The sequence below is a fragment of the Parasteatoda tepidariorum genome, chromosome 9, assembly GCF_982258835.1.
Source record: "Parasteatoda tepidariorum strain Cologne lab strain chromosome 9, Ptep-v5.0, whole genome shotgun sequence".
NCBI classification, from domain to species: Eukaryota; Metazoa; Arthropoda; class Arachnida; order Araneae; family Theridiidae; genus Parasteatoda; species Parasteatoda tepidariorum.
This window is the reverse complement of record NC_141763.1, coordinates 46,800,509-46,944,687: the sequence shown is the minus strand read 5'-3', so window position 1 is coordinate 46,944,687 and position 144,179 is coordinate 46,800,509. Positions and strand designations below refer to the sequence as shown.

At 27.3% G+C, this 144,179-nt stretch overlaps 1 pseudogene across 1 annotated transcript; it reads right to left on the bottom strand.

Annotated features, from left to right (window-relative positions):
- Positions 1–71,948: 71,948 nt before the first annotated feature.
- LOC107456145 (FMRFamide receptor pseudogene) lies at positions 71,949–130,911 on the bottom strand (annotated as a pseudogene). The gene is made up of 2 exons (XR_015429200.1): positions 130,632–130,911; positions 71,949–79,189 (listed from the first exon to the last, which is right to left on the bottom strand). The product of XR_015429200.1 is annotated as an FMRFamide receptor pseudogene (transcript).
- Positions 130,912–144,179: the final 13,268 nt, after the last annotated feature.

The following is a 144,179-nucleotide window of genomic DNA, read 5'->3' as shown; positions in this document are numbered from 1 at the left end:
AGGTATTTTATCAGAAAAGTTCAACATAGTTTCTTAAATAGATATAGAATGGTTTTGAATATCACTAAGAAAATCTATTAAGGAGTTTTATTACAAATTTAAACTTAGAAATTTTCTAACTAGATTACAAATTTTCTAACTAGATGCAGTATGGTTTTATATATCACCGTGATAAGGAAATCTATATAATGTATTCATTACTAAAGTTCAATGTAGTTTTTTTTAACTAGATAAAGAATGGTTTTAAATGTTACTGTGTTAAAGGATCTATTAAGGTATTTTATTATAAAATTTCAATATAGTTTGCTAGCAAGATAAAGGATTTCATAGTGACAAAGAAATTTATTGAGGTATTTTATTACGAAATTTCTAAACAGTTTCCTAACTAATTATAGAATGGTTTTGCTATGTATGATATTTTAAAATCAGCAGCATCATGCTAAATAATGCTGAATACGTTCAAATTTTTTTTTAAAAGAAATGAACTTCTATAGAGTATTTTTAACTTTATTAACTGTGTAGGTACATGTTTTTCATGTATATATATATATATATATATATATATATACTACAGAAAGCACTCTTTTTTGCGGATATAATAGTGTGGGCTGATGAAAAGATTATATCTTTTATTTTCCGGATTCTTTGAAAAAGTTTTATCCCCCACTCCCCCTCCCAGTTGCTTGTTATTTTTATTATTATTATTTTTCTACCCCCCCCCCCATTTTTTCATATGTCTGTAATTTTCCTTTGTTTTATCTTTATTTTGAACTTATCTAATGAGTTCTGTTTACTTGCAGCTTATGCGCAATAAATGAAACTTATCGTTTTTCTTAACTTTCTTCGTGTTTTTTTTGTATTTATTTATTTTGCTGTATATATATACATATATATATATATATATATATATATATATATATATATATATATATATATATATATATATATATATATATATATATATATATATATATATATATATATATATATATATATATATATATATATATATATATATATATATATATATATATATATATATATATATATATATATATATATATATATATATATATATATATATATATATATATATATATATATATATATATATATAGTCCCGCAGTGGACTGATCGTTAAGACACGGTTCCCAGCAGATCACCGAAGTCAAGCATCACTGGCTACGGTCAGTGTGCGGGTGGGTGACCACTTGGATCAGTCTGCGTAGGGACCGAGGGTGTGCGGTATTGGTCCTCGTTAAACTGTGCTACCGTAAAGTGCTCGACTGCAGGTCGTCGGGCTACCGAAGCGGGGGTGCCATCCTTTCCGCAGAGGATCAAAATTGTGATGGCATGTCTTCGGATCATCCTCCGGGATGTTTCCCAGACCGCCGCCAATAGCCCATTGTGCAGCTCTAGTGCGACGCAAAGTAACAACAACAACAATATATATATATATATATATATATATATATATATATATATATATATTTATATATAGAAGGTAAAGAAATATATTTAATTAATTATTTTGCTATTTATTGAGCATTAAATATTCCTTTCTTATTACTTTTTAATCAAATACAAATTTTACAATATATTCGTTTTGAATATAATGATCACATTTTCGAACAAATACTGTTTGAATTTGTTATAATCTCTTTGTAATCCCTTTTGTAATATAATTCTGTATTTGTTTTGAATTCAGCGCTAATATTTCCTGATAAATAATGCTTACTAATATGACTCGCAATTCCATTTTGTTTGAATAAATATTCAATATTATTCTTAACTTTAATCGTAATAATAAGTAGAATTAGAACAAATTGAACATAATTCTAAAAATTGAGATTTCGCAGGAAATATTTTAACCTAAAACTTACTTTTAATTATTGAATTATTTACAGATTTTATTGTAGGTTATAAATAATTACTCCTTTACCCATGAGATTCACTTTAACATGCTCGAATAATTAACTATATTTAACAAATAATAGGAAGGAAAAATTAAATCAATCCAAGCGGAAATAAATTAAACGCATTGTTTTCAAAGTAATTTAATTTTCTGCTAAACAGTGAAGTTGTTTTAATTCTTGTATTTTTAGAGGGATGATATGAATATAATATAAATTTAGTATAGTTTTAATCTAACTTTTTAGTATTAGTTTTCTTTATAAGGCATTTATTTGGTTAAAAAATAAAACAATATATATTTTACTTCTTGAAATAAATTATTTCATGCTCATTCTAAACATTCAGCTTTTTTCTTATATTTTTATTTCGGCTTTTATTAGCAAGTTTTATTTAATTTATATATGAATATATTTTTTTGTAACATTGTAAATTGAATGAAGTTAATTTTAAAATTAAATTGTTATTCACAAGCAAGTACGCTATCAGCCATGTGAAACAAATTATGTTCTTACGTATTCTTACTGAAAAAAGAAACTATTATTCTCAATAAATTAAAATATATGGTAAATTGAAATAAAAGATTTTATTGCTCACTGTAACGTAATTCTAAAAACTGCATAATCTCCTAAAGATAAAACAAACTGGATAATTAAAAACGCTAATTTAAAAGTGTTAGCTATATTTATTAAGAATGAAACTAACAATTTAAAGTTTACACTGATAAATACAGTATGGCCAAAACTACATGAATATGGTTATATTTACCGTGAGAGCCGGGATAGCCTGGTTGGTAGGGCACTGAGTCCATGTCTAAGAGGTCGTGGGTTCGATACCCGCAGGCCGAAGAATCCCAGTGTAGTAAATGGAGAATGATGCACGCTAAATCTGTCGAGTCACAAAGTTCTCCTAGGCTAACAATTCTAATTTATCTTCTTTAATGATTTTTATATTTTCAGGAAAGCTTTATTCTAATAGATGGATAACAATAAGCAAACTAAAACAAAAATGCTTTTTTATGAAATCAAACAAACATTTGTTTCGGGTATACTTGTTAGCGAAAAAGAGTAAATAAAAAAACATTTAAAACTTATTCTTGGTTTACTCTGTTTTACATGGTTTATTCTTGATTTAAATGTACTTTTTTAAAGTAATGTAAGTAACTCTCAAAGGATTTGCTTTTTCACTTAACCATCATACTTAGAAATCTCTTGTAATGTTAAGAAAATTTTTATATATATATATATATATATATATATATATATATATATATATATATATATATATATATATATATATATATATATATATATATATATATATATATATATATATATATATATATATATATATATATATATATATATATATATATATATATATATATATATATATATATATATATATATATATATATATATATATATATATATATATATAAAAGAGAATGAAAAGTTAATTAATAAAATGTTTTAAAAATATTAAAAATCCTTTTTTTTTAAAGATTTATTTAACTGAGTGAATGAAAAGTAAATGAAAGAGTAAATGAAAAGCAATTAAATAAGACTTATCATTATTTTTCCTTACTTTTTTAATTTTCTCAGTCAATCTCGGTTTTCTTTTACTCTTTTTTGTCTCTTTACTGTGCTTAGTTAAAATCTCTTGTTGACGTTACTTAGTGTTATAAGCTTAAAGCCTGGATTATGACAATTTCAGATAATTTAAACAGTGAAGTGAAGAAATTTATCAGAATTAAATCTTAATGAAGCAGAAGTAAAGTGACTTTTTTCTTAATGCACAATAAAGAAAATTACGTTTCTTTATTTCATGGCATTTCATGTTTGGTAAAAAATTTATTTCAGTGATAAAATCGGAAAAAACCAGGTCAAATTCTAAAGGGTTTCGAGAATTCCCAGAATGGTACTTTAGAGAATGCTTAATCGATTGAAGTGATGCCTTAAAAGTTCATTTCACACTGTTGAATTAAAGTAGTTTGAAGTAATTTATTTCATTCGTTCATGCCAGTTTTGCGATGTTAAAAATAGAAGCAAATAATTTCTTAACAAAGATAATTTTTTCTTTATCTATTTGAAGTTGAAAATGCTCAATTTATCACGTATGAGTTCACGTTGGACTACAAGCCAAAATTTTTTTACAAGTGCTGACAAATGAAAGTGCTGAGGAAGTCTTTTTGTAGGCTTTTAATTAATTTTAATTTTAAAGTTTAAATTGTTCTGTTTCAAAATCTAGATAAGGGTTCAGAAATCTCTGCTCCAAAATTTCACTAGCGCACACTTTCCCTTTTGAGACCTCTTAAATTACTGACAGAATAAACTATTTTTAATGCTACACTGAGAAACAAAGTACGTCATAACTACTAGAATATGGTAAAGTTCACCGTATTTCACGCTCTATGGCAACACCAAAAAGTTCAAGTGAATTTTACCGAAGCGCTGTGATAATGATTTTGGTAAATTGAACAATATGTTAACTTACAATTTATGATAAATTCGGTAAATTTGAAGAAATTCGGTAATTTTATAATGATACCTTACTGTATGACATTAAAACCATTTCTTCGGTTGAATTCACTTTTCAGCTTTGTATTTTGTATCGTTCAGTTTTGCATTTTGTATTGTTCAGTTTTGCCTTTTGTATTGTTCAGTTTTGCATTTTGTTTTGTTTTGTATGTGTGGTTATAAGAATTATAATTTTGAAAACTAAAATTTCCAGAACCAAAAAAACCCCCCAAATGAATGGTTTAAATATCTCATATAGTTTTATTAATCAGAATTATGTTGTCTTAGGAAATTTTGTTATAGCCATACAGTATGGTGATTTCACTAGAATTTTTTCCTCCGTTTAAATTTAATTTTTTTATTATCCATGCACTTGAAGAAAAGTTAAGTCTTAAAGGCAATAAAATTATTAGAAAAATTAAATTTTGTAATGTAATCTTAATTGCTTTTGCTAAAATTAATTCAAAATTTTGCATAATGGAAAATTTCTATTTTTAGCACTTTTTACATAGTGTAGAATGTTTTTAGTGAGTGTTTCCTTCATTTTGACTATGAAGAAAAATTCACTGATTTAAATAATGAGATATTTTATGAAGCTACTACTTAAATAAAACTTCTTACTTTTTATGTATTTTTTTAATGCCATTTAAGACAAACTAGGGTAAAATAAATAATAATTTTACATTTACAATCACTATGTAAACGCTCACAGGAAGAAAAAAAAAGATGAAATATTATTTTTTAAGTGTTAAAGTTATGCAAAATGCTGTTCAATATATTATATATATGATGTTGAGTCTCAGAAGGTTAATTTCATATCCCTGTACTAGTGGTCGTCACTCATTATAAGGTTTAAAATTTGAACAAAATTATTCTTGAACCAATTTTAATTCTAAATTCTAAATATGTAATTATGTTACTTGTATGTACACAGTAGAGAACTCCGGATCAAACATATTGCTGGTATACGCACATATTGTTGGTTTAAAGTACCAGCAATATATGTGTATCATCTGTAAATCCATTTTGTTATGAAATTTTTTTTTTTACCATAAAATATTATGTCGTAATTTTTACTGTAATATTTTTTTAAATTAGAGGGATTCAGTGGTTTTATGGCAATTATAACTGTAAAAATCGTTGTAAATCAGATTTTTATTGTTCCCTAACAAATGGGATTTGTTCCCTAAAATTGGATTTTTGCAGTAAAAAGTGACCGCTCCCTGAGTTCGGGTACTTTTGTATTCATTATATGTAGTGATATTCATTAATTTAAAATTTTAAAAAAAGTTTTTAAAAATACTTCAAAAATTCAAAATTTTAATTTTTAAAAATATTAAAATGTGATTTTTTAAAAACTTATGCATTTTTCCTTAAATATGTAAAAATGTACATTCTTTGTTCGTCAAGAAACCTATGTTTTCTTAGATTGCAAATAGCGCTTTTGAATAGTACTATTCTTTGTAAAAATAAATGCATCAATAAAAATACTTTTTTAATTGCTTTTGATTAAGAAATAAATTTTGTATTTGATTGCTTAAATTAAAATAAATATTTCTTTCCATGACGGCAGTAAGTTTTCAGATAAAGATTAAAACTTAAATTCAGCACACTTAAGAAAATTAATAGAAAATTATCTTTTAAGAGATTAATAAATATATTTAACCCATTTAAATTATAAATTAAATCATAGAAATTGGAAAATTATTTTAAAAATTTAAAAGAATTTTATAATTATCCCGTTAGTTTATTTATTTTTTTTAAAGTGACTGCACATAATACTTAACCTAATAAATGACAATTATTACACAAATTTACAATATATTACAAATTATATAGGTTAGTATTTATAAACATCAGTTACTTATTAATTATTTAAAACTCTTTTAAAAGCAATTCTTCAAATAACTTAATCCTCTTACGAAGACAATTTGTCCAAATGCGTAAGTTGTGTTAGTTAAACATTTATTACAAATACTAATTGAATTATTAAACATTGTCTGCACCCATTTATCTTTTTCTTAAAATTCGAGTTGATTACAGATAAAAGCAAGTACTAGTTTTTTTTAACCAGAAATTGTCGCAAATTTTTTTATTCTGTTATTTAATTTTGAGTATAATGACAATTAAAAATGAAGTAATTACTAAGCATTTGCATTTTAATCTTTGCATTTGTTTGCTGTTGTTTCGAAGCAACCAATATTGTTGTTATTCAAAATATACTCGTTTATAACATATCTCTTTGAGTGTTAACTTTAAATCACTCTGAATTATTAAAACATTGATATTAAACTTATGGTTACAGAGATTCACATTAGTAACTGTAACAAAAGCATAAAACAAACCATGTAAACTCAAATATTTGTTACATCAGTTACACTAACGAGTACCGGTTTATAATTTAAAATTATTTGTTGGGTAATTTTTTATTTTTTAAGCTATTGAATATTTGTAGCACAAATTTTTATTAACCCCTTAACAATCATATTATTTTTAAAAAAACAGTCACAAAAATGCCTATTTTTTTATTTAAGAACATTATGCAAAGAAGGGCATGTGCAATATATGCATGTATTTTTAATTTCTGGAATTTTTGACCGTAAAATTTAAATAATGTAATTTTTTAGTTGAAGTAAGCATTTCGGCTTAACTGAGGTTGAATGTTGGTTTACCAGTAAGCAATGAAAGCAAAAAAAAAAAAAAAAAAAAAAACATTTTAAACAATAAAATAGAATTTTATTATTCTTATGCTTAATATTAGTATTTTTTATTGTGTGATAAATTTCAAAGCATGAGATGCAAAGGCCAACATCGTATTCCAGTTACGTTAGAAAATAATCTGATACAGCCATCTAATGTGTGAAATAGGAAATAAGAAATTTCCGGGCACAAGAGCTAGATATATTTAAATCTTCTTAGTGCATTACTTTTGAATACTTTATCCCGGAAATATCATGGGCACGAAGAATAGGAGGCGAAAGCTCATTTCGTGATTTTGACGAGAGCGGGGGGGGAGGGGTTAAGTAATTATGAAGTATGAAATGATTAATATTTCCCATACTATCGAGACTTTTTGAAGATTGATTAATGGCAAACTGGAAAAATTTGAAAAAGTTTATAAATCTCCCAATGCTTTCAGATATTCTGATATTACTTGCTTACTCTTCTTTACTCTTCTTTACTCTTTTTACTATTACTTCACTATTCCTTACTCTTATTTATAATTGTTTGCAATGACTCGTGTCAAATGAACTCCAACTAATCAGAAAAGTTAAAAATGACTAATATTTCACTCATTATAGACGTTTTATGAAATAATTGCTGACAAATTAGAAAAGTATGAAATGACTAATACTTCAGAAAATACCTAGATATTCTTTATATTGACTAATGACAAACTAAAAAAGTAGAAAATGTTTACTAATTCACGCATTGCTATACAATGTCGCTGCTAATTATTGCCAGTTTCATACTTTGCCTAAAAACATATTCAATACACTAATTAGGTATTTTATAGAATGTCGGCATTTCATACATTTATTGAAACATACACACTAGATTTTTTTTTCTAAATTGAGAACGATATTTATTTAAAACTCTATTTAAAAAAAAAAAACATCTCTTTTATCTCTAACTGACACTGCTCGTAGATCAATAAATCGATTCATCTGTATTTTTTTTCACGTTTTATAACTGTTATAACAAAATGCGATTACATTTAGAACAATTTTCTAAAACAAACAATTTACAAAAGCTGTTTTTAAAGAATGATTTTTGTTTTAAATATAATTGTTTGCAATCATATTTAAAACATAGTTCATTCTTTAAAAACAGCTTTTGAGAATACAATTGCTATATTGATTATGCTATCGTGGTGTTTGATTCGTGAAATTCCTGAAATCACAGACTTTACTATCAATATACTATTATTTGAATTGATCAAATAGTTATTTTGTTTTTACTCTTAAACTTTTCTGAAAAGTGCTATAAAGTAATTAGCAGTATGATAAATAAATATTTCAACAGCATTTCCTTTTGATTAGGTAAATGTATCTTAAAAGTACAGTTTATAGTACAATTAAATAATTACTAGTATGAAAATTTAATATTTTGAAATTTTTCCATTTGATTACGAAAATACATCAAATTAACCTGTAGAACTGCAAAAAACTGACATTCTATACAATGCCAGTTTGACCTTTAAAAGTCATATACCACAGATTGAAAATTTTTTTTCAAAGCTTTTAAGGTAATTATTGTTGAGGAAAAAAATTATATGTGATTTTTTCCAGTATGATATAAAAAGAACATTGTAAAAAACAAAAGTTTTCATTGCGTGTTAATATTGAACACATAAATGTACTGCTTTTTATTTCCCATAAAATAAAGAAAAACCATATAGCTTCTTTTAAAAACATTGTCTCAAAAATAAGGATGCATCGGGAAAAGAATTAAATAATATTTAATTAAGGAATGTCGTAAAAATATTTTTATTTCAGAACTTTATAATGCTAATTAAAAATAAATATTTAAATTTTGATAATTTTGGAGAAAGGGCTTATTTGTTTATAGTACCAGATTAATGAAAATAGTGCTAAAAAAGCAAATTCTTTGCGGCAAATAGTTTTCCTTTGCTTCCCTTTAATTCTCACATTTGTCTTTCTTTTTCTTTTCCTATTTTTTCCCTATGTGTCTTTTGAAAATATATTTACTTCTATACATTTTAATATTTTTTCTCATTTGTCTTGTTATTAAATTTTTCTTTATTTTTTTCAAATTTATATATCTATATATTTTTTTAAATTTGCTGCAATTTGCTTTTTTTCTCTATTCTTTTAGTCAATATACTGTTTCCATTTTGGTTTTTAAACATGTTTTAGGTTTATCTATTTCAAGCATTTTCCCTTAGTTTAACATGAAGAAAAAAATTCTGGTAAAATTATCGTACTGTATGGTAATGACATTTCTGGTAAAAAAAACAATCCTAATTCTGCTTTAAAAAACAGCAAAAATATATGGTATTTAAACCATTCATCTGTCAATTTTTCTGTTCATTTGGCAACGGTTTACTGGAAGTTTTTATTACCACATATTTAGTAGAAAAAAAACTGAATAAATGCACTGTAAAAATTTCAGATTTAAATATGATAAAAATTTCTGCTACCCTGAGTGCAGCACCCGTAGAATCTACTTTATCGAAAAATTTTACACCGTAATTTTTAAAGTAATATTTATTTAATGACAGTGATCCAGTGATATTGATAGCAGATATTACTGTTAAATTTAAGGTATATCAGATTTTTTGTTTCGCAAAATTTTACGATGAAAATGGGATTTACGGTAAAAAGTTCTGACTCCTTGAGTGTTGGTATTTTTTACCGTAATATGATCTGGAATATTTTACAGGGTGGGTTTTAGGCCTTATTCTAAGGTATAGTAATAAAATTATAAAATTTTATTACATATTTTGAAACCATATTTTATTGCTAATTTTACCAAAATCATTACCTAATCTCTTGGGTAAATGTTATTATCAAGCCTTTTGGTGTTCTCATTATATTATTGACGCCATTAATGCGTAATTGACTTTGGTAAAATGTACTTATTGAAAAATTGACGCTATGTACTAAAAAGCAAAATTGATAGAGCGATGGTACTATTTCGTTCAGAAGAAATTTAAAAAATTGCCTTTCTATTATTGACGCTAATGGTGCTTAATCAATTTCATTAATAAGTACTAACTGAAGGAAAAAAATTAGCTATGTACGGAAAAGTAAATTTTATGAAGAAATGATACTTATTGGTTTAAGAGAAACGTAAAAAAACTGTCATATTATTATTAACGCCAATGATGCTTAATTATTTTTAGTGATTGTCGCCACTGGTATTACGCCACTGGTACAGGTTTAATACGTAACACATGTACTTATATAGGTTCAAAGTATTATATGATTGTATTTGGTACCGATTGAAACTGGTCCAATTCGGTGTATTTTTAATATAGATTCAAAAGAAAGAAATTTTTTACAGCTCCTCATAAAGCTTAAGCACCGGAGGAAATTGCTGAATTGTGGTAAAATTTGACTATCACGAGTTGGCATAAAGCAACAGCATCAAGCTAAATAATATTGAATACAGTTAAGTTTTATTTTGATTGGATCAATTTCTTAAAATGTGTTTTGCTTAATCTAAATAATATAAAATCAATTGAAAGGGTATTAAATAGCAATAATTTTTATTTTTAAAGTGGAATTATTCTAAACTAACTAGTCGCAGTTTACCTCTTTAAGCATTTCTCATAATTTTGTAGAGTTGGTAAATAAGGATTTATTAGTTATTTCCTTTTTTTTCGCTCGGTACGAAGAACGAGTATTCAGCTTTATTTTTATTATTATAAACTAACTTGCTAAAAAAAGTCTTATTCTTTCTTACATTAATGTAAGAGGGACAGACATTTTTAAAAAAAGAGTAATTATATCTATCTTAATTTATTATTTAAACACAAATTAAAACATTCATATAATAAATTATGATTTATGGGTTGAAATTCTGCTGTATATTTAAATACTTTACAATATACTTTATAATATACTTTATAATATATTTAATTTTATAATATACTTAACTTTACAAAATTTATTACAATATTATTGCTTACAATACTTTATAATACAATATACTTCACAATATATTTAATTTTTAAAATAATTTCTTCAATTCTATAATTTTAAAATTATTTTCTTATGCTATATTTTAAACCCATCTTTTTTACTATTCATTATAATCCTTCTTAGTTGTTAAATCCAAGCTTTACTAGGGAATATTTATTTTTCTTTCTTTTGAAACTTTCTCGGTTGTTTTTCTTTAAAGTAGAAAAAATGCAATGCATTTTTAAATATTTTATCTTCTTTATTATTTAGGATGCTAATAATAAGGTTTCAAATTACCGTTCCTTGTTTTTGAAAATCATACTTTATTTAAAATACCTTTAAGGAAAATTAATGAAGGAAATAAGTTGCTGTTTGAATCTTTCTTCTGGAGTGTATTACATTGAACTTCAAAAAATTTGCCTAATTAAATAATTTTGTTTTTTCATTATTGTTTTTTATAAGTTAAATTTAATTTACATAACATATTTGCTCATAATATACCAATTCCTAATTCAGTCATAACAGAATTTGAAAACTATTGTTTGCAAGTTCTGCTTGATGTTCAGAAGATATCAATAAAATATTATAAAGACCTAATATATTTACCTCAATTTTTTATTACTTGTCAGAAAGGATGCTCACTTCAGGATAGTATAATATTTAGCTAAAATATCAATTAAAATACTGTTTTTTTATTTCTGTTAAGCAAGCTATCAACTAAATTGCAAATTTAGTTAAGAAATATAATTCTGTGATTTAAAACCAAAGTACAGTGCACAAAAAATAAACGAATCACCCTAAATAACTTTTGATCTAACGATTGGATCTTCACGTCCTAGGACTCAATCGTATTGGTTCGAAGAAGTGATCTCAAATATGCTAGTGCTTTTAATTAGTGAGTGCAGACGATAATTTAAATTACGAAATCAGACAAAAAAACGTATTTTTTTCTGAATAAACATCCCTTTTATTTGGTACACAGCTTTTTACCTCCTTTAAAAGTATGTATTTTTTTAAATGGAAAAATGCGAAATTTGAGCAAAATCGGTTAAATTGTTCCTGAGAAATTGAATTTTAAATCTGCAATTTTTTAAAAATTCATTTTCTCAAGATTTATTCCCCGATTTTGCTTAAGTTTCGTATTTTGCTGTGTGAAATGGCATTCTTGAAAATAATTAAAAAAATTAAATCCAATTTTTTTTTGACTATTATAAAAAAAAATTATAATTAAGTATAAATATTGACTAAAGTTTTTTTTTGCATGTAAATATCTTTGGATAAATGAATTTATTTTTTTTAATTCGATTAAAAAGTTCTTGAGACATAGCGAAATACGTAAAATTAGCATGAAGCGGTTCAAACTTTGGATCGCTTTCCTGACCTAACCATGAAGACCATATTTTCCAGATTGCTGCTACCCCCTATAATTTGTTGATCGAAAATTCGCATCCACCGGGAAAAAAAGGTATGCTTATTCAGTGAAAGTGTCTGATTTCGTTACTTACATTCGTAATTAGAATATTTGAGGTTACCCCCTTGAACCATCACGATTGAGTCTTTAAACTTGAAGATCCCATCAGTAGATCAAAAGTAATTCAGGGTGGTTCATTTTTATTTCGCACACTGTACAGTAATTAAAAGATTTTCTTTTTAGGAATAAAGTTAACAAGTGACATCTTAAAATAATATTCGTAGTTTACTTGGCACACTAATCGAAAAAGTCATCTCCATCTAAGCTCTAAACTTCCAACAGCTCTCCAGATAACACTATAGGGAATCCAAATTGCATCCACCTTCCATGTTTTAAGGGATAAGTAGCCATATCTGTCTTATAAAAGACTTTTATTATAAGAAGAAAAGTAAAAGATCAGTAGAGAAGAGGATATTTGTTGGTTTTGTAGCAACATTTATCATAAACACAAATTAGTTTTCATATTCAAATATGCCGACAACGTATAGATATGTCTTTTTTTACAAAATAATAAATTGATTTTAAGAAACTTTTTGTTTCGTTTAATTATTCTTCTATTGTTACACCTTATATTTTAAAGAGGGTTTGTTTCAAGTTAAAAAATTGAATTTTAAGACACTTTTTTAGATATTAGATAACTTTAGGGATAGTAACTTGGTAACGAAGTTCACTCATGCTTCCACGTTAATGTTGTTTATTGAATTTATCTGACATCATGAAATGAAAATATAATAAACACTTTTATTCAATAACTCGACATTCAATAAACTCTTTATTGATCAAATAGGGCTATAAGATAGCAAATATCGGTAATGTTGTCCTTAAAATATTTGAAAAAATGAATCATCGATAGTTTAAGTTAAAACGATGCTAACTGTTTGCCGATCAGAAAATTCCGTTTCTAATGACAACAATGACTTGACTTTCCTTGTGCTTCGAACTATCTGTATGCCGAATTTCTTCGCTCTCGGTCGAATAGTATGGAAGCATATATATATATATATATATATATATATATATATATATATATATATATATATATATATATATATATATATATATATATATATATATATATATATATATATATATATATATATATATATATATATATATATATATATATATATATATATATATATATATATATATATATATATATATACATATATATATATATATATATATATATATACATATATATATATATATATATATATACATATATATATATATAGGATTATAGGATAGCAGAAAACAAGGGGAAATACAACATAGTATTTTAAAAATGTAATAATATTTGTAAAGATTTGCAGTATTTTAATTGGGAACTCTTTAAAAAGGAACACAAAAAGTGATACACTTATTTGTCGAGCAAAGTAAAGGAAATAAATAATATATCTCAAAATTATTAAAGGGAATTTTGATTAGAACAAATAATAAAATTATATTTTCTGTCAGGGGAATAATTAGGAATAAATTCGCGAAGCTTGATTCATTTGGCTTATCCTGTATAATCTCATTATAGGTTTTATAATTTATTTCGAAGTAGAATTTTTAAATTAAAATTTTTCACTTCAAAGATTTTACTTTGATAGCTTTCAAGCTCATTGGTTTGACGCATCGTTATAACTCAAGTTTCCATCATACTGCTCTAATGAGGTGCTATATATAATGCTCAACGTAAAATCTTTTAATGATTCTAATGCTTAAAATATCAAAGTGCCGATATGTACTACTCGTATGATAAAATGACGAGATTTAACTTAAGAGTAAATTAAAAGTTTTGAGAATATTTGATTTTGAAATGTTTACGTTGATGCTTTTTATTTTTTAAGAGACTGAGATAGAAGTATCTCGTGCTTTAATTAGATTTTGCTTAATTAATAAAAATGTATTTACTCTCTCTCCAATTGAAGAAAGTGTATTGTCTGTCAAAATACACTAGGAACATTGCTTTTTTTTATTTTTATTCTCTGCTGTATGAGAATTTTTTTTACTGATCTCAGATACTTTTGTTTCGCTTATTTTTAAATCTGCAATCGGCTTCTCTCTCTGAATTAGTTTGTTTTTGAAAAACTCAAATATTTAGTCTATTTTTGTTGAAGTGTACAGATTTAAAATTTTATACATAACAGAGGGTTGCAGAAATGTTGCAATATTCTTCCGAAAGAGTTATGTTACTATATCATAAAGTTTAAGACTGCATCGGAACCCATGTTCGGAAATATAGTCAACGCCACTAAGATCGATTTCATACCATGAACCGTTTCTTAGTGTGCTTCTGACCAAATCATAGTAGGGAAATCCCCTAACTGTGCAAGACGACATTTTTTGCATGGGTTCTTATGCAATTTTAATTTTGATTACGTATCCTATCTCTTTTTGAAGTTTGTTGCAGCATTTACTTGACCCCTTCTTATATATAAGATTTTAAATCTGCATATTTTGATTAAAAATAGACTGAAAATGTCTTTTTTTAAAAAAAAATAAAAACTGTAGTTTAAGAAAAAATAATCTCAGATTTAAAATCCCCGTATCAGAATAATTTAAGATAAATTATTTATATAAAAGAGACCAAAAATTTATAAAATTAAGGAACTTATGCCATAATAATTTAGCATTAAACTTAAAACAGCTTGAACAAGTTTACCCAGCAAAATTGACTAAATGTATACAGGAGACCATAAGACCTACTGGTATTTAACCTGTAAGTGGGAAAATATATATATATATATATATATATATATATATATATATATATATATATATATATATATATATATATATATATATATATATATATATATATATATATATATATATATATATATATATATATATTTATATATATACAGTAAAACCTTTTTTTGTGCGGTGGATAGGGACCGCATAAAAGAAATCGCACAAAAAAGCTTGAAGATAGGATTTCAATTGATTTGTTTTTTGGTACCATAAAGTCAGTGATCAGATAAAATAAAATAAAAATCATAAAAACTACATATAAATAGAAACAAAAGTAATTAATTTTTTTACCTTTAATCTCACTATAAAATGAATCCTTAATCTAATGAATCGTGTATAAAACTCTGAATACGAAGCGTATAGTATTTGAGATACACGCAGACGAGAATTTAAACGGTTTAATTTTAAAATACTAAATATTTTAACACAGCAAACGATTTTTTACTGATTTACTTCAACTTGTTTAGCGCAGAATAAATTTTAAACAGAAGAGAAAATGGAGTTGACGATAATAAATGAACTAATGAAAGTAAATAAACAGAGCATCGCGAAGTTCAGATACATCGTTGTCAAGGAGACCACGTAATCAGAGTTCGTTCACAACATGCATATGCACATTGATAGGAAACATTAAACTGGTGCTAACGCCGTTAAGATTCATATACCGCATAAAAATAATTCGCACAAAAAAAAATCGCACAAAAATAAAATCGCATAAAACCAATCGCACAAAAACAGAATCGCATAAAAAAGGACCGCACAAAAACAGGTCTCATTGTATATATATATATATATATATGTACAACACGTAATTTTAGAATTTTTATTTATTAGTAGACATTGACCATTGAGTTGAAGCCGAAACACATTAGACATGTTTCTGTAAGATATTATTTACTATCTCCTTTTTCTACAAAAATGTATGCAATTTTTTCCTGATAGATATATATTGTAATACGATCTATTATTTGTAAAAATAATTATTAAGAGTGAACACTAAAGGAATGTGTATGAGGAAAATTAATTAAATGAAAGTTCTTGTAACACTTTATTTAATAAGCTTAAAATTTTCGAGCTTGTACCTTAATATTTAGCTCGTCTACTGGTTTTTAAATTTTTCATGGTTTTAATTGCCGTAAATGGTTTTCTATGGTTTTATTTTCCGTTAATGATAAAACATATTAAAATGGTTTAGAAAGTTTATTTTGGATAAATTAAAATATCAAAGTGAAATGAGCCATTTTCAAAAAGATCCCCCAAACGAAAAATATTTTCTGTTTGGCATTTGTATCTTGTCAAGATTTCATCTCAGCAATAAATTTGAGAAAAAATAGAAATCATTTTATGTTTATGTTAAATTAAAATATTTTTCACACACAAAATTTGCGTGTTGTTTTTATGGAAATTATAGATTTTACTGAAAGTGCCAAAAACTACCAAATCGCTTTTACTACCAAGCCATTGTTTGCATTCACAACAGAAAAGTTTAAGACATGACACACAACAGAAAAGTTGGTTAATTAATGCCCATTAAGTTTAAAAAACTTAATGGGCATGAGTTTAATATATTTAAATCAAAATGTTGCTATCATATTCAGAATATTTAAGTTACTCATTTAAGCCAAGAGTTGAAATTTTTAAGACTAAACATTTAGAAAATTAAAAAAAAACTGACTTTTTAAAATTATACTTTTAATATTCTTAATACTTATCATTCACTTTTGGACAGTAATTAAGAGATGGTTAAGGGTCGGTTATAATTTTTTTTCGTTAATTTCTCCCATAAAACAAATTTAAAGAAATAGAATTTCCATCAATCAATTTTTTAATTTAGCAACTCATTGCAACTTTGGTGTCGTAAAATCTATTTCTAAATCTTCTGAAAAGTTCTTATTCATTTAAAAACATTATTTTTAATCGTATTACGATTTGGTCTTATAAATATTTAAACCAGAGGAAAAGTTATATGTGTCAAAGTATTTTACTTCAAAATTTGTCTTAAGGAAGTGTTAATCTCCTTCAGGGTATGTCAAAGTCACCGACGATCTGGAAAAGGAGACAATTTGAAATTAAGTTTTAGCTCAACAAATTTAAACAAGGTATTTCAAAATCTGGTAACTTTAGGAAGGACGGAAACTTGGAAATGAAGAATTTCAATTTCAAGTTTTAACAGCAAACTTCATTTATCAGCTTTAAAATGTATTGGTTTATGAGATGAAATTAGGGAAGTTGTCAGGAAACGAAATAAGTAGGAAATGTGGGGTACTTTGTTCATAGTTAAGAGGCTTATTTATAACTTATTTATACCTCAATACATATTTCGTTGTTTATTTTTTGTTCAATTTCTAATTTATATTAATTATAGTCCCATACTTATTTTATAACTTACTAACTTACTTTTACATTTATTAATTTAATACATTATACATTTACATTTAATAACTTTTACATTATACATTTACAATTATACTTTTACATTTATTAACTTACTATATTTTATAACTTATTAATAGTTCAATTCTCATTTTATAACATTTAACTTATTTATAATAGTTTAATTCTTATTTTATAACTTATTTATTGTTCAATTCTCCTTTTATATCATCTTATAACTCATTTATGGTTTAATACTCATTTTAGAACTTATTTATGGTTTAATACTCATTTTAAAACTTATTAATAGTTCAATTATTACTTTATAACTTATTTACTGTTCAATTCCCATTTTATAACATTTTTGTAATCTACTTAATTACAGTTCAATTCTTATTTTATAACTTCCTTATAGCTTCTGTATGCTTAATTTATAATTTATTTTACGCTCTATGCTTGTGTTATAACTTACTTATAGTTCAATACTTAATTCATAGCTCATTTATAAATCGATGCTTATTTGTAGCTTACTTATACGCACTCAGAAAAATTCATACAGCATTGAGTCACAATATTGGTACCTTAAAACATGATATTGCAAAGTTTCAGCAACCTTAATAAGGAGCTTATTTGAACCATGAATCAGTTCAAGTTGTATGGTGTTATCCAATTTCAAAAGCTCTGTCATATGAATTAACTTAACACCATATAAGGTTTGAGGAAAAGTTGAATAATAATATAGTTCAACGTGCTCACAAATTTCTAAAAATATGGTTCAAAATTCATTTTCGTCTTATTTTATATTTCGAGTATAAAATAAGTAGTTATAAGAATCAAAATTTTAAAAAGTTAATTTCGTTCAGCAGAATCCTTATACCAATAAAATTAAAAGCTAACTTTTTAATAAACTCTTTTCTATAATTTGTATGTAATTGTTCAAACTTGTTTTTTAGCCATAAATATACATATTTCATTAATTTAAGGAGATTCAAATTATTAGTTTGAATATTTTTGGAAAATATTTATTTGGTTAAACACGAGAAAAAAAACTCCCTCTTAGAAAAATAAAAAAAAATTTACTTCATGAAAGATAAATATTTCGGTAAAAGGTTGCTTCAAATTGATGAAAATAGTATATGGATATATTATTTTACGTCAAAGTACCAGTTTATTTGAACATTATTTTCAGAGAATCATTTTCCTAGATACTTTTTTTATAAAAATTATAGTTTTGAGAGAAAAAAAACACCAAAAGGGCAATATTAGATATTATTAGCAATATTAGATATAATTAGCAATATTAGAAAGAGGTACAAAAAATGCATTACAAGGCCACTATGCAAGTGTATTGGCGGGTGCCACCACGAAATACATATCATGTACTACCCGTCGGCTCGCTTGCAATAGGTACACTGTTACAAATTTCTAGGGAAAAATGGTTAAATAACAATTTTTTGATTGTTATTTTGAGACCATATTAGCTGTAAATGGTTGACGCCAACATAGTTTTGTATTCCAGGTTTTATGATCATACTAGTTGTAGACGGTTTCAAGGCCGTTATGGTATAAAAATGTTCTTTAAGTAAACTTTATGGTTAATCGGATGGACAGGCTACTGCCAGTTATTTTACCGTAAATTTAGAATGAAAATTGTAAATGTGTAGCATTTCTAGAGAGTTCGATTGGATATCATAAAATTTTCATATTTATGTATGTGAAATAAATATAAAACTTATCAAAAACAAGCAATTGTTTCAGAGATATAATCAATAATCTCAACGTAGCAGTATACTTAACACTAGCAATGATACCATCAATGGGTCAGTGAGTTGCTCTTCACACATTCTCTCTCTTCACCTCTTTTGTTTTTTACCCATTACTCGATTAAGCCATTTTACTTTGCTAACTTCCATTTCAATCCTTTAAGTTTATATCTCTATGTAAGCTATAAGCTAACTTTTCCACAATGATATCTTTCGGTTTTATACTTTGAATGCTTGCAGAATTTTCGTCAACAAACGGAAATGTCTGTTGCAAAAATTTCGAGAAAAGTCTTTTGAGAAATTACTTAAGTTTGTAGATAAATAGAAGAGACATTTGTCTTTGAGATATAGAGAAAAAGTTATGTAAATATACATTGCAACTTATATGTACCAGTTATCTTCGATTGAAATTCTAATGGATGTTTATATATAATGCTGTTAGATGATGATTTTTTTAAAAAAAAGGTTGCTTGTAAAATTTTAATAAGGGGCAACTCCTAGTCAATATGACTTTTGTGTTGATGATAAAAAAAGCAAAGAAGATTTTAAATGCAAGGAATCAAAATCATTCTATGGTTTGTTTTCTTCATTCTGTGATTTCAATACCTAACATACCAACGTATGTTAATGAGTTTAAGGTCAACCTTTGTAGGTTATAATGAGCTTAGGTTGTATCATGATCTAAAAAATGGCTTAATGCTTTTTCAAGATTTGCATTTATTTAATTTCTAAAGCCATTTTTCAATATTATACATATTCGGCTTGTAGAAACTAACTTTATTTTCGATAATAGAAAATTGTTGCCTGCTTTAAGAGTAAAGTTTTGGATACTCATTAAGATCCATGTAAATGTAATTTAATTACTTTAATGCGGTCAAGTGTTTAGATTGTCATGAATGATTTATGGAGGGAGTTAAGGATGAATGGATTCTTAAGTCTTTAATAATAATGCCTCGCTTTAATAATTGGCTTTACCTAACTTGTTTTACAGGTAATATCTATACATATAGTATATTATAAGGTGATTGATTATTATATAGCAGATTGTAATTTAATATTTTACATAAGAAACTCAGTAAATATAATTGAATTATTCAGGGTCACAAAAATGCAATGTTATTCTTTGTTTTTCATATAACTTTTAAAAGTATTACGGGATTTCAAATATTTTTTAGTGGCAGCACATTTAGGTTTTTCATCTTTATCCAAATTCATGAGAATCAAACAGGTTTAAGAAGTAAATACACTGTTAAAAAGAAAACAGAAAAACAAACAAACCTAAAATTAAAAGTACTAAGCTAGGTCTTAAATAACACTGGGGAATATTTCTTTCGCATGGGATTTTTAACTAGATCTTAGATTCTTCCGTATCGTTAATTTTAAATCTGAAATCAGTTTCTCCCTCCCAGCTACAGATTTTTTTAAGTGGCGTTTTTTGTATGAATGTGCAAGTTTAAAAGCGTTATACATGAAGTCATGTATACAGTGCGACAAACTTCTATGGGAGTTAGGGTACATCACCAAGATTAAAATTACATAGGAAACCATGCCCATAAAGTCCTCTTACGCTGCTAGGGGTGCTTTATTATCATGCAATGTTTCTTCACGTGCCTTTGAACAGGTCATTATAGGAAAGTACTCCTAGCAGAGTATTACGACTTTTCCTGGCATTGGTTCCTATTCAGTGTGGATCCTGATGATGTGTCCTAATTCCCCTTGAAGTTTGTTTCAACATTTGCATGACCCTATATTGAACATAACGTTTTAAAACTTGTACATTTCGACGAAAAATGGAGTAAAACTGTCATTTAAAAAAATCCGTAGTTCGAAAAAGAGAAACCGAATGCAGTTTTGAGATCAGTAACATGAAAATATCTAAAATTCGATAAGAAATTTCTTGCATGAAATGTTTTTTTCAATATATTGTATTTTTCTCTTGCGAATTTAAAGCGACCAATGTAATTTGTTTTCACATAGAAGGTAAAAAGTTTTCTTTAAAGCAGTTTACTTTACTTAATATACTTACGTTTACTTTAAAAGTTTATTTCTAATAATTAAATCCTAAAATAATTTAAAAAAAATTATTGGCACAACTATTTTTTTAAATTTTTAACGATAACAGAATTTTTAAATTAAAAGTTATTTTTTGAGGGAATTTTCCTTCTAAAATGCTTAAGATATATAGTATTATAATGAGGAATATTCTTTTACATTCACTAGCTTAAAATAAAGAATTTAAGTCTCACAAAGCAACTTTTGGAGAATTTTAAAGTAAGAGGAATATTCCTCAAGATCTTAATCTGATACAGAATCTATTTGAAAGCCTCTTCAACGCCGTGGATCTGAAAAGTTACATCAGAAAATAGAAAGAAGTTAAAATTAATTGAAATACTTGTTACATACTTCTATTAAGATGGTGCAATTATACATTGACTCAAGAGTGAAATATTTTAGAACGTTAAGTTATAAAGAATTTCGTGTTCGGTTTTAAAATGAATTGAAAAGTTCAGAGAGTGTAAATATATCTTTATAGCTTTATTTTTATGTACCTTGGATTCAAAATTAAATATTTTATAAAGCAAAGTTAGCCATTTTTGCGTTTAAAGTTGCGTATTAACTTTTGTCAATATTTGTATGTTTTCTAATAATAATTTGTATGTTTTCTCATTCTTAATAATTAATCTTGAATAAATACCCTAGCCTCTTATATATTCTTTACAATGTAATGTTAAATAAAGCCATGGCAGCGTTGTACAAAATTCCAGATCAAATTACGGTATTATGTACACTAATTACACTTTGGGTGCATCAACCGTAAAATCCGTTTTAACGTAAAGTATTTTTTTTTCATTAGTATTTATTTAATTAGAGTTATTCAGTAATTCAACGGTAATAATTACTGTTAAAATTACGGTATAACAGACTTTTTATTTCGTAATATGCTTCAGTAAAATTGGATTTTAAGGTAAAAGGTACCGACAGACTGAGTGCCGGTATTTTTTTACAGTAATTTGATCCTCAATTTTTACAGTGCATGCAGTGTGATTAAATCATAGATTTCAGAATGATTTTTCGCGTAATAAAGCTAGAATCTAGAATTGAATAATTCAGAAAACAAAATTATTAAGTTTATCTTGTTTTAAGTATAAATTTTCTGAAACACGCATTAACTTTAAACAACAGATTTTGAAATTATTTTTGTGTTTTAAATATCCTTTTTTACTTTAAAATGTTTATTACAGTTATATTTATGAATAATGAATGGAGTTGCTGAGAAAGTAATTTCGGTTTTTCAAATCAGAGGTTTGTTTCACAACCAAACTTATCACTTAAGCCGCATAATCTTTATATATTTTGACAGCTGATATGACAAGGCTTGATTGAAAAAAAGTTCGATGGATCTGTGTAGTTTTTGGTTGGTGTTCTTTAAAATACGGAAAGAAAAAAATGCATTTTCTGCACATTTTTCTTTTTTTACAATAAATATGGTAAAAATGCTTCTCAAACACGGAAAAAAATTATCCGACGTGAATGGACAAGAAGTTTCGATAGAATACCAGTGTCGAAGCTTATTTGCAAAATTTTGATCAGGCAATTTTGATATTGAAAATTCACCATGTTCTGGAAGACAATTTAAAGCTGATGAAGACACAATAAAGCATAATTTATGCAAGCTGGAGAGTAATAACTTGTGAGATCGTTGAGAGACTAAGTTTAACGAATTCGACCATTCATGATCACTTGAAAAGCCTAAGTTTAATCTCAAAGCTCGACATATGGGTTTCTCATTTTTATACGAAAATATATTTATACCATTCCATTAGATGTCATTGATTTGCTTCTCAAACGTCAAGAAAATTATCCATTTTTGAAGTGCATCATCAGTGGGGACGAGGAATGGGTTGTTCCGGTCTCTATAGAAAATTTCAGACGATAATGCCTAATTTGCTTCAAATGAGGAGGTCAAAAGTCATCCGGATCAGTTTTTTCCAGTAAAGAATAATATGATATGATAATAAAACTTGATATTTTTTGAAAATTGCTATTGTTAAATAATGTATGTTATTAAACTTTTATATAAATATAATTTACTATGTATTAGGTTTTTCGGTAAGTAATTCCATTTTACACCTTACTTATAATTTTTTACGACCTACTTTACACTTATGCCACATAATCATTATATTTTGATAGCTGATATCAAAAGCTTTAGTTGTAAAAAAGTTTGATTGATTGTATGCAAAATTTTTGGTTGGTGCTCTTTCAAATATGAAAAGTGAAAGTCAGAGTTTTCTACATATTTTACTTTATCACTGTCGAAACTGTAAAAATTATGGTTAAGCAGGAAAAAACATTATCCCATTTGTATAGAGAAGATGTATTACCAATACGCCAGTGCCAAAACTGAGTTTGCAAAGTTTCGGTCTGGTATTTAAGATGCACTACTCCAGTTGAAGCTGATGGGACAAAATAAGGGTATTAATTGACGCAAAATGGAAGAAAACAGTTCCTGAGATAGTTGAGAACTTACCAAATCTGTCTATTCATGGTCATATGAAACGACTAAGTTTAATCTCATGCATTTAAGTTCGACATACGGGTACCAAATTTTTTTTTACGGAAAATAAATTTGTTCCGTCACGTTGACTTCTGTAATTTACTTTTCAAACATTGAGAAAATTATGCATTTGGGAAGTGTTTCATCACTGGGAACGAGAACTAAATTATCTACTACAATCTTACGGACTAAGACTCTACGAAGTTTTTTGGATGGTAAAATCTTAACTTCAAATGAAGAGGTCATAAATCACCTCGATAATTTTTTCTTGCAAAAAACAATGACTTTATTAGCGAAGAATCATGCTATTCTCAGAAAATTGGAGAAAAGGAATTGGACTAGAATAGACAATATATAAATCCATGAAATATTTATTTTCCATAAGAAAATAATATTTCATGTTCAGAAAAAAAAACGAAATTACTTTTTGAACAAACCAATATTATTATAATATAATAGGTAGTTCGAAAAGCTTATTGGATAGTATAGTATATTTGGTTGTATATTAGAGTACTTATGGCGAAAACAATATTTTTGTTTTGAAACTTTCTTAAATAAATACTTAGATTTATATTTTTTTTCAGTAAGAAAATAGGCTTTTTACTATTCAATACGCTTTAAGCTTTTAAAATTTATTTTGTTACATTGATAATACTCAAAAACACTTGAAGCTGTTATAGTTGTTAATTTAAGTAACATAAATGTCATAAGAAAGAATTTTATAAGCTTATTAAACATAAAGAAATACAAAGTTGATTTTTTCTAAGTTGGAACGGCGAAAATAGAATATTAGGTACGATTCACTTTGTTGTAAGTATATTTTTAAACATTGGTGATCATTAAAATATTTCCCTTTTTAATACATTTTTAAAGCAGCATCCATCAACAAAAGTCAAATCAAACATAAGGAAAAATATTAGTTCCTGGCAACAGTAGTATAATTTAAAGCAGCTCCTTTTTTAGAAAAATTCTGGATGCGTTTTATAAATAAATTATGCACCATATTCATGCAATAATTTAAAACATATCTGGATGTAGTTAAGACTTGGTTATTACTTATATTACTGGTAATTAAAACTATTCAGTGCATTTCAGACTCGCACAACCTAAAATTAAAAATAATTTCTATCCTTTTTAGAAAATATAATCTCATAACAATAGAATAAAATGAAAGCGTTAAAACCATTTTCCTCTTTTTCAACAAGAATTCTGGACACGTTTTAGCAATAAATTATGCACCATATTTATGCAATTAATTCAATTATATCTAGGTGTAATTAAGACTTGGTTATTAATTATATTATTGGTAGTTAAAATTATTCAGCGTATTTCTGACTTGCACAACCTACAGTTAAAAATCGTTTCGTTCATTTTTAGGCAATATAATCTTATAATAATAGAATAAAATGAAAATTTTAAAACTATTTTTTAAATAGACCATAAGGGAGAAAATGATGATATATTTGTCAGAACTAATAGAAATAACATGAGACGTATCGCTTTCAAGTGACGTGTAAAAGGATTTTTGGTTGTCATAAAAGTTTATTATGAAAATGAAGATATTTAATCAATATTTATTTTATTATTCTAATATATTCTACTATAGTTCATTTGATTAACTGATTCCCATTACGTATAATTATGGAACTACATAAAAATGGGTAATCGTTTCTGAACTTATTTTGTCCTTGCAATGTAAATTGGAAGCTGATATTTTAGAAATGTTCTCTTAACAGTTAAGAGGTCTCTGCCTTAATTACTAAGCTCACATGGTAATTTTTGTTGTTGTTGTTAAAACCGTATTGCATGGTAATGATTTTTCCCGTTAAAAAAATTCTGTTTAATGAAGCCAAGATATGCTATATTTAAATCATTAATTTAGTAATTTTTCTATTCATATGCTAACGGTTTACCAAAAACTCTGGTTTTCAAAATTATGGTTCTTATTACCACACATATAGTAAAAAAAAAAAAAAAAATCAGAAAAATAAATTTTACCGCATTAATGGTTTTTATGAAAAATTCCAGATCAAAATACTGTAAAAGTACCGGCACTCAAGGTGGCGGTACAGTTTGCGTTAACACGGGAACATGTAACGCTTTAATACGATATACTGTAATAATTATGATATATCGGGTTAGGTCTCAGTAAACAGGATATTACAGTAACGATTACCATTTTACAGTAATAATTACCGTAAAATCACTGAATCACTCTCATTAAATAAATATTACTATAAAAATGGATATGACGGATGATGCATCCAAAGTTTAGGTATTTTTATACTATAATTTGATCCGGAATTTATCAGGATATCGTGACAAAATTACCAAATTTTACTACTTTTACTGCATTTTACTACGTTCATTAAATTTTATCACCTATTGTAAAACCATATCTCATTGTTAATTTTATAAAAATCATTATCAAAGTGCTTCGTTAAAAATTACTGCGCTTTTTGACATTCCCATAAAGCCAGAAACATGGTAAATTTTACCATATTCTGCTAGTTTTTGACCCTATTTTTCTCTCTCAGTGTAACCTCGAAGGAATGTAAACGGAAAGGGGGGGAGTTAAATATTCATTCAATTATTTTTACTTAATTTTCGCTAATATAATGTGCTATATTTAACGCTATAATTAAAATATAATGTGCTATATTTAGCTATGTTCAGATAAAATTTTATCAATACAATTCTGCAATCAATCTCTTTTGAAAGGTAGATTAGTATTAATATAAGTGTGTCTATTTTTAACTTGTTGAAAAAGATCTTTGTTTTCTAATATTGTACGACAAAATGATTCGCTTCATCCAAATTGTATTACACCAATTTAAACAAATGTAAAAGTAAATTTTTAAAACTTAAATAGTAAACAAATGTTAAGTTTTATACTATTTTTCAAAAATTACTGAATGCATGATTTTATTACTCTAATTGTCTGAAAAAAATTAGTAAAAGCTTTAATTTCTATTACATTTACCACTCCAATAAACCAAAGATTTTCCTTTTCGATTTCTCAAAGATGTTTTGTTGTGAAATGTTTTTTTTACATCAAAAATTTCTATCAGCAAGTATAAAACGAAAATTTAAAAAAATAAACATAAAATCCAAGAAAGGGAGAGTAGAGGCCTCCAAAAGATTTTTCTGAAGTATTTATTATATCCCTTATAATGGAATTGTCAGAATTGGTTCAGAAATTTCTCCACTGACTGTAGTTATTATGACATAACACTCCGATTAGTTCAATTTCTTTTCGAACTGAAAGCGTGTTTAACTTTTCCTAAAAGTAAGGAAAATATTTATTGAGTTACACTTCCTTTTATTTAGAAGAATAGTTGTTTCATCGATTCCCAATATATGAGAATGATTTTTTTTCTTCAGTATTAGCAGATGTAGCTGTTTCTGTTTACATTAGATAGTATATCATCTATGTAATAACATGTCTGTTTGGACAAGAAGCAGAGAACATATAATAGCATATTAAATGATTCGGTACCATGAAGATATATACAGAGAATTTCATATATTATATAGAGAAAGGTACTTGTAGTTTGTCATTTTTGGTAATTCAGATTGGTATATTTTTAGTGATAGCATGAATATTTAGTTCATGACGTAAAAAGATCTTATTTATTCGTGCGATGTCATGTCTGATGATAGTTTTAAGAGACTTCTTTTGCATATTGTGAATAAGAATGGATTAAGTTGATAAAAAGTTAGGAAACTCTACCCCCTTACTCTCTTCGCTCACTAACCTCTATTTTTCTATTTTCTTTTTATTTCTTGATTATTGGCATGCTGAAATAAGCATGACATATTTCCTATAATTTAAAACTAATTTAATATTTCTTTTAATTCTCTTTCAAGAAATATAACTATACTGTAGCTCGGTCTGTGGTGGCCCAGTGGTTAGAGAATCGAACTTCGTTACAGAGGGCCTGGGTTTGGTCTTCGATTCCGCTAAGTCCTGTGGTCGGTCGCTGAGAGATATCATGGTTACAGGGATTTGGCAAATTTCCCCCCTTCAGATCTATATATTAATTGATTAAATACCTTTGGTGTTATTTATTGTGAGAAAAAAAATGGTGCACCTTTCCGACTTAATTTGCTAAAGACTAATGGTTGGCGATCTTGTCTTCTCAGAGTGTTTTTAGAAACAACAACTTCGTATATATCACTGCATAAGTTGTCCCACTGTTTCTGATTATGAGATGTCGAATTTCTGGTATTTAGCGTGTATAAGTCGAATGATGAAAAGACATTCAAAAATTTTTATTATGTTGTATTTTTTAAATAGTCATGAGTAAATTATCATGACATTAATTATTCTTAATTTTTTTCTGAACGAAATTTAAAGTAATGTTTTTATAAAATATTCACATGTATTTTATATTCTTGGTTAAATTGATGTCTAAAATCTGCCTCTATACTTTTGATTTTAGGGACAAGAACATAATGTGCTCTGCTAAGGGTCCAATACTGTTATATGCGAAACATCTTTCCTTTTTTTTATTGATTTTTTATTATAATTTAATAAAATTATTCTTTTCACCAGCATTTTGTTCTTCTTTACTTTTCGTTTTCTAGAGCTAAAAGAATGCATTGCTTAGTTTTTTTACAAATTAAGGGAAAAAACTATTTAACAAATTTAATAGAAAGGTAGTATATATTTCTTAGTGAGTTTTGTTCTATGGTAACAGATGGGATTAGTTCACCCGCGAACGATGGTTTAATTCATACATGAAACATTGAGATCAAAATTAGTTTAGCTATATTGGTAAATAATTATGTGTTATAATGTACGCATTTAACACATAATTAATTAATTAATTATAATTTAGTAAGTTTGGAGTTAATAACCAATTCAAGCTCACAGAGTAAAATTTTAATATTTAAAATTTCAACATTTTAATGATCATTTTGGTCTACTTTATTAACTGTAGCTTAATATTCTTCTGTTATAACTGACTTGGAATAAGCTTCAAAAATTCAGCATATCCAATTATTTACAAATATGTCAGCTGTGACTGAAAAGCCAGTAAAGAAATTAACAACAGCAATTTCATGCAATTGTTATAGAAAGTATTAAAATATTGCTTGTAAATTATTACTGCTGTAAATTATAATTGCTAGTAAAATGTCACTTAACTTTGAAAAAATAGCTATAAGGGTCTATTAAATTTGTACAATCGGCAAAATATGGGATAGCTAGGTTGATTTAAATTCAAATTTTTAAAATGTGCATACTTACTATCATTGCATATTACATTACTTATTGCATTACTATCATTTAGTAGCTATAGAGAAATATACGCTTTTAAAATACACTCTATAACAAAAAAATCGACGCACCAAGATGGAGATGTCTGATTGAAACGAAAATTGGTAGATAGGAAGACAATGTACAGAGTAGTAAATGATTAAAATTTCAGAACAATTAAATAATTTATTGCAGAGTTACAGTAACAAGTTCAATAAGGTGTTGACCCGCCTTTAGCCTGGATACAAGCTGCCACACGGCGTGGCATAGACCCATAAGGCTCCCGGATGGTTTCTTGCGGTATTTCCTGCCAAATTCGATCCAATTGTCGAACGAGGTCATCAACATTCCGTGCCAGATGCAATCGCCTTCCCATCATATCCCAGACATGCTCGATGGGAGACAGATCTGGTGATCTGGCAGGCCAAGGAAGAGTTTGACAAGCTTGCAGACAGTTCATAGTAACACGTGCCGTATGTGGTTTGGCATTGTCCTGCTGAAAAACCAGCCCAGGGCGCTGCAAAAGGAACGGTAGCAAAACAGGTCTTAGGGTGTTGTTGACGTACCGCTGTGCAGTAAGTGTACCTCTAATTACGACCAAAGGGGTCCGGCTGTGAAAGGAAATGGCACCCCAGACTATATTTCTTTGTTGAGGGATGGTGTGGCGTGCAATAGTGAAGGCAGGATCTCCCCTCCGCCCTGTGTGTCTCCAAACACGTCTTCGATGATCGTCAGGACGCAGTTGGAAGCGGGATTCGTCCCCAGTCGGCATCATTCCAGCCTGATCGAGCCATGCACCACTGTAATCTGGCACCAAGAAGCAATCGGATGATTGCTTCTTGGTGAGTCAATTTTTTTGTTATAGAGTGTATATATTTAAATCGACAATCATATTTTTGATTCAATGAATTATAATTTCAAGACAGAATAAAGGTATGAGGCCTTCTAAAATTGAAAATATTAGATCATTAAATTATTTAAAAAGATATAATCTTATAACTTAGGATCCGTGTTAGAAATATTTTTAAATTTTTCAATGTTGCTTGTAGTAATGGTATTTTTAAATTAATAAAAAATATTTTCCCCTGATATTGAATTCATGAATGTTATACGAATTAAAATTATTCTGAAATTATAAAAACGGAAATCAGAACAATTCACTAGAGTCCAATTACAAACATTAAAATAAAGTGCTGTTGAATAATTCCCAAAAATGAAAGGAAAATTAGAAAACGTCTCACATTTGAAATAATGCCCTTAGGTATAGAATTTTAGGAATCAAAACAGGAATCTTTCCTTCGACTTATTCTACTAAATCTTTCTATAATTAAAAAATAGAGATTTTGAATATTCATGTCCTTTTTTTCCTTTTTTAATAATGTTTTCAATGAATGACATCCATAAGTTACAAGAAGTAACATTTTCATTGTGAATATCTTGAACTGAAGGAAACATTTGTATTGTAAAATGTTGATTGCATCTATTATTGTAAATAAAACTTTGAAGAAAAAACGACAATTCTTATTTCTCCTAAGTATTAACTCTCTAACTATTATCCTTATTTCTTTTAAAAATCTCTTCTTTTTATCCAAGGTGGGATAATAACATAATAATGAACTAAAAATATATAAAAATGATTTTAGTTTTTATGAAATTCAAGGAAGAAAATTTAAAAAAAAAATATTGAGTTTGCATTTTAACGAATAGAAAAAATAAAATCCACTTATTTAGAAAACACTTTATAGAATGAAAAGTATTAAAATGGGAAAAAAAGTATAAATGTAAAAAATAAAAAAATAAAACAAAATTCGATACATAAATAGGAACTATAAAAGAGTTAATTAAAAACAACGTTTAAAATCACAAATTGCAAAATTTTAATAAAACCCATTCGCATTATGGCGTAACAGTGTTATACCTACATTAGTGGGACAAATAACAGAAATGGTAAAAATAGAGATGATTTTACTCCGACAAGGGTAACGTCAAACTAAAGCGATAAATGCACATTTAAAAAGTAAATATACAATAAAAGAAATTAAAAATGTAATGATTTCCAAAACTTTGTTAAAAATATTACATAAGAGAAGGTCTTGAACTATAGAGTTTTAGTTATTGAATTTTATGTTAAATTTCTCTATCGTTAAAAATCTTGTTGCCATACAATATTTGTCAAATACTTAAAAATCATTTCTTTTCTGATTTTTCAAAGACAGAAAATTTAATTTTTTTTAAATGTGCGATAAATATGGTACAACAGCAAGGTTCTAAAAAATAGAATTTTTGAATTTTGAAATGAATTTATTGTTAACGATCTTGCTACAATATATTTATTCAACACATACTTTGGAAATTATTATTTTTTAATCATATTTCAATTTAAATTATATATTTATCTCTTTAGTATGATGTGATCTCTGTTGGATTTTAATCATCTCTGTTTTTACAGCTCCTTACTTTTTTATCTTACCGATGAAGGGGCCCCACTGTGACGGAAACGTGAATAAGTTTTAACGAAATTGTATCATTCGTGATTTTGAACGTTATTTCAATGAATTTAAATATTATCACAAAGAATTATGTTATAGTTTTATATAAAAGTGTATTTTATTGGTTAAAAGTTAATTTGTTTTATAAAACTTGAAAGATGCTATGGGGGCGGAGTTATCGACCATGCCAACCTTCATCTATCAAAAGGTACCTCCTGATTGAATCAAGTTTGATGCTTGATATTATTTCGATCTCGGTATTTGGCCCGAAGGGCCACCAACCGATTCGTCCTAATATGAAAGACATATGTTTAGAGACATAAAATAATAAATATAGACATATAATTAAAGAAAATGGGTTGGAGCAAGCTCCTAAATTTAGAGTAATGAAATTGAGCACATTAGCTAGTTCTGCTTGTCCAATATAATAAATGAAATATAAAACAGTAATAATAATATTATATAGTGAAATGAAATGGGCACTGAAAAATATTTACAACTATATACATTTGTTTACATGACTAACAGCAGCTATGTTTGTTTAAATTGTATTTGTGTAATAAGTGTAGCTCTGCTAGCACAGCGACCCGGCCGTCCCGGTAATTACCGCTCGTGCCGGGTTGCTCTCTGTGAGAATTAAAGAAGTGCAGCTCACCTGGTTGGGACCCTTTCGGGTTGCTCTTTCCCCGGGCTCGCTACCTCCTGTGTTAAGCTTAGTGTGTGTTTGTGTTGTATCGTGTTAGTGTTTGAAGTATTTAGAAATGATACAGTCAGAGCTTAGAAATGCGGTGACTGGGCTATAACTTATGTTATCTTCAATAATATCAATGTTTAGTATGTTGTAAAAGTCTGCTGTTGTTTGAATCAAGTTAGCACGTCTTATATACTAGTAAATTGATGTTTAATATTCTTAGTGGTAGTTACGCCACAATACTCCCCCACCAGAATTTTATCAGGGATAGAATTCGATGAATGGATACCACTAGTTGCTGTACTTGTGAAACACCAGGAGAGAGAGTCACCGGGTTTTTTTGTTTTGAGTGCTGAAAGTGAGAGGTGTATTAACTTCACAGTCATAGTCGCTCCTGTGTTGCTATTAGCAGTCGAGTGTATGCAGGCAGCCGTTGTGTTTAATCGAGACGAGACTGAATAGCAAAAGCGTGAGGAGGAATGGATTATGTTGCAATCACAAGTAGCAAGTCAACTGTTCAATGTGGACCATCCAACAAAGTAGGCGTTACCAGATTGAAGTGGGCGTTACAGCGTGTACAAATCACGTCCGGAGGTCTCCTTTATGGGGGCGGAGTTATCGACTATGCCAACCTTCATCTATCGAAAGGTACCTCCTGATTCAATCAAGTTTTGACTTGACTTGATATAAAATTTGATGAAGTACCTGCCCGCTGCAGCGGGCATCTCACTTCTTCCCTTCTTCTTCTAAATTTTGCCTTAAGGCAACGGTGATTATTGGCATATGAAATTGAAAAAATTATTCAATTAAGTTAGCACGTTTTATATACTAGTGAATTGATGTTTAATATTCGTAGTGGTAGTTACGCCACAATATTTTTATGAATGTGGGTTAAACAAAAAAGTAAAAAGTAAAAAAAAATCAACAATCTTGAATGCTGTAGGTACATTTTGCGTGAATGTTAATTTTATATTTAACATTACTGTTTTTATAGTAATCAATTTGTTTTATAAAATAATTTATTAATGTCATAATAATTATTAGTACAGCGAGAAAAATAGAGGGGTTTAAAACTACCAGAATAAGATAACATTTATTGTTTTTCTGGCTCTAAGGGAACACCATCAACTTCGGTAATTTTTACCGGCGCTCTTTAGTAATGAATTTGCTGAAAATATCATTAAAATATAATTTTATAACATACTATAGAATTTGGTAACTGTGGTAAAAATTCGAAATTTTTTCATGATGCCTTAGAGCAGGATATAAAGTAATTTTTTTTTTAGTAAACTTTAATTTTCAGTTTTGTATATTTTATTAAATATGTGGTAGTAAGACCAGACCCCATATTTACTAAAATCATTACCATAAAAACGGAAAATTAACATATGAATGATTTAAATACCATATAGTTTTATTTTATTGACCAAAATTGGGATTTTTTTACTAGAGATGTCATTACTATACAGTACGGTAATTTGAACAATTCTTTTTCTCTGTGTACTCTAACGCTATAAAAATTAAAATCACAATTAAATTAGTTTTACTAGCAAAAGTAAGAGAACCGGAATGAATTGGTTGATCGTTTTCTAAAAATAAAAATTTAAGAACGGTATCTAGTTGAGAATTTCGTTAGTTTAGGAAATTTTCTTTCTGTTAAAATATTAATATAATTTGTCTTAATATCTAATCTTACCCCAACTAAATAGGATGAATCTTAATCTCTATTCTTATACCATATTAAAAAAAATCTTCATAACATTTTTGACGCCAAATATGTCCAATAATTTTGTTAATAAGTACTAATGTAAATAAAAATAGGCTATTGTATTAAAAGCAAAAACAATAGAGAAATGGTTCTAATTGCTTTAAACAAAGCGTAAGAAATCGAAAAACCTATTATTGACGCCAATGATCAGAAATTAATTTTGGTAATAGATGCACTTTCCAGCCTTCAATTTAATATCGAACGTGGAAAAGTAATCAGAGCATCTGGAATCAATGTAAGAGGCACTATTTCTCAAAGATCTACACAAATTCTTGCTTATGCAGATGATCTTGATGTTATAGGAAGATCTAGACAATCAGTAGTGGAGAACTTCAAAGCTTTTGAAGTTGCAGCTAGTGAAATGGGACTAACCATTAATGCTGACAAAACTAAATATACGGAGATAAATAGAGGGCTCACTAAGACACTAAGAATGACTAGGAATTTGAAGCTGTTGATGAATTTAAATATATTGGAACTACTGTAACCTGCAAAAATGACATAAATACTGAAATCGATAGCCGTTAAGCAATGGCAAACAAATGCTACTTTGGTTTAAAAAGCCAACTAAAAAGTAAATTTCTTAAACAAAAGACAAAAATTAACATGTACAAAACACTCCTACGGCCTGTGATCCTTTATGGTAGTGAGTACTTGACTCTTAACAAAAAAGAGGAGAACAAATTGCTGATTTTTGAGAGAGGGATACTCAGAAGAATTTTTGGTGCAGTCTATGAGAATAACAAATGGCGCACTCTTTATAATCATGAGTTATATGAAAAGTACTAACAACCAAACATAGTTCATGTTATTAAGGCTAATCGCGTTCCATGGCTGGGACCCTATATAGATCTGAAGACCAAAACCTCGCAGAAAAAGTGACTTTTTTTAAACACGAAAGTACAAGAAAAGGGGGTCGTCCACAGACTAGGTTGCTGGACGCAGTTCAGAGGGACCTAAAGATAATAGGAATAACTAACTGGAAAGCTATGTCATAGATGGCAGAAACTTATTGGGACGCCTTAGCCTGTCATAAGCTGTAGTGCCCAAGAAGAGATTGAATGGGTCCTAATGTAAATAAAAAGTAAAGTATTGTATTAAAAGCAAAAGCAATGTAGAAATGGTACTAATTTATTTAAGCGAAGCGTATAAAATCTCCCAACTATTATTGACGACAATGATCCTTCATTAATTTTGGTAATGGGTAGGAATTAAAACAAAACAATAAATACTGTACTAAAAAGGAAAAATAATAGAGAATGGTACTATGGAGAATGATAAAAAATACAGTATTTGAAGTTTTTGTTGGTTTTAGTGTAACACGGGTAAATAAGCAAGTATAAATAAAAGTTTTAAAAAAATCTACATACACTTTAAACTTTTGAATAAAGTTATTGAATTGAAAAACTACAATATTTTTTTAACAAAATGAAAATCTTCCATTTAATTTATTCTAGAAAAATGTCCCTATAATTTACAAAAACATTTTAAAAATTCAAACCTTTCCAGAATATAATAATAATGTTTTCAATGTATAGAATCTACAAATTCCATTATTTCATATTTTTATCAGGAATATTGCACAAAAAAGAAACATTTTTCTAAAATAAATATTGATTGAGTCCATTATGTTAAATGAAACTTCCAAATACTTTTAAAACAGTGACAATAATTTACTTTTCCTATCCACGAAGCATGATAATAATATTGCAAAATAAAAAGTTTAAAAAAAATGTTGGTTTCAGTTTGTAATGGATTAAAGGAATTTTTTTTTTGAAAAAATTATTTCATTTTTAAAAATATTTCTTTTGAATGTCGACGAATGAAAAGACAAATATTTTACTTATTTGGGTAAACGTTTTAATACAATGTAGTGAATAAATAAATGGAAGAGAAAAAAAATTGTCTAAAGTGGAAAAACAAAAAACTATTATAGGAATTCGAACAAAAAAGTAAGCACCGTCAAGTGTTTTGTTGGAGTTTCTTTAAGCAATGGTTAATGATTTTCAAACTTTTCCAAAAACTTACACTAGCCTTTAAAAGTCTTTGGTTAAACTTAATATTATAGATTGTTGATTCAAAATGCAGTTTAATAATATATAATTCTATTTATAAACTTGCTTAATATGTAATTCTATCTCTAAACTTGCGAAGTCAGTGTTTTCAAAGTCATTTTAAACTAAATATAATTTTCATGCGAGTTAGTTACTTAATGAATAGTATTTTTCATATTTAGCAGTTTGCTTGCATCAAAATAAGTGTTAGATGAATTTCTTTGATAATAATGATATTATTGACTTAAAATGGAGTTTTAACTAGCAAGTGTAGGTTTTAAATATTTATTTAATAAGACTTAATCGTAATTACTACTAATTTAATATTGACATTTGTTTTGCAGAACTTATTCTTACAGGACTCAAAATATGTGTATAAAAAAGGAAAATTCATCTGAGCTGCATGCACAGATTCAAATTTTATCTAAAGTGGACTACATTTATGATTAAATAGAAAAATGATTAAAAATTCTGAAATTAAGTGTAACATATACACCGAAGAGCCATTACATTATGAACACCCTGATAATAGCATGTATGACCAACTTTAGCCCTCAAAACTGCTAGCACTCGTCGTGGCATTGATTCCACAAGGTGCTGATAGGTAGTCTGAGGTATCTGGTACCAAGCGCTCACCAATTGGTCCTGCAATTCCCTCACATTGCGAGAGGGTAGCGTGGCAGCACGAATTTGGTTTTCCAAGTAGGACCACCAATGATTGAGTCACTGGAATGTTCCTCGAACCAACCCATGACGATTCGACCCTTCTGACATGGTGCATTATCCTGTTGGCAAAAACCATCACCCGCAGGAAACACTGTTGCCATGAATGTTTGAACCTGGTCTGCAACTATGTTCAAGTAGCTTACAGACGCCAGGGATTGTTCTATGAGGATTATGGGTAGAAATCATGAAAACCTGGGCGAGCCCATTGTTGTAGATGGAGGGTGGTCATAATGTAATAGCTTTTCGGTGTATGCTGTCTCGATTGAGAACAATGAGAACAAATTCTACAAAAATACGTACAGTTATTCACAGGTTGACGAAAAAATTTTTACACACTAGTAAATGAAGATAAGAGTTATTAAATTTATGTTACAAAGATCCATGACTATTACTATTAATATCTAAATATATATTTTAATTCTTGTCAAACATTAAGTAAAAATTATATTTATATGTGTCTATTAATTAATATTTAAAAGTTGATATTAAAAAAAGAAACGAAACTTCACTCAAAATCTGTCGAATCACCACTGGTGAAGGTGGGACTGTGTAACTAAACCTGTTTGGTTGCTGGAGGAAATAGGGAAGAAACAAGAGATGATGTTTGGCCTCGAAATTTCATTAGATAATAAAATTGGTTTTGACATTTTGCAATTCAACCTACTCACATATCATTCGACTGATTTGTAAAGCATTTTCATTTATTTCCATCTTGAATATTAAACTGCAACTCCAGACGTTTGAGTGATTTTGACAGAAATTTTAAAAAACATATATTAATCGTGATAATTAAGGCACACCATATGTAAACTATAGATTCATTTCCAATAAATATTTGTTATTTACATAATTTTTTTAACTCATTTGAAGAAATGAAACAATAACAAAAAAAAAAATATTAGCTACTTAACAAGAAAAATATATTCAACATTATTCAATAATTTAATCGGCATGCATGCTTCTAAATGTTTTATGGTATTAGTGTCATAAAGTCCTTTTTAAACCGTAGTTAAAAATATTTTGTCATCATTGTTCAAGAATTATGGAATGCTTTACAACTTTTTCTTCGTCATCAAGTTACATAACATCTTCGCTAAACATAGGAAGAAACAGTTTAATCATCCTTTTATTGAGTTCAGCTGATAAGTTTCTCAATTTTTTTTGTATATTAAGTTACGTAAAATCATAGTAAAACTTAGTAAGAAAAATCTAGACATCATCATTGAAGAACACAAATTATATGCTTCTCATTTTTTAAACGTAACAAAAACATAAAATCATTGTTAAAATTAATAAGAAAAAGTCTAGTAATCATTTTCAACGAATTCAAATAATGCATTTTTCAATTTTTTCTTTTTATTAAGTGACATAAAATCATTGTCGTTAAAAAATTTCAATGATGTGCTTCTCAAATTTCTTAAGGTAACAAGTGACTTAAAATCATTGTCAAACTTCGTAAGAAAATGTCTTGTCATCATTTCACAAACTCACGTATTTCTCAAATTTTTTCTATATTAAGTGACAAAAATCATTGTAAAACCATTGTCATTCAAGAATGCTAATGATATTCTTCTCAATTTTTTCTATGGAAATTTGTTAGATAAAATTAATTTTGACTTGCAAACTGAAAAGTATCTCCATAGACATTTATTTCTAATAGGTATTTAGTAAATTTCATGTTAATTAAAATTATGTTTATTCCATAATTATTACGAACTGGTGAGCAAATTCTTTGTTGCATTTATAGAAACACTTGATCTTACCTAATTCGGGTTTGGGAATTTTAAATGGGAAATTAGTTTTTTTTAATAAAGCAACAGATTTCTTTAAATGATATCTTTATAAAATTTTTTGTCAAAATGTGCAAGTTTAAAAAAACGTAATATAAAACAGAAGGTTGCATTAATGTTTCAACAAACTACTAGATATGTTAAGGCAGATCATCAGGATTAAAATTGCATAGGAACCCATGAGCAGAAAAGACATCGTACGAGGCTAGGGGTGATTCCCCATTATGACATGTTCAAAAGCACACGAAGAAACAGTTTATAATAGGGAAGCACCCCTAGTGAGTATGATGACATTTTCTGGCATGGTTTCAATGTAATTTTAATCCTGGTGATGTTCCTTAATTCTCCTAAAAGATTGTAGTAACATTTATGCGATCCCCTGATTTATGTAACTTGTTTTTAATATTAACTTGTTCTTAAACTTGTACATTTCGACAAAAAATGTCAATCTGAGAACAGACTATAGATTTGAAATCAGCGTACGAAAGTATCCAAGATCTATTAAAATATCTCATGCAACAGGTAAAAAATTGTTCTCCAGTGTAATCAAATTAAAAGGAGATTTTAATAAAACACGAAATATAACTATTCTTTGTTTATTTTTTTTACAAAAAGCATATCATTTCATGAATGAAACTTACATTTGATCTCTTAACAAGAACTATTTAATATATTAACAGATCTTCTATTCAAAATCTATGGAGGTAAAATATTGATTTTTATGAAAATTAGTATTTGATGCATAATAATTCTTTGTCGGTGTTGCTACATTTGCAAATAATATTAAAATATTAATCAACTGAATATAGAAGAAGAGGAATACTATTTCTTCTGATCTTTTGGATTAATCTTTTTTTAATACACAAGAAAGTACAGAAGAAAGTTGATTTGGAATTTAGTTTTTATTCTTTATAAAAGGGAAACAACACTTTTTTTCACTTAGAAAAAAACAATTAATCTAATATTGAAAGCAAACTAAGTATTAATGCTTTAAATTACAGCGTAATTTAATATATTCTATGCAAAATAGTATTTTATATAAATAAGAGAAAGATGATTGATTATAGTACAAAGATTACTAATAAGACTTGCTATATTCAGCTAAAATTTATAAGTTGTTTAGCTTAGTAAATTATTACACGGATTCCTTACTTTACTCTATAGATGTCGTTAAAGTAAAAAGATAGTGTTTGTCTAAGATGAAAAAGATTGATCGATTTTCGTCATTATTGTCGGAGAAGATCTAGACGCGATAAAATTTTTTCTTGCCATTGACTTCATTGTTTTGTTCCTAATACACAGCAAAACGGAATTCAACATTAAAAAAAAATATTTGTTGACTAAAGTGGTATTTTCTGAAAGTACAAAATAAATTGCAAGTGAAAAAAAAACTATAGTAACTAATGAAATTTTTTAATTGAAAAATTCAGCTTTCGAGCATTAGATTAATGTTTATTAAAGATTTATTGCGTCTTTCTTGAAATAAAAAAAAAAACATTTTTTCACGTAAGGATGTGTAATGTTTATATTCCTTAATTACATATATATATATATATATATATATATATATATATATATATATATATATATATATATATATATATATATATATATATATATATATATATATATATATATATATATATATATATATATATATATATATATATATATATATATATATATATATATATATATATATATATATATATATATATATATATATATATATATATATATATATATATATATATATATATATATATATATATATATATATATATATATATATATATATATATATATATATATATATATATATATATATTTATATATATATATATATATATATATATATATATATATATATATATATGTATACATAATAATGGCAGCACTAATATTTTACTTACTTAAAAAAATTTTCTTTTTTTTTTTCGATCAAATATATATTTTTTAATTTAATTTTATTCGATTCAAGCTATAAGCATAACTCCAAATATTTTGCCTCTTCGCGAATTTTGTTACCTGCTTAATTATTGAACTTTTAAACCTAAACCGCTACACGACGGTAAGTTTGATTGCTTTTTTCTTTTATTTCATGCTCATTTTCAACGAAATGTTTTTTGTGATATCGACAAATAAAAAGAATAATTTTTATCTTAGGATAACTATTCTTTATTCAGAAATATTGCATTATACCAATAGATATGTCTAGATAACGACAATTGGCTTTCCCATTTTAAGTATCTCTTTATATTAATTTTTATTTTATTAATTGTGTTCGTATATATATATATATATATATATATATATATATATATATATATATATATATATATATATATATATATATATATATATATATATATATATATATATATATATATATATATATATATATATATATATATATATATATATATATATATATATATATATATATATATATATATATATATATATATATATATATATATATATATATATATATATATATATATATATATATATATATATATATATATATATATATATATATATATATATATATATATATATATATATATATATATATAATATATATATATATATATATATATATATAGGAACTCAGTCAATTTTTGGCAATAAATTATAAAAAAAAATTGGAATAGAAGAGTTCAGAAATCAAATTTAATATTAAATTCATATGTTAAACCATACCATGCACGATTTTTTTTAACTAGTTTGATTATTATTTTTTTTTCTTCACAATTTTGACTTAGTAATCTTGAAATAATAACACAGATATTTCAAAAATTAAAAAATTCCGAAATGTAGAGAGATGCAGATTTATAACTTATCAAACAATAATGTTTATTTACCTTGCTTATAGAACAAAATTTTCAATTTTCTCAAAATTTAGTAGCGAAAAATTTGAATTTTTATATCATTATATTTAACGTTTGTTACAAAATTCACTAAGGAAATTTAAAAAAAAAATTATTTTTGAATTGTTGTTCACGAGACGTATTTGTATAACTGTAAAAACAATTGTTTCAATAAATATGTACTTTCAATGACTTTTTTTAAATAATTTTTTGCACTTCTACAACTTATGCTATTTATGCACTTAATGAAATATTAAAAATAGAAAGATCACTTCTGATATTTTAAAAACCTTCTATTCCCTTAAGTAAGTAGGGTTCCAATATTTGTAGCCTTAGTTCCAAGAAATAAATCACGTTTTAATGAATGCATTTCTGAAGTTTATTAAAGAAGTGTGCACAGGTCATTGCATTCTTTAAGTAAATACATATGCCCTATTTACCAATTATTAGACTAGACTAGAATCTTTGAGAAGTCCCACTATAGTACCCAAAGAATCTAGACTATACGATATAAAGCGGTTATAGAAAGAGGAGAGTTCCATAATTAATTATATCTAAATACATAATATTTGATGCGTAATATTAAAAATCTTTTAATACAAAGGTCAATATTATTCAAAGTAATTTACTCACTCTTAATGTACTATTACATTTATCTAGTATAAAAATATAAATTTCTCACTAGGCCTAAACTTTAAACGTGAGTTTTGCAACGTTATTTAAGTGTCTTTACATATTTGCTTCCTCTTAGTTACTTTTAGGTGCCGATGCTCTTATTTGCAATGAAATATTTTATTTTAGTCAAGTTTAAGTAAATTGTATTCACAGTATTAAAAAGGGCTAAGCAAAATGATGCAAATTATATTATATTAAAAAAATAATTTTAATCTTAAATAAAAAAGAAATTTTTACTAGAAAGAAAGCATATTTGAAGTAGGTGCAAAAAAAAGCCTTTTTACTCGGCAACAGCGTTTTGCAGAGTCTTAAAATATAAACTGTTTAGCTATTGCAAGTTGTTTTTAACACTGCTTTTCAAGTAAATATTGCTGTTAAATATAGTATTTGCACTAACATTTAACTTTATTTTAAGATATTAAGAAAAATTCCTCTCGAATAATGTACGGTCAGGGAAAATTTTATTCGAAACATTTATAAGGATACTGTACAATCTATAAGACGATTTGGTATCGCGCTTGCAGCTCTTTGTTTAAGTTCCCTTGATTTCTAATTCTGCACTGAGAAGAAAAGTGTGGACAAATATACCAGAATATGGTAAAATTTACAAAGTTTCTGACTCTATAGGAACGCCAAAAGTCTTGAAAACTTTTACGGAAGTGCTTCGTGAATGATTTTGGTAAAATTGACAATAAAATATAGTTTTATATTATGTGATAAAATTTAGTAAAAGTGGTACGATTTAGTTATTACATCATGATAAATTAGAGATTGGCATAAAAACTATTTCTTGGCTCAAATTTACTTTTCTGTTTCGTATTTTTACTAAATGTGTGGCAGTAAGAACTATAATTTTGAAAACCCGAATTGTCGGTAAACCAATACGAACAGAAAAATTACCAAATAAAAATTTTAAATACCCTATATTTTGGTTTCATTTATCAAAATTACATTTTTTAAGCAATTGTTATAACCATACAGTACGGTACTTTTACCAGAATTTATTTCTCTTAGTTGTATTTACTGAGTTGTTATTTACTCACACATTTTAATTTCTTTTTCCATGATACGTTAACAATGTATCTGCTTATGTAAGCACCTTTCCAACGCTTTCACATTATTTTTGAAATCTGTGTAAATTTAAAAGTTAAAACTGATGATTTAATTTTTGATTATGCAAAAATATAATTTAATATTTTTATGTTCTAGATGAGTGTTAAATGCTTTAAGCAATTTCTCCTCAAACTCTATTACATGCTTCAAAGAAAATAAAAAGTACCAGTATCCTGGATGCCGGTACTTTTTACCGTAGTTTGATCTAGAACTTTTTTACAATGTGTAAGAAGGAAATAAAGATCCAGTACGAACAATTCCCAGATTGCGGCTATCCACATCGCGGCCTTCTATATTTTGGGGGTTCGGAATTCAGAGAAAGTGTGATTTTGTGTCTGATTTCGTAAATAGAAATATAGTCTGCATTAATTAATTAGCTTATTTGAGGTCAACCCATGAAACCATTAAAATTGAATCCTAAGATTCGATTATTAGTTCAAAAGTTATTCAGGGTGGTCCGTTTATTTTTTTCCCTGCTGCTTCATTTTGCAAATGTTTCAAACATGCTTTGAAAATGTAAGAGCATTTAAACAGAAAAACTAAAACCCTATAACAACCATTCAGTAAATGTTATATGAATTTATGTATACATATGATATGAACACGGTTAAAGACTTTTTGAAAAAAATCTTAATTAAGAGTATTGTTTCTAGAAACTCTTTAAAAAAGCTTATATAATAGAAGTATAATTAAGAATTATCTAAACCAGAATAATTTTTAAATTCCTTCGAAAATTACCTCAAAATATCTTTAAGTATAAATCTCTGAGTATTACCTCTAAGTATAAAATATAGTTAATATTTCTATAGCTGCGTTTAATTCTTTCCCTAACTGATTATTTTTATATAAAGCAATCATAAATATTTAATCCTATAAGATTTATTGGAGCAAATGGCTTAACATTTGTTTTCAACTAGTATACTTAATAATATATTTTAACTATCATATAATATCACATGCACAAATTATTTTTTATAAATAACTGATTGTTGTTTGGAAATATTTAAAAACAAATACCTTTAAACTAATTAAGAAATTATGAAAAAGAGTTAAATAATAATTTTACAAATTTAAACTTGCATTAAAATTGTCAGTGTATTCCATTGTTACTTTAAAAACCTTTAATGATGATATTGGCAAACACTTTAATTACCAGAACAGTAAAGAATATTCTAAAATATACGATGTCTTTAATTATAGATATCGTAAGAATAGTTGTTTTTGCAATTCAAAATGTGCGTGTCACTGTTAACGATAAATTCACGAAACAAATACTACTGCTAACACAATATGCTTCATGACGCAAATTTTTGAGTTTAAATTCATTTTTAAAGTAAATTTTCGCGATAAAAACTAGACTGTCATTTTTTAGAAAAAAAACAAAAATCAAACTCTACATGTCTGATCTTGTTTTTACGAAATAGTTTCAAAGATTTCCTTTCGTGAAAAAAGGGATTTTTATTTCTAAACTATTCTATTTGTGAACTTAAGTTCTCAATTAATTCTATCGTTTTAGTGTAAACTATTCTATTTGTGAACTTAAGTTCTCAATTAATTCTATTGTTTCAGTGTAAACTATTCTATTTGTGAACTTAAGCTCTCAATTAATTCTATTGTTTATGTGTAAACTATTCTATTTGTGAATTGAAACTATTTATGAATTTAAGTTCTGTAGTGTCTCAGAAATTATTAAATGCTTGTCTTCAACCGCCATTTCTTAAAACAATTTGCATTTGAATAGAAACTATAAGGATACGTTTTACTGAATGATTCCGACGAATTGTGTCAAATCAGGAAATGATTTTTTAGAAAAATCGAAAAACTATTAAAATAATGATAATTAACCATTCCAGATTTTTTGTTTCTTTTGATGTTAATGTTTTAAAGTGTCTTTGAAAGTATTAAAGTTTAGTCATCAACTACCATTTCCTAAAACAAGTTGCATTTCAAATCGAAACTATAATCGACCGTTTTACTAAATGATTCCAACGAATTGCGTTGAAAAATATCAATAAATTTTTCTAAATTTTTTTCCTAAACTCTTAAAATAATGATAATGATTCATTCTAAAATTTTCGTTCACTTTGACATTTAAGCATGTCTTTGAAACCATTAAAGTTTAGTCATCAACTATCATTTCCTAAAATAATTTGCATTTCAAATTGAAACTATAAGGCACCGTCTTACTGACTAATTTAAATGAATAGGATCAAATCAGAGAAATATTTTTTAGAAACATATAAAGAAATCTTAAAATAATGATAATTAACCATTCTAGAATTTTCGTTAATTTATATTATATTTAATTGGTTTATATCAATTTAAATACATGAACAATTTAAAGTAATTCATTCTGTGGTATATGGATTAATTTTCTCAGAGAAAATATTTAAACACATAGAAAAGCTTTATTGCAATGCGTATAACCCTTTTAGCGTTTGTGCACAAAGCACAGAAAACACAGAAAAGCTTTTGACATGGATTCCATGCAATTTCAGACTAATTCCGACAATTATAAAAGGATTCACTTTCAATGGCTTTAACAATATCGCAAACTTGTTCGTTGTTAAAGCAAGCGAACTGTGAAAAGTATTTATTTCCTTTATTGACCGAAAATTGGAAAACTTCAGTTTTAATTTAGAATCTTGGAGAATTCCAGGAAATTGGTGAAGGGTTTCATTTAATTTCAAACGCGATTTATTGTTTCTTTTTTATCTAGGGCAAATTTTTTAGACTTTATTCTTACCTTTATGGCAATATCATTCAATAATCCCAATAATAAGCTTGTGCTGAACTAAAAATAAAGTCACACACGGCATAAATAAAGTTATAAATATATAAAATTCTGGTAAAATTGATATGTTAATGACATTTAGCTTATGAGAAAAATATTATCCTGGATAATAAAATCAAAATATATGATGTTTAAGCGATTCACTTGGTAATTTTATTGTTTATATGGTAACGGGTTATCAGTTTCTGGTTTTCACAATTACGTATACTTTTTTAAAACGCATTTAGTAAAAATAGAAAACTAAAAAAAATTTAACTGAACAAATAGTTTTTATATCATGCTTTATGGTATCATGATAAAATTAGCAATTTTTACCACTTTTACCAAGTTATGTGATATAAAATCATACTTTATAGTTAGTTTTACCAAAATCATTACTGAAGCGCTTTGGTAAAAATTAAAAAACTTTTTGAGTGTTCCCATAGAGCTTGAAACATGGTAAATTTTATCAAATTCTGGTATTTGTTATTTATAGTTGCAAATTAGAATTAAACTCCAAAATTTTAAAATTATAGTTTTTTACGACACATTTAGGGAAAAATAAAAAACGGAAAAATTTATTTAACCGAACAAATAATTTTGATTCCATGCTCCGAAGGATCAGGATAAAAATTACCAAATTTAATCACTTTATCAATTTTCATCACACTTTATAAAACCATATTTTATTTTTAATTTTATCAACATCTTCGCCAAAGCACTCCGGTAAAAAATACGGAGCTTTTTGGTGTTCCCAAAGAGTCAGAAACACAGTAAGTTTCCTCATATTCTGGTATTTTTTACCATATTCTTTTCTTAGTGTTGAAACGCATTAAAACATGCAAAAATAACTAAGACACTGCATGAAAATTACCGAAAAAATGTCTTAAATTCAAAATTTAGATATACTTATCAACTTTACAAAACCGTTCATGCTAATATTTATTTATTATAGATATTATTAAAATAATTTTATGTAATGTTACATAGTTTCTCATACATTATATTGTTTTTTACTTGAAAAATATTTAAATTTTGTCCAAAAATAATTCGATCAGGAAGATTAAAAAGATTTCATTATTTAAACAATTTCAAATTTTAAATGAATAAAGCTGTTTCTGTTACAGGTTTCTAATTGATTGTAATATATTAATTTAGCGTAGCAACCTTTGCTTTTAATCACTAACATTTTTTGAAAATAACTCTTAATATATTAAACTTTTAAAAACAAGTATTTGTATTTTTGCACTTTTTGTGGAGGTGTTAAATTTAGAAGAATTCATACCCATAAGCTTCGACCAAACAACGAAAAAAGGAAAACTTAATGTCAGGGAAAAAGTGGCCATGAGCTTTGAGGTGCAGCCTCTACACGATTTTTTTAAGCATATGCTTAAGACTTACTTCATTAAGTATGAATCAAAGAAAATATCTTTAGTTTCATTTAATCGTTTCCAAAATTATGCTTGGGATTTTTAGCAGATATTGAGATAGCGATAAGGCCTTATTATTGTGCTCCAAATCTTTTATAGTTTGTTCATGGTGACTGGTAAAATTACCATACTGTAATGACATTTCTAGTAAGAAAACCATATATCTGGATAGTTGAGCCAAAATATATGGTATTTAAACCATTCATTTGGTAATTTTTCCATTCAGATGATAATGGTTTATTGTAAATTCTGGTTATTAAAATTATAGTTTTTATTACCACACGTTTAGTAAAAAATACAAAATTGAAAATTAAATTTAACCGTATAAATGGTTTTTATGCTATGCTGTAAAGTATTAAGATAAGGTTACCAAATTTCACCACACTCACCAAATTTTATCGCATATTATAAAACCGTATTTTATTACCTGTTTTCAATCAGGTAATATCTCACCATTTCAGTTTCTTGGTATTATTTATTTAACATTTCCATATTTTAATATTACTTTTACCAAAATCATTACCACTACGCTTTGGCGAAAAATTACCTAGATTTATGCTACTCCCACAGAGCCAGAAACACTGTAAATTTTACCATAATCCAGCAGTTTTGATCATATTTGTTTCCTCAGTGTAGGAAGTAGAACGAGCTGTGATGATATAGTGATTATGACATTAAGCTTAAATTGAGAAGGATCAGAGTTCAATTCTCGACCGAGTTTTGAAGTCCACCCAGCTTCAGATTGATGTGTACCGGCTAATCTGGAAATAAAGATACTAAATTCAGTGGCACTACAGCCCATAGAGGGCCAAGACCTACTGCAACCATCTCAGTTTTCTTGACCTTGAGCTCTGAGGTGCAACAGCAGATGTTCCATTTGGGTGATCAGTCAAATACAGAGCCCCCAGTGTTTAATCCCAAAGCATGCTTGGCACTCATTTTATCGACCTACTAAAAGGATGAAAGGCTGAGTCATCCTTCCCAGGCCCGAGAATCGAACCCAAGAGCTGTGGCATGAGCATCTGAAGCGCTACCACTCTACCAACGGGTGCCAGAAGTAAAGACAAATAGTGTGCATTTTTGACCACATTTCTTCACTTTGTCGCTAGTTTCAAAATCGTGGAGACTGAAACTTTAGGACCCCCCCCCAGTGGTTATCAACTGGTTATTGCAAAAGTTTATTTATACTTTTTGTAACGTAAAATGTGCAACGTATTTTAGTAAAGCTCACAAGTAAATAAATATGCATAAACATCATTTTTCCTATTCCTCAAATTATGACATAATCTGTTTCCAGCATCGTTATGCTAAATTTTAATGCATATTCATATTTAAAAACTGTTGAACAAGGAGGTAACATTATTATGTATCTCGTTATATTTAATCAGAAAATTATTGCTTTACGTAAACAAAGTCAAACTGCTTATTACTAACTCGAAGAGGTGATTATAATATTCCTAGGGAACAGTAAAAGTTTCATGCGTAAGACTTGTCGTTATTTTATTTAATCCCAATTAAAATATTCATTAAATTAATTAGACATTCTTCAGCTGGGAATTTCGCTTGTAAATTTGAGAAGTTAAGTCTTCAAAGATTTCGCAGAATTGTTTATCATCTTCTATTTAATCATGAAGATCTTTCCTTGTTATATATTACAATAAATATTATGTTTAATTTATGAAATGAGTAAAGTGGTTTTGTGAGCTTGGGGCAACATAGTGATAAGCCACAGTTTTTTCAAAGTATTATTTCCAGATAGCTGCTTTAATTTCTTTTCGGAATTTTCATTAGATTTCAACACAATATATAAGTACAACTCAATGCCTTGCTGGAAATTGAGCTGTTTTATACCAAAAACGGCCACTTATCCCTACCATTATATCTCCGATCCTTGCCGCAATCTTAAACTGTTTCTTATTACACTCTCTGCCTATTTTTTGCGAACCATCTTTCTAAAAGAGTTAGGACCAAACCAATTCAGTCCAAAATTTGAGTGTTATAAATTCACAGATATTATAAAACCATAAAAACTGAGAGAAAAACTGAATAATATATAAATTTAAAAACTGATTTACTGAAATATACTTTTCATTCGGACAGCTTTATAATTGGATTATTCATATAAATTGAAAATTTTATTCAGCATTTTTTATCAAAATGTAAACTGTAATAAATTCCGGATCAAATTATGGTAAAAAGTACGAGCATTCAGTACTTTTTTCCGGAACATATTGCGGAACGAAAAATCTTTCATACAATAATTTTTACAGCAATAATTTCCGAAAAATCAAAAAATCTCTCTAATTAAATAAATATTACTGAAACTATGAATTTTACAGATGATGGATTCAAAGTACTGGTACTTTAAACCGTAATTTGGTTCGGATACTTTTGCAGTGTATACTGATTGCCAAAAAAAAAAAAATACTGAAAACATATGTTTATTTTGATGGTCTCTTTTTGACAAACTATGTAACGAAATTGAAAGATACTAATTCCGAACCTCTTGATACCTTTTTGTAGTGATTATTGGACTCTTGATTAGTCTAAAGTAACACATGTTTGTGAAAAAGTTACTTTGAAACATATTTTTATATTGATTAATTATTTCGATATACATTGTATATGCTTGACATTTATATTAAATTACAAATATTTTTACATATTATATACTAATAATTAAAAATTTTCAACGAATTTCTTTCTTTCTTTTTAGCAATAGTTAAAGAAAAACGACAGTATTTCGTTAGTTTGTTTTAAAATATATATTGAATCAGAGATATTTTTATATTAGACCTCAATCTATTTCTTGAGTATAAATTGTTTAATAATTCAATCTAGATGCAAGCAGACAGTGGAAAATCTGAATTAATTCAGTAGGTACACAGAGAGTGACCCTTATTGTTATTATGATTTAAAACGGTTGACTATGACTATGAATTACTACCAGATCATGATTGGTATGCCGCTAAATGCCCCGGATTATCCTTGCCGTGCACTTGTCCTAGATTTGCTCAAACAGCTCTGTCAAGACTTAGGACCGGCCATATAAAGTGTTTGACCTTCAGAGCGAAAGAAAAGATTTATGCCTATTGTCATTGCTCGGTCATCGTTTCTCCATCTCATCGTTTGGATCGCATTGGTGCCTCTGTGAGGCAACTGATGAGTGATGGAGAGACTGTCTATGACTTGCTGATGCGACATGATCTTCTGGACTTGGTCAAGGGCTCTAGACCAAGGGGATAAGCAACAACAACATGACTATGAACTGTTGTTTAGGTTAATTTACCATAGGCTTAAAAACAAATTAGTTTGAATTAGCTGTTTGAGACACTTGCTCTAGCTAAACAAAACTATTTTATTGGGAATTTGCACCATATTTGTAAAAGGATGAACGAGTGGAATTTTTCAAAAATGTTTAGAATATTATGTGCTTACTTTATTATTTTAGCTGAGTTTCTTTTTTTATTTGATTATTTGACTTGTATGAAATCAAATTTAGAAAATAGTTTTACTAGATTGTTTAGAATATGACGCGTAAGTTTTATTACTTTAGCTGAGCTCTTTACAATTTTATTCTTTTATTTGTAAGGAAACATATTTACGATTTCATTTTTCAAGATTAGTTAACATATAGCATGCGCATTTTATTCTTTTAGCTAAGTATTTCTTACTATTTTTTCCTTCTTTCGATTAGTTGGCGTGGATGAAAGAAAATTTACTATACAATTTTTGTAGACTGTTTAAAATATAACTGAAGCATTTTATTATTTTACCTGAAATCCTCACTGTTTTCTTCTTTTTGATTATTTGACTTATACGAAAACAAATTTACAATATAATTATTTTAGTTCGTTTGGAAATGCATTTATCACTTAGCACGTGCATTTTATCACTTTAGCTGAATACCCCATTTCCCAAATTTTATCCTGCTTTATTATATTTTTAACTTGACCAAAATTATTTCTAAAGCACTTCGGTAAAAACTACCGAGCATTTTAGTGCGCCTAAGATCAAGAAACATGGTAAATTTCACCATATTCTGTTAGTTTTGATCCTTTTTTTCTCTGTGTAAAATTTCACGGAATAACAATCGGAAATACCGTAATTTTTAGAGTAATATTTACTGTATGATCACTGTAATTAAATAAATATTACTGTAAAACTTATAGAATAATATTTCATTGTAAAAATAGGTTTTATGGATAATGCACTCAGGGTGCTCATAGTTTTTATAATAAATTCATCCGGAATTTTTTACAGTGTACTCTTTACTAACATGCTTTCTGACGTGGACTTCGAACCATACATTAATTACAAAAGACGAAAATTGTAAAGATAGAGTAGATATAATATGCAGTTTAAAAATATAAATAAATGACACATAATATTTTGACAGATATACTTCCTTTTTTCCTATATTTTTTGCGTTATACTAAAAGCTTTTAAGGTTATAAGAATCAAAGTAAGTAAAACCTATGCTTTGTACTGTAAAATATATTTTAAAATTTTCTTCTGAAAAATTTAATTATATTTTGTAATTCATTCTCAAGTATTCGCTCCCAGTTTTCAAGAAAATTTTCTAAAATTTCAAAACATGAGAAGATAGAAAACTTCAGAAAGGTAAGGAATTAAATTAAATTTTCCAACTCATGTCATTCAGACTTATTGAATATAATGAATTATTGAACATGTCTTAAATTTACATACCATTCTCTTGATGTTAGGTTTTATTCATGAATGCAATATGCTTCGCTTGCATCAATGGAAGATATGGCAAATTAAGAGAATGAGAACATTTTTATAACAAAATTATATTAACAGTATTTCTGCTTTAATAAAATCTGCTCGACAATTTACCATTCTTTTTTACTATACAATATAAAAACTTCATACTTTTTGTGAACATTAGCAGTTTGGAACCATTTCGTATCAAACTTACATTATAAAAATGACTTATTTTAGAAGAAGTTACATATAGATAAACTTATATAAAACGGAGAAATTTTTTTAGTAAAATTTCCATATATATGATAATGACATTATAGTAAAAAAAAAACGATGTTTCTTTTATTTTTGAAAAAGTGTGAATTACGCAATTTTTTCTCCCATTCATTCTAATCTTTCCTTTTTTCTTCTTTTTTTTCTTTTATTAAAAAGAAGAAGAATCGCCGATGAAAAATAGTCCCGCACTGGACTGATCGTAAAGACACGGTTTCCAGTAGACTGAAGTCAAACACCACTGGCTGCTGTCAGTTAGCGGGTGGGTGACCACTTTGATCAGCCTGCGTAGAGACTGAAGGTGCACGGTATCGGTCCTTGTTAAACTGTTCTACCGTAAAGTGCTCGACTTCGCGCGCAGGTCATCGGGCTACCAAAGCAGGGAAACCATCCCCTCTGCAGAGGATCAAAATTGCGATGACATGTCTTTGGATCATCCTCAGGGATGTTTCCCAGACCGTCTCCAATGGCCCAATGTGCAGCTCTAGTGCGACGCAAATAAAATACCTATCTACCTACAGATGTGAAATAATCTGAAGATAGGTTGTTTTAGATGGTATCTGTTACCAAGTTTACTGATAATACACGGAAAAAGAAATTCTGGTAAAATTATCGTACTGGTAATGACATTTCTGGTGAAAGAAAAAGCCTATTTCTGTTTTTCTGTTTCATGAAAGCAGAAAAAAGTAGTATTATATATAAACCATTCATTTAGTAATTTTTCCATTCATATTGTTTCAGTTTTCCGTAAGTTTTGGTTTTCAAGTTATAGTTCTTATAACCCCAAATTTAGTAAAACATATAAAAACCATTTACCAAATTTAATTACAAAATTTAAAATTATTTTTTATTGTACATTTTAATAAAATCATTTATTTCCTTAGCATTTCGTTAAAACTTACTGAGCATTTAAATCTTCTCATGGAGCCAGAAACGCGGTAAATTTTACCTCATTCTGACAGTTTTAACCAAACTTTTTTTCCTTGTTTATCATCTAAAGAAACACATTAGTGTAACATATAAAACTCAACTGACATTTTCATTTCAATAAAAATAATTCTGTTATTTTTGAAAACGAAAAAATAATGAAAAATATATATCAAATAAGAAGACAGATAGATTTAAGTTTTTGTTTTATTCAATCCATCGCAGTTTCAAAATGTCTGTCTCACGTAGAAAAGTAGATACATTATTTCTGACAACGTATCAAATAGAAAAGATATTCTTGGAATTTTATTGAGTTGTTCAGAACGTAATTTTGTTTTTTCCCAACAGAGGACTTAATTCTATTCTTTTTCACTGCAATTTCACATCATTATAATCATTATAAATTTGAAAGGTCGGGAGAGCCTTGTTGGTAGGCCGTTGGGTATATATACAAGGGGTCGTGCTTTCGATACCTGTCGGCCGAAGAATGGTGGCGGGTGATCTGTCGGATCTCAAAGTCCTCCATGTTCCAGTAACAAATTATACCTCTGAGGGTGCTGAATTGGAGATAGATCATTCTCTGATTCAGGTCAAAATTCGGATCTGTGGATGAATGAATGTGTGAATGGGTTACAAACAGGTTGTTTGTGACTGAAGTCGTATTCTTGGCCATAGAAAACACCACTGACAACAGAAAAGGCACCCTCTGATTTAAATACACTTGGTTTCACCAAGAAGGTTTGCTGAATTGGCCTTCGGCATTAGAAACAACAACAACAGCAAACTTTGAAAGCTGGTATAGGACGGCCTACTTGTGGAAAAATTTGATTAATTCTAAGCAGAAGTTTTTGGGTGTCGTTATTTTCAGCTTCTTTTTACTATTAAAAAGGGGAAAAATGTCAAAAACAAGAAAATCATTAAAAAAATCATGTGACGTGTATGGAGAAAATGCATTGACAATATGCACGTGCCAAAATTGATTTGACAAAATTTCGATTTAGATGCACGATGATTCACAACCCCTTTTTAGGCGGATGAAATCACAATAAGGTCATTAATTGATACAGTGATTAATTGACTGGCGAATAACAACTCGTGAGATCGTTGAGAAATTAATTTAACAAATTGGAATATTTGAAATGCCTCATGATCATTTGAAGCACCTGATCATTTGATCTCCTTGGTTCTCAAAGTTCGACAGATGGGTTGCTTATTTTCTTACGGAAAGAAATTTATGTCGTTGCGTTAAGACGTCTGTGTTTTACTCCTCAAGCATCAACAAAATCATCTATTTTTGAAGTGTATCATCAGTGGGAACGAGAAATGGGTTGTCTGCAATATTTATTCGGGTCTCTACAAAAATGATTTGACTGTGATACTGTTACTTCAAATGAGGAGGTTAAAATTCCCCTGGATCAGTTTTTTGCTGACAAACATTTTATTAATAAACATTTCATAAATTGGTAATTATGCTACATCCAGAAAGATGGCAAAAGATATTGTAGCAGAATAGACAATATATAATTCAATGAAATATTTATTAACTGTAAGATAATTGCCTTTCATTTTCATTATTTTTTCAAATTGTTTTTAGTTTAACTCAATAACAATATTTCAGAAAACAGATAAAGTCAAAAAAAAAAGAACACGCAGAAGTCCTATTTTTCATAAACCATATCTCATATATCTTTTCGATATTTTACACTAAAGCATCGTATTTTTGTGGCATTAGTTAAAAGTCTTAAGATAATTTGAACGGAGATTCTATTGTTATCCTTTCCATTCATTGATTCTGAAATATTGTTTTTATAAAGTCCATTTATAATTTTTTTATTCTTGTTTTTCAGTACCGTGGCTTGGGGATACTGACTTTACGAGATCTGTCAACTCAAGAAAACTAATTTTAGAGATTTATTGATTGATGCATTCTTGTTTAAAATTATAAAACTTTTCTAAAGTATGCATGTTATAGACAAAAAAATAAGATGATTTAAGGTGATCTTCATTTAGAGGTAATTTTTGTCTGCAATAAGCACTAAATATTGTAATTGTGAGTTGGTTTGTAGCATTAAAAGCACTAAAATAATTAGCCGTATACTGATAAAAACGTTTATTAGGAAAAATAAAAATTTAAAGTGCTTTTTTTTACAATTTTAACTCGGGAAGTTTAGATATTGAATAAAATTCAATATCGTTACACATACTGATATTTATATTTCACATTTATCTTATTAAATAGTTAAAGTGGAAATTAAAACTTTTTGAATGAGTAAAAGAATAATTAAGCAGGATAGCATTTAGAGTTTACCATAAAATGAAACATATAGATCTAGTTCAATCATAAAAAACATATAAAATTAATATATCATCTAATTAGCTTGTTAAATAATGTTTAAAACCACTGATAAAACAAATATTTTAATCAAGCTGAAGTATAAGAAAATTGATAAAAATTTGTTCAGCATTTACGAGTAAAAATAATGTTAATTAAAGGTGTTCTTATATTGGTGTCACTGTGAGCCTCTTATTTCTAGACTGATCCTAAAAAAAAAAAAAAAAAATATCGGTTTCAGGCAGAATAGTTTCTTGGTCTAAAGTACGCAAGCCCGATAGCATGATAAAGGGCAATAAATTTGTAAATTAAAAATAATGAAACTGAAAAAATAATCAATAAATCAACCTCACTGTAAAAAATTCAGGATCAGGTTACGGTGAAAACTATTGGTACTCAGGGTGCTGGTACTTTTTACCATAAAACCCATTTTTACCAGAACATGTTACGGACCAAAAATCAGATGTATCGTAGTTTGTACAGTAATAAATAACGTAAATGTAGTAATTCACTCTATGTAAAAATCATGGTATAATATTTTATATTAAAAATGGATTTTATGGATGCGGTGACCAAAGTTCCGGTACTTTATACCGTAATTTGATTAGGACTTTTTTACAGTGCATTTAAATAACATTTGGGATTATATTAAACAGTGTTTATAAGGAGTTCTACTTAAAGTTTCGATTTTAGTGATTAATGTTATGAAACGTATTAAGTTATGATGAAAACATCTTAAATATTAGTAAAGTTTTAAAAACTTAGCTTTAAAAACAAGCATTATAGAATGTGTGATCCGAAACTTCACTGCAACACAGAACGTATGACATGAAAAGCAACAATAAAACTCGAAACGGGTTAATCAAAAGTAGTGTTTGAAACTTACCCAGAAAAATGATATGACTTTCTCCAGTGTCTTAGGTAATCGCAGAGGAACGTAAGATGTAAAAATAACAAAAATGAATAAGTTATATTTAGAATGTACTCCATATCTTCGTATCAAACTATTGCATCTGATTGCATTGTCAGAGCTGTACACATTGAAAAATCACTTAATATTGTTAATACACCAATTTTTAGAAAAAGTTGAAAGGTTTTGAGTGCTTGATACTAAGTACTTATTCTCAAAATACAACAGACGTAAATAAAGTAAAAAAATATATATTTGGGAAAGAAAGTACAAAACTTCCAAAAAACAATAAAAAAGAGAAAGTGAAAAGTGATGGGTCTGAGGTGGAATGAATTTTGACATTATTAAAACTAAATTTATTTCCAAGGTTCTAACAATGAGCAGCAATACTTCGATGACAGATAGATTTCTCGGTTCCCGGCTCGCACTGACCACAGAGCTGATGTAAAATATTCTCAGTCGGAGGCAGATAATGGGTCACAATCCCTTTGTCGTCGAGCTAATCGTGAAATGTTTTCGTGCTTTTCCTCTTCATGTAACACAAAGGCGAGTTAGTTCCATCAAAAAGTTTTCCATGAAGCCTAATTTATCTCAAGGTTTGATCCAAGGATTCCTATGCTTTCTGGATTGGGCTACAAATTACAAGGCTACGGAGTTGAATGTTAATAGTCGTAAACTTTAAATTGTGTCGGCTGTTCAACGCCTTTTAAAAAAATATAGAGATGTCATACTCCCTAAAACTAAATTTTAAAGCCCATTTGGTTCGATCTATGTGCACGGTAAAAACTTTCGTTCAAATTACGTTAAAAATTACCCTCACACAGGGCACCAGTACTTTTCACCGTAAAATTTATTTTACCGTAAAATTTCTCTGAACAAAAAATGATATTTTGTAGATTTTAGTCTTATTACTGTAAAATCTCTGAATAACTGTAATTAAATAAACAATGTAAAACTTATGGTATTAATTTTATGATAAAAATGGATTTTACAGATACTGCACTCAGGGTGCAGGAATATTTACCGTAATTTGAACCGGAATTTCTTACAGTGTGAGGTGATTTTCAATGTTGATAGGAAAGTAACTTTAATATTATAAAATTGATATTAATTCTTGAAATTTAGGGCATTTTTCAGTTATTGTATACAAAACCTAAACTATTATAAATTCTAATAGTTAATTACAGTCTATAAGATTATTATAGTTGATGTAGATTATTTTAAAGTTTTATTACCTAATGAAATATTTAATATGTTCTAATTATTTTAACCAAATTGATATTCCTTACTTTAGAGAAAAGTTTATAGTCAATAAACAAATAATCTCTAAGAATATGCAATTTATGAAACCGTAATTTAATGAAATTTTGTGCAATTGGCATAAACTGAGACATAGTCTTTGAAGAATTAATTGTTCCAGTAACACAATTATATCTATTCAACGTCTGAAAACATTACGAATGAAATTTGAAGGTGTTTAATTTAATTTCTATTGTTTGGATTTGAAAGGTAAATTGGAAACCGCACTTTTCTACTGCTTTTAATGCTGGATTAGTTATAATTTCTATGGAATAAAATAAAATAAATGAAGCGAATAAATTGTTATCTTATGTTGTGCAACTTTTCCCGAAAATTGACTTTCCTTTTTCCACAATGTAATTCAGTTCACGTAACTTAAAACGGCATTTAGAAATAACCTAAGTATTTTCGTTAATATATTCTAATATTTTCATTTTATTTCAGTCTTTGCTAATGAAAATATTTTTGCCAGTTAAATTTTTCGTATAATTAAATATTTGATATTTCGCTTTTATGAATCCAAACAAACTATGTTAAACTTCTGGCGGCAGAAAAGGTACTGGTTATTATTTTTGTTAACTGAAATCATTTAGCTAAACTAATATTCTATTTCATCTTTCTGTCAAAAGTCTTTGTGAGTTTATCATTAAAAGTAGACAACAACAGACACGTAAACTATTTTATTTCAGCATTGATACTATAAAAACTGAATTAGATAGAAATTACAGAGAGGGAAAAAGAAAAAACTTTTCTTTTATTTCACGCAAAATTCAAACAAGCACACTTTAGAAAAAAAAATTATTCAAATTTAGATTCTGACTGACAAACTAGACCATGAAGTGTACTTGAATAATGTTTTTGTAAAAAATATTATTCGAGTGATGTTCAAGCCTAGTCTAACTCTTGCAGGACGCAAAAACTAGTTCCATGCTGGGCGTTCTGAAAATTAGTACTGAGAGCGAAGAGTGAAAAGTTTTTTTTTCACGCTAAGTTCCAATAAGCACACTTTTGTAAAATATTTTTTTCAAATTTAGGCTCAGATTCACAGACAAACAAGACCAAGAAGGGCGCTTGAATAATATTGTTTTGAAAAATATTATTCGAGTTATCTTCTGAGCCCAGTCTAACACTTGCAGGGCACAAAAACTAGTTCCATGCTGGGTGCTCCAAAAACTAGTACAGAGGGAGAACAATAAAAAGTTTCTTTCTCTTCACTTAAAATTCTAACAAACACACTTTGGTAAAAAAAAAAATTATTCAAATTTAGGCTCAGACTCAAAAGCTAGACTAAGAAGGGTATTTGAATAATGTTTTTGTAAAAAATAGTATTCGAGTAATACTCTAAGCCCAATCTGACACTTGCAGGGCACAAAAAATAGTACAGAGAGACAAGAATAAAAAGTTTCTTTTTTTTCACTCACGATTCTAACAAACACACTTTTGTAAAATCTATTCAAATTTGGGAGCAGACTTACAAACTAAGTGAAAAGGGGTAAAAAAAAATATTCGAATTTCCCTTTTAGCCTAGTTTGAACTGAGTGGGCACAAAAACAACTCTAGTTCCATTAAACAATCAGCTGACCTTTGTTCTCCAAGCAGTGGATAAAAAAATGACTGAAAAAGGTAATCAATGAGGTAAATCAATCAGAAATCAATCAGCCGTTTGAGATTTTGATCAGCGAAAGACCGTTTGTTCATTTTGTTAGTTCAACTTGAAAGTACGATTTTGATGATTTAAGTTATAAAACTTATAAATTATCTTAAATATAAACGCTGCTTCATAAACTTACATATAATGTGATATTTATGTGATACAAAACTTCAATAAAATGTAACTATTGGTAAAAAAACATTCTCAATCAAACAGAGCACAATATTGTTAACATCAGCTCCAAAATTTAATCAGCTAAATGTATTCACCTGGCAAGTCGATGATCCAGAATTCTGTCTCACAATTTCTTTTGAAGTTTTACCAAGATGCTAGAATCATGTAAGCATGTTATTAAGATTTCATTTATTATTTTATTCATTATATAACAGTACAAAGAGCAAGATAACTGACGTCTAGAGACATATAGAACATTTTCTTACGTCATTCGGTTTCGTTATTAAATACTGTATGTAATTTTACGGGTTTCAAGTGGAAATGTCCGTTATCTTGTTTTTGTATTGAAGAACTGTGTTAATAAATCTTTCCAACTTGTCCGACTAAATTCCATTTTTTCTTGACGATAATATTCCTAATTTGAAACTTTCAGGCATTATTTCTTGTTCCGATGAATATAATACTAAAAATCATTAATTCATAGTTCATTTGAAAAACTTGAGGATTTTCATAGAATGTATAAAATAAGATCTAAACATAAAATGCGTGAAAAACGATTTCAAACAGATTATGGTGAAATTTCGTGGATATACTTTTGGTGTATCAATTTATGTAGCTATGATGGCAGCACCAAAAATGCACCTTACTTATTCCTCTGACAAACAAATGCGTTCAGTTTAAAAAAAAACCGTAAAAGGAAGTGTTTACCCCACCAAAACTATTTCCCGTACACAAAAGAATCTGGCTCTGAATTCTATCAACGAAAATAAACTGTGATAGTGCTAGGCGGAAAAAGAGTTTTTTTTTTGGTATTCAGTTTAGAATACATGCTGGATAGAAATTCCGGTATTTTCCATGATAATACTTTGTATTTTTCTCCATCAGAAATTTATTTCATAATATGAACTATCATTCTGATGTAATGTAAGTTTCATAAGGATGGCAGTGGTTTAATAATTCATTTATCATGGTTCTAGAAAAAAGAATATGGAATGTAGAAATTCAATTCAAATTTTATATAATTGGTGCAATACAAAAGAAAAAAAATACTTATCTTATATGTACTAAAATTGATTTGAACCTATTAACGTAAATACTAATGTGCTGTCTTTTAGTACATAATATTAAAAGTGCTTTTTTTTTCATCCAAAATGAAAACACTTTAAATTAAAGCCATTAGTTTGCAAAATATCATTGAAATTTCCAACCCAACGATGATTAGAGATTCTAATTAGTACAATTTAACTTTAAAAACTTAAAATCTTTTGGTAACTTCTTAAATTATGATAATAGTTAATTGTAAATACATTAGGAGTGGGGTCGTAGAATAACTGAAACAAAAATTCAAATTTAGAATTTAAACTTAAATATTTATATTGTAACTTATTTTGGAAGACGTTAGGCTTCAATGGGACACAAATTTCATTTGAAACCAAAAGGACTTTCCATAAGTTTTCTTTTACACACGAAGTTTTCAATCTTCTGGATTCAATTTTCCGCTCTTTTAGATATTTCATGGAAAAAATGGTTAAATAACAATGTATTTAAACTATTTTTTTTACCTTATTCAGCCAAATAATCATAAAAATAATATTCAAACTGTTAAATGTTAGAAAAATTGTTTATTGACCGTTAAATGATCAGAATTTTATCCATGTAAACTAAACTTTGCTCCTGATGCCACTTATCTTTTCAGTTGGTTCCAAATTGTAGCTGGTTTGTGTACTGGATTTTCGAATCCCAGCAATGACGCCACTATATTTTTTCCCTTCTTTCTGCCTTTTCGGTGTCCTAAAATTGGTTACCCTTGATTATCATTTAAACATAAATGGTAGAGCCACAGAGTTACGTATTAGAAAAAAGTCTAGTGCGCCCCATTTCGCACAATTTAACTCATCATCAGATAAATTAATTAAATTGCATTTCATGATTGATTTGACATAACTCAACCACAACCTAACTCCAGTACTATTACCTAATATTTAACAAAAAATCTAACTCCAATGTCTAGTTTCATTTCATTTTTGAGGTTTTCAAATCAATTTTGTTATAAATATTTACAAGCTATAAAGGTAAAGAAAATGTTACTAACGGTAAACTTTATGGTTAATTTGATGGACAGACTGTTGCTTGTTATTATACAGCATTTATTATATTTAAGCATAATAAATTTGTATTATGCTTGTCCTTGTCCGTCTCTAAGTTAATTCTGCGAAATAATTGAAAAATTAAACGCCAATTTAAATTTGTAAAAGAAAATCGAATTTATTTGGGTAATTTAATTATGCATATGATTACTATTCGTTTTCGAATTTAAACTGCTGTAAAACGTTTTTTTAAAATAACAGCTTTGAACAATTTAAAATGCTAAGTTAATTAAAAAAAACTTTTTACGTTGTTTTAACTAATGCTTCATAGAAGTTGTATAAAACTTCTGTAACTTATGCAAAGTCTTTTTTAAATATTATTTTTATGTATTTTTTCCAAATAAATGGAACAAAAATATTTTTATTTCGCTTTTACTTCAAGTGGTCACGTACTTGAGAAAAATATTTTTTTTGATATATTTTTAAACTGCTTTGAATAGAATTTTCCTTTACATAACGTGGAGTGCTAGTTATTGCAAAATCGGATTTCAAAACATTCTAAACTAAATAAACTTACTGCATTTAACTTGAAAGAAACTCTGATTGAATGTAATTGTAAATAGATATGTTTCATATTAGATAAAAATTGTTATAATAAAGAAAGAAAAACTATTATATTTCCAACATCTTTAAGCTGCCGATAAACAAAACACGATAAATTTGATAAAAAAGGAGGGAAAAAAAACTACAAGTAAAGCAAATAAAAGACATTATTTAAAATAACACATCAGTTGTAAGAATAACTAGTTAAAATATTTTTATTATTATTTGATAATGAAACTCAAAATAAGTTTATATAAATAATCTGTTAAAGTCAGTACTAGTTAAAATAAACTATTTACATCATTGAATTGAAAACTACAGATATATGTATCAAACTTATTCTTATAAATGTTCAGAAAAACACAACGAAGTATGGTACGATGCTTAACACTTGAACACACTACAGCTACCAATCGACCGGAAATCAGCTTTTACAGACGTTCATTCCTAAATTAATTATGCAAGCTTACTTGACTTTTATGACTTTTTTTTTAACGTTTTGAGGTTTTCAAAAGCAAAGAAGAAAAATTTTATTCGGTTCAACAATAAGTGCATGAGATAGCGTTTTACCTTAGAATGAACAATGTGGTAAGACTATATATATATATATATATATATATATATATATATATATATATATATATATATATATATATATATATATATATATATATATATATATATATATATATATATATATATATATATATATATATATATATATATATATATATATATATATATATATATATATATATATATATATATATATATATATATATATATATATATATATATATATGGGTCATTCTCACGAAAACTGTCATTTTTCAGTTCATAAAATTCCGAAAAAGTAAAGTGAATAAAAAGCTCTGAAACTTTTTATATTAATAGAAATATGTAATGGCATTATAAAGAAAGTATATATAAAGAAAGTATCCTATAAAATATACTTAATATTTAAATTAATTAATTTTTTAAATAATTGATTTATAATTAATTAATTAATTTAATAAATAAATTAATTAATTTAATAAATTAATTTATTAATTTTTTAATTTATTTTTCAAATTAATTAATAAGTAAAGAAATTATTTTCGCTATTTAAAATGTGAGGGAATGACACTAATAGTGAGGGAATGATATTTTATTTTAATACATGTTTTTATCTAAGTTACATCTACCTAAAGTTTGAAAATGATAACATACTAAGTATATCTGATATTTATTATAATTTACTCTTATATATTTAATAGTTTTTACAGGTTTGGGAAATAGAATTGGCTGGCACGATTGAACAAAAAAAAATTTAATAATATACTCATCTTGAATCATTCCCTCACTTCAGCGTCATTTCCTCACTTTATACACTAGTGAGGGAATGACGAATTCAATAAAATTTAAAAATAACAGTTAGGCCTAATTAATTTCTGAAGTCAATCATATATAATTATATTCATACAAGAAAGCAACATATAATTATCCACTTTCTCGATGAAGTTGTATTTTATTTTACTCTAAAAAGTGACATGAGGGAATGACAAATGTAAAAAATTTGACCTGCTTTGATTCATTTAAATTTATTCCACAGCAAGGCTTCTTTAAGTTGAAGATGGAAACATACTGCAATTTTGTTCTATGATGCCAGTTGTTAACTTCTGAAGTTTTTATTAAAATATTTTTATTCTAAGAAGATTGCAGGTGATAAGAACATTGTTGTGAGGGAATGACGCGAAACACTGGGGACAAAGTTTAAAATAGTGCTGTGTTAATATTTTTATCAGAAATTAAATTTAAAATTGATTTTCTGAATTCTATATTTCAGTATTCTGAAATAAAAAACACGAATTTGTAAAAAATTTTTTTTATTTCAGAAACAATTTTTTTTCTTTTTTTAAATCAGCAGTGGGGACAAGTGAGGGAATGACATATACTGGGGACATGAAAATGACTGTTTTCGTGAGAATGACCCATATATATATGTATATATATATATATATATATATATATATATATATATATATATATATATATATATATATATATATATATATATATATATATATATATATATATATATATATATATATATATATATACCTTGACCTCACCTTTAAGTCTTGCTCATTTTCTATAAATCAACAAGTATATACTTTTTTCGATTAAATAGTGAATTATTTTTTACATCGCGACATGTAAATTGTTGACAATCGAGATGTTAAATTATTCAGTAGAGTTATAAAATTTAAAATAATTTTGCAGCAATAAAATATTGTGGTGAGGAAATACATTGAAACAGATAAACAGGTACAGATATATAAATGTTATTTACGAAAGAACACAATCGCAATGGTATAGGAGCAAATAAAGTAATCAAACTTTAGCACGTTAGTTTAGTAATGTACATTTAAATTGATACAATTATACTTTTTACCTGCGGTTATTTTCATTGCAAGAATCGCTTTCATAGTAAATTTTTTAACGTACAATTTTTTTTTTGTACAAAATTCTGCTGTTTTCTTATATGTTACCGTGACCGTTAGAAATATAGGTGTTGTATACAATTATGGATATTTTTAGGTTAAAAATGAAATATGAGAATTATTGTATGCTTTATCAAGGTATTGTATTCAATGATAAATGGGACAAAGTATCTTGGGACAAAGTATAATGCACGACAATCACGGAATGGTTCTTTTTTTAGTTGACTATAAAAAAAAAGAAACATATTCTTTTATCAATTGTTTAATTTTGTTTTTACTCAGTTTTCTTCTTTTCTTTTTTAAATTATAATTATAAATGTATGATAAAGTAAAATAAGTGCAAAGATTACCCAAAAATGGGTTTCAAACTTGAAAAACAAAAACAGAAACAGATAGTGGAAAAAATTTCAGATCAAATTACGTAAAAAACCACCGGCATTCTGAGTGCTGATCATTTTATCGCAAAATTTATTTTTATAGAAACGTGTTACAGGAAAATAATCCAATAAAACGCAGCAAAGAACATGATCGTACCGTATTTTAGTACTGTAATAATTACCGTAAAACCACTGAATTACTCTAATTAAATAAATATTATGTAAAAACTACGGTATAATATTTTACGGTAAAAATAGATTTTACATAATTTGATGCGAAATGTTTTACATTGTAAATATAAGGAATACCTGGTAACTAAAAAATTTTGGAAATACTCAGCATAGGTCCATTATTTTGAGAAAAAAATAACAGCAGATCATTAAATTTGTGTTGGGAAATGGCATGCATTAGCAACTGTGTGTCATTGAGAGCATATTTCTGCCATATTTTTATTCGTAGTTTAGTACCATCTTATGTTTATTAAGGTATTAATTAAATTTTTATGTTTGAAACAGATTGTGTGTGGTTTGAATATAGCATGTTTTGTTCTTAAATTATCTAGAACTATTTCCTCTTACTTAAATTAAATTAATCTCTTACTTCAATTAAATTAATCTCTTAAATCAATTAAATTATTCTCTTACATCAACTGAATTCCTCTTCTTTCAATTTATTTCTGAATCTTCTAGAATGCATTAAATAAAGTAATTACCAAGGGGATCTGAATAAATACCCAATAGAGAAATCGAATATCCTCCCTCAAAGTGATCTTAAGAGACTTCAGCCTTAAATTTTAAATCATACTTAGCATCACAGAATTGACAAAATTTGATTATGGCACTTTAAATTAGACATAATAATACATTTTTAAGTTTAAAATGTCTCTTTTTAATCAATATTTTTCCCAGTATCGCACCTTTGAAATAGGTTGATTTTAATTCGAAATAATTTTATTACAATCTTAAGATTCCACTACGCTGTGTATTTGAATTTTTTTTTTCATTCTAATTTTAAATTTACTTTGATTTTAGAAATAATAAGTAATAAATATTTTATTTGTGATGAAATTAAATAATGTAACATGATATGCATACTTTTTTATTAATTTGTTATCATTCGATTTGTAATAGTTTAAGTTATTTTTTAAGAAAACATTTTATTTGTACTAGAAACAAGAGTTAAGAAAATTCGACATTTATATATCTAAAATGACTATTGGTTCATATAAAAACTAATGATAATTAAGGGGCATTGAAATGCTGACAAGAAAATTAAACAAAGATTTTTATATTTGTAAATGCATGCAACGATTCTTCATATCATAGGATAGAAAAGAAAACTTACATATAAAATGTAAATAAACAATCACATTATTAAATATTAATTAATAATCTTTAAACATGCTTTGAAAATAATTTAAAAATAATTAGCTTGATTAGGTTTGGAAGTTTAGGAAAGCGAATAAACTTTATATTGGAAGTAAACCAAAAATTTGATATGAATAATTTAATGGTAATAAACGACAGTAAAGCATTAACAATAATATGGTAATTCAAAACAACATTGATTGTGTGATTTACAACTGCAGTATTCCAATTCCACATTATTGGAATACTGAATTTGTGAATCATCTTAATATGTTTTATTTCTTAACCAGTAATAACTCTTAAATATTTTTTTAATAATAATTTAATATTAAAAAAAATTATTAGGTTTGGAAATTTAAGAGAACGACTAAGAAAACGAATGACCTAAGTTGAAGTTAGCCAAAGTTTTGCATAAATAATTTAATGGTTATAAACCTCAGAAAGTATTAACAAAAATACAGAATTTTGAAATACCATATTCACAAATGCAGTATTCCAAGTTTATCCAAGTATTCCAAGAAAATATTTTTTAATAATAATTTAATATTTAAAAGTTTGATTAGTTTTGGAAACTTAAAAAAGTGAATGACCAACGTTGAAGTTAGCAGAAATTTTACATAAATATTTTTTCGGTTATAAACGATAATATGGTAATTCAAAACAACATATGGCGATTCCCAAATGCTGTATCCAATTCAACATAATTGAACCTTCTTCCATGTAGTTCTTCACAAAATTTTAGGAAGTTTTTATAATTGTTTGAGTTAAGGAAGTGTTTCCTATCAGAAGAAACAAAAGCAAAAACTTTGCGAACTAGTTTTCGTTAATTGGAAGAGCGCAAACTCATTTTCCATTTAATTCTAACAATTTCGTTCAACCAATTTGAACTGAAAGAAATGCAGGTATTAAACTTAATTGTATTATTTTACTTCTCATGGTTTGTAAATATTAAGTTTTTTTTGTTCTGTCGATTGTTTTCAAGTTTCAACCGAAAGAAAAACAAATAAAAAATAGTGAGTTTGTCAGAAAAAAAAATCTTTTTAAATTCCTGTTTCAAGGAATTATATTATTTATCTTTTTTTTCAGAATTAAACTGTGTATATTTTGAAAAGGAAGAAGTGCATCTCGTGTTTCATGTATACTATAAAAAAACCCATTTACAACTAGAATTATTTGTTTATGAATTATATTGAAAAAATAGCATTCTTTTTCCCGCCCGATACTATTTACCTACTCAAAACCTGTAGTTTGGCTTTTAATTTGTTCAGATAGTACAAAATATCAAAATTATGACATAATTCTTGTTTAAGCTTTGCTAGTTTACAATAAAAAGAAATAATAATTCTTAAAATTCTTTTGTCTATAACAGAAATGATTATCCGTATTATAATAACTACTTATCAGAAATAATTCTTTTCCTATTTATTTTTTAAGAACAAATCCTTTCTTTTTTAGATCTATTTCAAAACAAATGTATAATGTATTTTATTCATAAATCTGATTTTCATTTACTTAGAGTAATGTTACAGAATTTTAAATCTTATGAATACTTTGAGTTTACAATTTAAAATTAGAATTATTTACCGATATTGGGTAAAGAATGATAGTTATACTGATTTATAGATTTATTGGAAAAAGTTTCTTAGAATAAGATAGTAATTACTATTTGAAATTCTTTAATAGTTTTAAATTTATTGACGAGATAATAAGTGCGGCGTTGAATGGATCATAAATAATTTAACAGCGCATAATTTATTATAATATAGAGAATATGAATAAGTATCTTCACAATTTCTATGGCAGTTAATTTGATCTAGGAAACTGGTTGCGCTTTAAAAGTTTTTGAATCTTTGAAATGTTTAGAAATTAATGAGGACGATAAAATGCATCTAAGGACGATAAAATACGTAGGTTTTACTGATAGTTAAAGATATTTTCTGGCTATTTTATTGCAATGGTCATTTTTGCTTAATATAATTCTTTTAAATTTCAAACTATTTTAAAAATATTTTTCAAAAATCTTTTTCAGTTATAGTGGCATTAACCAGAAATGTGTTCAGGGTTGATTCTACACAGCTCTAGGAACTGTGTAGAATCAACTGTCAAGAAATACCTTCTTTCAACTAACTCAAAATGAAGATTCGAAAACAAAAGTTTATGCTCAGTGCGTATTTCATGAGGATGGAAATTGAAATTAAATGTCTAGAAATGCAAAGTTATCCTTATTTAGAACAAAGAATATATACATATATATACATATTTATGTATTTAAGCTTAAATATAGAGAAAACATAAAAAATAATAAAATAAAGATTAATGAAATGAGAAGAAGAAAAATGCTATTTTTCCTCATTTTTCTTCTTCTCTTATTCTTAATCTTCAGTATATTATTTTATTTTCAATATTTTTACTTTATTTTAAACTTATTTTACGAGTTCAATATATTTATATATATATATACAAAAAAATAAATAAATACAAAAGAACACGAAGGAAATTAAGAAAAACAATAAGTTTCATCTATTGCGCATAAGCTGCAAATAAACAAAACTCATCAGATAAGTTCAAAATGAAGATAAAACAAAGGAAAATTACAGACATATGAAAAAAGGGGGGGAGGAAAAGAAAAATAATAATAAAAAGTAACAAGCAACTGGGGGAAAAAAAGGAAATTTTTTTTCATCAGCCCACACGATTATATCCGCAGAAAAGAGTGCTTTCTAATATTGTATCTGTATAGCCAAAGCAAAATATATTAATACAATAGTGTGAGGAGCACTCAAAAATTTTTTTTGCAAAAATTACAACAAATAAAATAGAAAACAATAAGTAAAAATAACTAGTAAAAACAGAAAATAAAATAAAATAAAAAGAAAAAACAGAAAATAAAATAAAATAAAGAGAAAAAAGAGAATAAAACAAAATCTATAAAGCGAGTAGCGAATTCAAATGTACTTACATAAACGGGAAATTTTTCAAGAATGATTTAAAAATTATTTTCGTAACAGGATTGCCAGATTGCAAAATATGAAAACAAAAGCGCAAATTGAGCGTAACTAGAGGAGTTTTGTTTTAAAGTGCCGTTCTTACTGCATTGTTGAAGTGCGTTCGATTTGTTAGATACCAAGGTTACCCGAAATGCATGTGCACAGGGTAACATTATACTGGATAATTTAAAGAAGTTGACCATAAATAATTTTAGAAAATAAATATTTATTTAAGAAAAAAATATAAAATAGAAGAGAGAAACATGAATTGCCTGTTTTGCGCATAATTTTAGCAACGGATTTGCCCGAAATGGATTTGCACATGGAAAAAGTATATAAAATAACAAAGAAAAAAAATTTAGTAGATAATTTTAGCCACAGATTTGCCCGAAACGGATTTGCACATGGAAAATGCAAATGCACATCATGCACATCTGTTCTTCTTTTCTTTTATTTTATTTTCTGTTTTTAAAGGTTATTTTTACTTATTGTGTTCTATTTTATTTGTTGTAATTTTTGTAAAAAATTTTTTTGAGTGCTCCTCACACTATTGTATTAATATATTTTGCTTTGGCTATATTGATACAATATCAGAAAGCACTCTTTTTCGCGAATATAATCGTGTGGGCTGATGAAAAGATTATATCTTTTATTTTCCGGATTTTTAAAAAAAAATTTCATCCTTTTTTTCCCTTAGTTGTTTGTTATTTTTTATTATTATTTTTCTTTTCCTCCCCCCTTTTTTCATATGTCGGTAATTTTAATTTGTTTTATCTTCATTTCGAACTATATATATATATAGTTCAAAATGACGAATTATCGAATAACACTTACCAAAACAATAAATTTTGTCCAACGAGGGATATGGAATATTTTGTGCTACTTGAATAAAGCACAAAAAGAACTGAATCTATAGTATATGCATCTATGTACTTTTATTTGTGCTTTTTTCACGCTTTTTTTTAATTCTTTAGTCAATAAATTTTGCACATTCGTAAAAAAGTCAAGTTTATATATAAATATATCTCAGATTGTTATTATGAAGTTGCATCTTTAACGAAAACATCTTTAACGTTATTTTATTTGTTAAAAGTATTTTCGTGTTCACTAAAACGGAATTGATAAGTGGATATAATATTTTGTCACTATCACGTTTAAGTTATTCAGAACTATATAGTTCAGCAAATTAAATTAAAAAAAATACATGTAGGATTCATATGATAAAATTAAATAATATGAAGTTAAAATTTAATTTTCTGCTTACATAACATGTTTAAACAATCATACTTCGAAGAGAATTTTATTTTATATCAACATGAAATACCGAATTTTTAAGCAAATTATATTAAATAAAAAAATTGGTAAATTGATCTCATGTAAAAACGGAGATAATGGTAAATTTTGACTATTATGGGTTAGCTGCGAGTAATAGCATCATGCCGAATGATGCTAAATACATTTTCTCTTAATTCTAATGGGATGAACAACAAAAAATAAGTTTTACTTACTTCAATAACGTAAAGCCATCGTAAATGGCAACAAATAATATGAAATAAAAAAATGAAATTCTTTTAGCTATATTAATTGAAAAGCTAGTGAAAGAAGCAGGTAAATGACACTTTCAGAATGCGAAAAATGTTGTATCCGAACAATTTTATTGCCAATTTAGTAGAAGGCGGGATGAATAATTCTTAGCTTTATTGTTCTTAATTTTAAATAAAACCAAATTACTTAAAAAGTAAAACCGTATTGCCTAATTTGAAATAGCATGCTAGCATACTAAAAATTTATGTGATTAGTTATGTTAACATTTAAAAGAAGGCAAAAGCAGTGGTTCATTAATTCCCCTAAAAATTTCTCTTGCCTGGCTCTTCGATCAAGCTCTTTAATTGTATCAGTACATGCTTTTCAGTTATGAGTATGATTTCATAGTGTTTCTTAGTACTGATTTGTTGATTTTTTACTTATTTTTTATTCACCCCGTGCGAAGAACGGGTATTCAGCTAGTTAACATGCAAATTTAAGTGAATGTTTTAATTTTTGTCAATATTGAATGATAATATTCAGATATTAAGGAAAACAACCTTTTTCAAAAATAAACAAAAATATGACAACCAACATTTATTAATCACAAGCTCATAGTTTTGTGCATACAACAATACATTGAGTGCATGAAATATTGAATTTAAACAGCTGGATACAATAAGAAAAATTCTAAATCAAAAAGCAAAATTATTAAATAAGAAACACTTTTTAATAAATATAATAATTAAAAAATTATGATTTAATATAACAAATTCATGACAGAAAATAAAATTGAATATAAACATTTCATGTTTTTTTAATTAAGCTAATTATGCCATTTAATATTTTTCTATGTATGTAAATTAGTTATGTTTTCAACAGTTTATTTGCAAGCATTTAAAAAATGAACTGAAATCGTTACGTTTTGTCAATATGTAAGACTTATTAGAGATTTTTGATATTAACATTTTCAAACTTTTGACAGCACACTTATGTCATAGCACCTCATTGTTCACTCAAGATCTCTCTTTTAAACAATGCAAGTTACAATATAAGATTTCTCTTTGATACAATTCAAATAACAATGTAAGGTCCTCAAGGAATGTAAAGATCTTAGATCGAATTTGATTATTTCTAGGAAAATGTAATTCGAATAAAACAAAGGAGACTTCAGTTTTATAAAAGTGCTATATTTGAAAAGAATTTTTACCTTTCAGTAATATTTTCGAGATATTTTATTTCAATTTCTCTTTATTTAGTCTATCTCAACAGATTTACTCCTTTTTCAGTAAATAGTCATGGTTTATTTTAAATTTCACAGAATATGAAAAGTCATTCTTAACAAATTTTATTTTTATTAAAATGTGAGAAGCTGCAACAATTAACTGTATATGAACACGCCTATCTCTATTTTTGACATGAAGGTTAAAAAATGAATACAACTTATTAATCAGTAATTAGTGTTGTTTTATTGGATACGATACTATTTTTAAATTATAAAATTAGCTACAAGGATAATTTTTTTTGATTAAAATACCGTACTGTATGGTAATGATATTTCTAGTAAAAAAAACATAAATCTGGATAACAATGCTTTATTATACAGACAAGCTGCTTAAAAGCTATTAAAACCATTCATTTGGTAATTTACCCATAACATTTTAATGATAATGGTTTACCGGAAATTCTGCTTTTTAAGATCATAGTTCATATTCCCTCACGTTTAATAAAAAGTATAAAACCGAAAAGCAAATTTAACCGAATAAAAGGCTTAATGCTATGTTCCAAGATCATGATAAAATTAATAAATTTTGCCATTTTTACCAAATTTTATCACCTATTATTAAACCATTTTTTGTTGTTAATTTTACGAAAATCACTACTAAAGAACTTCGGTAAAATATAGTGAGCTTTCTAGCCTTAAAGCCAGAAATACGGTATTCTGGTGCTTTTGCCCATACTTTCGTTTCTTTTTTTTGCATTAGTTTAATATTGTTTAACTATAAACTATTCAGTACTTTTTTATATTAACAGTTGATTAAAAATATAATTTGTTTTAATAAAATAAATAAACTGAATCTAAATTTATGAAGTCGAGTATATTTTTGATCAATTAAAACTAGAATTTCTTTTAGAAGATGGTATAAAGAGAATGCGAAATTAAATATATAGGCTATATTAAATATGATAATTATATTCGATGACAATTAAAGATGCCTAGATAAAAATAAAAGCAATAATGGAAATAACAACGTAATCTTTTATCTAAAGTAAGAGTGCCAGATGCAACAAAATAATTAATTTTCTTATGTTTTACGATGAATTATTAATTAAAAAACAATGAAATATAAATATTAGTAATTCGATATTATTTTTCAACTTCATTAATTCTTAATGATATTTAGTACAAAACTAACCTATTCTATAAACTCTGGCACAGATGGCATAAAAATGTTCTCGTTTTTAATGAATAGAATATTTGCACAGACCTGGTTTAGAGCTTATCTAAACTAATGAGATAAGTCCCACCATCCCACAATTTCATGACTAATTTGCTTTTTAAATAAGATGCTGAACCACCTTATTAAGAAAGCTTTTAAGAAATGTAAAATATAAGGAAACAAAGTGAAATTTAAAAGTAATTGTAAATATTAAAAATTATTTAATTTTTTAAATTTAGCAAATTTACATTCATTGAAACATACGCAAACATAACATAGATATTATTTAAAATCAGGAAACTTTTATGTAATTTTTATTATTAAAACAAAAACTGTTATTGGAATTATTTATTTTCCAAAAATTCTGTTTTGAATTAGAGTAAATATTAGTCGCAGCCATAAATATTAAACTTTTCTTTTTTAAATGTTTTTTTTTGCGTCTGTAGTCATCATATCAGATATCAGCATGGTATCAATGATATCTGATATGATGAGGAATTTACAGAGAAAACTACTCTGTGGAGAAAAGTATGGGCGAAACTCCCAGGATATGATAAAATTTATCGTGAAAAGAGCTTTATTGCAACTGCAAAAATTTCGGCAACTTTTTATGACGCTCTTTGGTAATCATTATGGTAATATTATCAATAAAATCTGGTTTTATAATACTTTATAAAGTGTGGTAAAATCTGATAATTTTATCCTGATACCTGAGAGTAGAGGTTTCCAAATATTGTTCTGGGGAACTCTAGGGTTCCATGATAGAGTTGAAAGGATTTGGAGAGTTAAGACTTGTTTTAACCAGCAATAGTTTTTGAAACGTTCAATCATATTTTGATCCGATCAGTAATGCATTAATAAATTTAATATTATCGTTGCTTCATAAAATTATTAAAAGTAAAATGCTAATAACAGAAAAATAGCTATTTTTTAAAACAAAGCATTTTCTGACAACAATGTATTAAATAAAGTATAAAAATCTCATGCATTTATAAAAAAATTGTAACAGTAATTTCTTTTTGCTATTTTCAAATCAAAGTGAACAACTAAAGTCGTTACTAAAGAAATTACCTTCCTTATTTACTATTTTAAACGTTTATCAAGATTCTTTATAATTCGCAAAGAAAACCTTGTTTCGGCTTATTTAATTCGCTTTCAGTTTATAAAACAAAATCAGAACTGGATAAAATATAGTTCCAGAACTTCAAATTAAACTGTCTCACATGAAACGTGTAGATTCTTAAGTTGTACATGTAGATTAATAATGATAAATCTCTTAAAGACATAAGTAGTTTCAAAATAAAAAAGTATTTGTTTGGTAAATACGTTCACAATGGCCGCTATATTACTTTTTTTGAACTCAGGGACTTACCAAAAGAAGGTTTATCATTTAGGATTCCATAACCGAGGAGCCGCATAGCACAAAAATCATTTATTTTGTTAAATTTACTTTTCAGTTTTGTATTTTTTACTAAATGTCTGGAAATCGGAACTATAATTTAGAAAACTGAAACTTCCGGTAAACTGTTACCACATGAATGGAAAAATTATCAAATGCATGGCTTAAATACCAAATGTTATGATTTTATTAACTAGAATTATGTTTCTTATTATACCAGAATTATCATTACCTTTCAGTACAATTAGTTATTGCAGACTTGTTTGCTCCAAGCATAATTAAGTGTAAATAACTTTTGAAAAATAATAAAAAGGATTTTGTTTTATTATTCATAAGCTCAGTAACACTTAGGCAAGTAAAATGACTGTTCACATAACGATATTAACAATACTCACACTCACTGACACTGAGAATACACACTAATTCAGAATAAATAATGTCAAGATGATACCATTGAAATGTTTAATTCACACGAATGAATGTGCAAGATAAATACAATTTATTCTCTACATTAGTCAATATTGTGCATATTGCATGCATAAATCAATAGACAAAGAAATTATTACTCAAAACATGGTTTAACAAATCATCGTATAGAAGTATGTTGATTAACGTATAGAATTAACGGTAAGATATTTAAGTAATAATTACCAAAGCTTTTATAGAATTCAAATGCATTATAAATAGCACCAGAGAGTAAACCAGAAAATCAAAAAAGGAAGTAGTTTTTTGTTTAATTTCAGGTGCTCAGTTTATGGTTCTGGATCCAAGGACACGGTCTTTTTTTGTTGTCTAAAATAGAAAATTAATTGGAAAGACCTACATAACTAGTGTAAGAAAAGTGATGGTTGCTTCTCATAGAGATATACACCGTAGAGCCATTACATTATGACCACCTTCCATCTATAACAATGTGGTCGCCCAGATTTTCATGGTTTCTCGCTCAGGAACAATGTTTTCATGGGGCACATTAGGACCCATAATCCTCATAGAACAATCCCTGACGTCTGTAAGCTACTTGAACATAGTTGCAGACCAAGTTCCCCCATTCATGGCAACAGTTTTTTCTTGCGGGGGATGGTGTTTACCAACAGGATAATGCATCATGTTATAAGGGCCGAATTGTCGAGGAACATTCCAGTGACTTTGAAGCGATGTCCTAGCCCCCAAATCCACCTGACCTTAATCCAATAGAGCATTTGTGGTCATACTTGGAAAACGAAATTAGTGCTGCCACGCTACCCTCTCGCAATGTGAGGGAATTGCAGGACCAGTTGGTGAGCGCTTGGAACCAGATACCCCAGACTACCTATCAGCACCTTGAGGAATCAATGCCACGGTCGGTGCTAGCAGTTTTGAGGGCTAAAGGTGGTCCTACATGTTATTAGCAGGGTGGTCATAATGTAATGGCTCTTCGGTGTATAACTGACTAATAACTGTTTATAACTGATATTAACATTGAAATTAAAATGTGGATGTACAAATATAAGGTGTCAAAAGATATCAATTGTATCAAGATATAGCAATTTTTAAAAATTTTTTTTTGCGATGAAAGCATGGTCGAAACGAATGCAATTCAAAAACCTATTGAAAAATTAAAGATCTAAGGATTATATATTAGTAAAAATGCAAGCATGTATATTGTATGTAGTAACAACATAAGCAATGTATACAGTAAAAATGAAAATAATGTGTACAGTATAAATGCAATTAATTTAGTGCGATTAAAGTCATTCTCCAAGTCAATTTATTTGAAAAACTAAGTCAATGCAAATGTCTAAAGATTTCTAACTTAAAAGCATTTAACATTTAGTTTGTAAACATAGTATATTATTTTCTGTATTATTTTTATTAACTTAGAAAACAAATTTATCTTCTCTTCAATTTAACAAACAATCAAGATAATGTCAATATTCTAGAAAAAAAAATTCTTTTCCTGACACTCTTTTTAAAAACTTTTACCGGCCTATAACAAACCCTAATGTTTTAAGATTAAAATTAACATTTATTTTTATGCTATATTTAAAATGGGAACAAGAATTAAAATTAATGACTCCATTATAGTTGTGTAGAATGCGTAATTTTGTATCTTGTGTTTGTTTATTGTGAATTTAAATGAAAATAACGGAACAAAAACAATAAAAATATTATCTTTTGGTTTGAAACATTTAAAAAATTTGAATTTTTTTAAAATCTTGATGAAAAAGGTTTATTTTAGTACATAAATTCTGAAAGTTCAATTTTTCGTTGTATGATTTTCATGGTAATAGCGTTTCAACTGAAATAATGCATTTAATTTTATATTCGTTGGCATGAATGAGTAAAAAAGAGGTAAATAATTACGCATTTAAAGTTTTTGAGTCAAGCAAGAAAGTCTTATGAATTATACAGTCATATCACGTGTTACAAAACGCAACATTTGAACAATACACCAAATACATCAATGAAACAATTGAAATGTAAACAAATACACAATACATAGATGAAGATATGTAATTTTACATGTGGCAATGTCCGTTTCCATTTACCGAATAATTAAGAGACAAAGAAGATGATTTGATGGTTCGGAATCGTATCCAAGTACTTCCTTGAAAGCTGTCATTTAAACTAGCTCGCTGAATTGGATATTTACAAAACAACACCAAAAATGTTCTTTTGAATTTCCGACCAAATATACAATAAATAACGAAATTCACAGATGAATTTACCGTAACCAACAGGTTAGAGACTCTAACCAGTGGAGGTAAAAATATATCGAAGTATTCGATAATGTTAATTACAAGTGCAAGTATGTTACAAGTTAAAAACACAACTACAACACAAAGAAGCATCATGGCAAGACTAAACTCGCCTTCTTGTTTGCGACTGAGAGTTTGCCTCTCCCTATTAGCTCGTCTTACTGTGTGCCAAATATATATGTTAAAAACAGTTAAAATCAAGAATGGTATGAAGTACATAACCAAGAGATACAACCATATGTGATAGACTTCGTAGTACAACTTGTTCACTCTCAACTGAGAAGCTACTATCTTGTAGACAGTGTGATTCAATTCAGGTGCAAAGAACTCAGAATGTTCAACTTCCCAGAAGCGTGGTATGTTGTACACGATGGCCATGATAGTGATAAAGAGGTTGAAGAATCTAGCTCTTCTGTAGGTACACAAGGACTTTGCCTTCAAGGGGTGACATACAGCAATGTACCGCTCGACTGTCACAGCGACTGTTGTCCAGACGGATCCTGTTTGGGCAATCAAGCCAACAGGATAAGCGATTGGAATTATGAAAGGTGACACATACAAGGCGTAAGAGCTTAGTAGCTGAAGTCTGCACCCAAGTTTGTTCAAACCCAGCATAAGTACAGCACAGAGCAGAACTATGGTGTCAAAGATGGCTAAACCTTGTAAGCCACAATTGATTGACGACCGCATTTGTGGTCGAGATAAGATTACCAATGACACTATATTGGCTATTACTCCAAGCATTCCTATGGTAGTTACCATAATACCTTCGGTTATAAATTCGAAAGTTGATACTTCCGGTATAAGTTCGAACGGATGAAATGGTTCTGTGAAATTGAAGATGGTGTGTAAGATGGCGACATTTGAGCCCCAGTTTGAAGAGTTCATAATTAATCTTTAAATATCTATCACATTTTATTTCATAAAATCTTTTCCTGTTACCAAACACAAAAATGCATTCTAAATTCTGAATACACATTAAATATAGTTTACAAATAGTTGTTTAAACAGCGGGAAATGAGTATTTACAGACATGCCTTATACATAACAAGATGTACAATATGTGAATTTTTATGCAGAATCATTATTTTCGTAAGGATCAGGAACCAGAATAAATAGAATTTGATTTGTTCAGTGTGAATCACATGAATGAGTCTTGTCTTTAATTTAATCGATCCTTTTCGTTCCTCGAATATCTTTTTGCCGTAATACTTTCACTGTAGTTCTTCTTAAATTTTCGTCTTGTCAATACCCTAAAATAGCAAAAAAAAGTAAGTCATATTAGTTAAACCTTTTAGCATTACATTTTAAAGCACGTTTAAATATAAAGGGTTTTTAATTTTATATTTTATAGCCGTCGTTAAGCAGCCGCCCAATTTTATAGGTTTACGACTACTAATGTTCAACTCCGTAGCTTTGCAATTTTGAGACCAATCCAGAAGACAAGGGAACTCCTGGATCAAGTATTGGGAAAAATTTGCCTTCGTGCAGGACTTTTTGATGGAGCTAACCCACATTTGCGTTACACGAGAAAGGAAGACCACGAGAACCTCCCACAGTTAGCATGATGGCAAGAGGACTCTAACCCATGATCCGTCTACCAATGAAAATATTTCACGTCAGCACTGTGGTCGGTGCAAGCTGGATACGGATTCGTATCGACCAGCCATAGAAGTGATTCGAACTCGGGTGACCTCATTGGAAGGCGAACGCTCTATCCATGAGCTATCACGGCTCAAATATAAATATATAGGGTTTATGCAAATAAATGACAGGAATTCACATTTTTTTCAAAATTATTTCAAATACTACAATAAACGAAATTAATTTCTCACGGGAAGTTCTTTTTTCTAGCTTTGAATTTTTGCTGAATGACTCTTAAGTAAGACAAATATCTTATCTGTAATCAAGTTCACTCCACACTTTTTGTCTTTTCAAAATGTCAGTATTACTTAATGCTGCACGAGCGTGTTATTTAACCTTTGGGAGTGTCTTAGGAATCGGTGTATTTTATGATGAGTGTCTTTTGCTTAATAATTTAAGAGGAATTCACATAGTGTGAGGGCTGGATATTTTAGCGATCATGTGATTAAGAATAAGTCACAGTAACCGGCATGTCAAAGACTTTGTTTCTGAAACACTGATGCCAAGCTACCGAACAAAACATTTGCTGTACAGGATCAGGAACTACACAGTTTGTTGAACGCTTATTGCAACTTATTGTAGAGTTGTCGTGTTACAAAGGGGTCAGACATCGTGCATTTGCATCTGAAAAAAAAAGGATATGTAGTAAAAGCTAGATATAAGACATATGTAGTAAAAGCTAGATATAAGAAGTACGGCATGTTACGAGAACTGCGATGTTATTTCAAGTTTCTAAGTCACTGTCAAAATGCTTATATTAAAGATACAAACTTTTATGTTTATAAGGTGTTAAAAATTACTAGATCTCCGCTATTTTCTTTTCATAAAAAAACATTTTTATCCGTTAAATTTAAGAATATTTAACAAAAATGAATTAATAGGACGATATTATTAGTTATTTCTGAAATTAATACAGAAAAGGGAAAAACAGAAATGATTTTACTTTATTTTATGCCTACAATATTGTGAAAAATACAATATAAGCATTTATAGAACAAACGGATGGGCGATCATTAGCCAAGTTATCTTCTCTTTCCAAACGAAAACTTTTGTAATCTTTGGAAACCTATTGTAAGGAATGCGCATTTGGATGGAATACGCTATTCAAAAGAATACGCCTTTGACCACATATCTCTCATACCATTTCCATTCTTAACTACTTGCTAGCTTACAACTGAAATCAACATTCAGTGTAATCAATAGCGGCAAAAACTATTGTACTTTATTTTGTTTTTTATTGCTTTTATTCTATCCTTTTTTAGAATAAATAACTCGTTTATCATAAAAAGTTAGTTAGAACGATAAATGTTTTTGCTATTGTAATTTACGGACTTATAACGAATTTTTACTGTGTTTTTTTAATTGTGTGCATCACTCCTTATATTATGTGCAATATCTTCGAAAATATAAAGAAAATAAAAAATGATCTGCAAATTTTATTGACCCGGTATTATAACTTCGGTGCATTTTTAACTCATGACGGCCAACATGAAATATAAATAAATATTATATTTTTAATAAATTTTGTAAGTACATATATAAAAACAACTCAGAAGCTCTGAAAATACTTTAATGACAGAAAGGTAGAGAAATTCAAATGCTTATGCTGCAAGTTTTGTGTCAACGAGAACTGAAAATTTATTTACATTATGTAACTTACTTAAAGTGCTATGTAAATATTTATTTTTGTTTTTACAAACTGTATTCCTTGTTATGCTAATGCACAATTCCATATTACTAGAATTATATAATTTGCTTTAAACCGATTTTTTTCCGGATTATGAGCGAATTTTGAAAGATAAAAGTGACGATGGAAGAATTTAATTTATAATTTAATTTTAATTAATTCATAAGAATAGATATTTATTTATTATCAATTTTTTAAGCGGTTAAATTGAATTAAATTTATTATAATATGGAAAAAATGAAAAACGTTTCGAAAATAAATGCTACATTTTATTACAGGTTCCATACATGAAATCATTTTATGTAATTACGGGGAACGAAATTAAATCCTACTTATTAAAACGTATATGTTCGAAATTTTTGTACAATGTAATTATTATTTAATACTTTTTGAGTCAGAAACAAAATACTTTTAAGAGTTTCATATTTCAAGTTTCTTAATAAATCCGTATCCACTTATTTAAAAAAAAATTTTTTTTGATTTTTTTTCTTGCAATAGGTTTGAATTTATTAAACTAAACAACGTAAAATTTTCATGCCTAAAATATTGAAATCTATAAGAAGTAATTGTTAAAATAAGTTGTAAGAGTTTAATTATATTTAAATGTTATTTTAAGGTAAACTAATTAACAAATGATTAGATTAAAGTGCGAATAGTTAATTAAAGTAATAGTTAAGTAAAAAGTGCTATTTCCGAATATTACCGAGTAAAACGTAAAAAAACTTACAAGTACGAAGTAGAAGATTATTATTTTTCAAATTACTTACACTCTTAAGATTTAATTTTGTAAAAAAAAGAAAATATTTTTTTGCAAAATAATTAATTAAATACTAATACTGTTGTGAAATTAAAAAGAAAACCAAATAAATTCACTTGACGTTCCCCTAGAACTTTCCTTAAAATGTATTATCTAAAGAAATGGACAAAAAAGAGAAGAATAAAAATAACAACAGCAAAATACTGAATGCATAATGACCTAGCATTGTAGCCAAGCAATAATAAAAATAATGTGTTATAGATTCAGTAATCAAACTTAAATAGTTGAAAGTAAAATTTATGAAAATAAACTGTTGGAATATGCCGACTGAACTGTGTAGTGGTGAGAGAACTGGCCTTTTATCAGAAAGGTTCTGGGTTCTAATCCCGGGCAAGCCATGGATGTTCTTTCAGTCTCTTTGTACTATCCGTCTTTACTGTGCGAGCAACGTTGGTCCAAAAAAAGGGAAAGAAAAATATTCTGCATTTTAAAAGATATGAAGAACCACTGGGAGTGTGGATATTTTTTCTACTTTTTTCCCCACTTGTTTCATAATTAAAGGAGGAAAGAATGAGAAATTCTCAATTGCATAGTAAAAACATAAAATATTTGCTCCGAAGGATTTTTTCTTTAAAACGAATATGTTTCACATATTTATTTGAATATTCTTCATATAATAATCTATCAAGATTCTAGAAAGAAAAGTTCCTGGGGAATACAATGTGAAGCCAAAGAACGTCAAGTAATAAATATATTTAAATGTTTCTGGAATAAACTAGTACAATCAAACTATTACTATTTTTTATAGTATCAGTCATATTTATTTCTAACTTTCATTTAATGTTACGAAAGCATGGCATTTTCTTTTTGAACTAATTTCTTAAAAAAATTATTTATTTTTTAATGTCTCGAGGAGTTTTGTAAATATTTATTTCCTGCAGGAATAGCTCTAATGAGTACATTTCTGCTGGTAAAATAAGAATTTTAAATTCAGCAATCATATGAAAAAAGATAATGCATTTCATTAAATTGTAAAGTTTTTCTTACATTTTTCAGTACATTCTTGTGCGATAAGAAATTTACAAAGATTTTACGAATCATTTAATTTATAATAAATAGGATAGAGTTTAAGGCATTTGCTATTCATATAGATAAATAGATTCTCAAATGCTTAGAAAATTATTTTGAAGAAACTAATTAATTTGCTTTAAGAAAATTCAATGTTATCATCCCTCTTTATTAAACTAAGTTTTTTTTTTAATATTTTGCAAAATTTAAATAATTTTAAGTAAGCCAATGATTAACCAATGATAAACCAATGAAACAGTATATTTCTGATGTTATTAATGCAAGGAGAAAATAAAATTATCAAGTTTCTGGGTTTATGGGAACACCAAAAAGCCTAGTAATTTTTACCAAAGCTCTGTTAATGTTTTTCTTAAAATTAACAATAAAATATGGTTCAATAATATGTGATAAAATTTCTTAATTTTATTAACATACCTTAGAGCATGACATAAAAAACCATTTATTCTGTTAAAATTAATTTACTGTTCTGAATTTCTTACTAAATGCGTGGAAATAAGATCTGTAATTTTGAAAATCAAAATTTTCAGTAACTCGTTGCCATATGAATGAAAAAAACTACTAAATGAATGACTTAAAATTCGTATATTTCGATTTTATTAAGCAGAATTATGTTTTTATTTTATTTAAATCAGGATTATCATTAGCTTATTGCACGGTAATTTTTCCATTTTATTTTCTTCGTGCATGAATAGAAAAATATCTCTTCGTATTTTCCAAGCAATGCTGCTTTCAGAAAAGTATCAATCACAGTAAATGATTAAAAATTTCTAATATTTTCATTCAGTCAATTTATTCTTTCTGTGATAACTGATTTCATTATAAATATGCTAAATAAATTATTGATTATTTTCTTAAAATATGATTTTTGTTTCTTTTTTTAATATTCTTTTTTCCGGAAAACCAACTGTAGAATTTTTCAAAAACAATTACTTCCATTTTTTTCAGTTTTTTTTCTTTTGAAGTTGCTGTTTAATTATAACAACCTGAAGCATTTTTGTTTTTGTGGTGAAATGAACTGAAAAATTAGCTAAATTACAGCAAAGATCAAAGAATATAATTTGTATTCAATTTTGACATCAACAAAAAGAAGGTTTAAGTTAAAAAAATAATATAAAGAAGAGCAGAAAATTTCAAATATATCGTTCTTTAATGGACATCTCTGCGCTATTTAAAAAAAAAATTATAATTAAATAAAAAAAAACTCAAAATTTACAAGAAATATTTGACCTTTTCAACTATCCAGCTGCATTTGTGAGGATTATAAAGATAAATGACAATTTCCAAACTAATTATTCATTTTTTTCATACTTATTACTGTACAATTTTCTTTACATACGTAATCTCACTTTTTAAAGTGTTATAATTTCTTCATAACAAAACAAACTTATCTCAAATATAAATAACATTTTAGCACCGGTGATGACAAGTATTATTTTTTTAGTATAAAAAGAAATATCTCAGCAGTATACTAAATTACAGAAAGTTCAATGAGGCGTATGTTTTCGTAAAAGCTTAAAAAGAAGTTCTTGGAACACTATTGTGGAGTTTAGACAAAAATAATAAAATGTTTTCAAATTCAAACAAATGATTATTTTTTTAATGGAATTATGTGCAAGTTATGGTTGTAAGTAGTATAATTAATGCGAACAATTTTGTTAGTTTAAAAAGCATAGTGTACGTTTTTTATTTACTTGAGCTTATCATGACAACGCTTAATCTATATTAGTTGATTACAAAATCCTGTTTAAACATAAAAATTACTGTCCTTTCTGTTACTTCCAGCTTATTATAAGCCTCACATCTATTAGTTTGGATGATTAATCTTATAATTTTTTTTATTCTTAGATACGTAAATTTTTTTTTCTTATTGCCTTCAAATTTTCAATTTTCAGCTTATTTAGACTAGTGTGTACAAAAGTGATTTATTTGTTGAATTTACCATGCAATTTTACATTATTATATTTTATTTGTTATTATATGTTTAACATTTAAATAAGTTATTTTTTTTATTTAACAATTATTTTATTATATCCCTTACTAATATTATAATTTAGAATTATGCATTTTGATTAGATATTTGATTTTTCAAAAATTTATTTAACATATTGAAATGGAATTGCTTAAAGGAGTAACTGAATCAAGATAACCTTTTTTTCATATTTTAATCTGGCCCATATCTTTTACTTGTTTACTTTCAACTTTTCAAACGGACTACTTCTAAAAAATTAACATCAATCGTTGCAATCAAAGCATTCCCATTTTGGCATTTAATTGTTTTTAAAATTTAAAGTTTTATGGAATCATAGACAAAACACACACTGGCATTTAGCATCATTATAAAAAACCAATTTTCACAGTTGATGGCAAGGTTGATAGAAACTAAAAACTCGTATTTTTTATTTAAAATAAATATTAGCATTAAAGCTGTTTATTCGATTAAATTTATTTTCAGATAAGTATTTTTTTACTTTTTGTTAAATATGTGGTAATAAGAAATATAACTTCAAAAAGAATTTGCGGGAATCTACAACCCCAAAAACCGAAAAAATTATCAAGTGAATAGTTTAAATACCGCATGTTTTGATTTTATTAACTAAAATTATTATTTTTTTCTCTCCAGAATGCCATTTTTATGCAGCTCGATAATTTTAACCAGAATTTTTCCTACGTGTATTATGATAACATACATACTGGAGCGCGTAAGGGATGTAAATATCTGGGTCTTTTCATTTTATAACTTTGCCAAATTTCGATATTTTCTAACAATTTACTTTTAAAATATCTTTCTTCATCTCTTAAGTTATAATATAAATTGTTACTTTTTTTATAAAAACTTTCAACTCTAATCTATACATCTATACATAATAATAAACGCGGCTGTGTGTGTGTGTCTGTAATCACAATATATCGCCCCAGAAGCCTCGCCCGGGCACGAAACTCGGCCCATAATTGTGTTTTGACATAATGAAGAAGTAATTTTTTTCTTTTTCAAAAATTTTGATTAGTTATTTAGTTATCAGTCATTTTGTAAGTCTATGCTTTTCGTCTGCTTTTTCGTCTTCAAAGAGCCATATTCAAAAAACTATTAAAAAATGCATATACTTTTCCCCACTCTTATAAATGTATGCTAATGCGAACCTCACAATTGAAATATTAATTTTCGACAACTTAAACCAATAATATACGAAGGAATTAATAATTTAATTGTAAAGTTCGCATTAGTTTACATTTATTAAAGTGGAGAAAAGTTTAACTTTTGTATTAAAAATGTGGCAACATATTCGATACGTAAATAGAACGCTTCGCTTTGATATATTTGTCGCTGTTCATAATTGTTATAATAAGTTTTTCTTCTTCTTTCCACGCTCTATTTTTTTTCTTAAACGAAGACGATAATTTTTATAGCGATATTGTAGTACTTTGTACAACTAAAAATTCTTTTCACACTTTTCACTTTATTTTCTTTATATATACAGAGAACAGTCGGCAAAGAATTCGATTAGGCTGAAAAACATTTCGCTAAAAAGGAACGAATTCCAAAAGAAAAAATAAACAACTTAAAGAATAAAAATGCTGATACCAGCCAATTTTTTTAAAGTTAACTTAGAAATAACAAACCAAACGATGTTAAATAACAAACCAAACGATGCTAACAAAATGACGTAGAAAGCGCAACTAGATCAAAATTATACAAGCACAACTAGATCAAATTATAATACCTGAGTGCTTGACGTAACAGATATAGAAATAGAATTTGATACCATAAAAAATTATATAGAAATAGAAATTGATACCATAAAAAATTTATTCGTTTTCGTGTTCTTTTCATGTATTTAGCATTTTAGTTTTTTTTTCTTAAGCGTTGTAGCTATATAATTTCAAACATCCTCAAGAGCTATAACACATCTGCAGCAGTACTGGATATGAAGACAAAATTGCTGGACAGGAACACTTTAATTGTCCACTAATCTTCAGATTTCCTGCTATGTTTTGAAAAACTTTTTTTTGTGAAAACCTTCAGCTTGGCGGACAGCTGGCCGCCTTAGGCGGCTAGTCGTACATAAAACAGAAGAAATGTTTAACTTGAAATTGCCATTACTTAGTAAAAAGATCAATACTTTCTGAGATTCGGAGAAAGTATTTCATTATGTCGATCTCTCAAGACGCCCAGTATCGGAGTTGATTACTTCAACTACCGATTCCTTTGCGCGGATATGAATATTCTTAAATAATTTTGTGCTATGCCATATTTAGTATACATGACAGACTGCATATAAGACTTTTATGTATAAATTAACGAAAGAGAGCTTTTCAGAATTCATGCCTAGTTGAAAGTAGTTCGATATGATTTAAAGATTAATTTCAATATTTACTAACTGAATACCCTTTCTTTGTGAAAAGTACTAAACTATCAATAAATCAGTACTGAAAACAGTATGGAATCAGGTCAATGAAGGACATATTTCAATGCAATTAATAAAGCTAATACAATTCCGTTTTTTGTTATTTATTAATTTTTTTGTCCTTGCCGGTGGCTTTACGTTATTAGATCAGATAAAGCAAATCAATCTTTTAGTAATTCATCACATCAAAATAGCGATTAACTGCAATCAGTATTTTTTGTAACGGCATTATTGCTCAAGTCCAACTCATGATAATTAAAATTTACCACAATTAAAAATTTTCGCTAATACTTAATCTCTTTCAAATGACAGTAAGAAAAACCTTTTTCCACATTATCTATTTTAAATCTGCACAGTATTACTTCAGTTTTAGGTGCAAAAATTGCTTAAAAATAATTTTTAATCGGTGACAAGTATTCTAACTTTACCAATACTAGCATTTTTGGCACTAATTATGCATCATTTGTATCAATAATAGCATGGTAATTTTTTTATGCGCCTCCAGAGCAAATGAGTACTATTTATTCATTAACTTTGCTTTTCAGTTTACAGTTTACTTTTTATTTCAACTAGTGCCTATTACCAAAATTAATAAAGCAACAATGGCTTCACTAATAGCAAAATAAATTTGTCATTTTTGTTAAACAAATTTGAACCTTTGACCTACTTAATTTACTTTTTAGTACATGGCTTATAGTACATGGTTTTTTTATGTTAATTTGAACATATTATCAAAATTATTTAAGCATCCTTGGATTTAATAATATATATATATATATATATATATATATATATATATATATATATATATATATAAATAAGTAAATACAAGAAAACACGAAGAAAGTTAAGAAAAACAATAAGTTTCATTTATTGCGCTTAAGCTGCAAGTAAACAGAACTCATTAGATAAGTTCAAAATGAAGAATAAAACAAAGAAAAATTATAGACATATGAAAAAAAGGGGGGGGGAATAATAAGTAAAAAATATCAAACAACAGTTTAAATAATATATATAATAAAAAAAAAAGGAAATTTTATTTAAAAACCGGAAAAATAAAACCGGGAAAAAAAAAGATATAATCTTTTCTTCAGCCCACACGATTATATCCGCAAAACAGAGTGCTTTCTGATATTGTATCAATAAAGCCAAAGCAAAATATATTAATACAATAGTGTGAGGAGCACTCAAAATTTTTTTTTATAAAAATAACAACAAATAAAAAATATCACAAAAAGTAAAAATAGCATGTAAAAACAGAAAATAAAATAAAAAAAAACATATAAAAGGGACTATAAAGCGAGTAGCAAAATCAGATCAACTTACAAGGACAGAAAATATTTCAAGAATGATTTAAAAATGTTTTCGCAGAAAGATTGCCAGATTACAAAAAATGAAAACAAAAGATGAAAACAAAAGCGCAAATTGAGTGTAACAAGAGGGTTTTAAAGTGTCGTTCTTACTGCACTGCTGAAGTGATTTGTTATTTTGAGCTTTGATTTGTTAAATACCAAGGATGGGCCCGAAATGGATGTGCGCAAGGTAATATTATACTGGATAATTTTAAAAATTGATCATAAATAGTTTTAAAAGATAGATGTTTATTTAAGAAAAAATATAAAAAAGAAAAGAGAAACATAAATTGCCTGTTTTGCAAATAATTATAGTCGCGGATTTGCACAATATGGATTAGCACATAGAAAAATTATTTAAATTATCAAAGAAAAATTTTTTTTAATAGATAATTTTAACACGGATTTGCCCGAAATGGATTTTCACATGGAAAAACTGTATAGATTAACAAAGGAAATAATTTAGTAAAGGAAATTTTAGTAAATAATTCTAACCACGGATTTGCCCGAAATGGATTTGCACATGGAAAAACTGTATAGATTAACAAAGGAAATAATTTAGTAAAGGAAATTTTAGTAAATAATTCTAACCACGGATTTGCCCGAAATGGATTTGCACATGGAAAAATTATACAAATTAACAAAGAAATTATTTAGTAAACAATTTTGGCAATGGATTTACCTGAAATTTTTACTCATAGTATTAAATTTGTTTTTAGATATATTGATGACTTAATTATCTTTAACTTCCAAGACTTTACTATTTTATTTAGTAATATATTTTCCCTGAGGAATTAATCTTACTTCGTAATCATGATGATAATATTAATTTCAATTTTTTGGATTTGGGTATTATGAAAGTTGAAAATATCTGCTTTGTTGATTTATACGATAAAAGAAATGATTTTAATTTTAATATTAATAAACTAGTTACTTGGAATTCTAATGTTTCTAGGAGTATCTATTTAAATACCACTTTTAATGAAATGAACAGAATTAAAAGAATATGTAGTAATATTTATTTATCCAAAAAGCAAATCGATAAACTATTTCAAAATTTGATAAAAAACAATGAATACCGAACTAAAATAATAAAATTTTATATAAAATCACTGAATTAATCGTATATTTTTGTGGATATATTTAATAAACATTTTTTTTGGTTGTTAATTTTTATAATTTTCCCATGTGCAAATCCATTGCCAAAATTGTTTACTAAATAATTTCTTTGTTAATTTGTATAATTTTTCCATGCGCAAATCCATTTCGGGCAAATCCGTGGTTAGAATTATTTACTAAAATTTCCTTTACTAAATTATTTCCTTTGTTAATCTATACAGTTTTTCCATGTGCAAATCCATTTCGGGCAAATCCGTGATTAGAATTATTTACTAAAATTTCCTTTACTAAATTATTTCCTTTGTTAATCTATACAGTTTTTCCATGTGCAAATCCATTTCGGGCAAATCCGTGGTTAGAATTATTTACTAAAATTTCCTTTACTAAATTATTTCCTTTGTTAATCTATACAGTTTTTCCATGTGCAAATGCATTTCGGGCAAATCCGTGGGTAAAATTGATTGCTAAAAATTTCTTTATTAACTTATACAATTTTTCCATGTGCAAATCCATTTCGGGCAAATCCGTGGCTAAAATTATCTACTAAAGGGTTTTTCTTTGTTAATTTTTCCATGTGCAAATCCATTTCGGGCAAATCCGTGTTAAAATTATCTATTAAAAAATTTTTTTCTTTGATAATTTAAATAATTTTTCTATGTGCTAATCCATATTGTGCAAATCCGCGACTATAATTATTTGCAAAACAAGCAATTTATGTTTCTCTTTTCTTTTTTATATTTTTTCTTAAATAAACATCTATCTTTTAAAACTATTTATGATCAATTTTTAAAATTATCCAGTATAATATTACCTTGCGCACATCCATTTCGGGCCCATCCTTGGTATTTAACAAATCAAAGCTCAGAATAACAAATCACTTCAGCAGTGCAGTAAGAACGACACTTTAAAACCCTCTTGTTACACTCAATTTGCGCTTTTGTTTTCATCTTTTGTTTTCATTTTTTGTAATCTGGCAATCTTTCTGCGAAAACATTTTTAAATCATTCTTGAAATATTTTCTGTCCTTGTAAGTTAATCTGATTTTGCTACTGGCTTTATAGTCTCTTTTATATGTTTTTTTATTTATTTTATTTTCTGTTTTTACATGCTATTTTTACTTTTTGTGATCTTTTTTATTTGTTGTTATTTTTATAAAAAATTTTTTGAGTGCTCCTCACACTATTGTATTAATATATTTTGCTTTGGCTTTATTGATACAATATCAGAAAGCACTCTGTTTTGTGGATATAATCGTGTGGGCTGAAGAAAAGATTATATCTTTTTTATTCCCGGTTTTATTTTTCCGGTTTTTAAATAAAATTTAATTTTTTTTTTATTATATATATTATTTAAACTGTTGTTTGTTATTTTTTACTTATTATTCCCCCCCTTTTTTATATGTCTATAATTTTTCTTTGTTTTAATCTTCATTTTGAATATATATATATATATATATATATATATATATATATATATATATATATATATATATATATATATATATATATATATATATATATATATATATATATATATATATATATATATATATATATATATATACATATATATATTTTACTTTTCTCCTAAGCAAATTACCATTTCCTCTTTTTTTGTTATTTATATAGCTATTATACGCTATAATCATAGTTTATTATTTTATTTCAGTTGTAGTACCCATAACTATAATTAATTAAGCATGATTAGCGTCAAAAATAATATATTAAGTATTTGCTTTTTTTTTTGAACGGATTAGTCCTATTTTTTCATAAATTATGTTTCTTCGTACACAGTTTATTTCGTTTTTAATTTCAGTTAGAGCCTATTACTAAAATTAGTGAACATTATGGAACATCAATAATAGCATGGTGATTTCATACGCTTCTCCTAAATAAATTAGTATCCTTTCTCCATTAAACTGTGTGTGTTTCATATGGCTTTATTAGGAATTTAATCCAGAAAATTTGACAGCTCACTGCATCACAAGGGAGCAGAAAAATAACAAAGAAACAATTCAGCAATTTAGGTAAAGTGAACAAAAAAGAACAATAAACATTTGAATCAATAAATATTTCAACAATATAAAATTTTAAACATTAACATGAAAAGGGTGAAGTTAGTGACAATTCATGAGTTCTTGCGTCCCAATACAATTTAGTGACATTCCCACTTTTTTGGGAATTCCTATCTAGTCCCTTGCACAACAAGAGATGATCAGAGTGCCATTAAACTTTCTCTTTAGTACGTTCCTTATTTCTTTATTCCAAATAGTACCTTTTACCAACATTAATTAAGCATCATTGGCGTCAATAATATAGAGATTTTTTATGTTCCTCCTTTGAATATTTTCTAATTATTCCCCCAATAATTTATTTTATATTATTGGCGTCAATAATAGTATAGAGATTTTTTATGTTTCTCCTTTGAATATCTATATTATATAAAGCGCTAATACGTCCGTATGTATCAATAAAACTGATGATATTTATTTTCTCGCGTTGACAACAGTTTTCATTTTTAATTCTAGGCGTTTTTTTAATTGTAGGCGTTTTGTACAAATCTCTAAACTTTTTTTCGTATTTATCCACATAATTAAGAAGTTGTGAACTCATTACTCATTACATAAACACAGTAGCATTTGTCTTCGATTCTCACCGAATTCTAACTGTTTGCAATTTCAAATTAATATTGAAATGCACAGGTTTAGAATTTTCTACTGTAAAAAGTTTTTGGAACTTCAGTGTTCGAAAAATTATACAACAGCTGGACGTTAAGAACGTATCCAATGAGCGAGCAAAGCGAGCATCGGATTGCGAAGCAATCCGAAATCGAACTGCGAAAGCAGTTCCGGGGGTTGGCGAGAGCCAGCGAGCAGGGGGCGAAGCCTCCTAGTTTTCTAATTAATTCTCCAATAATTTATTTTTTGGTATGTTGCTTATTTTTTTTTATTTATTTCAAATACCGTTGATTTTTAATTTAGTCTTATAGAACAATTTAAAAGCTTATTTACAAAAGAATAAAAAAACCTGGTTTCGTATTACTTTAGGAATACTTTTTTGGTGACGTAGTTTGCCTAGTGAGTATATCTTACATAACAAAGAAAATTAGATATGCAAGAACGTGCATCAAAATTTTTTTGTGATTAATGTGAGCTATAATCAAGCAAACATCACTCACGCTATCTTTAAAATCGTCTGCAGTTTCATTTATGCCAATAGTACTTGTTCTAAACCAATGAGAAAATTCCATTTTTTAAATGCCTCTCTTGAACAATCTAATTAAAAATTTTCCAATGGTTTTTAAAATCAGGGGCTAAAATTGTCTAATTCGCCAACATTCTGAATTTCGGAACAGTAGCACAAACGGAACTGGAGTAATAAAAGAGAGGCAGAGATAGACTCACTCAAACACTTAATTTTATTGTTATAGTTCATATTAGAAGGAAGTAAAAGAACCAAAAAAGTAGAGCTTTTTCTCCTCTTAACACAAATGATAAATTTCCGGACATGTTTTTTAGGAAAATAAGACGAATAAAGAAAAAAAATCTAAGATGGAAAGGCTTTCAAGATTAATTATCTTAGAGGTATGTTCTAACTGGAAGAAAAAGAACTTTTATTATACGGAAAAATTTCACACCGGTTAATGATTAAGTAAGAATTAAGTATTTTTTTTTTTCATTTTTGTACTTTTTCAACGCTAAATAAAAAGCGATGAAGCCTTATTTAAAGAAATATAATCATAAAAATAGCTGCTTGAAAAAAAAAAGCTTTACTAGATGCGTTGTTTTTGTAGGCATATTGCATTACACTTAAAAGAAGAAAAAAATTGAGGTCCTCTTATGATGAGCTGATTAATGCCAAAATAAAGGTGAGAAATTTTTTTTTAAATTTCTTGAGAAATTTGAGTGATGTAAGCAATCATAGGATCACAAAATTTGTAAAACCTTTAGGAAAACAACACGAATTTAATTAATAATTAATTACTATAGCTAATTACTACCTCTAATCTGAATACATGAACATGTTATAAAAATTTTTATAACAATGTTTTGAGAGACACATTTTGTATTTTTTCTCGCGTGCTTCATTGTTGTGATAAAAAATATTTTCTCATATCTATGTTTGAATATATTATTTTAATTATTGCTTGAATTCAATCAATTTTTCAATTTATTTTATAGCCCTCATTGTAAACCCGACCCCATTTTGAGTTTACGACTACCTACGTTCAACTCTGTAGCCTTGTTATCTTGAGAACAATTCAGAAGACGAGGGAACTCTTGAATCAAATATTGGGAGAAATTTGCCTTCGCGGAGAACTCTTCTGATGAAACCAGCATTTGCATAATTTGGAGAAAAAAATCATAAAAACCTCCCACGGTTAGCGTAACGGTCAAGGGGATCTAACCCACGATCTGTCAACCAGCGGATATTTTACGTCAGCCATGTGGTCGTTGCAAGCTAGGTGTGAAATTCGTATAGACCAGCCATTGCTAAGATTTGAACCCGGGCAATTTTATATGGAAGCGAGTGCTCTATTTCCTGAGACCCCTTACAAAAAAATAAAATGTTTTTGTGGTTGTTTAGAGGTTGGAGGGTGTAAAAAACACTTGATTTAGAAAGTGAGGTTAGGTTTCGCACCAAAAACGTACCAATCTATATCAATCAAACAGTATCAATCGTTTCTTATCAATAAATTTTAATTTCAACCTCATTCACTTCTGATAAATTCAACCTAATATATAGCTAAACAATACTTTCAGTTGATATTTCGTGAAATTAATTCTCTCCTTAAATATACCTATTTGTTTAAAGTGTGGAAAAAATAACCTATATACCTCAAAAGCAACCATTTTTAGATGGTTGCTCTAAGATAAATTTCCATCAACCTCAAAACAAACTCCAGTGGGAATAAAACAACTCCATACACTTTGATTTTACTTCTTAGAAAGTTAAGTTGATTTTTTAAAGTTGTTTTTGAAGTCAAATTCAAATAAACCTCAATTCAAATAATATATATATATATATATATAAATTCAAATAAACCTCAAATTAACCTTAATATCTCAAAACAACCTAAAAAATTCCTTAAATTAACGGCCACTCCTATTGGAATTCAATTGATTGTAAATGTTACTGAATTAAAGTTTTAAAAAAATATCATATTGTTTTACACACGTATTTTTATTTATCAAGAAATAAATTAGTTTCATATTGAAAGCTATGAGCTATATGTGCTTTACAAGTTTCTCTTGAATTTGTAAATTTGTATATATATATATATATATATATATATATATATATATATATATATATATATATATATATATATATATTATATATATATTTGCTAACATATTATGAAACAATGTCTAGCTCATTATTTGAATAGAAATTTTGAGTAATTTAAAAAAATATATTTTTGCTTTAATTTTATAAAATTTTACTTTCATTAGGTGTTATATAATCTTTCATAATCTTCTCATGTGTAATAATCTGAACTAAATTATCTCATCTTTTAACAAATCCTAGGATAAATTGCGCATAATCATAATATTTAGTAGTTTAGTTGGAATTAATCAATAATTAAACAATGACGTTTAGATATATGTAATTTGATTAACAAGGATTCAAATTAAGTTTTAGACTTCAGTATAGAGTGATTCGAACAAAATCATTTTGTAAAATTATCTTTTCAAAATGACTACTAAATACTGTAACCAAAATGTGGCATTTTCTGAGGATAAAATAATCATTCATCCATGGAAATACTTTAAATGGAATAATTAGACATGTTACTAGTTACGAAAAATTCAAAATCTCAGTTACTCGGAACGCAACAGAATAGACATGTAAAAACAATTTCAAAATTTTAGGGCCAAATTTTAATTAAAATTTTTTTAAATTTTTATTTGCTAAATTCTCTGTGAAGTAAGCAATTTCACTAAGTAATTTATCTATCTATCTATCTCTCTCTCTCTATCTATCTATCTATCTATCTATATATATATATATATATATATATATATATATATATATATATATATATATATATATATATATATATATATATATATATATATATATATATATATATATTTCTTGTTAATATAGATATGGAAAAATTGAAGTGAATATATTTATAGATTTCCGAACAATAATTTAAAACAAAATATCTCGATAGTTATATTTACTAATTTTTTTATTTTTACACTCCTTTTACTTTAAATTGTAAAAGCATATTCTTTTTTCATCGATTGAGAGCTTTTACAAAGTTCTAGCAAGTTTACTCTGAAATTTTTTCCATCAGCATTCGAGAAAAGATACAATTAATAAAACATCGGAATTTTTAAAACATTTATTTCTAAGGAATGTCTTGAGGCTATAATTACCATGCCTTATAAGATATGATTTTAGTAATAGAGAATAAAGTACCATAAAACATTAACAGCATCACTGCATTATTTTAAGTTAAATAATTACTACGATGGAACTTTTAATATGAAAGGTTATAATTAGGTTTCTTCTAAATAATCACGTTTTATCTTTGTGTCTAGACTTGGTTTTTACTACATAATATTTTTTAACGAGCCGTTCAAACGAAATGTATTATTTTATTATTTTAAATAATACATTTCTTTTCGTTAAATGATAAATAGTATATTCTAGTTTTGCGTTAATCTATATTAATGAAATTATTGAAGTGTTTCCGTTAAAAGTTTTGTTCCATATATTTCTGTTTTTTACGTTTCACATAAAAAGATTTGAAAGCCAAATAGTTATGGCCATAAAACTTAAAGAGAATATTATTTTCTTTTTCAGAAATAAACAAATTTTTGTAAAATAACTTGTGATTATAATTGTATCGTTAGAGCTTTTAAAACATGATAATTTAGAAGAGCTAACATTTGATTAAGCATGGACATTGAAAAAATCTAATGAGTCCTATTTAGGTATATTTGAGAGATGGATTTTTCTAACTATTCTATGCTGTAAAAAATTCCGGATCAAATTTTTGTCAAAGAATCGGCAATCATGGTGCCGGGACTTTTTACCTTAAAATCCGTTTTTACCAGAGCATCTGATGTACCAAAAAAATCTGATATACGACGATTTCAACAGTAAGAACTATAATAAAATCACTGAATTACTCTAATTAAATAAATATTACTGTAAAAATTATATTATAATATTTACCGTTAAAAATAGAAATTACGGTCAAATGGATTTTACAGAAGATGCACCAGAAGTGCCGGTACTTTATATCGTAATTTGAACCGGATTTGTTTTTCTCTGTTGGTGGAATGAGAGTAACGGACTGTTGGGTAAAACGATATAACCCAGAAATTTACAAATCTATTAAGGATCCAGATAAAAAAATTTATCATGGTAGATAATCTGAATTGAGCTGCACGTTCTTCCGAAATGAATAATGTGAACCTTGTAATAAGGTTCGTTTTGGTAAAGCTGCAGGAACAAAGAAGAAAAATTCCCGAAGTACCATGAGTTGATGCAGTTGAGAGATATTTTGTAATCGTAAAAGTTAAGTACTAGAGTTGCTTGAAAATCCTTTTTAAAAGAAAGCTATGGCCCTCCCTGAGCTGTCAGGCTACTAATGATGATAATAAACCTTTGATTCAGAAGAAAATTCAATTGCAAAAAAAACAACATTTTTTTGAAGCTATACTATTTTTGGCGAATATGAATATTTTTAATGGGCCAAACTAAAAATGAATGTTTATCGAAAGAAAACTTGAACGGACGACTTGTGACGCAACCTTTGAATATCTATATATGCAGTAAAAAGTTAAATAAGAATAAGGATTTCAGTGTAAATTAAATAAGAATATTTTATGTAATCTCTAAGATAAACAATCTTGTTGAAATTCTAATTAACAAAGTAAATTGCTTCCTTGTACACTATAAAAGAAAATTCGAATTAAACATCAGTATAAAGTTTTGGCACTTTTGTTGTAAAATAGCTTTTACCGTAAATCCATTTTACCGTAAAATATTATACTTTAATTTTTACCGTAAAATATTATACCGTAATTTTTACCATACTATTTATTAAATTAGAATGATACAGTGATTTTTTGCTGTAATTATTAGAGTAAAAATTACAGTTTATCAGATTTTTTGTTCCGTAGCATCTTTTGGCAAAAATGGATTGTGCGGTAAGTTGCAAGTATTGTAGTAAATTGTATAGGTACACTGTGTGCAAGTTCTGTAAGTTGTGTCGGTACTCTGAGCCGGTACTTTTTATCGTAATTTGATTTGAAATTTTTTACAGTGTATTGTTGATAAAAATTTATTTTTAAAAGAAAAAAAAACTTTTTTATTTAAAACTATTTTTGATATAAAAAAAAGCATCTTACATTTCTTTGTTATAAATTATAATACTCTATGATTTATAATAAATTATAATATGAATTTTTAAGATATCAGAGATTTAGAAGTTTATGTTTCTATGTAATGTAATCAGACAAAGTAATCATAGTATTATGTAATCATACAAAGCTAGAGGGTATCAAAAAAGTCCTGCAATTCTGTAAACTGAAAATAGATTGCGAAAGTATAATTTTGAAATATGTAAGAGTTGGATAGTAAAGAACAATGGAGTGCTTTGAAAATTGCATTCACTTTATCAAACTTTCATTAGTGTGGTGTTCTTCATTCGCATGTAAAATGTGGAAAATTCTGCATTCCATAGCTATTTACATTCTGAATTCCACAGCAAAATATTATTCATTTTCAATCTAACCATTTTTAATAAAAGATATTGGTAACTATATTTTGAAAAATATTCGGTTGAAAGAAAACGCAAAAAAGTATTTTTTGAAAGGCATAATCAACACATATTTTCATATATTTTTCTCGAAAATTTCATTTTCAAAAATAATTTCAACTGCATTTGTTTTTTTTCAGTTTAGGAATTAAAAGTATTATAACACTAACTAAAATACTCTAGAGTCAAAACAATGAAGCATGAAAATAGCAAAATATGTGTTAAATATAAATGAGTTGGGTTCTCAAGCTTTCATTGAAATTTCAACATTTTTTTTTATGTTCAAAACATTAAAGTTTTGTATCTGAAAGGAAATATTTAAACTGAAGATACCACTAAGAGCTAAAACTGTTTTTTTTTTATTTCTCAGAATACAAAAGTTTTTTTTTAAGTACACAAAATGAGCATACTATTTTGAACATTTAACGATTGTTTAAAGAAATATAATCATTATAAAAATGTCAGTTTAATTTATTTACTAAAACCATTCACTAAGTTTAAAAGAAACAGTTTTAAAAAGTATTTCATTTAGATTGAAAGTTTTGTTTTTTGCATCTAAGAGAACAAATGATTGACCTTTAGATGTTGAATCTTGTTTAAAAAGTACGTTCGCAAACTTTCTGTAGTGCAATTAATCTTGACTAAACCAACCTGTCAACAGTGTTTATAGAGTGCTCTCTAAATCTTTCGATTTAAAAGCACAAATTCCAATGATTAAATTCGTTCCTAGGTTTAATCAAATTTTGTTCTTACCTTCATTTCTTACGATCCCATTATAAGTAACTAAGCATCTTTTCATGTATATCTATACATATATAATATTTTCAGCCTCAATAAGCTGCAGATGAACGCATAAATAAAATATGATCTATAATATAATATGTATGTGGAAATGATTTACTAGCGGGGACACAAATGGAAATAATGTGTATTCTGAATTGAAATTTAACTAATACGAGTTTTAGATCACAAAGTATTCTAATATTGGTAATTACTATTTAGTAATGGCTAATATTTAAAATATTCTAAGAATTTCAAGAGAATTACTTTCTGTAAACTTTAAGGAGGATAAAAATATTCATTGATAATGACATTACTAATAACGCATGAATATTCCTGGGAGCGTCATACGCAATTTTTATAATATACGAAAGTAGATTTAAACACCCTAAAATTTTTACTACAAGACAGATTGTAATATTTTAAAAATATTTTTTTTTCAAATACCCGCCTGTGTTAACATCCGTCAATTCAGACATCTACAGGGAGATTTTGTTGACCTCTCTTACAGGGGCACCATATTAGGTGGGCCAACGTCGCTCCCACAGTAAGGATAGATAGTACAGAGAAGGAAAGAACATCCAAACCTTGCCCGGGATTCGAACCCAGAACCTTTCTGATGCAAGGACAGTTCCTTACTCCCCTACATAGGCCGGTCGTCATTTTAAAAATGTAAAGTTTATTAATACTTGCACTACTAATAAGCATGAATTGTAACGGAAATTGAATTTGCATTATTTGTAGTGTACAAAAGCAAATTAAAATTTTACTAAAATGTAACTACACTGAGGAAAAATTATAGTTAAAATTACCTGAATATAGTAAAATTTATAACGTTTTTCTGTGGTTTTACGAAAACACAAAAAAGCTAAGTAATTTTTATTGAAGAGTTTTGGTAGTAATTCCGGTAAAATTAAAATTAAAGTAGGGTTTTATAAAATGTGATAAAATTTGGTAAATGTGGTAAAATTGGTAATTATATCATGATCCTCTGTTTTGCTATAACATTTTTATTACAATTTTATTACATCCTCTGTTATTTTATTACTTTAGATTAGTTTTGAAACAAGTTAGATAGAGATATTTTGAATTTATTTAGCCCAAAAAGTTAGGTCCTATATGTTTGTATACGAGAGGTTTGTTTTAAAACATTTTCTTTTGAGCCATGACTGAGTTAAAATTCAAACATGTGAAATAACCAAAATAAATACAATTTTTTTTAAAATATTCTGTTAAAAACAAACTTAATTGCAAAAAAACAACAACAAGTTTTCAAGACAACTTAGCTGGGTTTATTTTTATCCTATCATTTTACAAATAGGATTTGACACGATGTTCCATCATTCCACTTCACATTTACAGAAAACAGATTAAACAGTGATTTAGTTCACTACACACAACAACAGAGATTAATATAGAGCTAACTTGCAAAGGAATTAAGTCTTTTTAGAAGAATATGGGATAATATTGGAAAGAAAAGAAAGCAAATTTTGAAATTTCACAGTAAAATTATCAAAAGAATAAAGCAGAAAACATCGTTATTAAAGAACAAATTAAGTACAGAAATTGATGTTATATGGCTTTGGGTCTAATTTTTTTAAGTATTTAAACTAAACACGAAATGACCGTAGAAGAGTAAAGAGATAAACACGAGTAAATTGGTTTAAGTAGTCGAGACAGGGAAACGAACTGTAACAAGAAAATAAAAGAAGGGATATACGAATCACTTATGTTTATCTCTTTACTTTTCTACTGCCATTTGGTGTTTAGACACTGAGGAAGGTTATTATTTATAGAACTGAAACTATAGTATGTCCATTTTTGTCTTTAATACGTGCGTTATTTATAGCGATGTAGCACAAAATATGCCATGTCTTCCTTTTGGATATTCTCATGAAAACTCAAAAGAGTTGCATGCACTGGAAAATGCTACGTTTTAAAGATTGTTTTGCATAAATATTTCACAGAGAATGCAGAATTTATGTTTTTCAGTGGCCAATGAAATTTTTGAAATTTTTACTAAAAGACTTTTATTGATACACGAGCAATAAAAACTTTGCTATATCAGTGTTAATTACGTTACCCGTCACTAGTTAAACTTGTAGTTATTAAGATTTTTAGCATGTTCTGTTTAAAAATCATTAATCATAAATATTTTAATGTTAAATGCAAAGAAAGTTATAGGCTTTAAAAGTTACATGTTATCCTTACAAAAAGATTTATTAGAAAAAAATATAATTTTATGATATTCTTAGAAAAAAAAGAACGGAACAAATTAAAATTTCAGAAAATGGCTTTCTATTAACAGAAGCAAATGCATACTTATCTCGAAATTATTGCATACACTTCAAATATACTATATTTTAAAGATTGCATACACTCCTTGAAATTTCTAGAAAGAAGGTGATAAAAAAATTTATTTAATTGTTATTTTACTATATTAAAAAAAGCACATTACACAAAAAATATGGTATTCAACTTATTTACCGTTGTAAAAATCGTTTATTGACTGTTTTTACCTCATACGCTAAAGCAAGAAGAATTTTATCCAAGCTATCTAAATCCACAGCCAATGAGAATAAAGAACAAGCTCTTTGAAAGCTGGAAGCTAAGCCATAAAATAAAAATTAAAATTTTTATAATAATCTTATAGAAATATGTAAGTGGCAAACGCCTTATGAAACAACATAGCTTCCTGCAACTAGGTTCATAATCTTGATCATAATCAAATCAAAGCTAGATCATAATCTTATCTAGATCATAATCTTGCAACTGGGTTCATAATCTAATCCCGTGTTTCCAAACACTATGACCGCGGGTACCATTGCACAATTCGATCGGTCTAGGTGCGCCCGCTGCTTGAGTTCAACGATAAAATAGTTCAGTTTTCCAATTTTCCATAATATGATATGCAAAATCAATGCGGTAAATTACTACAATTGTTACACGGAATAAAAATTATTACCCAAATAGTTAACTTAATTCTAGCAGCTCCTTTGAAACTTCGACTTTTCAAGGCCCTGTTACAAAATCCTGATGATGCTGATCTCATTTTACATACTGAAGTACGCTGGCTCAGTAAAGGCAAAGTACTTGATAGATTTATACATTTAATCGAAGAAATAAAAAAATTTCTTGCAACCAAGAATCAAGTATTTTTAGAACTAAGAGATTGTCGTTGGATAGAAGATTTCTCTTTCGTAATAGACACAATTGAAAAACTAAATAATTTAGGCTTGGAGCTGCAGAGAAAAGATAAACTAATAGCAAGAATGATAAGGGCTATAAACTCGTTCAGAACTGAGCTAGTTTTCTGGATATCACATTTGAAAATGAAGTCTCTTGTGCTTTTTCCAAACATGAAAAAATGATAGGTGACAGGGAAATTGTTTTATTAACATTTGTCATCAACCTCCAATTGCTTCAAGATCAATTTGAAAAGAGCTTTCAGCAATTTAATATCCTCGAACCTATGGTCACCTTTTTCGTAAATCCTTTTACCATCAAATAAACGTAACCGAAATAGCAACATACGTTTGCATTTCAGAATGTGTTCAAGTTAGTCGAGAAGAAGTGGAGATAAAAATTTGGGATCTTCAGAATGACATTATCCTCAAAACTATTATATCAGATGAGAAGTATTCTGGAATATAGTTGACAGAAATAACTTTCCATTCCTAAAAATAGCAGCATTTAAAATAAAATATTTTTGTGGTTCCACAATCTTGTGTGAATCATTGATTTCGGCTATGAATTCAAAATAATGCAAATCCCGATTTACAGATGAACACCTTGACGATTGCTTGCAAGTAGAAATTTCATCATATTCTCCCAATTATGAAGCTCTAGCCAGTGAAATGCAATGACTGTTAGATTGACTGTATTTTAGATATTTTGTAAATAATTTTTATACTTCGTATGTTTTGCAATCAATTTAGTAATAATTTATTTTACACAAGAATATTAATACTAATTATATTCATATGCTAAATTAATTTTTAAAATAAAATTTTTGTGCACTATATGTAGTGTGTATTATTACCTATGTCTACCAACTATAAATTTATCTTGAAAAAATAAATGGTGCCCGCAATTCCACCGATATTCTGATATTTGCTCTTAGGTACAAAAAGGTTGGGGACCCCTGATCTAATCAAAGCTGAACGCTAAGCTATGAGATGAGAATTACGAATTCAATAATAATCTTATAGTAGTAAATGTTTGGTAAACTCCTTATGAAACCATTTTGCTTCTTGCAACTTGGTTCATAATTTAGTAGAGAGGGCTAATCTGTAACTTATGAACAGCAGAATGGGTGTTCGAACCCTAGCATTAACTCCATAATATTTTCTCTTTTTGGTAAATACACGAATAGTTTCCATTGTCCTAGGTTCATTAACAGGTGATTCTGGACTATTGGAATTCGAAGCTATCCTTCGTGCATAAACGGGCCACAGACTTGCTTAACATAAAAAAGTTCAGTATTTTTCATCTTTCATGATAGATCTAACAAATAAAATTATATAGCTTCATTCCACGGATCACTTGACACAACACAACTCAATCACAACCTAACCGCAGCGTCTATTACCTGAAAAAACGCCTAACCCAACCTAACTTCAATGTCCAGTTCAAATTTCATTTTTCCGGCTTTGAAACCATACTAGTTGTAAATAGTTGCAAAACCATCAGTTTTACATAATTAATAACAAACATTTTTAACACAGTTTTAGATTAAAAATCTCAGCAGTGTATAATTAATCTTAAGATCCTATAAAAGTATGTTGTGCATTTGGGTTTATCTTACACGGTTTAATCTATAATTCATTACATCCTTGTAAGCATTTGGAAAAATATCAGTTGCAGAAATAATTCTAAAAACAAAAATACCAACGCAAATAAAAGTACATTTTAAACTTTTATAGTTAAATGCTTTTTCAAATTCTTGGAAATATTGATAAAATATAAAATATTATTTTTTTAGCAACAATACTTAATTTCGTTTTTTTTTAAATATTGAAGCAAACAAAATAGTTCTTGAAAAGGGAAGAAAAGTAGTATTTCATGAAAACTAAAAAGCTTTTCAGTAGTTTTTCAAAAGTTTCGATATTTTTCTGAGTACTGTATAATTTAAGTTTGTTTTCAAACTTATGGTAAAGAGTTAAAAGCAACTGTAAAGAGCCGTTATTTTTTATTCAAGAATAATGTAAAAGAATGCTGATTAATCATGTCATATGTTTCTATGGACGCACTTTTTAGTTGTAAAATGTCAAGAAAATTGCATTTAAGCGATATTGGAAATTCGTATTTATTTTAAAGGTATGCATAAAAAAATTAGTAAATTTTAAAATTTCGGATAATAAAATAATAATATTAATTATATTTCAAATAGAACTATAACGGGGGATAGTTTTTTTTTATCTGTATGGAAACTTTATCAAACTTACTATCAATTAATTTTAAAGTTTATGGGCATTTCTGCATGATCATTTTAAAATATGTTTTTCGAAATATATACAAATTTATTTCAATAACACTATTTGTAATAATTGGATAATTTTTAATTGGTTAATAAACTTAATTGGTTAATAAACTTAATGAAATTTATTTAGGTTTTAAATGACAATTTAAAAAAATATATAAAAAAATCGAAAATTTGAAAAAATATAAAAATTATTAAATTCTGAAAGTAAAAATTAAAAAATTAAAGTTTGAGAATTTTTGATCAAATATAAAAGCATTCTCTATAGTTGATTATTTCACATCGAAACTTAGAAACTTAAAATTTTATTTAAAACTTTCATTTCTTTAAACAATAACGAAAAATATTCGTGATGATGAAAATATATGTGATGAGTAATAAAAGATTTCCTCAACTATCACTACATATCATTAAGTATTTTGTTACTTCTAATTTGAAATAATCTTATCGAACTCTACAAAAAAATAAAAGAAAATATGAGAAATTTTTAAATACTTTAATAATATTTCACATTTAGAAATAAAATTTAGGATAATCTGTTTGACCAAGAACAAAATGCAATAAAAAAATTCCGGATAAAAGGATACCACTTACAAATAAAATATTATACGAAAATTTTTATTGTGCATATGTGTTATATATTGCTTATAATATATTATATTTAAGCAATAATATAGGAACAGGCGTAAATGTAGGACACACACGAACGAAACAAAACGCAATACAATTAACACAGAAAGAACAAAACGGAACTACATTAAACAATTGATTTGAGAGGTTTATCTCTCGCTTTATAAAGTGAAAAAAATCCAGATCAAATTACAGTATAAAGTACCGGAACTTTCGTTGTATCATTCGAGTAATCCATTTTTACCGTAAAATTACTTACCATAATTTTTACAGTACTATTAATTCGATTAGAGTGATTCAGTGATTTTACAATAATTATTACTATAAATTAACGGTATATCCGAGTTCTTGTTCCGCAACATGTTCAAGTAAAAATGAATTTTAAGGTATAGAGTACCGGTTCTCTGAGTGCCGGTACTTTTTACCATAATTTAACCAGGAATTTTTTTTTTAAGGTTTCGGTATGAGAGTATTAAACGAAGCGGGAAAAAGCGGATCCTACAATAAATATTTAAGAGTATTAAATCGTAATTGAAATCTCATTTGAAAGAACATTTTTTTTAGATTTTACAACTATCATATAATAATCTTCATAGATAGCATTCACAATTTGGTTTTATTCACTAAGAAAAATCAACAAAAAATTTAAAAGTTGAAAAATACGATCATGAGATTTCAATTTAGCAAATAAATATTTGTTTTCCTCCATTTTTCTTGAAAAATAGAGCTAATTCTTAAGTAAAACGATTTTTTATTGCATATTTTCTAAATAATCTAGTCTTTGAAACTCCAAGTCAGACTTTCTTTATTTGCGTCTTTGTTTTAAACCACTAAATAAATCGTTTCAACGCCCTAAAGAGAACATCAATTATATACAGAGGCATTTTTAAATACCAAGGTCATGAGAATATCTATTTTAGGTCCATTTTAGTCTTCTCTTTCCAAAAGAATTATCAAGTACTCTTCATTGTTAGCAGATTTGATAATATTACGTAAACTTTTCTGCCATAAAACGATTTAGTCCTTTTCGTTAAGAACATGATTAATTTGCATAATTGGTCCATCAATGTTTGCAAGTCAGAGAATCAAAATAAACATCTGTATTCTTCGTAAAAATGAATTTGTGTATAATTAGCTTATTTTATTTAATTTACTAATGCAGTTTATATATTTTACAAAATAAGAAAAAGTAGGGTACACTGTTTACCATCAAGCAAGCAAAAATCACAGAGCAGCAATTTTTACACGAAGAACAAAGATTTTCATAGTTTCTAATTATAGTAAAATGTTTATAAAATAAATGCAATAATAACCTAAAAATATTTTTTGAACTCCTTATTTTAATGACAATGCAGTTTTCTAAAATAAGTTTTCAAAAAATTACATAAAGTTTATGTATGTCATTGGATTTGAAATATGTTTCCCTGATGATTTTTAACTTCAAAACTACTTTTTTTGTGCAACGTAATTTCTAAAGTTGTCAACCTTTTTTTCAGCCGTTACTCACAAAAAACCTTTAATAAAATTACCTCGCTCTATTATATTTTTATTGCATAATTTTAGTTAATAAAACCATACTTTGCAGCATTTGCAAAATGTTCTGTATTATCATTTGGTAATTTTACAGTTCATATAGTAACTGTTTACCAGAAATTCTGATTTCTCAAATTATATTTTTTGTTACTACACGCTTAGTGAAAAACACAAAACTGAAAACTAAATTTAACCGAATAAATGATTTTTATTACATGCTATAAGGTATCATGATAAAATTACCAACTGTTTCCACATTTACCAATGTTATGAAATTATATTTCATTACGAATTTTACAACATTTTTTACTAAAGTGCTTCGGCTGAAATTACCGAGCTTTTTGGCTTTCCCAAAGAACCTGAAGTACTGTACGTTTTACCAAATTATGGTAGTTTTTACCATACATTTTCTCATTGTTATTAATCCACCATCTCAAAATTTTTCTTAATTATTCCTCATCACAATATAATCTAATATTATTTGCACATTTCTTAAAGAATTATTGTAGGCATTAATATGAATTTCTCATAATAATTAAAGATATATTTATTAAAAGAATAAATTTGTTTTAGAGATGGCATTGCTTTAAATACTCTTGATAGAGTAGTAAAAATATTGAAATTTTTATTTTCCTCATGCCCAAGTTAATGTACACGATAGGATACCTTAACTTGAATTCATAATTCTTATTAGGTATACAGTGAGAAAAAATACTTCCTTACTTTAAATCATGATTGATTGATTGACGAAAGGTTGACTTCAATTTGGTTATTAACACATTGCAATACTTAATCCATAATTTTTATATTATATGGTTTTTTACGAATTGGTACCAGGACGTTTTTATTTCAATTCAAAATGATAATATAAATATTAAAAAAATTCAAAATAATAATATATAAAATTTTTATACCATTAATAATTATATAAAAATAATTTAATAACAAGAATACGCCAAATGGCTTTGTATTGTACGTTTGGTAGCAAATGATGTAAAATTTGATAATTTGTCGTGATTCTTTGAAACATGGCACAAGAACCATTTATTCGATTAAATTTGCTTCTCAGTTTTTTAATTGTTACTATATGCGTTTAAGTTATTTTTGTGGTGCTAATTATTGTAAGAGTAACAAGAGTCAGTGAATTTGAATAAAATTGAATGATACTAATTTTTCCTTCAAGAAATTAACAAAATCACAGGGTTGAAAATAAATAAATTGAAGCATGAAAATTAACGCTTTCCCGTTTTGTTGTAATTTTACAATGGTAAATTGTTGATCTTGAAAAATGACCTAGAACTATAATTTTATAAACAGCACATTTTGATAAACTGTGGAAATACGAACGAAAAAAATTACGAAGTGAATGACTTAAATTCGTTAATGCGTTTAGGTTTTATTATTCAAAATTTCTTTTTATCAGAAGTTTTATTACTGAACTGAAAGGTAGTTTTACCAGAATTTCTTCCTTCGTGCAAAACTTACTTGGTATGCCAACATATTCTAAATTTTCTTTTTATTAATTTAATGCTTCAAAATAAATTTATAGCATTTACTTTTTTTAAAACTTTCAAAATAATAATAAACATTGTAAAATAAATAATGTTTTAAAAGCAAAGACATGTATATACGACGTAATAACTTACGCTGTCACTTTTCGTTGTCACTTTTGATTGTATGCAGTTTCAAATTGCATATAAAATACGCCATTAAATAACAGTTTCAGTTATCTGCGAATTCAATAAGGAGAAATCGAGAGTAAAAACAGATTTTAAAACTCTCGATTACTGTAAACTGATTGAAAACGTTTTCAAAGTAAACTACTCTCTTGAATCGAATTGGAAAAAAGACATTGCCTTGAAGGCAAGAGGTTTTTCCATAAAAGGCTAAAAACGGAAACAAAAATAAAATTAATTAATTAATTTTGTATAAAATATTTAGTTTTAATTTCTTAAAATGCTTTTTGTCAACTTTAAAACTGCATGAAAATTGAAAAAAAAACAACATTTTTTTGTTTCATTTTTAAATAAAATTGACAAAAAATACATAAAAGTTTTAAATTATTATCAGATTTAAAAGTAAGAATAGCTTGCTCATAATATTAAAAATTAAAAACTAATATGCTAATAAATATTCTCAGAATTCTGCCGAGTTTTGCTTGAAGTAAATTTCTTAAAAATATTTATCTTTTTACAGTCATAATTAAAAAATCAGCGAAAAATTGAATTAAACTACGCAGCCAATAAAAAATATTTATAATATTTTTTTAAACACTTGCTTCAGAATTAACGCAATGAAATGTGATGTTTTAACATTAAAACTGAAACTTTGAATAAATAAAGAATTTAAATCAATAATTGATTGCTGTTTCATGGTTTAAGATTAAGATAACAATTAGGAATATGTAACAAATTCAATTAAAAAAAGAAGGATTTAATATCTACATTTTTAAGTAAAAAATTTACAGAATAAAAAATATATATATAATAATCAAAATATATATATATATAATAATCCTTAATATTAAGATTAAAATTAAAAATTGACTAATTTGTTTTATAAAAGATGGAAATAACCTTAATACTTTTATGAATAATAAATAGCTATGAACATAGTTGAAAATTAATAACCGCAAATTATTTACGGGTCGCCTAAATTTTTTAAACTTTAAGCTCCGAGCGTAATGATTCTGTCAGAGAATTGAGAGCAGTAGGCATTAGGTCTGAAAAATAAAGCCATATTTTCACTGAGACCTTCATATTGCGTAGTTCAACGTTATAGTCACGGAATTTTTCGTCATCGTATTAAAATACGATATTTAGTGAGAGAAAAAGAGAATCATAAAGAAGCTGACAAAAAATGTTGCTTTTTTTAAATTTTTTTTTTCTTTTTTACTCAAACATCAGTCTGATAATGATCAATTTAATTACCGTCTACTAAATTTAGTCTGAATAATCAATTACATATGAAATGCAGACAGAATTATTATTACAAAAATTTTACTGTTGAACAATCACATAGACAATTTTATTCTAAACCCATTTTTTAAAAATCTGCGCTTTTTAATCTGCGCTTTAATAATTTTTCAGCCTGATTAAATTTATTAAATGCTACTAAGAGCATTACTACACTTGTTCAGCATCATATTCACACTTGTATTCATATTTATCACTTTCATATTTGTTTAATGTTCTTTTTACAAATGTTTATGTTCCTTTTTTTCCGAACAAAGACAGACAACAAGTGCTTTATAGATATTCTTGTTAATTTCGAAGAACTTCGTAAAGTTTTGATATCAGCTATAATTTGTGCTTGTTATTATTTGAGAAATCAGAAACACAAATACAATTTAATTACGATATCCCAGAGTGTTTTTTATTTAAAAAAATAGATAAAAGATAAAAGAATTATTGAGTGGGTATTTTATCTTATTCAAAAAACTTCATGTGATATTGAAATTGTATTGATAGCTCCTATCCGAAATCTCAATTATAAGTATCAAATATATTGAATGATATTCTCATATTTCAATATTTGTGTTAATAATAAAATTAACAATTAGGAATAAAAATAATTATTAAGTGAATTCTTTATTATCTTAATAACGTATCGAATCTCATCGGTAAAAAATTAACAAAAAATGACTGATACATTCACAGGCATATGAAAATGTATATAAAAAAAGATTTCCATAAGACCATCTTCACTGATTAACAAGTTAAGCGAATTAAGAAGTATTAAATTAGTTATTTTATTTCATTGTATACTAATTGAGTTTAGATGACAGATTACTAAATAATCAACACTCATTACGAAAGAAATTTATTCAGTGAATATCTTCTATATATTTTTCATTATACTACACTGTTAGACTTCTCATTCAGAATTTTTATCAGTTTTGAAATTACGTAAACTAACCGGCATCAGTTTGTCTATATGATTAATCTCAAAGTTTATGGTTAGAAACATTTCTTTATTTTTACGGTAAAGAAACCGTTTACAACTGGTACAGTTGAAAAACCGTGAACGCAAAACTATATGGTTTTGTAACCATTTACAACTTGTTTAGTTTCTAAAAAATAAAAATAAAACGTAAATGGACATAGGAGCTTTGTGGATACTGCGCTATTTTTGCGTGAATAGTAGTTTCGTATTGTAATCGTCTAGGGTCATCGATTAAAAAGTGCAGGATGCTAGAACCTTTTCATGTATTGAAGCAATGGATGAAATATTGTTGTATTAACGCTGGGAATTGAACCTTGTTCAGCCGGACGTGAAATAAACCGATTAACCGTCTCAGCTAAAATATGCATCCAGCTGGATATACACCCAGAAGAGCCTAGTTACAATATGCATCATAGTTACAATATGCTAGCACAATATGCTAGCATATTGCTCTGATTATTACCCTAGTTAGCGTGGATAAAGTTCTGGTTGTTAAACCGTATTTAAAAACAATCAAACGTTTTTTCCTATACATAACAATTTAAATGTCACCTTTTTTACGGTTAATTGACTGTTTTGGTGATGTATGGTAAAATAACAATTAAATAAATTGTTATTTATCCATTTCTACCGAGAATTTCTAACAGTGTATGTGTGAATAACAGAATAAGGTTACTAGTAAAATGCTTATCCGCCTATCATTTAGATGGCTCCAATGTCCCTCATATCGACATTACTTCAACTCCTCCCTTTTCTATGATGGTTCCAGATGATAGAATGGACTATAAAGTTGTAATTCTTAATTTGTAATTCAAAATTGAATTTGTTATCCAAATCTCCCTTTGTTTTCAGGATCAGGTTTGAAATTTCAAGGCCACTCAGCTGATATAGATCAGCTTCAGAAACTATTTTCATTTATTTGCATATTCTGAGACAAAGTAGCGCAGTTCAAGGGATAGTTTTAAAATTATTAAACTACGTTTTAAAGTAATTCAAATTTGAAACGCTGGTGATGGTTGGTCCAAGTGTATTATACTCTCAGCTGCCATCGACTTCGTCAGGAATTTTTTCACAGAGTATCTCCGAATAGCTGTATCGTATATTATAAATAAGATGTATATTTGCTGAAAGTGCTAAAACGTTAAATAAAATTTATGTAATAAACACACTGGATTGATTGAAATAATGATCACAACCTATGTAAACTTAACATAAAACTTTATTCATCTAATATAGCACGACTATATTAGATGATCCTCTCATGAATCGTATATCGTTATTACTAATAATTGCTACTAACGATGCTAAACGAAAATAAACTATTAGAAACAATAAGAAAAGGTTTTAACTATAAAAATCTATTTCTATTCAAATCAAAAATGTATTAAGCGTATTACTATTGCTTAAATATTCGAACATTCTAAGACAGAAATTAAAATACGGCAAATCTCTGAGATAAATATTTGAATTTAAAGTAACGTATTTTTTTTTACTGTAAATATTTTAATATCGTGAATATTGTTTATGTATAATATTGTAGTAGCTTATGCAATTATTTTCGAAAGAAACTAATTAAAATTGTTCGTTAATCGTACCTTTAAATGAAAGTGGATGTTAATTATTTTTTGGCTATTTGTAAAAAATAGTACTATTGCTGCTTCATTAAATACTAAACATAAGCTGATCGAGAAAAATACTAAACAATAAAGAAGTTGATGCAAGAACATTTTTTTCTACAAGATCTTATGTGACAAAATTATTTTCCTTAGAAAACATAAAAATTACCTTTTGTTTTCTGTAACTTGTGAAAATTGCTGCCAAAAAATTTGAACAGAGGAGTTAAAAATGTCGCATTAACGAATTTATTTTGTATTTTACGTGACTTTTAAAATTTTCAGAAGAATTACCCAAATTCTTACAAAAAGTAGTTAGTTAAACGAATTCATTCTCTGCAAATTTGCATATAAATAAAACTAAAAAGAAATAAATAATTCCATTTCTAAAGAGTTTAGAAGCGTTTGATTGTTTTCAAAAATACTCAAACTCCTACAAATAAGCTAAATTTAATTCTTGCGAATAAAATCTTACTTTTTTTATAGGAATACTTGTTGAAACAAATTTCTTTAATTTACAATCAAACTAAACAAAGGACACAAATAATATAATATTTATCATTATTAATAAAACTAGGATAATGGGATTATTATAACTTGCATAAAATTTTTAAAGGTTTTGAATTCTTCCTAAATCAATTTTTTTTTAACAAATGGATACAATGCATTAAAATAGAAACGTTATGATATAAATGTAAATTTTTCTAACTTACAAATAAATGAACAAATACATCATTTCTATAGAGCAAAAAAGCGTTCAATTATTTTCAGTTTGAATAATCTGATGCAAAATAATTAAATAATTTCATAATTGTTATAAGAAGTACATAAATTTATTATAACAAGATTTTTCAAATCTTTCAATTTTTACATTATCATTAACATTTTTATTCAGCATCTCTTTCTTGAATATTTATTCTTAAAATGTCGGAAATGTCATTAGGGATTTTCTTTATTCTTAAAATGTAAGAAAATAACGTTTTATATTTCCTAACCAAGAACTGTCAACCTTTAAAGTTTAAAAGATGAGTTTATTACGAAAGAATTAGCAAGTATTTCTTGTTTTCAAATGTATTTTTTAGAATAAAGACAATACTAAAGCTAATCTTTTTAATCTACAATTTTTGCCTTTCATTTGAATAAACACAGCTTAGTCTTAACGTTTGAGGTTTTAGATGTCTCCAAAGACCAAAGCTCCATGACCAAAGATGCACCCAACTTCACAGAAACAAGTTTACAGTACATAAAAATACTGAGAACGAAGAATGATCAAAATTATACCAGAATATGGTAAAATTTACCATGCTTCTGGTTCTATGGGAACAGCAAAATTATCTATAATTTTTACTGAAGCCCTTTAAAAATGATTTCGATTAAATTAACAGCAAAATATGATTTTATGGTATGTGATATAATTTGGTAAATGTGGTAAAATTTGTTAATTTTATCATCAGGACGTAAATCATGGCATAAAAACTATTTATATAGTTAAATTTACTTTTCAGTTTTGTATTTTTTACAAAATGCCGACCAGGTGGCAGAGGGGTTAGCGTGTCTGACTGCGGAGCCGTTGGCCGCGAGTTCGAATCCTGCTCAGGGCAGGGATGTTTCTCTCTATCTCTCTGTGCTCTATGTCCTTTCCTCTTTGTGTGAATGTGATCCGTCCTATAAACGGGTTTATGGTTGTGTGACGTGGGTGAAGCTGCTCCATCGCCATGGCTTCGCCACAGGTGCCACGAGAAGAGAGTAGCGGTTCTGGCATTTCTGTGGCCAATGGGACAAACCCCAAGTGCCCGCCATTAAAAAAAAATTACTAAATGTGTGTTAATAAGAGCTATAATTATATAAACCAGAATTTCCGGTAAACCGTTACCATGTGAAAGGAAAAACTATCAAATGAATAGTTTAAATACCTTATATTTTAGTTTTTATTACCATTATTTTACCTGGATTGCAATTACAATACAATACTGCTATTTTACTAGAATTTCTTCTCCGTGTGCACGTGTTGAGTATACGTATTTTTTTTTATTTATTACCCATCTTAATTCATTGTGTTCTTGTTAGAAATTAGCCCTTAAATTTAATGAACTATTTTAGTTAATCCTGTACTGTATTGGTTTTTAAATTGTCTATGAAATGATGTATGGTAAAAGAGTGTAGGTCAAAAGAACGTAGTTACGTTTGAAATAACGTATTTTCTTATGAGATGATTCATGGTAAAAGAAGGTAAAGTATTTTAAATGGTAAAAAAGCGTATGTAAAGGGAGCGCAATTATCTTTGAAATAAAGTGTACTCCTATAAATTCATTCACGGTAAAAGAACATAATTTAAAAGAATTTGGTTACCTTTGAAACATAAATATATATATATTTACTATAATATAAATATATATACTTTCTATAAAATGATGTATTTTACCGTACATAAGAGCGTAAATACATGTAAACAGTAACAAGGCGTATGATAGAGGAGCGTGATTATCTTTGAAATAAAGTGTAATGTAGCGTATCAAGCTATATTAAGGAGCAGTTCCATGTCTTATTAAAAAAAAGAACATTTATTTCATACTACAACAAACACAGTAACAAATGTAAAGTACCCGTAACGGGATAGTTAAATCTGATAAAACAAAATAGAAAAAGTGCCCGTAACTGGATATATGAAAACTCTTCCGTAACGGGATAGATTAAATATTATAAAGCAAACTAGATAAACCCGTAACGGGTTATATGAAAACTCAAATTCCACAACAAAAACTAATCTCTAAAAAATCAACAACTCTCTGTTGTTCCAAAAAGGTCTTCTAATTTTATCGTCTGTTTTTATTTTATTGTTTATCTCTTTATGTGTTTATTTATTTTATTCATGCTTCTGCTTGCCCGTTATATTTTAATACTTTTACTTTTACTAATGCTTTTGCTAGCTAATTATTTTTTTAATATTTTTAGACTTTATAGTACTATAAAATAATGCATGAAATAATAAGGTGTACTTCTCTAAAATGATAAAAGGTAGCTATAAAATAAAATTATTTCACGTTCTTCATAAATAACAAGGACTACTATGATATTTCATTTATTTATGAACTGGCGAGAGTGAGCTAGTACATGTTGAAAGTGTATTTTAAAAATAAATAAAATTAAGTAGCGGAAGCTTTTTCTGGAAAACATAATCCATTTTGGGAAAAGTAATGTTAAAAATTTGCAGTTAGTCTCAATATTTTACTTAATGAAAACCCTTAATGAAAATTGGAATTAATAATTCAGTTTTCCGAATTTTCGAATCTATTAATTATTTTAGAAGAGAACTTTTATCATTTATACATTGATATAAGAAAATAAAGATTTAAAAATTTAGAAAATTCATTTGCTAAATTGCTGAATTATCATAGTAGACAGATAAAAATATTATTTCTTATTTATTTAAGAAGCTATGCAGTTATTTTTATGACTAATAGTGACATGACATCCTATAAATGTCCATAATGGATAAAATGAAATAAATGTCTTTGAATTTTAAGAAAAAAAATTAGTCTGATAAATTTTAGTGACATAATAATGCATATCAACTGCGAAACAAATGAATAATAAAACGAATCAGATAGATATGTATTTTTTTTTCCAATTTAATATTCTAAAAGGATTTATTGTTTTGCTCGTTAACCGGTCAACGATCTATTCAAGCATACTTATTTTGCATTTTGTCTGACATATGCATTTAAAATTAATGCGTAATATCATTTATCTTCTATAAAATGATGTAGACAATTGAAATGTTTAAGATTTAATGTATTTTTACTAGAATGCTTACAACCGAGGATGGGTATTTAAATTTTTGTATATCTTATTGTGAGTCATTAAAATATAGAACTTTAAGTTTTTACGAAGCAAATGTATTTTTTTTTAGGAACAAAATCTTTTATTTAACTTCATGAAATAAATTAGAAATTGACTGTGCTAGTGTTGGTTTTCTGTTGATTTATTTTTATTTGTTTTTGAAGAATATAATGGTTGAAATGATTGAAATTTATTTAAAATATTGCTTTAATTGTTGGAATGGACACTGATGTAGTTTCTATGATTCTTTAAAAGAAGATTGGAATTATATTATTTTTTTGGAATAATTGTCAGTGAACTTTTCATTATGAACAATGTAGTGGACCAAAATAAAAATTGAAATATTTAAATTTCGAATGAATTTTTTTATTCTAGAAAGAATAAAACTGGCATAAATAATTTTAAAATCGGTTAGTATCTTCCAATCGCTTATCGTGCTTAAAATCAATGTAAAATTGAAATACTCATGACTATAATTTTTTTAAATTAGCAGAAGTTTTTAAAATAAAAAAATAAATTAGTTTTTATGCTTGATTTTTGGCTTGAATCTTGAATAATCCAAATAAATTAAAATCTGATCAATAACTCAATTTTACATTCCCGCAATGTTTCACGAAAATTAGTTTACTAACTCTTCCAAAAGTTTCACTTCGTTTATTACGCTAAAACAGAACAACCCTGAAACTTACCGCATGGCGATGGTTGCCACGTCGAGTACCACCTTCACTCAACCCAACAAAACACAAATTTTTCAGTGTGGTATTTGCATTATATTTACAGTTATAAACAAACATTTTCAATGGAGCAGGATTCTTACGTTAACTGCATTGCAAAGTTCCTATTTTATATCTGCTACTCAACTGATTTTTCATCATTGATTTCTGCTACACTTTCTGCTGCATTTCTGCTACACATCTGATATTTTTATCTCTTAGTTTGATTTCACGGTCTGATTTTTTTGGGGGAAATGATCTAGACTTTTAACTGATCTAGACTTTTGTGTTGCTCGGATATACACATCTATATCTTGATTTTCGCATGTTCACATATTTTATATGTTACAGGTTTTACGCAGTCATACATGTTGTGTGATTTCATATCGTCTTCACTTAAATCATGCAGTACCGGGAAAGGAAAGGGTAGGGTAAACCAACCAGTGAAGGAGCACTACTCAGTGATTGAACATTTCATATATATTGATTAAAAATAAGAATTTGAAAGTTTTTCTTTAGATTGATTGGTAACAATAGCTTACTGCCAAGCAATAGGAAGTCATTTAGCGATGTTTTGGATTACCTGGTCAAATAGACTTCCCTGAAAATTTTTTTAAATTTGTTATTATCTCTGAAGCACCTTGTTTCCTTGAAAAAATTATAACGTAAGTGTTTGTATCTATGTTTGAAGTGGAATTAATTGCATGTAATATTTTTTTTTCTCACTGTGAAAAGGAAAATTCAAAATATAGTTATTGAAGTTACGTTTTATTTTTTTAAGCATCATAGCATAATAAAGTACTAAGATAAGGGGGTGTTTATTCACTGGATCTCCAAACGATGAAAAACTTGTGAAGGAACAAGTGTTCCTTTACTGGAGTTTTTTCTAAGTTAATGAAAATAAAAGATAAACTTTAATTTTCTTGTACCTTTAGTGATGTTCCGCATCAAAAGTAAGTTAAAAATACGAAAAACAACTTCTAACCAATGAGGGAACAGGCATGTTCCTTTACTGGGCATAGATTTCCCTGTGAATGAACAGTATGTGTTAATATGTTGACACTTTAATTTTCAATTCATGATTACAAAAAAAAAAGTTAACATTTTCCAAGTATTTATATGTTATAATTTCAAGAATAGGCTTGTTTTTAAATATTTGCATTGCTTATAAATTCATAAAGAGCATAAGAAAATAACCAAAATTAAGTGTTCCTTTACTGGATGTTCACTCACTGGTAAGACCTGTTCCTTCACTTGGTCTTCTTACTACTTGTTTTTTGAACCTCCAAAACATTAAAACAATATTATGTAAGTTTTCTGCAATTTTTTTTATATAATTTGCAATTAGTAACAAATATGTTGACACTGTCATTTAACTAAAATTACTAATTTTGAAATTAATATGATTTCTTAAAAGGCAAGCGAAGCGTAAGTGTTCCTTCACTGGTTAGTTTACCCTATAGCACATTAGAACTCCAATTAATAATTTTAAAGTTATCCGATGGCTGAAAGTTTATCTTTGTAAGTTCAAATTTTCTAACAGTTATTTGGAGCGTCATACGACCTGAGAAACATGAATGTCAGCAATGGGGCAACGAAAGAGGATTGCGTTTTGCTGAGTCTTCTGGACAATACCCCAATAAGATTGCATTTGAAATATACTAACATGTAAAACAGGTATTGTTGGTTGACAGGAATTTTCTGAGCAAAAACTAAAGTTCGTACTATCGAAGATAGACTTTTAAGCTTCGGGTTGCATTGTCAAAATATGTGTTTAACTTGAAAAGCAGGCTTTGAATAAAATATGTGAATGCAATAACTAGAGACAGACGTGTCTGAGCAACGCTAAGACCTATATCAATTAAACATCACTTAAAATCAGACTTAAGTGTAGTCTATATAAAGAAGGGACTGTGACTGAGACGTTCAATGGATCCTACTCTATAGAACAGTAATTCTCAACCTTTTTTTTTTGTTGCGGCACAATTTTGACGATTTCGAAATTTGACGTCACACAATGAAAAAAATTAGATTAAAAGTTGTTTAATTACCTCTTTTACACTGTGTTAAATAGTTTGTGATAATAATTTTGATTGTGAGATAAAATAATATGTACTACAAAAGCACAATAGGGATTAATTATTTCTCTCGACCAATAAAATGGATTAATTATTTCTTTCGATCAATTTTCTTTATTAGTTATTAATTTTTAGCTTGTTTCCTATAATTATTAACTGTTTTTTGTGATTTCTTGTTAACTAGTTTTTTTGCTAATTATTAATTGTTAGCTTAATTTTTGTTAGTTATCCTTTAATTTTACATATTTGTTTTTTTAGTTATCCTTTGTTAATTTGTTTATTAATTGTATAGCTTACTTTAATGATTAGCTCTTACAACATTTTTTAAAATTGTGCGTCATATACAATTTAAACACTTCCATCTTATTTTAAGATTGTTAGAGACAATGCAATCGCCGACAAAGGTGTTCACGTGGTTAAAGCGTGGAAAAATTATAAAAAGTATGTTATATATATATATATATATATATATATATATATATATATATATATATATATATATATATATATATATATATATATATATAAGTTCAAAATGAAGAATAAAACAAAGAAAAATTATAGACATATGAAAAAAAAGGGGGTGGGAAATAATAAGTAAACTTAGATAAGTAGTAACTTATCTAATGAGTGCTGTTTACTTGCAGCTTAAGCGCAATAAATGTTACTTATTGTTTTCTTAATTTTCTTAGTGTTTTCTTGTATTTATTTTTATATATATATATATATATATATATATATATATATATATATATATATATATATATATATATATATATATATATATATATATATACACTTTTCTTTAATTTAAACTTTACTCATAATAATAAAAGCATTATAATTTTTATTGTATCATTTCTAATATTTGGCGGCACATTTTAAGAATTTGGTGGCACACAAAAGTGCCGCGGCACAGTGGTTGAGAATCATAGCTATAGAAAATAATTGTGACTGGCTGTATATATGAAGGAAAAACAGCACAAAAATTGGATTGTTCGTTCGGTAGGATGTAGGTGGAACTCGCTATGCAACTATCATTACCTGGTGAGTTTCAAGGTCGTCATGATCTAGCTAATGAACGAAGAGATATACAGTGAAATTTACAAAAAATTGGTAAATTCAATGTTATTCTGAAACGTTGACTGAATATAAAGAGTTAAATTATCGATAAGAATTTAAATTATTTAGGATATTCAAACCATCAAACGAGTATAAAAACTAAACCATGTTAATTATAGCCAATCTTAAAAAAAAAATAGAAACGGCGTGACGTTCTCAATTTTTTATTAATTTTAAGTATGTAATTAGATCCAGCATATATGTACAGTGTACGTAAGAGTTTCTTTCATGCAGAATATTCTTCATTCGAGAATTTTTACGAAAAATACATGTTGTTATTGCTAATTCCCATCTGGTCTGACGGGGTCAGACCAGATCAATAAATCCGTTGACATTAAGAAAATCCGAAACCAGAATGGGAGAGGAATGAATGTCATTCCAGTCCAGCCCTAAACAGTTCAAGATGTGCTCAGGTGATGCCTGATTTTGTTGGCATTTAGGGCAAAGAGGAAAGATCTTTTGACGAAAAATACATAAAAATATTGATTTACAAAGAAGACCCTGCATATGTCATTTCCCAAAATTATTTGGTACTTAAGAGTTTTTCAGACGTTGCTTTCTTTCAAGTAAACTTTTGATCATTTGAGATTTCAAAATAAAATTATAATAAGTTAAAAATCATAAAAAAATAATTCAAAATTATCCCAAAATTATCTGATTCTTAAGAGTTCTTTAGACATTATTTCTTATCACGCAAGCTTTTGTTCATTTCAGATTTCAAAAGAAAATAATTTGAAAAGCATAAAAAATAATTCAAAATTATCTCGAAATTATTCCCCATAATTCCTAAAATTATTTGACTCCTATGAGTTTTTCAGACGCTATTTTTTTTCACGCAAACTTTTGCTCATTTGAAATTTTAAAAGAAAATTGTAATAATAATAATAAGTTAAAGAGCATATTAAAAACGATTTTAAAAGCAAAACCTTTATACTACATTTTATATTCCAACATAATTGTTAGGGACGTGAGAATTTTTCCTATAATATTTTTTTACCTGCGAATTTTTGTTCTTCTGAGGTTTTGTACTACGTAACCTTAAAAGAGCATACTTTAATAAACTGTAATAAAAGAATTGATTTACAGAATGATTTTTTAAAAAACTTTTTCCACTATCTCATAAAAGTTGTCGCATAAAGTTATTAATATTTTTATTCCTTCGAGCTTACTCCGATAAAAGATTTTGTGCTTACACGATTATATCTGTTTGAGTTTTCATTCGTGATAGAACTTTTATCTACAGTATTTAATAACCATGAGTCTTAGAATTTCGGTAAACCGTTAACTTATAAATTTCATGATAATATACGACTTATATCTTATAAATGGCATGGCTAAGATAATGCCACTTAGGATTTTATCCATGAGTGAATTTGTTCACTACACGGAGAAAAAAATCTGGTAAAATTACGGTACTGTAAAAATATTTCCGGTGAAAAAACCTAACATAAATTGGGTTGATAAAACTAAAATATATGGCATTTAAACTATTTATTTGGTACTTTTTCATTCATAAATGAACAGTTTACCGGAAATTCTGGTTTTCAAAATTATAATTCTCATTACCGCGCGTTTAGTAAAAAATACAAAGCTAAAAAGTAACTTTAACCGAATAAAATGTCTTTTTTTATGCTTTGCTCTAAGGTATCATAGCAAAAATTCCAAATTTTGCCACATTTACGAAATTTTAAAACGTATCATAAAACCATATTTTGTTGTAGATTTCATCTAACTCCTTACCAAATCGCTTTGGTAAAAGTTACAGAGCTTTTCGGTGCTCCCTAGAGCTATAAATATGGTAGATTTTAAACATGGCAAATTATAAACATAATCAAATTACGGTATCATGTACAGACAATTTGGGAGCATGATTCATAAAATTCAATTTACCGTAAAATACGTTTTTACCTTAAAATATTATATCGTAATTTTTGCAATAATATTTATTTAACTAGTGTGATTCAGTGATTTTATGATATTTATTGCTGCAAAGATTACGGGATATCAGATTTGCTGTTCCGCAACTTGTTTCGTATCAAGTTAAGGTAAAAAAGTACCGGCACCGGAATTTTTTACAGTGCAATTTCTGATAGTTTTGACCTTACTTTTTTTTCTCCGTACAGAATTTTTCTACGGATTTATTTTAAAATAACACTGTTAGGCTTTTCCTTCTAAAATTACGGTAAAGTGATTGGCAGTAGTCTTTCCATCCAATTAAACGTAAAGTTTGCGCTAAAGAGTATAACTAGTATGGTTAAAAAACCATGAATACAAAACTTTACCGTTTTTTAACCATTTATTTATAGACTGTTTTTAAAACCATAAAAAAGACATTTAACTGGACATTGGAGTTAGTCTTTTCGTTAATTAGTAGTCATAAGAGTTAGATTGCGGTTGAGTTCTATCTTATCAAATGAACCACGAAAAGTTGTTTAATTAGATTATCTGATTGTTTCCCCTATCGTAGGAGGTAAAAAATACTAGACTTTTTTGAGTTAAGCAGCTTTATGGTGCAGCCAGCCATGGGTGAATGGAAGTCTCTTAATATAATAGTCCAGGGTCACACATTGGAGAGTGCAGGGCACTGGAAGCTCTTTAGGTGTTGAAGAGAATGGAGGAAATATTGTTGTGTCTACTCTTTCACACGAACCCCGTTCTGTCGCTAGATTTTATTTCCTCCGTTGAACAGCCGATCCAATTTTGGGTTTACGACTACTAATGTTCAACTCTGTTGTTTGAAATATTTGATTGAGTTATTCCTGAGAAGTAAAAAAGCTAAGACTCTGCCAAAAATGGTCATTAGAAATAAAATGCATTTAGAGGTTTCGATAACGTGTTTAAAAAGCTCCATAATTCAGTTTTTTTTCTTCATTCTGATAGAGATGGCATATTCTTTTTAAAAATTAAATTCATCAAATCCTATACATTTTTTAAAATATGAATTATTTAATTGATAAACTAGGATTGTTTCTCACATAAATTTAAAAAATTATATTGTCTTCCATTTAGATATAAAAAAAATATTCATTTATTTAAGTAATTAATTCTTTCAATTTTTGGGTTTACGACTACTAATGCTCAACTCCGTAGACTTGTAATTTTGAACCCAATCTAAAAGACAAGGAAACTCCTGGATAAAGTATTGGGAGAAATTTTGCCTTCGTGGAGGACTTTTTTGTTGAAACTAACCCGCATTTGCGTTACATGGAGAGGAACACCACGAGAGCCTCCCACGGTTAGCCTGACGGCACGGGGACTTTAGCCCAACCACGCGTCTGCCACCGAGGATATTTTACGACAGCACTATGGTCGGTGAAAGCCAGACGCGAAATTCGTATCGACCAGCTATTGCTGGGATTCGAACCCGGTTCACCTCATTGGAAAACAAACGCTCTATCCCCAGAGCCATCATGGCTCTCGGTCATGAGATTGGCAGATTAGCCTTCTTAGTTATAATATGCATCCAGCTGCGAGGAACGAAGTTTTTTCATTGGTTGTTGCCGTGATAAATTTCTGACTGTTTAACAATATTAGATTAAAGCAGTTAATAAACTGTTTTTATCACACTTAACAGCTTGAATACCATCTTATTTATGATTATTTGGCTGTTCTGTTTGAATGTGTTAAAATAACATTTATATAAATTTCTATTTAATTATTTTTCCGAGAAATTACTGACAGTGCAGAAAGAAAATGTTATGGATCCGAAGGGCATTATTTATTTATAGCACAGAATTAGAAAGTTGTTTTATTAACATTACGATGCGCAACAAAATATAACAAAAATATAACAATATAACAAAATATATCTATTGTCTCATAACAGTTCTCTGCCAAGTTAAATATTTTCGCACAAATTTTTCACTCCCTCGAGCTTATGTCGATGTTAGATTTTGTACCCGAATGATTCTATGCATTCTTTCGTGCTAGAACTTGTATCTACAATATTTTGTAAACGGAGGATAATACTACAAATATTTTACCCACGATAAAATTTATTCCGTAGAACTTTACTTTAGAACTCAACTTAGAATAATTTTAAAACGGGTAGAAAGATATTGTTAAGGCTCTTAAGGACTTGTATCATAGGATTATAAAGAATCCTGGTTGTAGCACAGGATTATAATGTCGTTTTATCAACACTCATATGCGTTACAAAGTATAAATACTTTAATCTATATGTATAAAAATAAATACCTGTCCGTCTGTGGATGTTTGTGTGTTTGCCCTTTATAAACTTTTAAACCATCCGATCGAAAGCTATAAAATTTGGCACACAGATAGTTCAAGGCATGATAAGAGTCATTGTCGACGTTAGAACATTCTACGACAAATCGTTCGAGAGGGATCAGATAAAAACGAAATGGAATTTTCAGATTGGTTAAGTACTAGCCATTGTTTAAAATTTTAGGTATTTCATTAAATGCAATAACTCACATATTTAAAAAAAAACTTACATCAGTGGTATTTCTAGCTTATAGCTTTATTTGATCAAAAAACGAAAACGCGTGGCCTACGTCATCAAATTTATATTTTTAAAGTTATCTTATACCACTTTTTTTTATAATTATTTTTTTACAATGTGCTTCTAAAAGAGTAATTATTGAAAATCAACGGTAATTGAAATTTAAAAAAAACATTATTTATGTATTCAAAAGCAAAATTAATAGGAAAGTGGTTCTGATTCGCTTAGGAGAAACGTAAAAAAAATCTCCCTACTTTTATTAACTCCACCGATTATTCACTAGTTTAGGCAACATATGTATATTAAAATAAAAGAGATAGGCTATACACTAAAATTCAAAATTAATAGAGTAAAAGTACTTATTCCTTAAAAGGAACCGAAAAAAAATCCCTTGCTATTATTGACTACAATGATGTTTAATTAATGTTGGTAATATGCATTAGTTGAATAAAAAAAGCTACGTGCTATAATAAAAAAATAAGCTATGCATATTCGAAATTCATTTATAGGAAACATAGAAAACCTTCCTACACAAATGTCGCTTTTTTATGGTATTGCGTACTGGTATTGTTTTAAGTGGGGCTTTGATATGAGTTCTATAACATGTTTTCAATTGTTTCAAAAAGTATTTTTTCCAGTGGTAGCAAAGATAGTGTATTATTATTTTAATAAAAGAACTTTTTTTCTCTACTGCTTATAAATATTTACTTTAGGGTATTTCATTAAATTTACTAATTAAGTGATAATTTTATTGTTGTAAATTAAAGGAAGAGATAGAGAAATGGTCACGCTCTAAAGTTCTTTTCAAATAATGTTTTTATTTTACGAAGAAAAAGTTTGTAATGTACCATAATAATGCCTAATAAGAGACATATTTTCGCGCTAATTTTTCCTCCTTTAAGACAGCACTAAAAATGCATAAAAATATTGATTTACAAAATAACATCCACATATTGTCCTCCATAATTGCTTGGCATACTTGACACTTCAACATTATGTATATTCTTCCATGGACTTACAACTATTTATTCGAAATTTGAGAAAATGCGCAATAATATTAACTTTTAAAGCAAATAAAACTCAGAGTACATTCAAAATTCCATTAAAATTGGTTTGGACGCGTAAATTTACATTAAAGAATTCTAAATGCAAACTTTTGTTATTTTGAGATTTTCTTCCAAATTTTTATAAAAATATTAATTTATAATTTTTTTTTTAAATTTAATTTTTTTTAAACTTTTTCATCTGTCTCGGGACAGTTGTCTGGTCTCTTTGAGCTTATACGAGTTTGAGATTTTGTACCTGAATGATTTTAAACCATTAATAGCCGTTGAACTGTAATAAGAACTGTTTGAGATTTTGTTCGGGATGAAAAACCCCACCCAAATTTAATAAAAATTAATTATTCTCTTAATTCAAACAATAAATTCTATCAATAAGACCAATGTCATAAAGCTGCTTAAGTAACACCAAACGGCTTAAACAAATGCACTGTAAAATATTAGGGATCAAATTACTGTTTATTTAAAAGTGGAATCCATTTTTAACGTAACTTGTTTCAGAACAAAAAATCTGATTTACCGTATTTATCGCAGTAATATTTACCGTAACTTCACCGAATCATTCTAAATAAATATTTATCTAAAAAAACTAAACTCAGTAGAGTGACAGCTCACAGAGGGGCGAAGTCTACTCTACCCATCTCAGTTTTCTTGACCTTGGGATCTGGGGTGCAGGAGCAGATGTTCCGGTTAGGTGGTCAGCAGAACGCGGAACCCCCAGTGTTTAGTTTCCAAGCATGCTTGGCACTCATTTATCGACCCACGGAAGGGATGAGAGGCTGAGTCAAACTTACCCGGTCCGAGGATCGATCCCAGGACCTGTGGCACGGGAGTTCTACCACTCAGCCACCTGGCGTCAAATAAATTTCTATCATTGTAAAAATTATGGTATAACATTTGACTGTAAAGGTAGATTTTATATGAACAAATGGATTTTACGGATGATGCTCTCAAATTTTCGGTGGAATCTACCGGAAATTGATTTTAAATTTTTTACAGTGTACGAAAGTTTATTACTACTTGACTATTGTATGTGCAAGAAAATTCTTCTCATAAGATAACTTATTCTTTAAAAATTTACTATAGAATAATTTTAAATCTGGCAGCAAGAGAATGATAACGCTCCTAAAGACTATAGCTGGTTGTAGCGCCAAATTAGGAAGTCATTTTATCAACACTAAAATTACAAAGCATAAATTCTTCTTTCATATTTTAGTACTTCCAATACATGTATATATAATTCCAAAGGGAGCTTCCAAAACTACAGGAAAATGATATTAAAGATGCAAAACTTAGATGCAATTAGTCGCAGGCAGCAATTTCAGATAGGAATTGCTTGCATTCCTCTTCGTGAAGGAATTTAGCTTTAAGTAACTATTTTAATTGAACTGGCGTAACATCCTAACATGTTCGTAATCATCCAATTAGCTCAGTTAAAATATTTTGCTAAATACCATCCAAATAACTTCTTTAATTCGCATGAAATTTATTTAAACTATAAAAAAAAAAATTAAGTTGACAAGTTTGCGTTAAATACCGCTTTTGTCATTTGTTTTCCGTAATAATGCGATTAAAAGAAGTAATGAAATAAGTTTTTGAACTAATATTTCCTCTTTGAACTTAAACTTAACTTATATAATAAAATATTTTTTGTGTTCAATATGAAAAATTTCGCTTAAAAGTATCACTCAGGATACCAGTACATTTTCCCGTTAAATCAGTTTTTACCAGAACATGTTACTGAAAAAATATCATATCTGATTTGCTATAATTTATAATTATATTTTACGCTGAATGATTCTAAATAAATATCTATAACCATAAAAATTACAGCATAACATTTCGATGTAAAAAGGAAATTTACTGTTAATTAGATTTTACCGATGATTTACACAAATAATAGGTATTTTATAGCTCAATTAGATCCGGAATTTTTTACAGTGTAGAAGAATAATTTTAAGACATGGTGACAAACAGCAGAAATGAAGAAAAGTGCTGTTTGCTTAAAGTAAAAAAAAAGTATTAAAAAATTATAATTTAAAAAAAAAGAAATTTTATCAAATTGTTGGATTAAAGAAATTATGACGCCTTTTTTTTAAATCATTTTTATTACTTTATTATTATTTTATTTACAATAATTATTTTGCTGCGTTACTTTAGACTTTTAAACATTAAAATATGATTCGGTAATATCAAAATAATTCGAGTTGCGTTTTTTATTATCAGTTGTTCGGGAGATAATGAAATTTTTTCTACATTTCACTTACATTTTTTACTTTAAATATAGTTTCAATAAAATTTACATCAACGCTAAATGATTTTTCTGATTTTTGTCTTTTCATAAGAGTTTTTAGCCCCTGCTTGCTTAGCTCACTAACTCTGACGATTTCGGCACAATTTCTTTTCTTGAAAATAAACAGATTACTACATTAAAATTAATTTCAAATGAGATATTTCAAAATCAATTGGGAGATTTTAAAACTTTTTTTTGGTAATTGCATATAATTGAGTTTTCAGGCTATGGATACTTCCAAGCCAGAAGCTGAACTGTATCACTGAACACTAAATTAATCAATTGTTGCTTGCATCTTTGCTATTGGACAATTCATCTTTATCAATTCATCATTACTATGTGGCAAAATGAGAGATTTTAAAATCAATTGTGGGATTGAAAAAATTTCTTTTTGTATTTACATATATTTGGTTTTTCAGATTATGGATATATCGAAGTCAGAAGCTGAGCTATGCCTCTGAACACTAAATCAATCCATTGTCGTTTCCCTCATTACTTTTGGGCAATTCATTTGTACATCATGATGGAAATGTATTTCTATAGGTTGTATTAATCATTGATGAATTTCCTATGGAGAGATAAGCAAAGTGACGTCAGCTTAGAGATCTTTAATTCCCGATTCTTGTGAGATAAATATTAAACCTATTTATTTTTTTTCAATAATTAGTTTTACTTCATATCCAATTCTGTTTTCCAAATTCTTATTTATTTTTAGTTACTCTAAAAACTCGTTCAATGTTTTTTGTTTTCTAGCAATTTTGAGGAAAATTAATTTCCAATAATGTTTTGTAATTTTTCAACTGTTACTTAATTACGTGTGTTAGTTATGCGCAGTTTTATGTAATGTTTTTTATAAAAATAAATATAACTCATTTACTGTTTAAAAACTGTAATTGTAAAGTGGTAAAATAAGTTAAGTACAATATTTTAAATATGTTTATCACAGAATTTTGCGTAATAAGGTAATATCATTGGATTACATTATAATAAAAAACACTGTTTTTAGTTTTATAACTTTAATGAGGACTGGAATATTAAACAAAATCAAATAAAATGATATGAAGTGATAAATAAATATTGCAGGTAAGTATTTTTAAAAATGGGGTAAACAGATAGTTTACACACAAAACATATATTTACATTTTTTGCTAATTTTGTGCTGATAGTAACAAAAAAATATTGATAAGCTTTTTAAATTAAGAATGCTAAATAAGTATCATGCTAAATAAGTATTTGGCATTTACAATAAGAAACGGATTAAGAGCGATATGATCAATGATAAACAAAGAAAAAATTTTATATAGTAGAATCTACTGTTCATATGTGCAAAAAAGAAATTCTTTATTTTCTGCAGTTTTTATTGATTTTTTTAATAATGTCACTCGAATGTAAAATGAGAGAAAAATGGAGAAATTTTTGAAATTATCGACAGGACAAAAAAATTATGAAAAGTGTTCAAACTTGCCACAATAATTGCTTCGTAATTTTATTATTACCTTAAATAAGTTTTTAAAATTGTACTAAATAGAAAAGTTACACAAATACAACATCTACAATTCTACTTTTTAAAACATTGTCCATAACTTTTAACCTTAAGCAATAGTGTTAAAACTATAATTACTTGACTTAAAATTTTATTGATGCCTAAATAATTTTTAAAATCATACAATATAATATCATAAACAAAAAAAACTGTTGCTGTATTACTATTTTAAACTTTGCTCATAACTTTGAACCTTAAACTTTACTGATTAAAAACTTAAAGAAATTTTTTTATAGTAACATTAAAATCTTGAATAGATTCTTCATAATTTTAATGCCTTAAATATTTTTTCTTTAAAATTGTATCAAAAAAATAACATGCATATAGAAATATATAAAATATTTCTGTTAAGACGCTTGCTCGTATCTTTTAACCTCATAGTTTACTGTATTGTTTAAAAACTTTTAAATCAAATATTTATGGCAACATTAAATTCAAGAATAGTTGCTGAATAACTTTAACTTTGCTTTTAAAGTCATACAATAAAAATAATAAACATGTAAAAAACACTAAAAATGATATATAACAAGCATTTACATAAAAATACACTAATATTACTTAATATACTTTTAAAAGTAATTTAAAATATTATTTTTAAGAATATATAAAAAGAGAAAAAATGTTTGAAAATGTAACGGTATATACTCATATATTTTATTAAAGTCGTGTTACATCTGTGTGAAATAAATTTAAAGTTTACAAAACATTTAAAAACTAAAATATAACAATATTAAATTTTTAATAAAAGTATCTACTTACTTATAACATTCCTAAATGGAACGTTTGAGTATTTGCGAAGAAAACAAAGCAGTCTAACAGGACTGAAAAGAAACACTTAAAAAACATTTTCAAAAAGAAAAAAAACGTAAATATTATTTACGCAGCGCACAACAAAATAACAACTCTTCAGAAACTTTAACTCATGCATTTCTAAAAATTGCCCACCGCTTCATTTACCTTACTTCTACAAAAACACACGCCTGAGGTAACATCTTTTGAATATGTTCATTGGTGGGCTGAGAGAGATGCAAGAAGAGAACATCCAGAGCCGCATCATTTGAGTGAAGAAACTGGCAGCTAGGATCAACCACCAGGGGGCGCTTGGATCTTTTCCGAGACGATGACTTCACAGCATACTCCTACAAAAGTTTCTGAAGTGTTAGAACATTTCGGAGCAACAATTTCTGTAGATGCAATTGTGTTGTAAGGAGAAGTTTTAATTGGAAATATAATGTTAAAGGAGGCGTAAGCAAATGGTTTTAATCATTCACCCAGTCCCATTCATAAATGTTTGCCAGCTGAACAGAGTTCATTCATATTTTAAGAATAGGTTGTTTTTAAAACTATTGAAATCATTCTTATTTTGTTATTTTAACAATAGATTGTTTATAGAATTGCTTCTTTAACTTTTATTTTACGCAGAGTAAAGAATTCGCGTAAAATTAGCATAATTATGGTAATGATACTTTTGATAAAAAGAAACTTAATTCTGGTTAAAAAAACACCCACAATTATGGTATTTAGATGATTTATTTGGTAATTGTTTAGTTCATATGGTAACGATTTATGAGGCACTCTGATTTTCGATATTATAGATCGTATTACCTCACATTTAGTGAAAAATACAAAACTGAAAAGTAAATTTATCCGAATAAATAGTTTTTAATTAACTCTAAGGAATCATTTTAAAATTTGAAAATTTTAACACATTTATCAATTTCTTTCTCAGATTATAGAACTATATTTTACTGGTAATTTTAGCAAAATAATTAACAAAGCGCTTCAGTAAAAATTAGTTTTTAATGTTCCTATAAAACCAGAAACGCAGTAAATTTTACAACAAAACAATCATATGTTGACAGTTATCAACATTAAGACAATCATATATTGATAATTTTGACCATACTTTTTTTTAGTGTATTATGCTCTAGCAAAGAGTTATTGCTTTCATTTTTAAAACAAACAGTTCAATTTTGTAATTCAATCTGGAAAAGTTAAAATGAAATATTCAAGATATTTTATTGACCTTGAAATTGTAATTACAAAATAATCAAAAGGCGTTTGAAAGCAAGACACTGATATTTACAGAGAATATTGATGATTTGCAACGTGAAAGCTATTTTTCCTTTAAAATATGTTGTTTATGTTATAAACTACTTAGTTAATTCCTCACAATTTTCAATAATGTCATTTGTGATAATATCAATGATTTACTCAATATCTGCTATTGAAATTTAAGTGAACCAAGACTAATAAGTAAAACAATATTTGTCACTAAATGAACAGGAAAAAATACTTATTTTAACTACTAACTGTAACAGTAATTAATTAATATGAACTATTTCCTCAATATTTTTTATTGCAATTTAAGTGACCACCATGCAATAATTTAAACAATATTTGGTGATGAATCAACTGACAAAAAATGCGCATTTTAACAATTAACTATATGTAGTCAGAAATTAATTATTTTAATTGTTTTCACAATATTTATTATTACAGTTTAAGTGAACTCCGTACTGTAATTAAAACAATATTTGTCGCCAAATCAACAAACCAAAAACTACTTTTTTAAAATTAATGTGTCGCAAATGTTATTAAAATTACTCGTTCCTTATAGCAAAATGCAAACACTATTAGCGCTATAAAAAAAAAACCTATTGAAATATCTCAAAAGGAAAGCACGAATGTTAAATTGATGGTATACAATTATTATTGCTAATTTATACTCTTAAAATTAAATTATGATGGTAACAACAGTTATTAAACATAAGTTTATTTTTTTAAAACTATTTACATTCCCATTAAAATATACAATTGTCAGCTGAGCTTTAGATAAATTTTTAGTGATATTTTACTATTAGACTAAATTAGATTACCAAAGAACCCCTTAAAGATCCCACCTGAGTTTTAGCGAAACTTACTTTTATCCCTAGAGAGAGGAAAAATTCTTGTCAGGAAACACAAAATCATTAATCTTATGTTTTATGGTTGACATGAACACTAATTAACGATGGTATTTAAAAGCTAACAAAGTTAAGGGTAAACATATCATTTTTCATTAATATATGTAACAAAATCTAGATGGATAAAATAGTAAGGTGGGGTAAAGCGTTCATTTATTTTAGAAGAAATCTTACCTTTCAATTTAAGATTTAAATATTAACGACTTAAGTTGAGCATGTATGAGTTTGCTGATAGCAACATTTTAATGAAGGAAAAATTCTTTATAATGTTTAGTTTTCAATAGATTGAACTTGAAACGAAGCATTTAAGTTCACGTTTTAGGTTTGTTTAACCAAGTCTTCCACAAACTGATTATATAGGAAGTTATAAGTATTATTATATCATTTATAACTATCAATTATTTATTATCGGTTATAACAGTCTATTATTATATAGCTAACTATCATTAATTTTGAAATAATTAAGGATAGAAGAGATAGACGCCTTTATTGTGCTGACAATTATAATAAATTACTCTTGGATGGTTTGAAAGTCGTTAAGTTATAGAAAATTTGTCCCTACTCTTAATATTTATCATATAATTTTTAGTAATCTAATTTAAATATTTTAGTTTTGATATCTATATGATTATTATTGAAGACTGAAGTTTATTAATTTAAGCAAGATTTAAAAGCTAAATTAATAATTTATTATAATAATTTATATCTGGATATTTCTTAACTTGAAATATTAAGTATTAGTTTAAGAATTAGGAAATTTAAATTGCATGATTTAAAGTACAATAATTAGCATTTTAAACTTAATTTTTAAGACAACTAATTTGTTATCTAATTAATAATTAATTTGTTACATAGCAAATGTTTAAGTATAACATATTAATTTTTCTCATTCTTCTCATTCTTTAACTTCAGATTAATTTTCTTGATCAAGCAATGTTAAATGCTTCAATTAATATATTCTTAGAAAAAAACTATTTTCACGTTGAAAAACATTATTTGAACCTTGAAAACATTATTATTAAAATTTGCTAGCAACTTAATTAAGGTGTAAAATTGAATCAAGTTTCCATTCAAGCTGAAATTCAGTTGAACTATTAAGTTTAACCAAATTATCACTCAATTAAGTTTCAAGCGTATGACATTATGGTTTAACTTAAGATCATATAAAGGGTTCTAAAAATTTGAACCATAAAATGGTTTCACATGCTTAAGAAGTTTTAATAAATTATTTTTAATTTTCAAATCTCACCTCCTTATTTTTATAACATTGAATATGAACACTTTTCTCTAAAACACAAGAAAATAATCAGGGTTGTGTATTAAAAAAAAGAAAACAAGTTGGCATTTTTGTGTTATTTAAATTAGTCCATTGACGACTTACAATTTTATTACACATTTTTTTCTATAAAAACTATTTGTAATAAATATTGAAAGATTTTGTAGTATGTCCTTGGTTGTTTTACGGTTGAAATCGCAGTGTTATTTATCAAATGGTATAGGATTCGAACCAGTGTAAGCACATGATGCACAAGCAGTAAGATGAACTGAAATACTGAAACAGTTTTTTTAAAATTTAGTTATTATTTAAGAATAAACTTTTTTCATTTAAATTCTATTCATTGTTTGATATTTAATTCATTAGTTTTGTATCTAAGTTTGTTTGTTATTTTTCTACGTCACAAAAATGATTGAAATATATATAAGCCTTATTATATATTTTTTCGATCTTTTCAGAATTATAGATAAGAGGATTAAAATACTGTATCAAAACGATAAACGTTATTTTGTTTTAAATGTTAAATAAAGTTTTTTTTTCCGAAAAGTATTCTTTAACATAACTAATGCTAAAAACCTTGGAAATTATAAGCATATGTAATATCTTGGGTTGTGTTGATAAAAAAATAGCTGTTATAATGTAAACATTATTTGTGTGTATTAAATGCTTCAAAATATATCGCACCCAGGCAAGAAAAGTGACACAAGTCAACTAACAGCAATTTTGAGGTTATGTCAATGAAAAATATGTATGAAGTGACCCATCAAGCTCAAAAAGTGTCATAGCTCTAACTCCTAATTTATCCAGGTGAGGGCAGTTGTGTCAGTTTTGTGTCTAATTCAGAATAAGTTATCGTATTCATTAAGTTGGTTTTTATCAAATGCTGCATTTTGGAGTTATGACACTGCTCTTGCCGGGGTGCGATATGTTAAATATGTATAAAAATAAGTACCTGGTTCTCAACACATAGGTTTACACAGCAGCGTGTTATCTTTCGTAGCAAAAAGTGATCACCCAGTCCCAAAAGACTAGGATAATATCCGAAGCGTTATTTCATTATTAAGCATTTTGATAAACCTTCTTTAAACTGTGCTGAATTTCATTTATTTAATACTATGTTGCATGGTTGCAGAAACATATATGCAAACTTTTCAGTGTTAATTAAAAAAAAAGTGAGTTACGACTGAAAATGTTAAGACACGTTTGATTTGCTTAGTAAATCATAAAACATTTGGAAATGAGCTAAAATACACTGTTTTTGTTGTTGCATTTTTTGGAATAATTTGTGAAAGGTGGATTTGGATACTTTAGAGGTTATAGAGGAAATTGTTAACAATCGAAAAAAATACCATTAGGAATAAAATAGTTTTTTTTTCTCTCTAAAATCCATTAAAACTTATTTAAGAGCATCGAAAACAGAAAATTAATTAGTAAATAGTGCTAAATAAATCTATTATAATTAAATTAATTAACACCTAGAATCGAAGTTAAATGCATTTATCAACTATATTTTAGCAAAAAAAGATTAATTACCATTTTAGTTTCCTTCAGTTATTTGTAGAACAAAAAATTTACAAACATTAGCATTTTCTTTATGTATTGCTTCCTTGTAATGCAGTATCTTAAAGTTCAAAAAGAATAAGTGTAACATTTAAATTAATTCAAATAAATTCCCTGTATAAGGTTGAAGGCAATGAGCAATGACATGTATGATTTATTATGAGACCATTTATAATTCAGGAAATACTGACTTTTCCATATTATTTTTGTTCATTACCGGCTATAACATGTTTTCGGAAGGTAGTAAATGACCCGTGATCCATTTCATATGTTTTCAAAGAATTATGAATGTATCGCAAAAAGATTATTGATTGATATACTAACATTTGGAAGTGCACTTTTAATAAATATGGAGCACTTAATTTAATCTTTCCTGTTTTTTTTTTGTAGCTATTCATTAAGTAAAAATGTTTCAAAAATTGTTGGAAGTAGCTAGGTAATTTATTGCAACTAAGTTTATTTATAAAGTATTAAATTAATAAACTATAATTGAAATAAATTTACAGTTTAATAAACTATAAATTTAAGTTGTTTCTAATCACAGTACATTGTGTAATATCTTACTGTATATATAATATTAAAAACTAAGTCCATGTATTTTTCTTATAACTATAAAACTGCTTATGGTTGAATACTGAATTTCAAAAAGCGCAAGGGATACTTTTAGTTCCCTTTCCTAAGAATGTGTCAAAATTTCAATTAGTTCCCTCGAATTAATTAGTTCGTTTTCTAATAAGTTAAATTTGTAGGCATTGTTTATTATCTTTTATATTTTTTGATTTGCAGACGATTTTGCTTTTTTTCAGTTAATTAATAGATAATCTCAAACTAGTGGTATTATATTCTACCGTACAGCTCTGTTTAATCAAAAACGAATATAATAATTTTTCGCTTGTTTTTTAATTGTTATTTATCCTTGATTGATTATGCTGGGAAAGCATAAGCAAAATAAAATTGGTGTAATATCTCTAAATCAATTTCAGCATATTTTACTCTAAGCCGACCAGTTCGAATCCTGTTCTGGGAATGGATGTTTCTTTCTCTCTGTGTTCTACGTCCTTTCTCCTTCGTGTGTGAATGTGTGAATGTGACCTGCCCTATAAACGGGTTTGTGGTTGCGTGACGTGGGCGACGCTGCTCCACCGCTGAGGCTTCGCCACAGGTACCCACTGGGTAACGAGAAGAGAGTAGCAGTACTGACATTTTCTGAGGCCAATGGATCTTCGTTCCAAGTGCCCGCCATGAAAAAAAAATTTATATATATATATATATATATATATATATATATATTTTTTTTTTTTACTCTAAAACTTATAAGCTAACTACTTCTAATTATTACCAAATAAAAGATATAGTTATGTCTTATTGATTGTACGTATTTGTACAATTTTTAAAATTAATTAATATATTTAAATAAATACCTGACTAAATGCTTTGGTATTTTAGATTAATTGGGCACTTAATGCATCATGTTAATTACTATGATATTCGTGAAGGTAAGTATGCACTTTATCTAATGATAAACAGGTCTACCTGAACTCAAAATTTCATATTAGAAACTCGCTCTGCATCGGATGATTAGACAAGTGATAAATCAATTAAATGAAATTTAGTAGAGTATTATAAAGGGGAATAATTTATATAATTATATTGTTTATGATGAGAGATACAAAAACACAAAAAATCTTAAATTTACGAATTTAACAAGATTTTTTCTTTGTAAATAATGTCTGTTTTCTGCATGTAAATTTAAAGATTTATGTCTTTAATTTAATATTAGTTTCTGGATTTCCTTAATTATTTAACATTACTTGACATAAAAATTTTAACTTTTGTTTCCTTTTTTAAATGGTTTTGACCTGTTCCTTGATATGAAAGATGCTTCATGAGATTCAGTAGCAATTTTAAGAGGTATTTTGCATTAATTATTGGTAAGTGAAGGAACTCAGATCTTCATAATATAAGCTCACTCTGCATGTGATAATTAGTTAAGTAATGAATTAATAAAATAAAATTTAGTCGAATTTTGTTAATGTGAATAATGTGCATAATTAATTTCCATTTCATGATTAAAAATTCACCAACACGAAAAAGCTTAATCCGGCATCCTATGGTTTATATTTGAGAAGTACAAATCGTTTAAAATATTTTTTTTAAATTACTTTTCCTAAATTATGTATTTTTATGAACTTATACGTAAAAAAATGCTAAATTATTTTTTGTTTATTTGCTTTGACTAATTAATATACAAGTTGCATTCTGGTGTCATATTATGTATGTGTATAGTTTGTCTTTAAAAATGATACATTCTTTTAAAAAAGTTTTTCCAGTAATGACTTATAAAGAGGGATTGCTTTTTTTCTATTAAAAAAACAATGTTTATCATAAATGTTCATTGGTTCATTGTACATTTAGTTATTTTCATATATTCTATGAAACTGAAAGGCGTTCAAAATAGTTAGAAAAATAATAATTTGTTGTAGGATATATTGAGCTCGAAGAAAATTGTAACTAATTGAGCAGAGAAACATTTTAATGTTAGGATTTAGCATTTAAATTAATAAAATTATAAATAAATAAAATTATAAATAAATTAAATTATAGATAAATAAATTTATAAATAAATAAAATTATGAATGAATACAATTGGAAATAAATAAAGTTTGCAATAAATAATAATATGAATAAAATTAAAATGAAGTTTGATGTGACGGAAAATGTCGTAGTAGTTGAACAAAATATGAATAAGTGAAAGCAAACTGAGTTTTAAACAGAATTTCTCTTTAATGTTCACGAAAAATATTGCTTTAATTTGCCTGACAATACAATCAATATATACCGTTTGTTTATGTTTAACATGGGTTTCAATTTATACACTCCATATTTGTGTTCTGCTTTACATTCTTGAACATTACTTGTACTAAATGTATAAGTTTTATAAGTATTCCTTCTTAATTAAATTATAAGTAGCTAAATTTGATTTAACTTCTGGATAAAATTATTTTCAGATAATTTGTTATTAACTAATATATTCAGTTTTGTTTCAGTTCTAATTACTTATAATTTTGATTTTGATAAACTAAAGAATATCCAGATGTTGTTTTTTTTACTGAAAAAATTAAACATAATTGAATTCCTAGCTGTGAATACCGAAAAAAAACGTGAAGAAAAATAAAACAATTTTTTTAGCACATCGCTTAAAATTTCTCTGAAAAAATGGATAAAAAAACAATTTAATTAATTTTTATCTTACTATATTCAAACAAAACAGTCAAATAACAATAAATAAGATGATATTAAAACTGTTAACGGTGAGAAAAACAGTTTAATAACTGCTTTTACATAATACGGTTAAGCAACCAGAATTTTATCGCGCCAACTAGGCCCTTCTAAAGAAGCTTATTAGTTCCTTGAAGCGGGGAACATGTTATAGCCGAGAGGGCTAATATTCAATCTCATGATCGACAGAGAGGGGTTCGAGTCCCTGCGTTGACACCACATAGGAAGAGCTTTCAGTCCGGCTCCCCCCTATTTGTGACACTGGACTATTAGAATACGATACTCTCCTTCAAGCATAGATTACAGCATCATAAGACTCCTTATCATGAAAAGTTCAATATTTCCCATATTTTGCGATTGATAAAACAACCAGATAAACTAATTAAACCACATTCGATGATTCACTTGATAAAACACAACTCAACCACTGCCTAAAGCACCCACTACCTAACGAACAACCTAGCTCGAATGCCCAGTTGAATATCCATTTCACAGTTTTAAAACTATGCTAGTTGTAAATGGTTAAAAACCATATAAATTTGTATTCGCGGTTTCTTAAACATACTAGTGTTAAGCAGTTTCAAAATTGTAACGGTAAAAAATACTCTTTACCGTAAACTTTATGGTTATTTGGATGGACAGACTGCTGCCGGTCATTTTACTGTTATTTTATAGTCGTAATTCTGCTTAATATCTGTGTTAATAAATCTAGTCAGAATTGTTTTCAGAAATCAAAATTTTAACAGTTCACCGTTTTGGAGATTCACATTTGCTATGACGTAACTAATATCAAATGGAAATGATAAAAATCTTGATTTGTTATCAGTAATATGTTTCGTAAAAGTATTTTCAATTTTATAAACGCATTTTTATATTTCATTTTTCAGAATTTATTTTTTATGTTGCATATTTACTTTCTATTTCTTCAAAAAAATGTGATTTACAAGGTCAAGAAAATTACTATACTATTTGTTTTTGAGATTTCTGGTATTAAAAGTAAAAGTATTAAAAGTTCAGGATGATAAGACCGATAAAATATACCGTATTTAAATCATTCATTTGGAAATTTTTCCGTACATATCGCAGCAGTTTGCAGGAAATTTTGTTTTTAAAAATTGTTCTTATTACCACACATTTAGTAAAAAATACAAAACTGTAAGTAAATTGAACCGAATAAAAGAATTTTATGTCATGTTCTAAGGTATCATAGTAATATTACCAAACTTTACATATTTTATTGTTAATTTTAAAGTTTCTATATTGTTAATTTATTGTTAATTTCCTCAAAATCATTACTAAAGCGCATCGCAAAAAATTAACGAGCATTTTGTTGTTCCTATAGATAGAGAAACGCTAGTATTATGATAGTTTTGACCATATTTTTTCAGTGGCAGGTACTTGCGATAAAGCATCTGTTGTGATACGACTAGGGATTTTTAACCATCTAAACAAATTCAATACTACTTTCAAACAGCACACAATACATTGAATACACAGTATATATTGAATATTGTATAAAGTTTTGTGCATACACATATTGTATGTATTGTATAACAGTATGCAGCTCATAAATTATATTTTATGTGCTGCTTTTTAAAAAATAAATAACTTGTATTTTTAAAAAAAATATAATTTCAACTTGCATGAAACAGATACACTTTTTTATAAATTAAAAGGTGAATAAATTTCTCATTTTTATCATACGGATATATAAGTTCAATTTAAAAACCCTAAATCTTCTGGAGAAACGCTAATACTTCTGTACTTTTTATCATATTTCTGTCACCTTTACTCACTTCCATATTAAATTCCATTTGTTCTTAGACTAGAATATATGCAAGGGATTGCGTTTATTAAAAAATATTTCAAAAGAGAGAATATTGTTTTGACACTTTTTGAAATTTTAAGCAAAATACTAATTTTGAAAGAAATTGTCATGAACATCATGAAATACTGTATCTGTTTTCTTTTATCATAACTTTCGGTTCAATTTAACATTCAACATTACTTTGTTACTTTTTGAAATATTGCATTTTCTGTGCTGATTGACGTATATTAAAGTTACAATATGTTTTATTATATTAAATAAAAATATCTATACATCGGAATGAAATTACCTTTTGTTGATTATATTTGACGATTCTAGAAATGTGATCAAAAACAATATCCCGGCTCTCAAGCAAAAGAGTTATACTTGTGACACTTTGGTTTTGACTTGTTAGATTTTTATAATTTTTATGACATTGTTTAAATAAAAGCTACTTCTTATCAAAGACTATAAGTAACTATTTTATTAAAGTTGTCAAGCTGAGTTCGCATTCACAAGTGAAGTATTTATGGCTTTTTATATGTTGAAAAATAACTAATATATTTAAAAAATACTACATTGCTTTGAATCATTAGACAATAGCAAGTTATATCGAAAGACGAGTCAGAACAAGAAGATAAGTTCTGTTAAAGAGACGGTTTTATTCAGTTGATTAAAAATGTTGCTTGATTTTTAAATATTAACATTATATGTTTTCATTTCATATTTTATTTATGCATTTATTTATTTATTTTATTTGTATACTTTTGCTTCAACCGTACTCTCAGGAACAAAACTGTCACATCTGACGTTTCAGTAATCTTTCAGCTGTATTTCGTTATTTTCAAGATTTCTTTACGAAATCAAATGATTTGTGACGAAATGCTTACTCTCAAGTATATAACGAAACTGTTTCCTCAACTCAAAACCTCACTGTAGTAATTGTTAATTAAAATGACGAAGCAAGAAAGGAAACTAGACTATCAAAAATAAAGTAACGATGCAAGGCAACCGTCTACATGGTCAAGTGATTGGCCTCGTACCAGAAAGAACAGGGGTTCTAATCCTGCTTTAGGTATAAGTGACAGATAACTCTTTGTTGCTGGGGCTGCATTGATCCACTTGGTGGTGTTTACTTTATCGTGGTGTTCACGATAAAATGATTATTAGAAAACTTAGATACCCTAAAGCGTTGCCAGCTTTTTTTCTGAAAAAATAAATATTTTAGTTTATTTGACGAAATTTGTTTCCTTAAAGAAGTAACGACAGTTAGTTCGTTACTTTGAATTTTTGTTTGGAGTATACACCGAAGAGCCATTACGTTATGACCACCCTCCATCTATAACAATGGACTCGCCCAGGTTTTTATGGTTTCTCGCCCAGGAACAATGTTTTCAGGGGGCACATTAGGACCCATAATCTTCATAGAACAATCCCTGATGTCTGTAAGCTACTTGAACATAGTTGCAGACCAGGTGCACCCATTCATGGCAACAGTTTTTCCTGCGGGGTATGGTGTTTACCAGCAGGATAATGCACCCTGTCATAAGGGTCAAATCGTCGAAGAACATTCCAGGGACTTTCAAGTCATGATTTGGCCCACATATTCACCTGACCTTAATCCAATAGATCATTTGTGGTACTACTTGGAAAACCGAATTCGTGCAGCCACGCAATGTGAAGGAATTGCAGGATCAGTTGGTGAGAGCTTGGTACCAGATACCTCAGACTACCTATCAGCACCTTGTGGAATCAATGCCACGGCGCGTGCTAGAAGTTTTGAGGGTTAAAGGTGGTCCTACATGTTATTATCAGGGTGGTCATAATGTAATGGCTCTTCGGTATATATCAGGAAACTGTTTATTTAAAAGCGAAGAAAGTTTCATGAAATTTCAGTATCCATTTTTTACACTGTAGGTCTGCAAAATATCATAAAAACATAATAAAATATCATCTTTGAAGGGGTCATTTCATTTTGCCAATACCGTAAAAACAGATTTTCTTATGATTCATTTAGGGAAAACTTTTATTTTTTAGCATTTTTATTTAAATTTGAGCTTAATCTTATTTAAATGGAAATGAGCACACGTTTGTTATTATTTCTAAATTATTATAACTTACATTTATATCGTTGATGAAAGTAAAATTTTTGATAGCATTTAATGTTTGTCCAAATCTGAAAAATGATAAAGCACCATTAAATTATCTATATGTTGCCCTGAATTTATAACTTTATTACTAAAATATTATATAAAAATAGAAATTTCTTTCAGTTAAACAAAATCGAAATAAAGACTGCACTAAACTACCTCTTCGAATAATATTCAACCGGAAGAGATAACAACTCTGCTGTCATTCTTGGATTCGAAACAGATACCATTCAGTATATGGAAAACTTTGTAGCAACAGATGAAACGGATAGGTAATGATTAATTGATCAAATCGCATGATAAAAGTTATGATAACTATAACGAATGCATAACACAGATGAAACATAATATGAAATTATAAGGATTCACGTTATATCGAACCTTCCTAACAATATTTTTTTCTAAATCCTATTGGTTAAAGTACTGGCTTAGACTATAATCAATGCATAATTGTTTTTGCACTAGAAGTTATAGTAAAAAAAGTTTATTAATTATTAATCGTAGAAAAATATGCACTTAATTGACATTTATATCGTAGTTTTATCAATGGTTTTTCATTCAGTGGTTAATTTTAAATCGAAAAGATTCAAAAGCATTATAATGCGTCTTTTAATTTGCTGAAAACCTTTAATTAAATATGTTTGTTTGTAGTAGGAGAAAGGAGGATAAAAATTACAAAAAGGGAAATAGATTGAGCATGGGATGAAAACACTGGGAAATACGAAATGAAACAGGCAATTAGAATCCACAGGAAAAGAAGAAAAAGAGGAAAATCAGAAGCAACTTGTTCTTGAAAAATCAATAATTAATTAATGATTGTTAATAAATCATAGAGCGAGGGAAATAACTAATGATCACTAATATGGTTAAGTTGAAACACAGTAAATCTTACCATGTTCTGGTATTTTAAACCATATTTTTGTCAGTGTAACATTACACAAGTGACAAATATTAAGCAAATAAAAATACATGTTTTAAAATAGCTGAAAGTATATGGGTCAGCTGCTTTTTTTCACGTGGTAATTTTTCATGCATTGTGGCCATTTTATAAAGTTTAAGAAGTAAAAATTATATTTCATGAAATTTTCCTGTTAATTTTATTTCATCATCATATATGAGTTTTATTAAGTTTTACCTATTTTTTTGTAAAAAAAATCTTAATCATAGTAGTATCCAAAAAGGAGAAAAACTTAAATCATATTAACACAAGTCAATTAGGTATTGTTTAATTTTTATTAAGGTGAGTTTAAAAACATTTTTAACATTTTA